We start from the raw sequence: 144,179 nt of genomic DNA, 5'->3' as shown, positions 1-144,179 counted from the left end.
TAAACAAGTTATACCCTTAAAAACAATATGATATTTAGGCAATCATATATATGTGATAAAATATTTTTTAAAGCAAGGGAATCATAAACATAAATTCAGGATAGGGGTTACCCCTGGGCTGGAGGGTGTAAAGCAGGGAAGAAGACAGGGGAAGAGTAGTTATCAGTCAATGTTAGGGTCAGAGTTCTAATTCTTGAGTTGTGTGGTGTGGTGCCAGGAGATCATTGTATTATTCAAGTACAATCAAATATATTTATATAGAGGCCCAATGAACTATGAACCAATGTGTCCTATGAACCAGGAATTATGATTAATCTATTTTGTGTAGTAAGTCATTTTAAAAAGAAAAGTAAAACAACAGAATTTTAAACAAATGGAATGTAGAGCTTCTTGTCATTTTCTTATTCTATAATTCTCTTTGTTGCCTCTTTAGCAATGTTTTATTTTAAATTTGATTTTTCATAAAATTTCTTATGTTTGGTTCTTCAGATTTATTTTCCAAGTCTACTCTTTAATATCTAGTGTTCACTATCTGTTAGTATCCAGGTGAGAAAGTTTAGAATACATTCTTTTCAAGGTTCAGCTTCTGCAACATGTTGTAAGTACTAATGTTTCATCTAAACCTTTCTAATTGTAATTCTAATGTTTCATGTAAATACTTTCTAAGATGGCATTATACTCTGCAGGTGTTTGGGTTGATTTTTAATGTAGCCTAGGATAGAATGAGATGTTGGCTTCTAACAATACAGATTTGTCAATGGCCTAGCACACTAATCTCTCAGTTGTTAGTTATCTCTGAATTTTTCCACTAAGTTGGAAAAGGAAAATACAAACTCTGTGAAGTTAGCCTAGTTGTGTTACCCGTAACATTTAGGGAGCCTGTTTTTTTTTTTGTTTTTTTTTTTTTAACTTTTGCTGCCTAACTGTCACACTTCTTATCTCATGTGAAAGACATCTTCCTATAGGGATTCTCCCTTAGTGCCTTGTGGCACATGAGAGCAGACCCACCATTTAGAAGCATTTAAGTAACTTGTATATTAATGTGACAATTAAAGGAACAAAATGTTATTGTATCTTTTAGCTCCTGAACACAAGACCACAGTGACAGTAAACCAGGTCAAGGCATGGTATCAGAGAGAGGTAGTCTTGGTCTTTGAGAGTGAATCCCCCTTACCTCCTAGTCATGACTCATTGACCAAACCAGAAAGTTCAGATGGAACAATGCAGCAAAATAGCAAACACCATGGTGTGTGATCACCGTCATGTGCTGCTGATACTTGCAATGGACACTAGACCTATCTTCTTGTTGACGACAGGTAGGTTGAAAAATATCTCCTTGGAGATTTTCTTCAGTCTTTCCAATTGTATTGAGATGGACTTCATGTTGAGGAAGATCATTGAACAACATAGGAACACAGGTTGGAATTTATTCCTTGGCAGGTGTAGGTTAGAGGATCGGGTCTGTCATTTGTCCTTGTGGCCTCAGGTCACCTTTGGGAACATGATGGTGCCACTACTGATTTGGAACGTCGTGGGGAGTAGGTTGCTAATCCCTGTGCCTAGGGAGAAAAAGAGATATTAATGGCATAAATTTATAAAATGAGGGGGACTGACAGTTGCTTATTGTGAGAGGTAGGAGTTTAAGATATAAGAACTTAGTACTTGACAGCCATATTAGTTAGCGGGGCTTGGTAAAATCCCTTCCAGTGAGGCTTAAGCAATGTGAAAACAGATGAACACAAATGTTAAAACATTGTTATTTCATGATCACCTGGATCAATTGCTAGAGCCTCTCCTACTTGGGAATGAAATGTTGCATCTCGTATGTATTGTTAGAATCCAACACAGCACCATTTAACTAATGTATAGTTTGCAAAAAGGGCTGGGAAGACCCAAAGTCCTACAAATTAATATTTCATATGAGGAGAATGCCAGTCTTTTATAAGCTATAGATTTCATGTTCATGCTATGGGCAGGGCCGTTTTTAACATATATTATGGCAAGCTTCTTTTCCAAACGCAATTTTCAGATTTTTACTGTTCCTGCTGGATCTGGACGATGTGGGTAGTAGAGATACCGTTGGTGTTATAAAGCTTTATAAACTGTTTACAACATCATGTAAAATGCCCACTCAGTCTTAACAGACAAGGCATTTCAAACATTGGAATAAGGTCTTCTCCAACACTGGCTGACAGATATTTGTATAGGAATTACTTCTGTCCTTCCTGAAAAAATACAAATACTAAAGCATACATTTATAAGGATAACATTTTATTTGAATAGATTAAATCTGAATAATTATAAATATCCTTCAAGGAAAAGGATGAGTTGCCTTCTTTGTCTTTAGAGTTCTTCTCATACTGTGGGCCTGAAAAATGGGGCAGTTCTTATGGTACTATTGAGGCTCCACTGGCAAAATTGTGGACTGTGTAACTCACATCTAATTATTGTTAGAATTCTTTCTTTGTTCATGTGTGCCAGGCCATGAGTTAAAGTAGTGGGAAGTAGAAGTAAATACATTGGCGGTACCAAGTGGCTAGCTAGGAAGTGCCAAAGATGATTTGGTTACCAGGTCACCCTGACAGTTTGAATGTCGGGTTGTCAGAGAACACTGGTTATATTTTGTAAACCAAGGGTCCAGTCTGAGAATGAGGAATAGCATATTTGTATTAGAGATCTGGCAATATAATAGTCACAGAAGACAGTGATATAAGGGCCATTTGGCTATCTTAGCTCCTCCAGAAGTGAGGCACCCTTATGGTAGGATAACCACCATTAGCCATAATTACCCCAAAGCACAGCCAGTGCCATTGAAAATGTTAACAGTTTTTTAGGTTTTGGGTTTTTTGGTGGTTGTTGTTGTTGTCGTTGTTGTTTTTAGAAGAAATAGTACTCACTTAAGGAAGAACATCAAGTTCTGCTGCTTGGGGGTGCCTTCGTTGGCCAGGTAGGGGTGGGGCCTCAGTTGTTTCTGTGGCTTGAGTAGGGTGGTTATTGTCTAAAAGTTTTCTGTCTTGCTAGAAAGAGCAGACTTCTTTGGAGGCTTTTTTCTTTTTTTGGTGTGCACCCATTGGTGTTTATGGGAGGTTAGTTTCCTCCCTAGTTGATCCGGGACACATGAGACAAAAACAAAACTCAGGAAATCCACTGTCACATCATTCCCTGAGTTCTGAGGTTGCTCCCCAGACTTCCTTTTTCTGTCCACTTTCAAAGTCTTACATTTGCTTTATAATGTCCAGTCTTTTTAGCTATACTTATCAGGAGGAGTAGGGAGAAGTGCATCTACTCCATCTTGGTCCCTATAGTGTTTTCCTATCAATGAAATAGGAATTCCATTGGAATTAAGAAACATAGCATGAATTTCAGATGTCTCTAGAGACATGCAGAGTGATCTACATCAGAGTTTTCTCCAGTGGAAGCCCTGAGCCTGGGTAATGCTTTAAAAATCAACTTTATCTGGTTTAATATTCATACAATAAGGAATATTTACATACAATTGAATGCACTCATTTTTAAGACTACAGTTTGATGAGTTTTGACAAATGTATACACCTGTGTAGCCATCACCACCATTAAGATGTAGTCTCATTACCCCCAAAATCTCCTTTGTGCCCCTTTGCAGTTGATAGAGCCCTAATCCCTGCCTCAGGCAAGAATTGATATGATTTCTTTCAATACAGCTTTGATTTTGCCTGCTCTAATCCTTTATTTAAATGGAATCACAGGGGCGCCTGTGTGGTTCAGTCAGTTAAGTGTCTGACTCTTGGTTTCCACTAAGGTCATGATCTCAGGTTTGTGAGATCGAGCCTCAGGTCATGCTCTGCACTCTGTGTGGAACCCGCTTAAGATTCTCTCTGCCACTCCCCCCACTCTTTCCCTCTCTAAAAAAAAAAAAAATTAAATAAATGGAATCATACAATATGTACTCTTTTATCTGGCTTCTTTTACTCAGCAAGATGCTGCGAAAATTTATCCATGTTGTGTGTACTGGTATTTGTCTCTTTTTATTGATAATGACTATTCCATGATACAACTATCCCTCAATTTGTGTATCCATTCACCTCTTGATGGACATTTGTACCGTTTCCATTTAGGTCATTATACATAAAGGTGCTATAAGCAGTCACGCACAAGTCTTTTGGGGGATGTGTATTTCCATTCCTCTTGAATAAACACCTGGGAGTGGAATGAGTGGCTCATACAGTTAACGTCTATTTAACTTTACAAGAAACTGCCAAACTGATTTCACAAGTGGCTGTCCAATTTTGCATTACCAACAGCAGTACATGAGAATTCTGGTTACTTCACTTCCTTGGGCTCTGGCTTTGGTCCTTGCCACCAGCACTGGTGAGGATCCCTCCAAAGCCAGTGTGCTTTTGGTACTAGGCTCAGCCAATGGCCCTTCTTACTAAAACTAGCCCGTGCTCCCACCATGCCAGCTCTTTAAATTCCCTTGCATTGAAGGGTTGAGTCAGGTCAGACTCTGGAGTCTTCCCCTCACATACACACCCAGAACCACTCTCCCCGTTTGACTTTTGAATTCTGACTTTTGAATCCAGCAAGTCTTTCTCAAGCTTAACCCCACTTTTTGTCAGCATAGGAGATCCTTCCTGAAGGGAAAACAGTGTTCTGCCCAGCATCATTAAGAAGCCTAGCCTGAAAGAGATGTTTAAAAAAAAAAAATCATTTGGAGGGGCAAGGGTGGTGGAGCCCAGTAGATCAGTCAGCTATCAGTAATCTGATAGGAGGTAATGAGCAAGATAATTTTGTAGCTGTTTTAATCCTAATAGACCGTGGAAGATTTGTAAGTTACTTTCTTTCAAAATGTGGTTTGTCTCATGGAACTGATTAATATTAATACAAAATTGTTTTTTCATTGAAAACGAGATAAAAAAAAGGCTTTATGCAAAAGAAATATTCCCCAACTAATTCCATTAATTCAATTTCAATTAATTTGAAAATAATTTTTACCAATCTCTTCTTCTTTACAGTAATACTCGTGCAGGATATTAAATTTTATTTGGAAAACAACTCAACCCACCCAACACTGGCTAGTATTTTTTTCAATTCTCCAATCGTCACCTACTCATTAGACAACCTGCTGGAATCCTACTTAGTGGATACTTCTCTCCTTTGACAGCCAAGGCAAACCAATCTGTGGGTGTTTTGACGTTTTGATCAGGACATCGCTGCAAGACGCTGCCCCCAGAGCAGGGGGCCAGATGGTCCTATCTGGGCCTTAGTTTCCCCGTATTTAGACTGAAAGTATTTCTAAAATTAGATCTCAGGCCACAGGACCTGTACTCCTCTGGATGCCCATTATAGCCTTAAGATGTCTGCAGGACGGATGGAATGGAAAGTGTCTGAGATGATAAAAAATGCTTCCCCAGGGCGAAACATCTCCCAGAATGACAATATTCTCTCAGGGCGTGGTGTCTGAACCGCTCGCTATGATTCTGTAAACGTCCTAACAAGGAGGAAGATCACCTTGTGCATTGCCAAGTGAACTGGCTGCTGATTCACAAGGGTGTCCGCCAGGTGGTGAGTAAGGCTCACCCTCAGTCCCCCCTTGGAGCGGAGTACAACTAAGCAGGTGTAGCCGGCAGAATTTTCCTATGTTCTCCCAGGTTCTGCCCCCTGGTGTCCATGCTCCGTGTGGTTCTCTCCCCTGTGAGTGTCCGTGGACAGGATTTCGTCCTGCGATGCGGTTGGGTTACCTGGCAAAGTGAAGGGATTCTGCAGGTGTAACGAAGGCCTCTAATCAGTTGACTCGGAATTCAGCAAAAGGGAGATTATTCTGGGTGAGACTGACCTGAGCAGGTGAACACCTCAAAAATGGATCTGGGCCTTCTCTGAAGGGAAGAGATGTTTGAAGTGAGAGAGACCCTCCCACTGGCCTTGAAGCACATTAGAAACTGTCTGTGAAGGGAGCCACGTGGCGAGGACCCAAGGGTGGCTTGTAGCTACAGAGGGTGGTTTCCGGTCAATGGCTAGCAGGAAAAAAGGGACATTCATACTGTAGCCGTAAGGAGCTGAGGTCCACTGATAATTTTTACAAGCTTGGAAATGGTTTCTTTCCTAGTCAAGTGCTCAAGCGAGGACACCGACCACCTGGCACCTTGCCTTCAGCCTGGTGGGACCCCGAGCAGAGAACTAGCTCAGCTGTGCTGGACTCCAGGCCACAGAAACTGTGAGAGAATAAATGCGTGCTGTTTAAAGATGCTAAGCTTGTAGTAAGTGGGTCTGTGGCAGCAGAAAACGAATAGAGCAGGAGCCATTCAGCGCTCATCCTCCCCCAGCTTTGTGCCCGTTGATTTCACAGCCCTAGCACAGGGCCTTGCACATAACAGGGCAGAGACTCCAACCTGGTATGTGCTCTAAGGATCTGGTGGAAACCATGAAGGATCCCTTAGGTGGTAGTATGTGAGCCTTGATGTAGGACAGAACCCATTGTCTATGTGGTCCCAAGCTGCGTGCTTAACAAACCACTGTGTAAGGATGACAGTGTTTGTTAGAATCCTTTTATGAATAAGAAAGCTGACGTCCACGGAGCTTAACCAAAGTGCCCGGGGTCATGTCATTGATGAGTGGAGATGTCAGGCTTCGTGGCCAGATCTTGATGACTCCAAAGTCAGTGAGCTTTCCAGTTGATGGTGCTGCTTCCTATTCCTCATCTCCACTCTGTTTTTGAGTTCCCGAGGGCCACGTTATCACCCACCTCCCGAGTGCCCAACTCTGGCATGCTCATGCAGTTTTACTCCTTACCTCGAGCAACCCTTGTAGCCAGAACGTTCCTCGTTGGTCCCTTGCTCATATATGTGTGCTGCTCCTCACACACACTATCACGGACAGATGCTCCTGGCTTCCATCCCCCAGTGACAGCAGCTTCTGCTCCTTTGCTTTCTGGAACCTACGGTAACAGGTGAGAGAAGAGTAGAGCTGGATAGAAAATCAGGGAGAGACGTAAAAAAATAATGGGCAGATAGGTACCTATATGCCCATTTGCAACCAAAGTTGACTCCCCAGCTCCATAGCATTCCAACTTTGTCCCGGGACTTGTTCACACTTCTTTAGTTTGGCTTCTTTAAATGACGCCATAAAGTATATAGTTCTTGGCCCTATTGAGAGCAGGTTCTGGAAAATGAGTCTCTGCCATCTGTTCAGACTGTTTTTAAAGGATCTGAGATCATCTGTTCTTCTGCTCTTTCCTGCAGCCATTCCCAAGGAAGGGCCTGGTCCTTTCTGAGCTTCTATCCGCTTGACCAATCCTCCTTACACGTGCTGCTTCAGTATCTCAAGGGGCCAAAGCTCTAAGAATCAAGGATAGGGTGTTTTCACAATCTGCTTTACAGATGCCCGCTCTCCGCTAGATTCTAGTGCATGCTTTGGCTTGTGTTTTTGATTTGTATCTCTTGGAGAAGTAAGCAGTAGAAAGAGTAAAGAATTGAGAGTCAGAAATACCTGGATTCATGTTCAGGCACCATCACCTACAGGCTGTGTAACCTTAGGCAAGTTGTTCAACCTCTGAGCTTTCATCTTCTCAGTTACAAAAGTAGGATAATAATACCCACTTCATAAGATTCATATGAGAATTATAGGAGGTGATGTTTGTAAAGCCTCTGGCATGGAGAAATTGCATAACAGAGCTAGCTACTATTATTAAGCATATGTGGCAAAATGATGGTAGGAAATATTAACTGATGCACCCCCATCATCAGCTTCCTCACTTGCTTATACTCAGTTATGCTCCCTCTTCCCATACTGTCCATTGGCTGTTAGACATGAGGTCTCCGTGGCCCCAAGGAGAATTGTTGCAGCAGAAGAAAGAGGACATTATGTTCTCAAGTTCTGATGTCTAACAGCTGAAGCTGACACAGAATGAGAGGGCTGATCTGCTTCTTCCCTCCCCTGCCTCCCTGCCACTAGGTCAAAGTCCTCCAAGCTGGAGAAGGGAGGAGACCTAGTGAGGAGAGTGCCAGAGTGAGTCACTGGTGTGGGTTCCTGCCCATTTCCTACTTGGAACCCTGAAAGAGAAGCTCCCACAATAAACTCCCCATCAGAGTAGCTGTAGAAAAAGCAGCCTCAGGGACACCCTGCTTGTCCCAATAGCACTCAAGAAACAGTTAACTAACCTTCCTCTGTGGTATGAGGTGCTTTTGACTTTGAGGGGTACAAAACATGCCATCCCCAAATAGATCTCTTTGGCATAGGATTATTTCAAGTAACTGCAGACACAGGGTAAGCTCTGAAAATGGAGTAGAAGTTACTTTTTTGCAAGAGAAATTTGTATTTATAAAGGAAACCTCCACTTATAAGGATATCTCCCTCTCTGTATCAAGAAAAGAAGGATCACTCTTAATTATAAGAGACTTATCGTTGGAGGAGGCACAGACTTAAATCTGTATAAAAACCTTACTCGTGTTTACCTTGCTTTTCCTGATAACCTCCCCCATAACCAGCCCACCTCACCTTTCCTTCTTTTGTCTTTAGCTGAAGAAGGTATTTAAGCCAGAGGCTAAGCCGTCTCAGGGAGTTATTACTCGCTTTTCCCTGGGTATCTTCCATTTACACATGAGGTATCATGTTAGTAAACTTGTGGGTTTCTTTCTCTTGTTAATGTGACTTTTATTACAGGGGTCTCAGCCAAGAACTCAGAAGCTTAGAGGGAAGATGATCTTTCTTCCCCCACAGGGACCTCAGGGATTCAAGACATTGAGTAGTAACAGTGTAAACCATAAAAGCAGAAGCTCAGTGGGAATGCAGCTATCTCCATGGATGCCAGAGAGCAGAAGTGATGAGGACAACCAAGTGGAATGATGTAAGTCTCAGCAGGACCCACTGGGCACCTGTGACAGTGGAGGACCAGATACTTCCAACCGTCCAACCTCTTCCTACGTCTACGACACAATGCGTCACAGACTCCCAAGCAAGGAGAGAGCCCCAAATAGGCTGAGTTAACTTTGAATGGATCGAATGTGCCCTAAACTGATGAGTTTTCCGCTACCAAGTAGAACTGAGGTTCAAGTAACTTGATTTATTAACAGAGTGCTAAAGTTAATTTATATACCCACAAAATGTAGGCTGTCCCAGTGAACTGAACCTTCGAGCAAGTGTGCACACACATGGGCGCTTGCACGAGTGTGTGCGTGTGCACACACACACAGACAAACATGTCATCATGGCATCCTTCCCTGCTCTGCACACCTCTGGGAGTGATCTCCTCTTTTGCCAAGGGCCATGCCACCCTGTACTTTCTCATTATTCTTATAGTTGGGGTTAAAGACACTTTAAAGCAAACTCACATGTTTATTGAAGCTTAGTTTTGTATTTTTTAAGATTTTATTTATTTATTTGAGAGAGCGGGAGGGAGAGAGAATCTGAGGCAGACTCCATGCTGACTGCAGAGTCCCACTTGGGGCTCAGTCCCACGAACACGAGACCATGACCTGAGCAGAAATCAAGAGTCTGACGCCCAACCGACTGAGCCATCTAGGTGCCCCTGTAGCTTAGTTTTTTAACATACACAATTCTAGGTCAAAGTAATCTAAGAACTAGGTAGATCTTTCTCTTTCACCTACAATATGTGCCTTTCTATCTAATCAGCTGCTAATTTGAGCCATAGGAGAAGTTAATTTTAAGTCTGCTGCCCATTTCCTGAAAGAGAAGCTCCCACAATTCCTCCCCCATCAGAGTAGCTGTAGGAAAAGCAGCCTCACGGACACCCTGCCTGTCCCAACAGCACTCAGGAAACAGCTAACTAACCTTCTTCTGTGGTCTCAGGTGCAGTTGACTTTGAGGGGTGCAAAATTTGACTGACTCTCCTTACACATAGTGCTTTGAAATGATTACGGATACTGACTATTTGTACTAGAAAACTTCCTCAGTTGAACATCATCCAAAACATCCTGGTTGACAAGCAACAATGTGATTCAGCTGAAGCTGATGTGACTGATGAATTTATCAGGGTGGCAATGGCACCAGGACAATTCAGAGAAAAGCAGCAGTTGACCCAGCTTTTCCTTGAAGGTTGTTTGTCTACTTTTGCTAGGATACTTCTGTTGAAAAATAAACTGAGGCATATTACGTTTTTAAGAGTTTATTTGAGTAGAAATGGATTTGAATCAGGCAGCACCAAACCACAAGTGGTTAGGAGCCCCCTGGGGCCTCAGGGAAAGACTTGCATAGAAAAGACAGAGAAGCAAAGCGTGGAAATTATTTGATTGGCTCTAGCTTGAGCAGTTGCCTTATATAGGAAAGTTGGCTGTTTGTGACTGGTTGTCTTTAGGTTTTGATTTCTTTTTTTTTAATTAGTTTTTGATGTAGTGATCCACGATTCATTGTTTGCATATAACACCCAGTGCTCCATGCAGTACATGCCCTCCTTAGTACCCATCACCGGGCTAACCCACCCCCCACCCCCCCTCCCCTCTAGAACCCTCAGTTTGTTTCTCAGAGTCCACAGTCTCTCATGGTTCATCTCCCCCTCCGATTCCCGCCCCCCTTCATTTTCCCCTTCCTTCTCCTAATGTCCTCCATGCTGTCCCTTATGTTCCACAAATAAGTGAAACCATAGGATAATTGACTTTCTCTGCTTGACTTATTTCACTTAGCATCATCTCCTCCAGTCCCATCCATGTTGATGTAAAAGTTGGGTATTCATCCTTCCTGATGGCTGAGTAATATTCCATTGTATATATGGACCACATCTTCTTTATCTATTCATCTGCTGATGGACATCTCAGCCCTTTCCACAGTTTGGCTATTTTGGCATTTGGCTATTGTGGGCATTGCTGCTATGAACATTGGGGTGCATATGACCCTTCTTTTCACTACATCTGTGTCTTTGGGGTAAATACCCAGTAGTGCAATTGCTGGGTCATAGGGTAGCTCTATTTTTAACTTTTTGAGGAACCTCCACACTGTTTTCCAAAGTGGCTGCACCAGCTTGCATTCCCACCAACAGTGTACGAGGGTTCTCCTTTCTCCACAACCTCTCCAACATTTTGATTTCTTAGCCCTGAGGCATTACCGGCTTAGGTTTGGGTCTGCTTACCTAGGCTGCCCCAGCATTAGAGTCACCTCAGTCCAAATACTTACCTTTCAATCACAATTGGAAGCTATCCTTTTGTTTTAGTGTCCTGCCTGGCAAGAGCTGACCTGAGGAGAGCCGAAGGTATCAAGGTGATCAATTAGGACAAGCCAAAGTGAGAGTAACAGTGGAGCCTTTAAATGCTTAGAGGGTTGGAGGAGCAAGAGGCAAATTGGGGACGCCCTAGCTCTCCCAGTGTTTTATTTTCCCCCCTGGAACAGGGCCAGCACAAACAGGAAACCCCAGACAAAAGGCTCCTGCCAGTTTGTGGAGGGGGTGGGAGAGAGCTGGGGGAAGAGTTCGAGTGAAAATACTGAATACTGGGTCAAAGTGAAGGCGAGTGTCTTCAGGGTCCTCCTCCTCCCAAGCCTAGAAGGTGGTCTCTGCAGAAGTGCCTGAAAAATGACTTAACCATGGGCTCCCCAATAAGGAGGCCTCCAAATGGAGGTGATAGGGCTAGGAATGCAGATATATGTAAGCCTCACCAGGGAGGAGGGCCTGAGGATCCCTCCAGAGACTCCGTGCGATACACACAGACACTGTGCATTGGCTTTGCACGAAGTGTGCTATGGGGAGGTCAGCTTCCCCCCCCACCACCACAAGGTCCACCAGGGAAGGCCTCTGTGATTGGCTAACATTGGGCCTGAGAGATCACACAGAAGGTTGTGACCTGGAGTCACACTCCTCACCCCTCAGCTTGACTTTCTTATCCACAACCCAAGACCTAATTGGATGTTAGTGGAAAGAGATTTGTGACCCACACAAGGAGATTTCAAATGTGCCTATCTGAGTAGGTCTTTTTGGGCATATGTCTGTATTCTAAACCCTCATTTGTTCATTTGCTGTTTTTCCATATGCTTCCTGAGAATAGATATAAATGTTTCCTGTATTATCTTGACCTTTATTGCTATTTTCCTTTAAAAACGCAACAACATGAAGACAGTAGCATGCTCCTTTTCTGTACTTTGGAGGCACTGGTTTGTTAGCAATGAGGACAAATGGCCTGTTTCTTTTCATCACTTGTTCCGATTTTGTGATGTTCAGTCCCCTCCATACCCTCCCACCATGTAAAACCAGTGAGGAAATCAACATTCCCTCCAGAACAAGTGTACCACGTGTACCCCACATGGGTGTTAAGAGCAGTCCCTTAAAAGTTGACCTATTCTGACTTAGCTTCTTGGCCTTGTCTCTCTGCAGTCTGGGGGAAGGAGGCTGTAACAAGACCAATCAGTTGATCTGCCCTAGGATCAGCCGGAAGCAACCCTAGTTTTTAAACTATTGAGTCATCCAGGTTTCCTTTGCTTTCTTTTCTGACAGATAAATAGGTAGAGATTGGGAGGCTAGTCAAAGACTACCTATGATAAGGCAGGGATTTGACTTCAAACTGGAATTCTTTGACTCAGCTTACTCTTGTTGACTTGAAAGGAAAGGAAATAGCCTCTTATCAGGTGTTCCCTGAGTTGTTATTTCAACAACCATCTGACAAACTCCACAAGGGCATGAAAGGTGTCTTTTATCTTTATAGTACCTAGCACAGTGCCTGGCAAAGGAATTACAAATACCTGGGGCCCCTGGGTGGCTCAGTCATTAGGCGTCCGCCTTCAGCTCAGGTCGTGGTCCCGGCGTCCTGGGATTGAGCCCCGCGTTGGGCCCCCTGCTCGGTGGGGAGCCTGCTTCTCCCTCTCCCACTTCCCCTGCTTGTGTTCCCTCTCTCCCTGTGTCTCTTTCTGTCAAATAAATAAAATCTTAAAAAAAAAAGTATAAGTACTCAATAAGGACGGGGCGCCTGGGTGGCTCAGTCGTTGGGCGTCTGCCTTCGGCTGGGGTCATGATCCCGGGGTCCTGGGATTGAGCCCCGCGTCGGGCTCCCTGCTCCGTGGGAAGCCTGCTTCTCCCTCTCCCACTCCCCCTGCTTGTGTTCCCTCTCGCACTGTCTCTCTCTCTCTCTGTCAGATGAATGAATAAAATCTTAAAAAAAAAACACACAAAAAAAACTTTATCTGGGCGCCTGGGTGGCTCAGTCGGTTAAGCGACTGCCTTCGGCTCAGGTCATGATCCTGGAGTCCCTGGATCGAGTCCCACATTGGGCTCCCTGCTCGGCGGGGAGTCTGCTTCTCCCTCTGACCTTCCCCACTCTCATGTGCTCTCTCTCTCTCTCCCTCTCTCTCAAATAAATAAATAAAATCTTTAAAAAAAATAAGTACTCAATAAATATTTGTTGAATAAAAGTTTAAATTCCCCAGGGCCATCTGCACATTCAGGACTGAACCTGCTAATGTGGCTGCCGTAGTCAGGCAGGATGTCTCTCAAGGTAGCTCAGCATAGTGGTTAAGTGGGTAAACCATATAGCTAGACTCCTGGGTTCAAATCATGGCCCTGCTCCTTACTTCATTGTGTCTTTGGTCAAGTTACTTCAGTTTCATCCTTTGTAAATTGGGTCTGTCTTATAAGGTTGATAAGAGCATCACATGAGTTAATATTTAAAATCACTTAGAAGAGCTCTCAGAAAGTTGAGAGCTATATGTGTTGATAAGTAAATAAAGTAGTTTTCCTAGTTCTACTGACATTTTCAGTGACAGCAAACTGATTGATATCTAAATAATCTACCATGGTTCTATTGTGCTTTAATTTGTCAGACAACTTCTCTGTCTTTATCTTTTTTATTGTTGCTGTTGTTTTTGTTTTTTAGAGAGAGAGCATGTATACACATGCATGGGAGCGGGGGGGGGGGCAGTGGGGGAGGAGAAGAGAGGGAGAGAGAGAATCCCAAGTAGACTCTATGCCCACCATGGAGCTCAAGGTGGGGCTTGATCCCATGACCCTGCAATCATGACCTGAGTAGAAATCAAGAGTCGGACACTTAACAGACTGAGCCCACCCAGGTGCTCCTCTGTCATTATCTTTTAACAAATTCTCATGTCACTCCTACTGGAAGGAAGATATTATGGCTCCCATAGTAGAGAAGGAGAAACTGTAGTTCAGACTTGGGAAGAGGTAGCTAGTTAGCTCAATAGAACCAATGCTACTTAACTACATGAAACCCAACAGAGGAGGTGTAGATATGGGCGGCAGAGTGGGGATGGAGAATTCCGAACTGAAATGAACTGTGACTATGTTCTGTGAAAAATATTTCTTAGTCATAGTTGAGCTATAAGTTTCATATGCTGAAAAATGGGTTGCCCCCAAACCATAATACTTCCAGAGATAGTGCACATGTCAACTCAGCATCTCCTGGAATTTACTTGACACCATTTGAAATTATGCCGCCCTCCAACTAAGGTAGTTCTATCAGTGCAATGACTCCATACAAAGTAGATGGCCTTAAGACTCACAGATAAACTTTCACAATAAGCTTCCATCAGTGACTTGAGTTTTAAGGAGAAATTTGTAAAGAGAATCGGTAACAAATAACTTAAAAGTTTTAGTGGTTAACTTTAATATCAATGTACTATAGCGGCTCTGAGTCTAGCCTTTCTTCTTATGCTCTCACTGGATAAACCAAACTACTATTTTGGTTCACCCATCTCAACCTTTCAATTCTGCTCCATGCTTGAAGGTATATGAGGAGATGTATGATGGGAGAGGGAGAGAGCAGGGATAAATCAGATCCTAATTTTGTATGATTATACACTAATATTAGAAATTCAAATGAAATATAAATGATATTTGACTGGTTTAAACATCAGAGAGCTATATCTAGAAAGTTCATCTTCAATTTCTTACAGTAAAGATTTTTGAAAAAATGTTTTCAGAAGGCTAACAGGTCAATCAGTAGGGACAAAGAACTGAAAATAAAATAGAAGGATGGAATATTAATTTAAGTCATTAAATTTTATAACAGCCTGGGTTGGGTCAAGGAAGTATTGCATCGGACCACAGCTGATATGCACAAGCCAGACAAATCTGATTATTTTTCCCTCACTCCAAAGTCTCAAGTTCATAGCAGGAAACAGAGAGCTATGAGGAGTGGAGAGGGAGCAGGAGATGGGGAAGGCAGGGTCAGAATGTGCAGGTGCGGAACAAGATTTCAGTCCACACACTGCCTCTACCCCCCACCCCAGCAGTAGTCTGACTGTTTCTTATAGATTTTGAAATAGTAGAAACTCTCAACAGGCACCACTTGCAAATTTTATTTTTCAGTCCTTTCCATCTGAATTTGCACCGACAGCCATTAAGTGGCTCTGGAGGCAGATGTTCAAAATAAAGACACAGCAGCATTGGTTAGAAATAGGGAGCTGCTATTTCTTGATTGTATTATGTTCTGATTAAAAATGAGAAACAAACAACAACAACAAATACACACACACACACACACACACACACACTAAGGTTTTGAGCAGAACCGGGTTTTTTTAAACTTTTAAAATGGGAAAAGTTCTTGGGAAACTTGAAGGCCTAAGAAATAAATACAATAAATGAACAATAGGGTCTGGAAATATTGCAATAGACTTACTTCTTTAGAAGATTGTTAGATAGTATTAGATATGGATAGGTTACAGAATATTAAGTTTTGCTTCCTCCTTGGCTCGCCACCATCTTCTGAGCCTCTAAACCTAGATCACCTCTCCCATCTCCCACCATGGCTTCTTCTGCTGTTGGTCCATTTTTACCAGGCTGCTTCTGTTCTGGCCGGTTATTTTTAGCTAGTGAGAATGATCACTGCCTACACTGCCCACAGGTACTGTGATGGGTTCTTAGTCACAGAACTTCCATATACATCTTGATAGTAGGAGAGAAAGGGAGATGAAAGGCTTAAGTCCAAACCTGAGTTGAGAGAAGAAATAGCAGAACAGGTGTTGGCCAAAGTTTTCCTCTCATTTGGTTCATGGGTCAGACCAAGGATCATTAAATAGGCCCCCAACAGTGTTTCTCCAAATGTGATCCTGGAAACAAAGATGCAGGGATCACCCGAAGTGCCTGTTGAACCTGGAGATTCCTGGGCCCCGACGTCCTTGACCTCCTGAAGCAGGATTTCCAAGCACAGAGCCTTGGTATTTTCTTTTTCACATGGTGATTGTGAGGCATGCTGAAGTTTGAAAGGTTGTGAGCTCTCTCTAGACATGCTCAAAGCACCACTTACTTTTACATACAATGTGAGTGCTGGAAGAGTCTTTAGAAACCCCTTGACTTTATGCCTAGGGAACACGAAGTTGTAATTTGGCCACAATCACTCTACTATTAGTGGCCTAGTAGAGACTGGGACCCAAATATCTTCCTAACAGTCACGTGTGATTGCATTTGATTTGCATCTACTATCTATTATTTCCTCATCATCTATGCAATGGACTGACGGAGATCCTCCACAGCAGCATTCGCTTTTTGCTCTTGCACAGGATCCACTGAAAAGTTAGATAAATCTGAAAAGAAATGAAGACTTAAATTGTAATCTTTTATTTTAATCTATGGAAAGTTCTGGCAAATTGCTGCTGCTGATGACATAGTAACATTGTACAAGGAGGATCTTTGGTCACTGTTAAAAGACAATTCTGGGCCATTTCTAGTCACTGCCACTTCTCACTGCTCAAGTCTCATCAAGGAAGGGCATTTTTAAGAGTACAAATTTATTTCATGTGGCAAGTAGAATTTTATTGGACCAGAGTAAAAGTAGCCCTTCTCAAATGCTACATTAAAGATTCAGATCTGATACCAATTTCAGCATATATGGGTTTTTCCCCCCATATGCTGGACACCCCCAAGATGTCTTCCAGTGCAGCTTGATGCTAACACTACCTACCAGGAGAGAGTGTCAGACGGCACAGGGTTAAGGGCTTGATCCTGCAAGACTGCCACACACACACACACACACACACACACACACACACACACACACACCCAGATGCCAGTTGTGAGTTCAGATGGTCACCTGTGCTTCTGAGGACAGTCTATAAATCAGAGGTTCCAATGATGCCCTTAGGGGTGCCCTTGGTGGAATCCCCTTCTAATGGGTTCCATTAATTAGCTAGAGTGCCTCATAGAACCCAGAGAAGCATTTTATTTACTAGCTTACCTATTTATTATAAAAGGATATAACTCAGAAACAGCCAGATGGAAGAGATGCACAGGACAAGGGATGGGGAAGGGGCACAGAGCTTCTGTGCTCTCTGGGTGCACCATTCTCCCCACATCTCCATGTGTTCACCAGCCTGAAAACTCTCTGAACCCAGTTCTTGTGGGTTTTTATGGAGACTACATTACATAGGCATAATTGATTAAATCATTGGCCACTGGTGATTGAACTCAACCTGCAGCTCCACTCCCTTCCCCAGGGGTCAGGCCAAGGAGGGGGAAGCTGAAAGTTCCACCCTTCTCATCACATGGTTCCCCTGGCAACCAGCCCCCGTCCTTAGGTTACCTGGCCAGCTTTCCAAAAGTCATCTCATTGACATAAAAGGCACCTTTAGGGGCACCTGGGTGTCTCAGTCGTTAAGCGTCGTCTGCCTTCGGCTCAGGTCATGATCCCGGGGTCCTGGGATCGAGCCCCGCATCGGGCTCCCTGCTCCACGGGAAGCCTGCTTCTCCCTCTCCCTCTACCCCTGCTTGTGTTCCCTCTCTCGCTGTGTCTTTTTCTGCCAAGTAAATAAAATAAAAAATCTTAAAAAAAAAATTAAAGGGCACTTTTATCTCTCTTATCATTTAGGAAATTCCAAGGTTTTTACGAGCTCTATGTCAGAACAGGGATGAAGACCAAACATCTGTTGCTTACTATAAATCACAGTATCACATGGACCATTTCAACCTGCAGGAAGTTTGATCCTGGCAAGCTGAGAAAAATGAAGATAGTATAATGTGTGTGTATGTGTGTATATAATAAGCATACCGCCTTTTTTTGGGAAGTATTGGTCCTTTAATCTGAGATTATGTCCTTTATTTGGAGGTGAGGGGGTAGTTAAAATCTTTTTTAAACGAATAATGTTCTTAAAAAATGTTCTTATTTGGCAAAAACAAAAGTTGGATATTTTTAATTCCATAAAATCAAAAGTTGTAAACATAACTAGATTTTTTCACATTATCTTATTACCATACTCCCTCATATTGAATCTCATTTCAGCAAATCAGTGCTCACGTGCATGGGGACACACCCGACATGGTCACCTCTTAGTTCCATGCCCTTATTTCCAAAATGGTCTGTGTCTTGCTTCTCCATCCTTCTATTCAGTCACATCTTTTTCAGGATCAGATTTGCCCCACCTTCCATCCATTCTCTGACCACTATTTCTCATCATTTAGTCTGTTACTGGGAGTACAGTGGATATTCAAGTTTGTCAGGACCATCAGGTTCTGGACCACTCCTCTTATTCCCTGTATGTATCCCCCTTCTGTTTTCATTTCCCTCTCCAGCCAGCTTAGATTCCATGGTTCATCCATTCAGTAACTCATTTTTCAGCATCCTGAAGTCCTCTGTGTTTTTTTTTATAAATGTGGGCAAAGGCCCAAAGTTGGATAAAGCCAACACATGCCAGTACGCAAGCAGCTGAGTGTAACTAGATAGACTCACACCACAGGGCAGGCTGGTGCCCCTGTGGACTGATTCATAATCGCTAGTGTCAAGGGCAGCCTCAGCACTGTCCAGCGACCTTCCCGAGCTTCTCTGGTCAACTTACTCTCCCGCTCTTAACAATGATTGTTTCAAACTTTCCTTGATGCCACTATCACTTCCCTAACTTTGAGCAGAGACCTTGTCTTCTACTTCATAGAACATATAGACGCTATTATAAAGGAACTTCCTGCCACAAAAACTGTACACCTAGCTTCATTAGCACCCAGCCTCACACTTTCCCCATTAAAAAAAAAAAAGTCTCCTTTCCTCTTCCCCGCAATTATGCCTCGATCTACCCTCATGCACTTCCTGCTCTAACTACCCCTTCTCTCCCTGTCCTTCAAAGCCAACTTCTCAAGTTTCTTATACTTGTTGTTTCTTTACTTTCCGCTAATGAATCAATCCACTCTAAGCTGGATTCTGCCTCAGTATTTGCAGATTCCCCTTTGTGGGGATCACCTCTAAAACCTGCTGTCGTCACAAATCCAATGCATATTTAAAATCTTTTTTTCCCTCTGAATTCTCAGTAGTTTGTCACATTTCCTCTGGAAAGTTTCTTCCCGTGGCTCTCTCAGCTGATACGGTTTTCCCATCTTTGACTTGGGTGGTCCTTTGTCTCCTTTCCTGGGTGTTCAAATGTTGGAGCTTTCTCTTCCCACATGCATTCTCCCTGGGTGGCATCTCTAACAAAGCACCTGTAAGGCCATTCTTGACCTCATCTCCTCCCCGTGCCCCTGCCCCGGCCCTTGTTGACTCTCCTCCAGCCACAGTGGCCCTCTTAACGCTCCTTCAGCCTGCCAGGCAGAAATGGGTTTTTGGAAATTCTTCAGTAGAATCAGTGAATTAGCGTTCAACACCCTGGCCAAGCATGCTTCCCTCGAAGGGAGGGCTGTCAGGTCTCCGAGCTTATATTTAAGTCACATAAAACCAAAGCATAAAGAGCAGATTAGACAATGGACTCTTTTCAGCTCAGGCATGCTCCTTTATAGCTTTTGTACCAAGTTTGAATTTGGCAAAAACATTTTCTTGAGAGGGGGTTGCTTGCCTTTTCTGAAGATTCCTAAACATCTCAGTTCTTCAGGTCTTGTCATTATTTTTTTAAAATTTTAATTCCAGGATTAATAACATACACTGTTATATTAGCTTCAGGTGTACAGTATAGTGATTCAAGAAGTCTATACATTACTCAGTGCTCATCCTAAGTGTGCTCTAATCCCCTTCCCCCATTTCCCTCACCCCCCCCCAACCACCTCCCCACTGGTAATCACCAGTTTGTTCTCTGTAGTTAAGAGCCTGTTTTTCGGTTTGTCTTTTTTTTCTCCCTCTGTTCCTTTGTTTTGTTTCTTAAATGCCACAGACAAGTGAAATCATGTGGTACTTGTTAGGTCTTTTCATTATCAGGGTAGTAAAAGGTAGAGATTCTGGGCATGAAAATTCTTTCATGGATATTTGTTGGCCTGCTTACCATGTGATAATTAATTATAATCATATTATAAAGGAAAAGGATGGAACGAGAAGAAAAATCAATCAAGAAACTAATACTCTAGTTTGTTCCTTCAACAACAAAACCCTGAGAATTATCTTGGGCTCAAGTTCTAATATTAAGTATGTTATGATTTCTCAATTAATACCTACAGAGATTGACACAAAGAAGAAAGTTAACGAGCTAAACAAAATCACATAACACGGCTTTTGGAAATGTATGGTACCCTCTCCACCCCTCCCCTCTGTACTCATCATGTACAATCCGTGTTCTCATCATTGAGAGAGTTTTGTGCCCCTTTCACCTCCCCTTGATTTAATTTCATTTTTGAAGGCTTGAAAGGTACAATAAAAAGGAGTCATTTACATCAATGGGTTTTAAAATGGAGCTGGGAGGCCATTAAGGTGGGCCTTATGCACACTCCTCACAGGGTGGAACCATGGACTTTTGCAGTGGGCCAAACAGCAAATATTCCCACGCCTCTGCAGGAGCACCTGCAATTTGGCATAGGAATGAAGTTTTTGCTCAGTGATAGCCTTCACAAGCAATTATGGTTAGCCAGGACTAGTTTTCTGTTGCCAACACCAACCAGAATTCTTTGCAAACGACACAGACAAGCATTCCCTTTTGTCTTTAATAAACCCTGACTTCTGTTCCCTAGTGGGTCAAATTTTGGGTTGCCACCTGAATCTGTGCTCCCAAATTGCCATTCTGAGACCCAAAATGAGAGTGTTTGTTTGATTCAGTTCTGCTTCTTTTCAGGTAATACATTGACATGGTTCCAAAAAGTCAAAGTCATCTAGAAAAGTGAACACATGTGAAATCTCACTCTTCCATCCCTGTGCCCATTCACCATTTACATTTTTATTAGTTTCTTCTTCTTCTTCTTCTTCTTATCCTCCTGGTGTTTCTTTATGCAAATGCACATTCATATCTCCCACCTCCCTTTTTATGCAAAATACAGCATATTATCTATAGTGTTCTGTTTCATCCTTTTCTACTTAATCGTACGCAGGGGAGATCTTTACCTATCATTTGAGGAGGCTCCTCCTCACTTTTTTACAGCAAATCGTGTTCCATTATGTGGACGTATCACAATGTATTTAACCTGCCTTCTTTACAGATGGGTTGCTGCCATTTTTTTTTTAAACCATGAAAACAAGGTTGTGATGAGTAATTGTGCATAAAATTTTGTACATGTACAGATGTAGGGGTAGTCTGAATTTCAAGAAAATGAAGATTGCTACTTCAAAGAATAAATAATTTGATAAGTAGTGCCAGATTCTCCTCCACAGGGAATTACACCATTTTGCAATCCAACTAGTGGGAGGAGATATTTCCTTGTGTTGCCCACAGAATGGTATCTAACTCGAGGACTTCTGTCAGTCTGATAGAGGACAGATGATACCTTAGTTTAATTTGCTTTTTCTCTTATCATGATGGAGATTAAGCTCTTTACCTGAGTGTTACGGACATTTGGCTTTTCCTTTTCTGTGAACTGTGTTCATGCCCTTGGTCCATTTTCCTACTTAATTGTTGGGTTTTTTTTCTTTTTAATATCTCAGACTTCTTTAGATAGTAGGGAGATTAGAACGGGCTGGTTTTCTCAACCCATTACAGAACTATAGCTTTAAAGCGCCTTAAAAAAGTTATTCATGCCATCCTCTTTTCCTTGGAAACAGGAATCCCCTATTCCCAGTTTGGATCATTTAATTTAGTTTTCTTTTTTTTTTTCTTTTTCTTTTTATTTATTTTTTTTAAAGATTTTATTTATTTATTTGACAGAGAGAGACACAGCGAGAGAGAGAACACGAGCAGGGGGAGTCGGAGAGGGAGAAGCAGGCTTCCCGCGGAGCAGGGAGCCCGATGTGGGGCTCGATCCCAGGACCCTGGGATCATGACCCGAGCCGAAGGCAGACGCTTAACGACTGAGCCACCCAGGCGCCCCTTAATTTAGTTTTCTGACTTAAGAAGTATTCCATGTTCATTATAGAAACACTCGAAGGAATTTAAAACTACACACGTTTGCACTTTGTTAAATTCCTTTTCTAAGTACATAAAATAAGGGAACGCTTCCCCAGAGGTGGCCACCAGGGCCATCAGTGGTTTGACATGTATGTCCCCTGAGTTCTTTTTCCCCTTCTATTAGCCCTGTTGAAAATGTATGTGGTGGAAAATGTTGTCCTTCAGCAATATTCTTTATACTCTGTTACCAATCTGCAAAGCAAGGAAACAAACAAAAACCTGGTCATATTTAGGGACTGTGACTGCAGACCTGCTATCCTTCCTGGCATCATGGTCATCCTAGGAACAGGGCTCCAATGACAGGGCCTGGGAAGAAGAGGGCTCTACTTATCCTATTTAGTAATTTGCCATCATCTCAAAATATTTGATTACAGGGTCCTGCTGCATCCTCTTTGGTCCTTCCAAATCAGGCCCCAGCTCTTGGTTAAAACTGTTTTTAACTAGAGTGAGTAGCATGATATCAGAAACAAGAATAACAACAAAAACTTGAACATGTTGGTAATTTTAAGTTAAAATTTATATTTCGAAATAAAAAAGCATAACAAAAGTTTACAAAACAGTCACACAGGAACACATCTCAGGATACCATTACATGCCTCATTTACTTAGAAAAAGTTCCACAGGTGAAACAAAGAGTGGTCATTTATAAATGTGAGTTTCTTTCCTTGAGCAAAAGATAGCTCCCGTGAAATGTCAGACTGCAAAACCCGTGAGGCCCCGGGATGCAGCAAGGGCTCAGAGCCTGCCTGAGTGAGGAGGCCTGCAGGCTGGCCTTCCTGGTGGGGGCCGCTTCCCCACGCACCAGAGGAGGGGTGAGTCTGCTGATTGCCAAGGTCCTGTGTGCCACGGGCCTTTCTTTCAGTGAACAGTACATCGTTATAACCACCATTTTTTGTACCTTTGACCGTACGCTTCAACAGAAAATAACTTAACGTGCTTAGAAATGGTATCATAAAACGTGCTATGGTTTCTGTTGTGACTCTTAGCATCTTTGGAAAACTTCCATCTCAGAAATTTCTGATTTGGTTAGCTTTCTTGCTAGATTCTTTATGATCGCTTTCTTTGGTTAGATTCCTGCCCTGGTGGTGGGGGAGTGTCATCCTCCCAGCACACTAGTCCGTACGAAAAAACTAGCTAGCAGTGCTTTTTCCAAAGCCGGTCTAGGGCTCTGCCCTCATCACAAAGGCTGTTGCCCACCTGTGTCTCTGCTCAGGCTCAAACCACCTTCTAGCGATGGAGTGCCCAGCTGACTGATTTACTGTTTCTTCGCGGCATTTCACTGGTTATTATGTAAGTTGTATTTGAGGATGTTCCTGTAGAATTTCTTCAATTCACACTGCTATCAGCGTGATCGACAGTTTGAGATGTTCACATGACAGCTCCGCACATACTCTGCTGGTATGTGAAGCTCAAAAGGCTGGCTCAGGCCCAAAGGATAGGATATGGAAGCTGCTGGATGAGCTGCACGTCAGCACCCTGAGCTTCTAATGCCGCCCCCTCCGTTAACGTTGCATCTAGCTAAATGCCTCGCAGGAGTCAACAAGAGTCAGCGGGATTTGCTCACACTTCCTCTGGTCAAATATTTAGTTTCCTTTTCAATACTAAACATGACTTTTGGTAACAAAGACATGCTTGGGCCAAACATCAAAAAACCATGCGCTCAGATAAATGATCAAAAAATACAGCTGACTTATCCCCAAATCCTGATTCTAAAAATCAAGGTAGGTCTTTAAGATGTTGACCCTGCTCACGGAGCTCCACATTCTAGGATACGTTATTCCCCATGATGTCTGCAGTGTGACAAAAACCAGAGTACATACTCTCACATAGGAGCATATCAAGATCATTAATTCATAACTACAATGTTTAACTTCTTCCACGATTACTCAAAAATTCATAACAGCATCGCTAAAACTTGCTAATTATCAGGGCCGTTAATTTAGAAACATTTCCTCTCACAACGACTGTACTACTATCCATTTTTATTTATTCCTAATTAAATTCGAGGTCGACTACCTGATTCTGAGTGTGAGGCAGCCTCATAGTTCTATTGCTATGAAAGTAGCAGGTTCTAAAGTACCATGTGAAGTATTCGATTAGATTTAAATGAGAGGAAAATATAGGATTGGTTAAACCATTTCCTCACTTGGCATATGACCTTAAAAAAAAAAAAAACCCAAAAAACCATCCAGCTTTAGTGATAAAGATACAGTTCTTTTGTTAGCATAGACACAATACACGGAATCTGTTTCTTTCCATGAAAAGCAGAATCAAGAGAAAAGGACTCAAATTCTGTGGCTACCTTTCGGTTAACCCGAGTAAGAATGTGCATAAATTCAAGCTTGTGAGCATATAGTTTCAGCATCGTACAAAGTGACTGGATGAACCAGGATCCGTCCTTTGAATTTCGCCAGGAATAGTAACCTATGAGGCAGAATAACAACCAAAGTACCATGAGTATCTGATTTTATAGATTATTACATAATCATAAAGGTAAAAACAAGCACAAACTTCCACAAGCATTACTAGCCACAAAAAAGGGAAATAAACAACACCTCTCGTTTCAGGGGAGATGATGCTGGTACGGGGGGTGGGGGGTAGTGTTGTGCATACACCTCTGCTTTTGGCAAGGGAAAGAGTGTGGACTACTTTCCCCGCTGAATGACGGTGAGCCTTCTTGTCTGGGTTTCCCTTCTCACAGGGAGGAAGACGGAAACATGCACAAGATGCCGAAGCAAATGTGAAAGAGGCATCATTGTAAGGAGCATGGCGTTGCCATCAGATTATTGATTCATCCAAGCAATCACTTGCTTGTGTATGCACACACATTTGCATGTCCTAAACTTGTCTACAAGGCATCCGAGTAAAGTATGATGAAGACATTACAGAGTATTCAAAAACTCCAAAAAAGGGAACACAATGTATTCGTTGTACATTTTTCAGATTAACTCTTGGATCTACTGCTTCTAATTTGGAAGTACTTTACCTGGAACTGTCTTGAGGTTAAAAAGAAATCATGTTGAGCATATTTAAAAATGTAACATTCTTTAAAAATACATTCGTCCTCTATTTCCAAACTTTGTGACACCCCGAATTAGTTGTATAATAAATAAATTGCACGATCAATCAACACTTATTTATAGGACAGGTATAACACAAACACAAAAACGTGGAATAACCTATTTCTTTTCCCTCGTTCCACTTTACCTTCTCACACACTATTCAGGTTTATTTTTATTATTTCCTATCTTCCAAAGAATTCCTGGAAAACCTACCTCTATCCTACTCTAAGAAGTAAACGAAGCTCTTGGCCGATTACCATGCATATGACAATATAGCACATATTGTACCATATCACAAGATTACGATTCATTACTCTGTATTGCAATATAGTATCCTCTGCGGCATTAAGTTCATGAAGGATACTGTGGAAGTATGCTTTCTTATTTTTTTTTAATTATGTTCAGTTAGCATATAATACATCATTAGTTTTTGACGTGGTGTTCAACGATTCATTAGCTACGTATAACACCCAGTGCTCATCACAACACGTGCCCTCCTTAACACCCATCCCCCGGTTACCCCATCCTCCCACTTTCTTATAATTGCACATTTTCCAGCCAAACTTTGCTAAAGACAACTTTCTGACATATCTCTGTCGTTAAGGTACCTAAAATACAGACCAGTTAGCTGTTTATGAATGTGAAGATCTTGGCAGCCTTTGGAACACTTGCTTTGTGTCTAGAATCTCCAGGTAATGTTCATTGTTGGTAACCGTCTTACCAGGGGCCGTAGAATAGGCATACAAGAAGTCTGCTTCAACTGGTATTTTCTGACAGGCCATGTCATCATCGGCTCCGCTGTCTGTCTCAATACCGCAGTCCAGTTCTGTGCCTCGGCAGGCCTAGCGGTTAGAAAATAAGCATTTAAGGGCGCCTGGGTGGCTCAGTCGGTTGCATGTCCGACTCTCGATCTCAGCTCAGGTCTTGACCTCAGGGTCATGAGTTCAAGCCCTGGGTTGGGCTCCACGCTGGGTGGGGAGCTTACTTGAAAAAAAATTTATCAAAAACTGTATGTGTAAAAACAAACCAACCAACCAAAGGACAAGCAACAACAAAAAACAAAAACAAAAACAAAACTGTATGTGTGTATACACATTCCTGTTATTTCTAAGAAATGTAAAGGCTGTGTAAAAATGGATGTTAAAATAAGGAATCTTTTTGATACAAGTCTAAAAGGAACATTTATTCTCTATCTTGTAAGTGGTAGCTTAAGTGAATAAAAAAGTTACAGTAGTTGAGCAGCTTCAGGGGAAAAAAATAAATCCACTGGCTAATCCACAAATGAGTAAATTAATCCCTGATTAATCCTCAGTAACCAAGTTGTTTAGCTATACATTACCTGAATAATGAAAAGTTTGGGTTTTCCAGTCAGACTTCGACAGTAATCCCCTCTGAAGAAACCTGTTAATTTTTTCAGGTCAACAGGTCCATTTGTTCCAAAAATTATTCCTTCATCCCCATGGCTTAGAAGCACGCAAACAAAACTGCTCCTTTTGCTGTGATCCTCTTTAGAGACTGGAAAAATGTTTACAAGTAAGGAAAAAAGACATACAAAAAACCAATACAACTTCACTCACCCATCAATCTCCTGCATAAACTATACAGGAGGAAGACAAAGAAACTTGAAGACAGAACTGAGAGATCACAGAAACCCAGTTTGGGGCAGTCAACATACCTCAAGCCACGTTAGGGAGGTGGCATGAATAACTTTTATTTTATGTATATAAAATGTAGCATTATATAGAGTATGGTGCCATAGTTCTCGTGCTTTATTATTGTAATTACAGCTACACCATAATATAAATTAGACAATTAAAAAAATTAATTATTTCTTACCACTGTCCATTAATTCCAAAATTTCTTCGCATGTGAGATCATTTTTATTCCTGACTTCGTATTTCAAGTTTGTGAATGTTTCCCGGAGGTTTGCTGCATCTACATCTGTACCGGATCGAGGTGTCATTCCTTGAAAACAGAAAGGATTACTTATAATTGCATAAAAAAAAAAAAAGTAACCGCTCTGAAATAAACTATTCAGCAAGTCACACAATCCACAATAAATTCTTCTTTTCAACTGCTAAGAAAATTCAATGACTTTCATCATGGTAACACAAAGTCTCTTTAGTTTCTTAGCACATAAGACACTTCATAACGTAAACTGTATCAGTGTTATGGTCATAAAGATATCTTTCACAGCTGCTTAGATAGTGAAAAACACAACTGAAATGCTTAATGAGAGAAGTCTGGTTATATAAATTATGATTCATTTACATAATGGAATACTGTGTTGCCATTAACATTTCTGTAGACATGGGGTGCCTGGGTGGTTCATTTGGTTGAGTGTCTGACTCTTGATATTGGCTCTGGTCATGATCTCAGGGTTGTGGGATTGAGCCCTGCATTGGGCTCCAAGCTTAGCTCAGGGTCTACTTGGGATTCTCTCTCTCCTTCTGCCCCTCCCCCTGCTCACTCACTCTCTGTCTCTCAAATAAATAAATAAATCTTTTTTTTAATATTTTATTTATCTATTTCAGAGAGAGAGAATGAGAGATAGAGAGCACGAGAGGGAAGAGGGTCAGAGGGAGAAGCAGACGCCCTGCCGAGCAGGGAGCCCGATGCGGGACTCGATCCCGGGACTCCAGGATCATGAGCTGAGCCGAAGGCAGTCGCTTAACCAACTGAGCCACCCAGGCGCCCCAATAAATAAATCTTAAAAAAAAATTTCTGTAGACAAAATTTTGCCATGGGAAATGGTCACTGTATTAAAAAAACTATAAAACAACAGGATCCTACTTTTGCTTAAGAAAAAATGGTATATATAACAATACACACATCTCACACACATCGAGGAAGTGTATTTTTTTTAAGTTCCCAACAATTTTCAGATCCGTTACGCCTTTAATAATGTTTTCAGAAGCCCCCCCCCCCCACAAATCACTACCACATTAATACTGTTCACCAGGCATCCTGCTATGAGTAGTTTCTTCAACCTTCCAAACACCAGTGAGACAGTGATGGTGACCAACTTCACTTGTACGGATGTGGGACAGGGAGCACAGAGAAGTTCAGGAACTTGTTGAAAGTAATAAGGCTAGCGTTTGGCTGGTACCCAGGGGTCCCGAGCTCTTGTCCCTCTTTTCCGGTACCCTCCACATAAATGTACAGACTGACTAGACAATGCACTCAGATCTAAAAAGGCTAAAGCGTTAGGGAGGACACACCTTAGATCTGAGTAAATTATTAACGTGTATGAATGGGAAAAAAGACTCAATGTCTGTGCCTAAAAAATATCGTTGATAGAGCATCTCTGAATAGTGTGACTATGAGTGATTTTAATGTTTTTTTCTTTTGCTAATCTGTAGTTTCTGAAATTTCTATTATGGCCATAGGTAATGTTTATAAAATTAAAATAAGCCTATCAAAGTTTTGACTTCGGAGAGTCTGAGGACACCATGCAGCTATGTGACAAGGTGAGTGAATTCCAGTCCTGGGTTGTGAGCCATTTAATAGTAGAATAGAAAACACAAGACTGTCAGGAGATCACTGTGAGGACCTGACCTTCACATTTCAAAGCAGAGGAAGCGCTCACTCGAATGCTAAAGCCAGACTCCTGGGTTAAGTATTTTGTTGTTATGGTTGTTAAAGAATAGGTTCCACAGTGTAAAATTCTACAGGAAGCGGGCATCATAACCAGCAATGTGATGCAGAGTATCTGATGGCTGAAGGTGGCATCTCAGCTTACAGCCAAAAGCAATACAAAGGCTCTCATTCAGAATCAGACACCCATTTTTCCAATTACTCTTTCCTTCTAACTAGTCTAACACCAAGCTCTACTTATCGTTCCAGTGCAACCTGGATTCTTCTGGCCATTTTTACCAACCAGCCCAGTAGATGGCCTCCTAAGTTGGATCTGCTGCTTCTAATTTCTTTAATTAAAAATTAAGTCTAGTAATGTGACCAATATGTCAATTCAAAGAATTATCACAGCATCAATATAAAAATAATGGAGAAATAACCCAAATGTCCACTCATATGGTAAATTATGCAAATCAAGCAAATGGAATATTATGTAATCATTAAAAGATCTGAAAATTATATAGCAACGTGAAAAATGCTTATATTACATTAAATGGAACAAGCAGGATAAATTATTGCTTACATATTACGAATGAAATTAAGTTTTGAAAGAAACTGTCAGGAAAAAGAATCAAGTAACACATCAAGATATTAATTAACTTTTTGGGATTGTAAGGGATTCTATTGTTTATATTCTCTAAAAAAAAAGTCTGAACCATATTAGTAGATTCAAGTCACACCCAGTATAGAGACTGAGAAGGGAGATTTGGTGATCAGGCCACGGTGAACCTAAGAGAGCAGTTTCGGTAGAGGCAGAGGTAGAAAACAGAAAACAGATTCAAGAGGGATGGAAAGAAGTGAAGATGGCAAGCTTAAAGCACATGTTTTCAAAATTTAGAGGAGACAAAAATCAGATCAAAGCTTAAGAGGAAGTAGGGTAAAAGAAAGGTCTCTTTAAGATGGGGTTCTGTCATTTTTGTGGGGGAAAAGGAAAAAGTCAGTAGAGCGAATGAAGATACAAAGAAGTGAAGCAGTGCAGGAGGTGGATTCAGAGCTCAGACTGGGGGTGGCGGGTGGTCAGACACACCAAGGCCAAGTCCCAGCTCTGCTACTAAATGACCTGTGTGAACTCTGTGTCAGAATTTTAACCTTTCAGCATCCAATAGCGGTTACTTTTCAGAGTTGTTGTAAAAATTAAATGAGATAATACCAATGAGGTGCCTTGCACAGTTCTTGGAAAGAAAAAAATACTACTCCTTATTTGTTGTGCTCCTTCTATTAGAATGAAAGAGGGAGCAGAAGGATAAAGAAGCAAGGGTTACACAGAAGTCGGGGCAGAAGAGCCAACATACAGATGGGAGGTAGCTGTTGGAAGAGGGAGAAATTCTGATGATGGGTAGAAGATCAAGAGTTGTGATGGAGGATGTGTAGGGTCCAGCTCTATCTATACTCTGTGGCTATTCTGTGTTATTGTTTACTAACTAATAACATCAGTTCCATTTTTCATATTATACCAAACGTAAATGGTACAATATTTGAAGAGGGCTAAAAATTACATTAGGATACATACCAGTACTTCTATGAAAGTTCTTATTATTAATTATTATACATAAACCCATTTCAGGATAATCCATTTTATAACTGTTGTCCAAGGACATTCCAGAGTCCACTGATTTGCTTCCATGTAAGGTCTTTCTGTTTGGAAATCAAACAACAGTTTACAAAGGCAGAAATGACCGATGCCGCTGTTTACATTAATACAACTTTTATAACACGTAAGAACAGTGCACATTTGTTGAATGAATGTCAGGCTGTGTGCTACAGGCCTTTCCTGATTTAAATTTCGTGAGAAACCATTTCACAGATGTGGAAATGAGTGCGGTGAGGCTCAGTGCTGAGGGTTACGCAGACACTGTGTCATACCTGTCGGACTTCAGAGTTCAGGCTTTTGCTCTCCACATTTTAAGTTTTCCTCTAAATTTTTACACAATCTCACCAAATACATTTTATAGCTTAAAATTCTTAAGTTTCTTATAACTTGTGAGATATTTATCTCTCAAGGTAAGAGTAAGATCTTAAAAATTACCCTGGAAATGAGAGGAAACCGACAAAATGCAGATAGGACTCAAAGCACGGTATTTTTCACAATTCCTAAATTGTTCCTTAAACACTACAAGCTGAACAAATTAAGAGTTAATACATAGAATCACTGTTATAAAGAACTGGACATACTTGTCTGAAGGTCACTTATCCAAAAACCTCTGTTAGCTAGACCAGGGTCAAAAAACTTTTTTTCAAGAGAGCCACACATTAAGTATTTGAGGCTCCGTTGAAGCAGCTACTCCATTCTGCTGGTGAAAGTAGCCCAAGACAACACGTAAAGGAATGTGTGTGACTGTGTTCCAATAAAACTTGACCAAAATAGACTGCAAGCCTGACCCCCGATTTAGGCCAGAGATCGGGACATACCAGGTCTAGGAACAGCCAAACATCAAAACGTAAAGTCCACGTCCTCACGCATTTAACCTGAGTATGGTTCACATTACATACAATTCTAAAAACATTTTTGGAAAAAAATTAAAATAGTAAATTAAAGCAGTCAACGTCAGAAACGATTATATTAACTAAAGTGAAGATCCCCGTGTTTTATGGGTGAGAAAATTAATACTCAGAAAGTATTAATACTCAGTGACTTGTTGAAGATCATACAGATAATAGATAGCAATAGGATACTACACGCCTGATGCACAGCAGAGACTCAAAAAGCCGAGGGACGCGAAGATAACTTATCATCGGATAAAAACAGACCTAAATCTGTTTTGGGCTCCCATGCAATTTGCTATTAAATGATATTCTGTATGATATGAAAAGGTAGGAAAATTTATAAATCACTTAAAAGGTTTAAAGAAAATAAGACCCCAAACTTTCTAAAAGAGATTGTATTTCAAAAGTTTAGTTTCTAAAATCTCCTTACCTAAACAGACACTGCTAAACCTTTATTGGTAACCTGTTAATTGTTCTGTAATACTTTTGTTTAGTACGAAGATCACTAAATAATTACTACTATTTTTGTCCAAAATAATAATACTGGGTCTCAGAAGAAACTTTCTTTAGAATTGAAAGCTCCACAAGAGATCCCAAGTGGATAATGACATGAATTACATGAAGGGTGTTTGCATTTATTTATTTATTTATTTGAGAGAGAGAATGAGAGATAGAGAGCACGAGAGGGAAGAGGGTCAGAGGGAGAAGCAGACTCCCTGCTGAGCAGGGAGCCCGATGCGGGACTCGATCCCGGGACTCCAGGATCATGACCTGAGCCGAAGGCAGCCGCCCAACCAACTGAGCCACCCAGGCGCCCAGGGTGTTTGCATTTTATCTTTTTCCTTTCTCCATCATCTGGTTAGGGGAAGCATTATTAAGCGAAGTACTGCAAAGAGGAAGACAGAAAAACAAAGGGTACAAGATCATCTAAAATCAGTCAATTCTTCCCCAGACTCAGAACTGGCATTTCATTTTAGCCTTAAAACTCATAAATAGGGGCGCCTGGGTGGCTCAGTTGGTTAAGCGCCTGCCTTCAGCTCAGGCCATGATCCCAGGGTTCTGGGATCGAGTCCCGCATCAGGATCCTTGCTCAGCGGGGAGCCTGCTGCTCCCCCTGCTGTGCTCTCTCTCTCTGGCAAAGAAATAAATAAAATCTTAAGAAACAACAACAACAACAACAACAACAACTCATAAATAGACAGAAAGCCAAAAATCTCCTGCAAACACAAAAGCTCTCATCCTGCAGACGGATTTAGGAAGGCACAGAAGTATCCAGACTTGCGAGTTCTGCCTCTTCTGTAGCGCCCTTCTGCTTCCAGGCTGGAGATTCTGACTGTGGGTCAGGCGCTACACCTCATCTTTCCCTCCATCCTCCCCACAGTTTCGTGAAAGTTTGTTTTTAAAGACAAGGTTCAGGGAGGATAAGTTAACGGTGTGCAAAAGCCACTCAGCTGTTGAGGTAAGAAGTCAGCTGGTTCTCTCTGGTTTGAAAGCCCTTTCTGCTCCCCCATTCCTTAAAGTTTGCTGTATTACATACACATCTTTCCCTGATTATAGAGGATAGCATTAGAAATACTCACATTTCTGAATTTTTAATGGATTTTGCATCCACTGAGTGTTCAGTGTTCTCCATGGATACTTCTAACTGGAATATAAAGAAGACAGAAGTTACTCCGTCATGAGCAGACCACGCATTATATTAATTATTCCAATGATTATTTCTCCAAATTAATGCTTTATATGACATTTTCAATTGGCATTACCACTCCTCGCCCAGCTTCACCTCTCTTTTTGTTAAAGGTTTTGGTGAGTCAAACCTAGAAGCAATAATCCTTTCTAAAAGTGTGTGTAATGTAGTCCATTTCTTTCTCTCTCTCTTTTTTAAGTGAGCTTTGTAGTTCATATAGTGTACAGATAAGAAGCATGCAGCTTGATAAAGTTTTACATTTACCAACTCCCAACTAGATCAAGATACAGATTGCAACTTGTTTCTCTTGCAACAGATCAGGTCATTCATTGCTAAGAACTCAGCCTTCCAACACAGCACAGTCAAAACAAAACCCAGAAACTTCCCATCACAATCGTATACCTCACATAATACTATGCTACAATGCTTTAGATTCTCAAGAGATCGAGCACCAGGAAGTTCCAAACCTCCATATAATCTTTACTCTGAAACTGGGCTTGAGAATTCCAACTTCTCATCTAGGGTCATGGAATGGCCAGGGTCACCTGGAAGTGAGAACTAAAGTTTCTGCTTTCGTTCGTCCATCAGACAATTCCAGTGGACCTGACATGGTGAGCAAGTCCTTACAATTGGAGGAGCTACCACTTATGGGGCACTTATACAGCAGGCACTGTGCTAGGCATCTTATCTTTTCTCTTCCCAACACTCCTGAAAGTCAGGAAACCCCACTTCTCGTGATTAAATGACTTTGTCCACAGTCACAGAGCTAAGTGACTCAGGCCCTCTCCTTCCCACTCTGCTCTGCTGCCTCTGAAGAAGCCAGTTCCTTACTACTGGTCTTCCGGAGTTCTCTCATGTCTTCTCTGGCCTTCCAGAAGTAAAGGTACTTCCCATGGCAATCTGCCTCCCTAAATAAAAAGAGAAAAACAAGGCCAAAAATTCTTGACTTTCTCCAGCCTCTAGAAGCCCTGGCGATCTCAAAAATTTGAATCGAAAGACAACTTTAACCTGACTCGTATGCTAAGATCAGAAATCGTAAAAGAATATACAAGCCCATCAATAGGACTCACCCCATCACAAAAGCCTTTACAGAAAGTCCTAGCCTTCCTCCCCATTTTTAACTCAAAAAAAATTGTGATAAAACATACATAAATCTACCATCTCAACTATTTTAAGGGTACAGCTCAGTGACATTAAGTATAGTTACACTGGTGCATAACTATCACCACCATCCATCTCTAAACTTACTTTTTCATCTTCTCCCAAACTGAAAATCCCTACCGAAGCCCACCCTTTTCCAAGCCCAAAGCTAAGGAGACCTCTTTTGTTCTCCAAAACTAAGTTCTTTCCCGCCTTCTCCCTAAATATTGTGCGAGCCTATCGTGGGAAAAGATGGAGACAAGAACATGGAGGAAGGGAAGCGTCACCATTTCACAGTCGAGAGCAGTGTTTTACTTTCTCTCAAAGCCAGTCTTTGTTTTGCCTTTCTAACGAAGGCTCTTTGCTTTTCTACCATCTTATTTCCTATAGGCTTTCTAGAAAACCAAGGGAGGGTGGTGAATATGACCGGCATGAACCATCTTTTAGTCAGTAAGCAAATACTTAGTGAGCACATGCTTTGTACCAGGTACCACTGTAGACACCAAGACAGAGTGGAAGACAAGACAAAGTTCTTACCCTCAACCTTTCATCCTAGAAAGGAAGAATAATTACAAATGATAGTAAGATTTCTGACACTAACTGGGGCTATGAAGAGAAGAAAACAGAGTGAAGTAATGGGGAGACTGGGAGTATGAGCTACTTTAGCTAAGGTGGCTGGGAAAGACATCTCTCAGGTGACGTTTACATCGAGATCTAAATGACATAGAGGCTATCTTTGCCGGGAAGGACCAACAAGTACAAAGTCCCTGAAAAAGTTTGGTGTATTCATGGTACAGAAAGAAGACTACTTTGACTAGTGCATGGTAAGAGAAGGGAAGGCATAAAGAGAGATGAAATAGGGAAGGTGAGATCACACAGGGCCCTCAGGAGCCGAGAATAGCTTTGGTTTTATTCTTGTTGCAAGGAGAAACCATTGGTGTGTTTCAAGCAGAGGGGGATGGCATGCTTTGAAAAGATCACTCTGGCTGCGGAGTGAAGAATCAACTGTAGAAGATTGGAGTAGAAGCACACAGGACAATGGAAAGCCTTATAGAATAGTTCTAGAAAGAGATGATGGTGGCTTAGATTAGAGCTGATCATCGGATATGGGTAGTTAAGAGCCTGGAACTCAGGGAGAGATCAGCGCTAGAGATACACGGGCACTCTGGTATTTACAGGCCAGCACGAGACTACGAGAGGTGACTGAAACGGGTTGGGAGGGGGTTGGTAGGGGTGGGTCAGATGAATGTGGTATACCAAAGCATGCAGAAGTCTTTCAAGGAGTGTTCCATGCTTTAAATATTGCTAAGAGGTGGAGTCAGTTAAGGACAGACCACTGGCTTTGGCAAGAAGGTCATGGGTATAGTGGGGATTATCAGCAAAAATTGTCCAACACCTGGAAATGGGCAAAATGGGCAAAAGAAATTATTGTATATCATTTCAGCACGGTGCTGGGTGTGGTCTAGAGGAATCTTGAGGATTAGTTGACTTTATAGAGTCTTTTTTTTTAAGTTTTTATTTAAATTCTAGTTAGTTAACATATAGTGTAATATTGGTACCAGGAGTAGAAGTCAGTGATCGATCACTTACATACAACACCCACTGCTCATCACAAGTGCCCTCCTTAATACCCATACCCATTTAGCCCATCCCCCACCCACCTCCCCATCAGCAACCCTTCTGTTCTCTATAGCTAAGAGTCTCTTATGGTTTGCCTCTCTCTTTTTTTTCCCCCCTCCCTTCCTCCATGTTTTGTTTCTTAAATGCCACATATGAGGGGAATCATATGGTATTTGTCTTTCTGACTTATTTCGCTTAGCATAATACACTCCAGCTCCATTCATGTCATTGCAAATGGCAAGATTTCATTCTTTTTAATGGTTACTATTCTATTCTATATATATATACATACATATATATATGTATATATATGGCCTATCTTCTTTATCCATTCGTCAGTCGATGGACATTTGAGCTCTTTCCATAATTTGGCTGTTGTTGATAATGCTGCTATAAACATCAGGGTGCAGGAGCTCTGCTGAATCAGTATTTTTGTATCTTTGGGGTAAATACTTAGTAGTGCAATTGCTGGGTCATAGGGTAGTTCTATTTTTACCTTTTGAGGAATCTCCATACTGTTTCTGAGTGGCTGCACTAGTTTGCATTCCCACCAACAGTATAAGACGGTTCCCCTTTCTCCGCATCCTTGTCAACACCTGTTGTTTCTTGAGTTGTAATTTTAGCCATTCTGCAGGTGTGAGGTGGTCTCTATCTTGGTTTTGATTTGTATTTCCCTGATGACTGATGTTGAGACACCTGTCTTTTCATGTGTCTGTTAGCCATCTGAAAGTCTACTCATGTCTTCTGTCCATTTCTTTACTGGATTATTTGTTTTGTGCATATTCAGTTTGATAAACTCTTTATGAATTTTGGATACTAACCCTTTATCTGTCCTTGTAATGACTAGGTTATTTTACAACTCCGTAGGAAATTAAGTCATAGAAAATGGATAGCCATGCTAAGGATTCTTGCCTATAGCAACAAAAATGAATTTTGTCTTTTAGTGATGCAATTGATTTTCGACCTATAGAAAAATGACCCTTCCAAATTACCTTTCACTGCCCCGCAGGATATTAACCAGTTCCACTTCTATCAGCAAATTCATCTCCTTATACCCAACCATCTATGTTTGTTCTTCAAATTCTCCTTTGAACTGCTCTTAATATCTTACTGGTTCTATTATTAATTAAATAAAATATCTGGCACATTTATTCTACATTTACACAACAGCCAAGTGTTAGACTTTTCAAACATTATAGTTTAAAAGGATCAATGTTGCTGCAGTGGGTTGGGGAGAAAATGGGAGAACAAAAATGAGTAAAGGTAACACAAGTGAGCAAGCAGTTTTGCAGGGCAGGGGAAAGGAGAAATGGAATAGGAGCTGGAGGGGGACGAGGGGTGGAGATTTCTCGCTTTGTTTGGTTTTAAAGATGGGCCATAGAAGGCTTGCTTTCATGCTGATGAGAACGATCTATGGAAAGTGAGAAATTAATAAGGCAAGAGGAGAGAAAGTTCCTGAAGGGATTAAAGGGTTTGCGAATCTAGCTCACATATGGAAAAGCATCAGTCTCAGCTAAGAACAAGTGAGGGTTCATCCCCCCCATAAGGAGAAGGAGGGCAAACTATTGGGGCACAATAGGTGAAGGAGGGTGAATGTGATGGAAGGAGGATGAGGTACTTCTTATAAAATTGTTCCTATTTTCTCTATATTTAGAAAATAAACTATGAGACAAGAATCCCAAAACGTCTGAGGTGTACTTTCCTGGGTACTTCCCCATGTATTGTAACCAAGTAATACCAAAACCCAATCACACACAATGCTAGCAGAAGTGTGGGAGATAGGCATTCTCATACACTACTGGAAGGGGCATAAATTGGTATTATCTCTTGAAAATGATATCTCTTGATATGTCCTCCTATCTCTCAATAAGAGCTTAGAAGTTTGATCTGGTAAAATTACACTTCTAAGAACGCAGCCTAAAAAAATAACCCCAGGGGTTGGGCGAGAGGAGGAAAAGGGAAGGAGGGGAGAGGAGAATGTTGGGAATTGAGAGTAGTTAAGTTCCGGTATATCCATACATTGGTTAATACAGCTGTAAAACTTTTTAAAAGAACTTATCAACTATATATGAAATGCTTATAAGGCTAGGTAAAAATAGGTTATAAAGTTGTATATAATAATATAATTTCAATTAAACACAAGAAAAAGATCCAAAGTAATTATCCAGCATCTTTACATATTAACCTATCTTTTAACAGTGGCTGTCTTCTGGGTGGTGGATTACTGGCAACTTATTTACTCCTTGATATTTCCCTATATTTTCTACAACACCTGTATTGTTTTTAAATTTAGAAAATAGTAACAAAGATTATCTTATAAAATAATATCTATCAGCAAGGACAGACTGCATCAACCAGGACTGTGTGGTCAATTTCAACTCTCGGCCCTGTTTCACGAGTGATAAAAACAGGGGAACGCTACTGCTGTGAAAGTAGCAATCTTTCCTTGGCTGCTCCGCACCATGTCCTAGCTCCCTCTTTTTCGTTCTCTTTCTGTTTCACACGTACAACAAACACAGATCAGGTACAAGAAACCTCAAACGTTCTTGAACCATAAATATAGAGACCAAATTGCCCCACGCATGTCAATTCTAACTGGGCAGACTATAATGCAAATTAATTATCCATCTGTGGTTGAAAAACAAAGTTGTGGTTAATTTGATGAATGGGGAGAATATTTAGAGTGGCTAACAATTCTCAAACCACAGGCAAATATATAATAAGTGATTTACTGTTATTATATTACAATCCATAAGAAAATAATACTATCTATGTTTCAAGACCATAAAGTCTGTAGTAAATCTGGGGTGAAAACAGAGTTGGAAAGAAGACTTAATAAAAATAGAAATTTCTAAAGCTGAACCTGGAGCTCCCACCAGTGTCCTTTCTGGCCCAGGTTTGCCTCAAATTGGCCCTGGGAATGGGTTTTCCAAATGTAGGGTGTTGAGGACCCCCTGATGGGTTCCCACATGACTGAGGCCTTTAAGATCTCTTGTCAAACAGTTCTGCAAACAGTGTCATGATTCTTAGGCTGAAATACTAACTTCTAACAACCTTTTATGTCTTGCCAACAATAAAGCTATGGCATGAAACTATTTTATCCTTATAGATAGTTTAATTTTTTTTTTTTTTTGTGATGCGTACTGGGTGTTATATGTAACTAATGAATCGTTGAACACTACATCAAAAACTAATGATGTACTATATGTTGGCTAACTGAATAATAAAAAAAAGTTTAAATTTAAATAGTGATCTGCTTTCCAGAGTTTTAAAATATTTGGCTTCTTGGCTCATATCAATGTTAAGATTTCATCTAAATAATAGGTGACTTTTAAGTAGTCACTTCCTTTTCATGTATTTATTGAACTTTAACCAAATCATTTTTAACAGTTAAGAAAGTTTTCATATAGATCAAGTTTTATAGCTGTATTAACCAATGTATGGATATACCGGAACTTAACTATTCTCAATTCTCAACATTCTCCTCTCCCCTCCTTCCCTTTTCCTCCTCTCGCCCAACCCCTGGGGTTATTTTTTTAGGCCGCATTCTTAGAAGTGTAATTTTACCAGATCAAACTTCTAAGCTCTTATTGAGAGATAGGAGGACATATCAAGAGATATCATTTTCAAGAGATAATACCAAGAGATGAACGATTTTGTTTCAGTAAGGTAGTTGGTGGCTGAAAGGAAAAAATAGGAGTTCTTTGGAATGGGATTTGAAACAGTGTCTTATACAATTTGATAAAGATTTCTCAGGAACACATACTATAACGTGTTTCATTGCTTTCTTTATCAATATCTGAACCATATATATTGTAACAGTATCAATTGACCTTCATATAGTATCACAAATTTATATAATGGTAAATAAAATCCTCATTGCATCAGACATGTGCACATTTGCTCTTTCCTTGTCACCATCTGCTTTTTCCACATGAAAACACCACATACACACTCTTGGGAGAAGAGCTTTGGTTCTTGCAACTTACTAACGTGTCACACTTAGCATTACCTCACCTCCATTAGCTAATGCCAGGCTGAATGCAAATTATTCTGGGGATGGTGATCTCATCTTAGAAGAATAAAAAAAATATACCTCAAGGGAAATAGTTAACGCCCTAAGAGATAACAGGAGTTTATGTTCTTAGAACATTTTCATTTGACAAAACATAAATGGGAAAACATACCAAAAGGGTTTAAAAAATATATCCTAGCACAGCAATGAACTCAACACTAATTGTTTCTTACTGTATTGATGTATATAATTCTTTCAATCAATTCAGGATGCTGCTGATTATAAAGTACATTTCTGAACATACATTAGATCCTGGAGAAATTTTAATAGACCAATGGGCATTAGATGGCAATTTGAACTTGGGTCTTAGACTCACTTCTCTAGTTCCTAGACCCCTTTAACACTTGCCACTAAAGCTGCTACAAACAAATCTTCAAAAACTAAAAGAAGGTTGTCAGTATAAATGTACTGTCACTCTAAAATAGATATTTAAACATTTCATGCTGTTTTCCTAAACAAGTGAAAAGTTGTAATGTTTTCCTATTTATATTCTAGTTAGCCAACTAAAGGGACCATTGTATATTGCAATAATCCAGTAAAGCAGAATAGATGATCTACAGTGAAGGCAGCAGAATGAAAATTAATTTCTAAAACTGAAATTTCTATATGAAGTTATAAAGTGTTAAAAATGAAAAAGCCCACAAAACCCTGTTATTAAAAATGAATAGTTTAAAAGCGTGCCTATGGTAGAGATTTCAAAATAAGATATTAAATTAGTATCAACAGTTTGCCAGATTCCTACTTCACTAACCTGTCCCCCAGCAGTAGGCTGTTCCTAGGGCCTGTCCTAATAGGAAACTGAAGTAAAGGATAAAGCCTGGTCTCAAAAGGGCTTGAAATCTCCAAATGTGACATCAGAATGAATACTGCTCACTTATGAATCATCTCCATGAATCTATCTAAAAAAAAAAAAAAAAATTATGAGTAAAGATTTACCAGAACACATAGCCAAAAAAAAAGGCCAAAGAATCAAAATGTCATATGTGATTTGAGGGTTGTGTACAAGTGTCCTGTAACAATAGTTCCTCTTGATGCTGGCTCATGGGCTAGACTCTGAGCCAAAACATACTTTTACTTACTTAGGTATGCATTTATTATTTACTTATGTGTTTCTGGCTAGTCCTTCCAATGATGGTCTGAGACATAATGATCCCCATTTTACAGTTCAGCTGACTGAGGCTCACAGCAGTTAAGTAACTTACGTGGCAGAGCCAGGACTCAAACCAGGATTTGTCTGCCTTGAGAGGGCAGAGTCCCACTCCTCAACATGACTTACTACCTTATAGGAGGGGTAATACTCTCTCTACTTTCAATAAAGGAAACTAAAATCCATAACCTAGACGCTCTAATTAAGATGAGACAGAGAGCACAAATAACATGACAGAAACTCACAGCAGAGACACTGAAATAGTATAAAGTGCACTTACTCTAATTAATGAACAAAATAGGAATGACACTTACAGTGTTTTTTATGCCACTGGGTAATCTACTTCTAAAAGCAAAACATCTGATTTTATGTTATTAAGGCATTTTCTATATGCCTGTAAAGTAAAGGTGAAGCCTTTCCATCATGACTTCTGGGAAGGCTATACTTTTGCCAAAGAGCTTGAAAAACATCAGGATTGTATTTATGACCTATTAGGACAAAATCTTGAAAGCAGTCACATATCCAGATTCAGCAAGTGAAACAGAAAGAACAGCCTTTTCACAATAGTTTGGATAAGAACAGATTTCAGCTGTAATGTACTAGAGGTGTTATTGAAATTCTTTCCCATCTGGTCTCTGAATTTCTCCGGGGAATTAGAAGAATCACCAAATTGGATATTGCCGTTGGACCTGGTAGTCAATCTCTTAATATCTACTTTGTAATTAAGGTGAAAACACACTGAGCAGCAAGTAAAATGAAATACAGAGTAAACTGAACTAAGTTCTGTGGTGCTGTACAAACAGATCAAACCATTCTTTCCTTTTCTCTGGAAGGGCCCCAGGACCAGGAAGACAGGCTGAAATTGTTCCCCACTGTCCAAAGCCATATTTTGTATAAAATAAATGTAGAATGAAGGATCTTGGATGCCATTTATAAAAACTACAGATAACCTACAGGGTCTCCTCCCTCCCGCTCAGAACCACTCCTCTGTAGAAGGAGATTCGGATTTACAACCACCTGATTAAAGAAATTCCGCCTGCCAAAGAAGGTTTGAAACTGGGAAAAGTCTGAGTCAGTATTTATTCATTTGTCATTTGCGCTGTAATGATTTACCGAACTGTGTGCAGAGTACTGCAGTAAACCTGAGTGCCCGGAGTGATGGTTAGAGCCATGGATCCTGTCCCTGTGTGGGACTCACACCTGTACTCCCTTATTCAAAAGTGGCTCCACAAGGCAGATGCCACACAGTGCTCAGTAGGGATCAGAGAATTTTATCTTACTCTACCCTAATTCAAAAGCTCTATAAGCAATTTGCAGGCAAGAATGAAATAGGCAGAGAAATAACATCATATAGTTACAAAGCATAGTCAACAGACATCCCATTTTATCCTCACAACAACCCTATGAGGTGTATATATGATTTATGCTTAATTTATGAATGAGCTGGTAAGTGGCACCCTTGGGACTTGGCCTTGAGTGGTCTGACAACAAAGTACCTGTTCCCCTCCATTACATATGTTACATGTGGACAAAACATTATCTAACAGTCTAAAAATTCCCACCTCTTTTTCGGGACCCAAACACCAGTGCTTCCCATATTTGAGGCAGAGTTTAAAGATCTAATAGTAGGCACCAAAATTGTTTTAAAGCCATACATGAAAATAGACTGCTTTTTAAGGGGGATGAAGCAGTAGATTGTGTTAAATTGGCTTTGAAAGCAAAACAGTAAAGAAACATTGTAATTGCCTGTATCAGATAACATGTCAGTCTCTTAAAATGGCAGGAAGTTAAGGCCTCTTTTAAAGAGAGCAAAAGCAAATCTGATTTAATTAGGTACAATGTTGTTGTTGTTGTTTACTGTGAACAGGTTTTATTGCCACACTCCAATAAATTGTTCGTTCATTAAAACACATTCTAACTTTCAAAGCCTTCTTTTGCAAAAGAGCAAGGCAAAACCAAAGCTCCAACATCAGGTTGTGACAGGGATGACTTAAGCTTTACATTTCATTCTTGGAGATCATCTAACTTCCAACACAAAGTGGCTGAGCACATTTTGATACAGACTGGTCTAACCACTTTGCTTAGCACCTGTTACTATCTTGCACATTCACATTGTCATAGCAACTCCGTATTTCACTTCTGCCATTTCTTTCTAATTCACATCTTTTAATTATAATTTGCTAAGTAAACCTAAAGTAGGTTTATTTTTTTCAGATAGGGCATAATTATTAAAAAGCATAATGCTGTAGTATGGGCATTACTTGTGCCAGACCCGATATATGGGGAAAAACAGTAAGGAACAGCAAGGTAACAAGATAAACATAGTCCCTCATGGAATTTGCTTACAGACTAGTAGGGAAGATAGCAGGGAAGTAAACAAGCAACTGCAAAGGATATGCCATTTGCTTTTTATGAAATGCAGGATGCAAAAGGAACTCATCATAGAAAACTTAACCTTGAAGAACTTAATGAGAACAGAAACCCAGAAGGAGTTCCTCAAGCAAATGTGATGTAATGAAAGGAGAGATAGAATGCAGAGTGTTCCAGGCAGAGAATGGGTAGGAAGATCAGTCTGGCTGTTCAGTAAGTGAAATGGTGGTATAACGAAAGATAAGATGGGGAGGGGACCAAGGCGCCAACCTATGCTTGGCTTTGTTAGCCTTGTCAAGGGATTGGGTTTGTCCTATGGGCAAAGGAACAGTCTTCTAGAATTCTATTTTATAAAGATCACTCAGCTGGTGCTGTGGAGAATGGAATGGAGGGCAGGGGGAAGGGTCTGGAAGTATGCAGGCCGGTGAGGAATGCTGTAGCTAGGTGAGAGCCTAGGGTGGTTCTCAAAAATGGAGGGAAGTGGACAGAGCTCACGGGTATTTAGGAGGTCCAGGTGGCTTGATGGCTAACTGGGGAAGGAACAGGGAGAGGTAGCTGAGAAGGCTGGTTTTTGGCTTGGAAGCCACTTACTGAGTACAGGGACAGAGGCAGCTTCTGCATGGCTTGAGAACAGACCCACTGACTTCAGGAGTGACAAGTGTGAGAAAGGCACACCCTGAGGGGATCTCAGGTGACTTTGGCAACAGATACTTAATCACAGGGAAGAACTGCAAGGATTTAAGGATGCCTGCAGGTCTGAAAAGGAAGTGGAATTCAATGCCTGAAATTTACTTCTCTGGAAAACTGAGTCACACGGTCAACCCCCAAAAAATCTAGGCCCGAGACAGAGAAAGCAGCAGAGACCAAACCCTCTTCCAGTAACAGGAGGATCAGTCCGCGCCGCTCAAGCAGCACCAGGCTCGCCTCCAGCCCTCTCGGGGCACCGTTTTTTCGCGCCCATCATCCGCTCCACCCTTCCCGATCCAAACGTCAGCCCAAGGTCCTGGCCACCCTCACTTCCCAAGCACCCCGCTGCCTTCGGCTCCGGCTCCAACCCCCTGTTACCACCCCCGGATCCAGACTCTCCTGCAACCCGGCCTCGACGCTCCCGGACCGGCCTCTCGATCCTCCAGTCCTCTGGGCTCCGCATCAACAGCCGGATCTCCGTTCCCCGGCCTCCACATCCCCTGGTGTCCTCCACCCGCCTTGGGTCTCTCGCTAAGCAGGCTTCAGTGAACGTTCTCGCACCCGTCTCGGTGCGATAACAAAGGATCCGCCGGAAGGACCGTGCCCAACGTCCTCCTCCCCGGAGCAGCTGCAAGCCCGGGCAGGGTGCCGGGGCAGGCGCAGGGCTTGGGAGGACGAAGGGAGCGGGCCCAGGGTTGACGGGGCCGCTGCGGGAAGGGCGGATGGCAGCACTCACCGCACAGCCTCCAAGCAGCCAAGACTCCTCTCGCACCGGTTAGACTTCCCAGACCGCAGGCCCTAGCCCGCAGTCCTAAAAGGTGAGCTCCCGGGAGGCCCCGCCCCCGCTGGCCGTGCCCCGGGCCCGCCCCCGCGCTCTCCCCTCTGCGGGGACAAGTCCCTCCAGCCCCAGCGCTCTCCCGCTCCCGCCGCCCCTACGCCGCTGCCTCATAGGTCCGGCGCACTCCTCTCCCCGCCCCCCGCCGCCCCAGCCGCTCCCTCATAGGCCCGGCGCACTCCTCTCCCCGCCCCCCGCCGCCCCAGCCGCTCCCTCATAGGCCCGGCGCACTCTTCTCCCCGCCCCCGCCGCCCCTTGCCGCTCCCTCATAGGCCTGAGCGTCCCTTCCTGTCGGCATGCCCGCCCCGCTCTCGGGCCTCGCCCTCGCGCGCTTGGTTTGAAGAGCGGTCCCGCCTGCGAGTGAGGACCCGCGGGTTTCCGCTGGTGGCGCGGGCTTCTGAAAGTAAAAGGAGGGGCCCCTGAACGCCTCGCGAGGCCCAAGGAGCAGAGAGGAGGGAGTCAAAGGCGGGCCTGACGCCCACTCAGACCTCCCGGAGGAAGGGGAGCAGGCCGCGACCCGCGCTGGTAATCTCCATTCCCCTCTGGTGCCCGAGGCCTTTCCTTGGCTCACCCCCAGTTCCCTGCCCCTAAATCCTCCTTCCCTGCGCTACTGCCTCCCCGCCTGTTTTGGTTCACGAACTACGTACAGACCCTGGTGCAAACAAGGGGTCGTTTTCGCAGAATTTATCAACACAAATCCTGCAGGAAATTCTGCGTCAAACTTCAAGAGGTTCAGGACATCATTCGAAGTCAGGGATTCCCACGTGAAGAACCAGGCTGCCCCTAACATTTCTGTCTATTCGGGTATAAATCAGGGGCCGTATTTTGTCCATACATAGACATAGATAGATGGATGGATGGATGGCAGCCCTTTGTTGAGTGCTTAGCACATTTTTTGCAGCACATTTTCTTACCCTTTCAACAACTCCTGGAGGTAGGAATCCCAATCCCTGCACGGGCTTAAGGAAATGAAGTCATTTGCTCTTGCTAAAAGGAGAATTACCGGAGTTAGATTTGCATCCCAAGAAGAACACTTGGGCCTTTCTTAATCCCTCCCAAATTGAGAGAGGACCCGTGTTTGGCAGGCCCTTTTCTGCTGCCGTAAAACTGAAGAGTGGGACCCCCTCCAAACCCTACCATTGGTTCAGCATGCAGTTCTTCATAAGGGAGGTGCTGGTATAGTTGCACAGGTCCTATCACCCCATGGTGATGCCCACACCCCTTGCTCTGCTGAACTCTCTTACCAACATGATACTTCAGTTAAAGCAGCAGCAGTGGTTTTCTGTTTTCCTGTGAATTACGCTAATTAGTCTCGTGAAACGTTGTCATAGCAAAAGGTGATGTCTTCTGACTGAATCCAGTAATTTCTTTTTACAGAATTGTCTCAGAGGTGGCCAACTTTGACCTGGGCCTCGAAGAGGGAGAGGCAAGTGAGGCATTCCAGGTAAGAGGAATATATATGCAAGAGGGTGATTGTCGGCCAGGGACAGGATGTGGTCCTTATCGTTCATTTGGTGAGATGCCTGAACAATAAGAAATAAGATGATTAAGTGGTTTTGATTGTGGAGACTGTAAAGTGGTTTAGAATCTGGTCCAGATTATAGAGGGCGTTTGGACTTCTTGAGGTAAGCCAAAGTGTGAATTGAGTGATGTTCTGAATCATTAAGGAATGTTGCTATGGAAAGTTACAAATCTGGTTTTCAGGGTGATTAGTCTGGCAGAGAGTTAGGCTATTTGGATGGGGGAATCCAGTGAGGATGGCAGAAAGGGGGAACTGGAAAAGAACAATAGATCACTGTATGTTTTCTTATCTCTTATAGGAGATTTCTGGGAAATTATGAGTTACTTCTGTTCAAGCATTGAGAGGCAAAATGACCGAAGTGGAAAAGGTGAACGTACTCATCTGGAATGTACTCTTATATAGCAATATTACTACAAATAAATTTTAATCACATAGTTTATTATGACTATTCTAGCAGTGGGAGAAATAGTATAAATGTATTCCAAGAGGCTATAAAGGGGATTATGTTAAGAAAACATTGCCAGGAGTGCCCGGGTGGCTCAGGTGGTTAAGCATCTGCCTTCAGCTTGGGTCGTGATCCCGGGGTCCTGGGATTGAGCCCCGCATCGGGCTCCCTGCTCGGCCTGGAGTCTGCCTCTCCCTCTCCCTCTGATCTCTCTCACTTTCACTCTTTCTCAAATAAGTAGAATCTTTTTAAGAAAATATTGCCAAATACCAGAACATGACTAAATACTGGAACTGAACATAAATGCCAGAAAGCACAGAATACTGATGAATCTGTTCGCAGGGCAGAGGGAAGAGGAGTTGACTTGTGATAGACAAAAGAGTAAGGAAGCTTTCCCTAGAGGCCAGGAATCATGAAGCATGTGCTGTCTCTTCCAGCTGGTCCTGGGACTCAGGCCTTCAAGTGTCCGAGCTGGGCAAGTCTAGGCATAAACCTAGGGAAACCAGGGCGGCTGAGGTTGGCTGGCTGTGTCGTCTGTCTTCCTCCTTCCCTCTGCCTCTTCTCCCACTACAGTTCCTCTAAAAGGACTAAGCCAGCCTTTTTTCTAGCCTGACCACCTTTAGTTGTAAAATCAGTATTGACCGTGGCTAAACACAATGTTAAGAAATAACATTGTGGGCGGGGTGGGGGAGAGGGGCGCCTGGCTGGCTCAGTGGGTAGACCATGTGATTCTTGACCTTTTGGTCAGGAGTTCGGGCCCCACATTGGGCATAGAGCTTAATTAAAAAAAAAAAAAATTAACATTGTGGTGCAATGTGAAGAAATAAATAATAGAGCTCTTAAACCTACTATTTTAAAATACAACAAATATTTTTCTTTGGAACTTGGAAACTTACCAAAAATAGTTACGGCCTCTGTGTAAAAAGGGTTTTTTGATGTACAGTTATATAAAAGAAAGACAGCAGTCCTTCCCTACCAGGAATTAAAAGCATTTCTAAAATGGTGACCTATTTCTTATCCCAGGGGGTAGGGATGAGGAATATGATAGTCCCAAACCAGCATGCCAGATGCCTTCCTTGTCTCCATTTCCTTTGCTTTTGTCATTCAACCCTCCTGCTCCAACAGTCCAGCCCCCAGTTGTCTTCTGACCCTCAACCCAGCTGTTAAAATTTTTGAACTGTGCAGACAACATGAGAGCCATAACATATATTGAATTCCTCTTTTTCCTCTGTTGACATTGTGGTTTCTTCAGTCTGCTAAGTGTCAGACTGGTTTTCCATTGTGTTTCCATGACTTTCATGTATGGTGTACATAAAAAATATTGGTTTTTTTTTTTTTTTTTTTTTATAAAATCAGAAGTTTTCCCGATGTCATGTCACCAAGTATGAACATCCACATGGTTACTCTGTCAGTTACTGGCTAGGTACTAGAGCTACAAGTCCTATCTAATTGCATTCTGTGTTTATTTTCTTCATTAAGTAATCAGTGGGCTTTATTAAAAGTTAATACATTTCATAGAAGAAAGTCAGTTTCTCACCTAGGTTGTCTAAATGTAAAGGATTTTTATCTGTATGCGAAGCAGATTAAAATAAACTGAATACTCAGAATCTAGCAATCTGGAGTTCTGTGTCACTTTATATTGAAAAAAGCCATTTCATTAAAAATTATTCCAGCTCTTCAACCCAGTGAAATTGTATTCTGTTTCTAGGCATATCTGTTATGAAGTTTATATTGATACCTTTAGAATTATGTTTGTTTCTTCGTTTATAAAATATAATTTTCATGTGGATCATGTGTAACAATAATCTTTCTTAGGTCTGATATGTTTGAAGTCCAATGTGAAATCTAACAGTGTCATGATATTCTACCATCTCAATCTTTTAGGATGAACCTGTTTTTCCTTCCCAGGAATATATCAGTTGCCAGTGAGTTTGTGTTGCAAAGTTTTCTGCAAACATTCAAGAGAATATTTATCGACTCGAAAAGCACAAGTACTGGAAAGGCATTGCCAGAGGTAAATAGGAGTTTTTCTCTCAAATGCTTTAGTATATGTTGTTATTTCACTTTAAAAAACTATTATATGTGTTTTCTACATAAATGATGATATTACTAATGAAGAGGGAGACTACATCAGCTATCGATTTCTATACGGAAAACCAGACCAAAACCTCTTGGCTTAAGACAAGTTAATTTTTTCTTACAGTTCTATGGGTTGACTGGGCAGGTCTTTGGCAGATGTCACCTGAACTCACTCAGGCTTACTTAGGCGTTGAATTCGGATGTCTGGATGATCCAAAACATCTGAACTCAGTACGTTTGAGTTAGTTGGTCTTGGCTGTTAGCTGGGGTAATTTGATTCTGCTCCTGATGTCCTTTTATCCTCTGTGAGACCAGAGTTCTAGCATGACAGTCTCAGGGCAGGACTCCAGCGTAGCCAAATCCAGTGCAAAAGCACTTACTACACCTCGGTTTGCTTCACGCTTGTTGATGCGGCATTGACCGAAGCAAGTCACATGGCCAAGGACAGAATCAGTGAGTGGGCTCAGATACCATCTCTTGATAGGAGGAATGGCAGAGATTTTGTGGCCATTACTTACCTACGATGCAAGCTTTTCTCCCCTTCTAAAAGCCTATCCTTTTTTTTTTTTTTTTTTTATTGTAAGTAAACCATAATCCCAAATCACAAAAGTATTTCCTGGCCCCCTTACCTTGGCATGGCTAACATGGATATACTGTGTGCAAACAAAAAACACATGTCATTGATAAACAAGGATTAAAAGACTGCCATTTCACATTGACTAATGACAAAAATACAGTCATTAAATTAACAGACACAGGTTAAAATGTGTTTATTCCTATCTTTAAACATGCTTATGATTAACATAAACCAAAACTAATCAATATTGCAGTTCTCGTTTATACACTGAATTGTTCTCCCAACTAACTATCGTGTTGGGAGAAAAGAAGAGCAGTGGATGGAAACAGAAGAAAAGGGAACTGCACAGTGGTGTCTAGAAAGGAACTCTGTACTAGGAAATAGTAGCACAAGAGTGATGGCCAACATAGTAGCACTACTTGGGCAAGATAGTGCTTGATGCAATAAAGTGATTATAATAAAAACCATAATGATATCTAGAGGGGAGGGGGTGGGGGGATGGGTTAGCCTGGTGATGGGTATTAAAGAGGGCACATTCTGCATGGAGCACTGGGTGTTTTGCACAAACAATGAATCATGGAACACTACATCAAAAACTAATGATGTAATGTATGGTGATTAACATAACAAAATTATTAAAAAAACCATAATGACACAAAAACCACTTATGTTTACATGAGGCTTTGTAATTTACAAAATGTTTTCTTATGTCCTATCACATTTATCCTTATGATAATTGCATAAAGTGTTCAGGATGACATTGATCCCCATTTTGCAGTTAAGGCTTAGGGTGCTTCTAAAATCATAACACTATTAGATGGAAGAGCCAAGATCTAAAGCTACCTGATAACTAGCCCCATTCTTATTTCACATTAAAACTTCATGCAAAACTATATATACACATGTATATAGTACATATATACCCATAGTATGTATGTTAAATATACTATATACGTATATACATAGTACACATGTACATAATATATATTATATGTAAAGGCAGTTAAGGAAATAACCATTACAAAATGGGTTTTGAAGTTTTACCAAAAAAATATATTCTAAACAAAGAAATTGATGTCCTTGTTTGTTTGTTTTAGTACTAACTGGCAGAAATCTTACATGGGATAGAATTTACTTTCCCGTAACTTCTAAACCAATGGAGAGAAAATGGGAAGCAAAACTGAAGCAAATTGAAGAACGAGCATCTCGTTATGAGAGGAAACCATTATCCTCAGTATACAGACCAAGATTGTCCAAGCCAGAAGAACCACCCTCCATTTGGAAACTATTCCATCGGCAAACTCAGGCTTTTAATTTTGTTAAAAGCTGTAAAGAGGTAATTTTCTTGTCTCCTACTTTTTTTTTTTTGTGAAGCTACTATAACTTAGAATTTAAAAAAAAAAAGTCTGTTGTCTTCATTTCAGTCCACATGATCTAGCAAAAGAATTTAATTGTGATCTAAATACCACACTATTTTTTTTTTTTTTAAGATTTATTTATTTGTCAGAGAGAGAGCACAAGCAGGGGGAGCGGCAGGCAGAGGGAGAAGCAGGCTTCGCGCTGAGCAGGGAGCCCGATACGGGACTCGATCTCAGGACCCCGGGATCATGACCTGAGCCGAAGGCAGATGCTTAACGACTGAGCCACCCAGGTGTCCCTAAATATCACACTATTTACAGAAATTATCCCTATGAATTTTTGGCCATTTACTTAATATTAATAAATGAAAAAGAATGAGCTATGTAGTGACAATTAGTTTAAAAAATTTGTAATGATATTTTAAAAAGTTTTAATTGAAATATAGTTGACATAGTATATTAGTTTCAGGTGAACACAGTGATTCGACAATTATATATATTACAAAATGCTCACCATGATAAGTCGAATCACCGTCTCTCACCAAAGTTACTATAATATCATTGACTGTATTCCCTATGCCATACCCTTCATCGTCATGGCTCGTTTATAACTGGAGGATTGTGCTTCTTAAACCCCTTCACCTATTTATCCCCCTTCGCTCAGGCAACCACCAGTTTGTTCTCTGTATTTATGAGTCCATTTCAGGTTTGTTTTGTTTTTAGATACCACATATAAATGAAATCATACGATTTTTTGTTTTTCTCTAACTTATTATATCCTTTAGGTCCATCCATGTTGTTGTGAACAGGAAGACTTCATTCTTTTTTTTATGGCTGAGTAATAATCTTTTGTGTATATATACTGCATCTTTATCTTTATTTATCAGTGGACACTTAGGTATCTTCCATAACTTGGCTATTACAAATAAACCTTGTATATATACTTTTTTGATTTAGTGGTTTCATTTTCTTCAGGTGAATACTGAATTATTGGAATTACTGGATTGTATGGTAGTTCGATTTTTAATTTTTTTTGAGGAACCTCCATTCTGCTTTCTGTAATGGCTGCATCAACTTACATTCCCACCAGTGGTGCATAAGTGTTCCCTTTTCTCCAAATCCTTACCAGCATTGTTATTTCTTGTCCTTTTTTTTTTTTTTTTAGATTTATTTATTTATTTTAGAGAGAGCAGGGTGGGGGAGGGGTAGAGAGAGAGGGAGAGAGAGAATCCTCAAGCAGACTTCCCCACTGAACGCTGAGCCTGACTCAGGGCTCCATCCGAGGACCCTGAGATCATGACCTGAGCCGAAATCAAGAGTCAGATGCTTAACCAACTGAGCCACCCAGGTGCCCCATTTCTTGTTTTTTTGATCCTAGCCATTCTGAGTGGTGTGAGGTGATATCTCATTTGATTTGATTTGATTTGCATGTCCCTGATGATTAGTGATATTGAGCATTGTTGGCCATCTGTATGTTTTACTTCTTCCTTACCAATTTGGATGCCTTTTTTCCCCTTCTTTTTCTTGTCTGATTGCTGTGGTTAGGATTTCTACTACTATATTGAGTAGAAGCGTAAAGAATGGGTATCTTATCTTTTCCTCATCTTGGAGGAAAAGCTTTCAGCTTTTCATTATTGGGTATGATGTTGGCTGTGGGTTAGTCATTTATGGTCTTTTTATGTTGAGGTGTGTTCCCTCTATATTCACTTTGTTGATAGTTTTATCATGATGTTAAATTTGGTCAGATGCTTTTTCTGCATCTATTGAGGTGATCATCTGATCTTTGTCCTTCATTTTATTAAAGTGCTGTATATGTTGATTTGTGGATATTGAACCATTCTTGTGTCCCTGGAATAAACCCCATTTGATCATGGTGAATGATCCTTTTAAAGTATTGTGTTAGGTTTGCTAATATTTTGTTGAAGAGTTTTACATCTGTGCTCATCAGGGATAATGGTCTGTAATTTCCTTTTTTTTTTTTTTTTTGTAGTGTCTTTGTCCAGTTTGGTTTGAGGGTAATGCTGGTGGCCTTGTGCAACAAATTTAGAAGCATTCCTTAAAAAAAAAAAAGGGTGCCTGGGTGGCTCAGTTGGTTAAGTGACTGCCTTCGGCTCAGGTCATGATCCTGGAGTCCTGGGATCCAGTCCCGCGTCCGGCTCCCTGCTCAGCAGGGAGTCTGCTTCTCCCTCTGACCCTCCCCCGTCTCATGCTCTCTCTCTATCTCATTCTCTTTCTCAAATAAATAAATAAATAAATAATCTAAAAAAAAAAAAATTCCTTTCTCTTGTATATTTTGAAATAGCTTGAGAATTCTTTATTAAATGTTTGGTAGAATTCACCTGTGTAGCCATCTGGTCCTGGACTGTTGTTTTTTGGGAACTTTTTGATTACTGATTCACTTTCATTACTAGTAATCCATCTGTACAGATATTCTATTTCTTCCTGATTCAGTCTTTATCCATTTCTTCTAGGTTGTCTAATTTATTGGCATATATTTTCTTGTAGTAGTCTCTTATAAACCTTTGTATTTTTGTGGTGTCAGTTGTAACTTCTCTTTTATTTCTGATTTTATTTTTGAGTCTTCTTTTTTATTCTTGGTGAGTCTGGCTATATTAATTTTGTTTATCTTTTCAAAGAAGGAGCTTTTAATTCCATTGAGCTTTTCTATTATCTTTTTAGTCTCTATTTCATTTATTTCCACTCTGATCTTTATTATTTTCTTCCTTCTAATTTTGGGCTTTGCTCTTGTTTTGCTAGTTCCTTTAGGTGTAAGTTTAGATTGCTTTTTTGAGATTTTTCTTATTTCTTGAAGTAGGACTGTATTGCTTATAAATTTCCCTCTTAGAACTGCTTTTGCTGTGTTCCATAGATTTTGAACCATTGTGTTTCCATTTTCTCTTGTGTCCAGGTATTTTTTTTTATTTCCTCTTGAATTTGCCCATTGACTCCATTCACCCCATTGACCCATTGTTAAGAAACATGTTGTTTATTCTCCATGTGTTTGTGTTACTTCCAGTTTTTTTCTTGTAATTGATTTCTAGTTTCATATTGTTGGAACAGATGCTTGATAGGATTTTAGTCCTTTTAAATTTATTGAGACTTGTTTGGTGGCCTTACATGTGATGTATCCTGGAGAATGTTCCATGTGCACTTGAAAGAATGTGTTTTCTTCTCTTTGGGGATGAAATGTTCTGTATATATCTATTAAATGCATATGGTGTCATGTCATTCGAAGCCAGTGTTACTTTATTGATTTTCTGTCTGGATGATCTATCCGCTGATGTAAGTGGGGTGTTCAGTTACCCTACTTTTACTGTATTACTGTCACTCTCTCCCTCTTTGTTAATACTTTATATATTTGGGTGCTCCTGTGTTGGGTGCATAGACGTTCACAATTGTTGTATCCTCTTGTAAGATTGATCCCTTCATCATTATGTCATGCTATTCTTTTTTTTTTTTTTTAAAGATTTATTTATTAGAGAGCGCACACAGGTGCGGGAGGGGCAGAGGGAGAGCATCTCAAGCAGATTCCCTGCTGAGTGCAGAGTCTGACAAGGGGCTCAGTCCCAGGACGCTGAGATCATGACCTGAGCCGAAACCAAGTGTTGGATGCTCAACCGACTGAGCCACCCAGGAGCCCCTATGTCATGCCTTTCTTTGTCTCTTTTTACAGTGTTTAAGTCTATTTTGTCTGATATAAGTGCTGCCTTTTTTTTTTTTTTTTCATTTTCATTTGCTTGGAATATCTTTTTTCCATTTATTTGCATGGCATATCTTATCCCTTCTTTTTCAGTCTTTCAATCTGAAGTCTCTTGTGGGCAGCATATAGATGGGGTTGGTTTTTTTTCCATTCAGTCACGCTTTGTCATTTGATTGGAGCATTTAGTCCACTTAGTCCGTGTAAAAGTGATTATTGATAGATATGTACCTATTGCCATTTTGTTAGTTGTTTTCTGGTTGTTTTTGTAGTTCTCGTTTTTTCCTTCTTGCTGTCTTTCCTTGTGATTGATGACTTTCTTTAGTGTTATACCTGGATTCCTCCCTCTTTATTTTTTGTGTATCTGTTATAGGTTTTTGGCGTATAGTTACCACGAGGTTCATGTATAATATCTTAAGTATATAGCAGTCTATAAAGTTGGTGGTTGCTGATGTTCCAACACATTCTAAAAGTGCTACATTTTTACTTCCCACCTCCGTGTTTAAGTGTATGATGCTATATTTTACATCTATTTGTTTTATGTTCGCCTTAACTAATTTTTGTAGATATTTTACTACTTTTGTCCTTTAACCTTCATACTGGCTTTATAAGTGATTGATCTACTTTTACTATATGTTTTCTTTGATAAGTGAAATTTTTTCCTTTCATAATTTTCTTCTAGTTATGTTCTTTTCTTTTCCACATAAAGAAGTCCTTTTAAAATTTGTTGGAAAGCCAATTTAGTGGTAAAGAACTCTTTTAAATTTTGTCTGGAAACTATATCTCTCCTTCGGTTCTGAATGGTAATCTTGTTGGGTAGAGTATTCTTGGACATAGGTTTATTTCTTTTCAGCACTTGAAATGTATCATGCCACCCCCTTCTGACCTGCCTCGTTTTTGCTGAAAAAATCAGTTTACAATCTGTGGGTGTTCCCTTGTATGTAACTAGTTGCTTTTTTGTTACTGCTTTGAAGAGTCTCTCTTTATCTTTAAATTTTGCCATTTAGTTATCACGTGTCTTGGTGTGTACCTCCTTGGGTTCATCTTGTTTGGGCTCTCTGTGCTTCTTGGCACTGTTATATTTTTCCTTTCCCGGGTCAGGGAAGTTTTAGGCTATCATTGCTTCAAGTAAGTTTTCTGCCCCTTTATCTTTTCTCCTTCTGGGGCTCCTATAATGTGATTGTTAGTGCACTTGATGTTGTCCCAGAGGTTCCTTAACCTATGGTTATTTTATTCATTTCCTTTTCTTTTCAGTATTCAGCTTGGATGCTTTCCACAATCTGCATCCTCTAATCTGCTCTGATTGCCTCTGGTGTAGTTTTCATTTCAGTTATTGTATTCTTCGGCTCTGATTCCTTCTCTTTTATATCTCCTATTTCTTTGTTGAACTTCTCAAAGTACATCCACTCTTCTTTCAAGTCTGGGAAGCATCTTTCTGACCATAACTTTGAACTATCTGTTCGTCAGGTAGATTGTTTATCTCCGTTTCTTTTTCTGAGGTTTTGTCTTATTCTTTTGTTGCGAACATAGTCCTTTGTCTCCTTATTTTGTCTGACTTTCTGTGTTTGTTTTCAATTATTAGGTAAGTCAGCTCTGTCTCTGGTCTTCAGGGTAGTAGCTTTATGTGACAGGTGTCCTGGGGGCCCAGAAGCACAACCCCCGCCGGTCACAGGAACCAATCACTGTGGGGGTGTCCCCTTGTGACTGCACGTGACCTCCTGTGGTGCCCAGGCTGCGGCGGCTGCTTGTGCCCTGGTTGCTGAGCCTGGTCCTCAGCCTTCCTTGTCCATCAGCAATGACTGTGGGCCGTGGTTCCTCTGGGCGCCCTGCTGGGCAGTCCTGGCCCCCAGATCAGTGGACTCTAATGACTGGCTGTGACTACCGCAGGCACACAGGTGGGAAGAGCTAGCCCCCAGTGCTGTTGGCCCTGAGGCCTCTGGCTGAGAGGCCTGGCCGCAGCCACTGTGGCTCCTCACCTGCCTGGGCAGGACTCGCTCTGGGGGGGTGCCAGTACCAGCCGGGGCTGTCTGCTGGGTGTGGCCAGGTTAGTGTTGCTTTTTGGGGGTGCTGGCCCCAACCGAGGCTGTCTGCCAGCTATGGTGAGGCAAGAGCCACGCTGGATGAATGCCTGTCAGGGCAGGCAGGTTAGATGGGGCCAGTCACCCGGGGAGCACTGAGATGGGGCAGGCAGACGGAGAGTCAGGACTGGCTCCCACCAGTGTCGGGCCAGCTAGGCGAAAGGAGGGCAGGAAAAATGCCACCCACTAGCACTCGCATCTCCAGAGGGAGCTCCTACCCCTATCTTGGTTTCTCTGGCACTGGTCTTAAAATTAGTCAATGAATCTTCCTGTATGTAACCCAGTTGCTTTTCAAACTGCTGCTTCTGTGTGCTGGGTCTTGAACTAAGTAATACGGTGTGTTGGCCCTGTAACAGTGGAGTCTGTCTGAGAGTTAAGTCCTGGTGATTTTCAAAAACCAGATATACTAGGGAATGGGGACTGGTTCTCCGTTCTCCGGCGGCAGGTCACCAGGCCTGGGGGTGCCTGATGTGGGGCTTGATCCTCTTCCTCCTCAGGGAGGACTTCTACACCTGTGCTAACTGTCCTGCTTGTGGTTCTCCGTACCAGGGTTTAGTTCCTATTTTTGTTTTACGCCCCCCCCCCGACCCTTCTTGATATTGCCCTGATTTTACATCTTCAGCTGTGGAAGATTTGTTCTGCTGGTCTTTGACTGTTTTCAGAGCAAGTTGCTTTACTTGTGGCGGTTACCTCAGTGTGTCCATGGAAGGTGAGCTCAGCATCCTCCTACTCAGCCTATTTGTCCTACTCTCACATAATGACATTTATTTATTTATTTATTTATTTATTTATTTATTTATTAAAGATTTTATTTATTTATTTGACAGAGAAAGACACAGCGAAAGAGGGAACACTTAATGACATTTAAAAGAAGCTATGCTGGGGCACCTGGGTGGCTCAGTCAGTTAAGCGTCTGCCTTCGGCTCAGGTCATGATCCCTGGGTCCTGGGATCAAGCCCCGCATCGGGCTCCCTGCTCCGCGGGAAGCCTGCTTCTCCCTCTCCCACTCCCCCTGCTTGTGCTCTCTCTCTGTCAAATAAATAAATTAGGGAAAAAAAATTTAAAAAAATAAATAAAAGAAGCTATGCTTAGAGGAAGAATGACCATACCCATGGACTGAAAAATAATAGAATGACTAGATTTAAGTGGAGAACTACAACAATACCCACAGAAATATGAGGAAACGAATGAGTGGAGTATGGAATTTTTAAGGATGAAATGAGGAGGAAGGAAAACTGCACTTAGCGCAGAGTCTGCTTGAGAGTCTCTCTCCCTCTGCCCCTCCCCATGATGCATGTGAGCTCTCTCTCTCTCTTTAAAATGAGTAAATCTTTAAAAGAAATAGTTCAGTTTCATAAACTAGAAAGTGAAGCTATAATAGGAAGTCAAACTGAGGTGATTGAAAAGTGATTTTTCTCCTTTTTTTTCTCTTTTTGATCTGGATATTCGAATTGTTTCTGCCTTGAGCACGTATTACTTGAGTGAATAAAAATAAATATAATTAGATTTTGATTGGCATAGATGTAATAATTATTTTTCTTTTTTTAGTAATAAAGTTCAAATTCCACTTTTCCAAAATTCGATAAAATTCTTCACGAACATTGCATAGCCACAGTTGATTTTGGATTTGTGCCTTATTAATTTTTTGAATATTATTTTTGATCTTCTAAAGGATGTTCATGTATTTGCTTTGGAATACAAAGTGGGCGATGGACAACGTATTTACCTGGTGACAACCTATGCTCAACTTTGGTTTTATTATAAATCCCGGTAAGTCTGTAAAGGACAACACATTAAAGTTACATTTCCTTCATCTAGTAATGTTCGTGAAATTAATTCTGGCTGAATTAACTGTTGTAGATCTCGATCCCCCACTTGGTTACTCCTTTAATAGTAGAATTGAATTCTGGAGCTTCCTTGTCATGGCAACACTGCATGATCTTACCAGGTGCCGGGAGAAAAGTCGTGTGCAATTGTGTGTGTGTTCTGAGTTCCTGCGCATGTGATGACGCAATTCCCCCATCACCTCTTGTTCAAATTACAAACCTTTTACTTCTGTAGGATGCCATCTGGACTTCACTTAGCACAGATCATCATTTACTTATGGAAGCAGTATGTATTTTTAATAACCCATGTTAAAGTCTTATCTCTTGATCCACATGTGAGCATTGAAAACTCTTTGAAGTCTGGTGATTCAGAATATGTTTTTAGTCAGTTTTTAACATACTATTTTCCTAATGAAAATACAAAACTTAAAAAATTCTCATTTATCAAATCCCAGGAATACATGTGATCCTGAGATTCCAGTTCGAGAAAGAAATTTCTTTTCTCAGACAAGATTCTTTTTATAATGACACCAAGAAAAAAAAAAAGATCATACAATGTCAAAATTCTGTGAATAAATAACAGCATGAAGTTGACCATATTTTCAAATAAATACTGTTACAGAATATGATTGTTACATCTTCTTTGATGGAGCTCTTAATAATATGATCCCTAAACCCACAGGGAGCAGTTGTTCACTTTGCCATGTCTTCATTATGCCGTAGTTATATATCATTCAATCACAGTTAAGCAGTATCTTGAGATATAAGATCAACTGCCATGATTTTAAAAAGGTATAAGATGTAAACCTAACAATCTTGAATTACTCAATTCAGAAAAAATCTCTTACACTGCTATGAAGTCATTCCTGAAAACGCTGTGTGCAAGCTTTATTTTGATTTGGAATTTAACAAACTTGCCAATCCAGAAGCTGATGGGAAAAAGATGGTTGCATTACTCATTGAGGTAAATTACAAACTCAGGTTTTTCTCCTTATATCTGTATATCTCTTCATTCACTTATTCATTCATTCATTCATTCATTCATTGAGTCCAACCTATGTAATATTTGGGTTCTGTGTTTCACCACCTTTTTCTTCTCTTCCTTTTGACTTTTCATTTCTTAATATGACTTCTCTGAGTAAACTTCTAAAATGGTCAAAGGTTCAGTTTAGGTCCATATATATTGTAATATTAGTATATCTATTAAAATGGACTTGAGAAAGGTGGTAGTTTGGAAACTTTGTTTTTAAATTATATATTAACTCTGTTACAAGTAGCTGACTCTGGTAAAAGTTAGGCAAAGTAATTTTTACTGTAAAAATCGGTTACTGAGATGAATTTCAAGAAAACTTTGATTAAAAATTGCATCCTAATTTTTGTGCTGGAAGGAATTTTGGAAATTATTCTGTCTTACACCATCATAAATGAGGAGACTAAGGTCTAGAAAAACTTAACTCCTATTTCAGGTCCAATGGTATTGGTAAAACATGATCTAGAAGTACAGTTATTGTTTTTTAACAAAGAGAAAAGACTGTAATTCTAGTATATGTTTTTGATTTAGCAGTGTGAACCAGGAAGTTACTAACAAAAGGGATAATATGGGCTTGTTCAACTAAAGTCTGTTAATATTTGTTTATAAAATCTTTTAAGATTTTATTACATTGAGTTTTATTAAACTTGTATTGGCTATTATTTGGACTCGAAGTAGGTAATAACATTTATCGATTAATTTTTCTTTTTTCCTTTTTAAAATTTTTTTAAAATTTTTATTTTATTTTTTATTTTGAGAGAGAGAGTGAGCAAGCAGGGGAGGGGCAGAGGGAGAGAGAGAATTCCAAGCAGACCACGCTGAACACAGAGCCCGACGTGGGCCTTGATCTCATGACCTGGAGATCATGACCTGGGCTGAAATCAAAAGTTGGACGCCTAACCGACTGAGCCACCCAGGCACCCCTTAATTTTTTTCTTTTTTTTTTTTTTTTTAGAGAGAGTGCATACATGTGCCAAAATCAAGAGTCGTACACCCACTGACCGAGCCATTGAGGCACCCCTTAATTTTTTTCTTTAGATGTTAACTATAGATGACACATTTTATAACTTTAAAAATATATCTTTTTTTTTAAAGATTTTATTTATTTATTTGAGAGAGAGAGAGAGAGAAACAGCACGAGAGGGGAGAGGGTCAGAGGGAGAAGCAGGCTCCCCGCTGAGCCGGGAGCCCGATGTGGGACTCGATCCCAGGACTCCGGGATCATGACCTGAGCCGAAGGCAGTCGCTTAACCAACTGAGCCACCCAGGCGCCCTAAAAATATATCTTAAAATGTTTTTGATAAAGAGTATCTCCTGATTATGTTGAATCACTCTTTTTCTTAAACTTTTTTGAAAAATGTATGCAAATACTTTAAAAAAAATCATGCAATGTTAGCTTTCTCTTGGCTTCCCCCTTCCCTTACTTAGGTTTATTGACTTATTATGAAGTGTAGTTGACATCTAATATTTTATTAGTTTTAAGGATATATTAACATGGTGATTTAACGTTTATATACATTATATAAGATTCACCATGTTAAGTCTAGTTTCCGTTTGTCACCATATAAGCTTATAATATTAATGACTATATTCCCTATATTGTTGTGCATACATCCTTGTACCTGCAAAAATAACATGAATAAATACAAGTTATTATATAACTATTAGGTATCTAAGTGCTTGGCAGTTTATAAGCATTTTGCTCACGTCAAGATAGCTATGTATGGTAGTTCTTAGTGACTTCCTTTTGCAAGTGGGAAGACTGAACTTTCAGAAGTGACTTCTTGAGTGGCTGCACAGCTAATGCTTTTAAGCAGGTACATATTTCAAGCACTGTGCTAACTCTTTACTCTCATCTTGTCATTTACTCCTAACAACAATCCCAAAAGTTAGCTCAGGTTATTATCCCATTTTGCAATTGAGGAATGTAAGGTTTGGACTTGACCAAAGTCACAGAGCTGGTTAGTGGCAAAGCCAGTACTCAAACCTAGATCTTTCTGATTCCAGATCTTGTGCTCCTATCCCTGTGCTTGCTGCCTTCTTATAATGGATAACTGCCTTCAGTGTCAGCAGCATCCAGCCCCAGGGGGCTGTATTCTTGGAGGTAGACTTTGGCTCAGTGTGTGTGAGGAACCTTCTGAAAACTAAAACTATGAAAAATGGAATTGTGACTTTTTAACTCACAGATGATATTTAAGGAGATACTTAAAAAGAAATATATTTATTGTGCTTAAAAATAAATGTATTTATTGTGATTTTAGAAGAGATTAATGTATAAGATAAACTGTTCGAATTTTAGGAAGTCCTTTACTCCTGAGAGCCTATGACTTTTTGAACATGTATGATAATTTAAATATGAATGTATATTTCTATACATCAGTAATTTGGTGAAGTTGTTACATAGTAAATATTCAGATAATAAAATAAAAAATGAGTTGTACCAAGATATTTGAATTTTCTCATGGAAAAATTTTTTTGAAATATTAATTACTTACATTTTACCTGTGTTTTTAGCATGTTTGTAAAGCACTTCAAGAGCTATACAGGGTTAATTGTTCAGCCGAAGATGTTTTCAACTTGGATTCCAGCACTGATGAAAAATTTAGCCGCCATCTAATATTTCAGCTCCATGATGTGGCATTTAAAGATAATGTTCATGTTGGTAAGTATACTGTTTTTTCAAAAGTCATGGAATTCTGTTAAAATCCTCACATTTTCCTTTTCCTCTTAAACTTTTGTAAGTATTTGTCGGGTTTTAGGGTTATTAACCTATCCTGAATAACGAGATGTGATTTTTCACATCTTCAGGATTGGCCTTCGGTTCTAGACCTGCCTTCCTCTTCTAGACACATTTTAGATACATTAACTACTCAGGAGGTCCTTGGTATTAGTGACTCTTGCTAGAGATTTTGAGATGGCCATGCATTGCCTAGTACTGGTTTCTGCTCTAACAGGAGTCTTTTTAGAAGTTTTTTGCCCGAGAGGCCTAATTCAAGTCTCATCTGTGATGCCTCAGAGCTATGTTTCTGTCCTTCACTTCAGCCTTGCCTTAGCCTTAGCCTTTAGTCCATGAGGACTGGGGCTTGGGCTCCAAACCATGTCTGGAGAGGCTTTTTTATTGTTTATTGCTCCAGGCAGAACCTCAGGATTGGGAAAATGTCTGCATATGTAAGCCTGAGAGTGTAATCAGAGTGTTTGTCTGGAACTGGACATTGAGAGATGCAGGCCCGGGTATAAAATGAAGTCAGTCTGAGGGGCAATTGGGGGGCAGAATGGAAACGCTGAAAATCAAGGTCTAAACAGAAGCCCAAAGCCTGAGTGTTTATCAAAGCAGCAGTAGAGCAGAGTATTTCTAGGTCTAGATGGCAGATGATTAACTGAAGTTCCCGTGATAGGTAATTCATTTCAGAACTACATTTGTTTGATAGTTTCAGGGGTACCTAGAGGAAAAGGCATGAACATAGTCACAAAAGAACTAGCATAGAAGTCAGGTACCTAATTACTAAATTAGACTAATGCTAGGTCACAGTGACCTGGTTTGCTATGTACGAGGGGCTCCTGTTATCTCCCTATTTTGTGTTGTATAGTTGGACATTCCTTCCATCTTTCTTTCATCCCTTAGATATTGATAGCTGTAGAATCTATCTTTGTCCCTCTGTTCACTCTATCCATAACCTTGATTATCATCCACTCTCAAGTCATCAACACATAGATGGTAATCAAAGTCTTAAGTCCTCGTCTTCAGCCAAGATTGCCCTCCTTGACCCATACAGCCAACTGCCTATTAAACATTCCCACATAGATACTTCAAACTCAGCATTCCTAGACCAGATGCCTCATTTTCCCCCTAAACTTGCCCTTTCTCCTGTCATACGTGTATCAGTGAGTAGTATCCATCATCTACCCAACTGCCCAAGTGGAAATGTTGGTGTCATCTCTGAGCTCTATTTTCTCTCAGCTTATTCATTCATTTAGTCAGCTGGCTGGAGTGATCTGATTATACCACTAATGTGCCTCACACCCTTCCAGGATTGCTCATTGCCTTCAGGAAAATGTCCAGATGTCTTAGTTTGTACAGAGGCCCACAGAGGTCCACTAGCCTTCTCTCTCATCACCTGACCCTTGTATTGTAAACCTTGACGGTGTTCTGTTTTGTTGTAATGCAAGCACCTGACTTAAGCTTTGATTGCTGAGGCATCCATTTCAAAGACAGCTATCTCAATAAACACCAGGCAGCCACACGCCACCCACTGAGGCTCTTTAGATTCAGAAATCTTGATTGATAAATGACCTTTTGGACCTCTTGTTTTGGCTTCCTTGCTTTAAATTCCTCCTTTTTTTTTTTTTTTAAGATTTTATTTATTTATTTGACAGAGAGAGAGAGACCGCGCGAGAGAGGGAACGCAAGTAGGGGGAGTGGGAGAGGGAGAAGCAGGCCTCCCGCCAAGCAGGACCCCGGGATCGTGACCTGAGCCAGAGGCAAACGCTTAATGACTGAGCCACCCAGGCGCCCCTAAATTCCTGCTCTTATGTTTTAAATTCACCAATAAGGCGTGAGCCCAGGAAACTCTAGGGCTACACCCTCAACCCCAATGAAAGCAAAACCCCCTGCCCATGCATGCGCTCCCTACCCCAGAGCTTGCTGTGTGGTCCCAGGTATGCAGTGTAATTTTCAGGTCTTAGAAGTAACAAACCTCAATTTTTTTTCCAAGTTTCCTGATGGTTGTTACAGAGGGGCCTCTTGCAGTCATAATGAGAGCCACAAGGGCCAGTCCTGGTACAAAATAGGCCTCTCCCTCTGTCCTTTACTTAGCTCCTGCCGGGGCTGCATTTTCTCTTGTCCGTGGGCCTTTGCACTTTTTGATGCTGCTGTCTGAAAAGACACACTCCAGTTACCTGGCCTGTGGAGACTCAGTGTAGATATCGTCAAATGAGGAGCCATTTCTGTCACGTCCCGAACCCTAAGACCCAGGGCAGCGTTTCGTCTGGGTTGCGGAGAGCCCAGGGCTTCTCGCTTCCAAGCATTCGGCTCTTGCTGAGGTAGTTTTCTGTGTTGTTGTTGTTCTGTCTTCTTTACTTCCGTGCTACTTAATGTTTTAGGGCAGGGACAGTTTCTTACTCACTTTTCATTTCCAGAGCTTGGCACATAATGGTATCTTTATCAATAGTATTAGTGATGGCGCAGACTGAAAGAGCCGTAAAATGCAAGCAGGCATTTGATGAGGACGCGCTGAATCAAAGACTCCTAGGTGGGCTCTAGGACCAGGCTCTCCACTTTGCAGAGTTTTAAGCAAGATATTTCTTTGATTCTGTTCACTCCTCATAGTCTGCTCTACGGCTCCTTGCCTACAAGGCTAAACCTTGAGATTGGTTGCTTGGGAAGATGGGAGAGTAGCAATGTGTCGGGTAATTGGCAGTCTCTGCTACAGATGTCTTCTGAAAGCAGATGACATTCAAGCTGCCTTTAAATCCGATTCCCTCGCAGAAACAAAGTAAGAAAGGCTTTACTGGCAGAACGGCATGCACAGAAGTATGGAGACAGAAGTTTGAGGCTAACCTGGGGGTGCAGGGGTAGAGGGCGGCCGAAACTTCCTTCCTCCAGAATTAGGAACTGCCAGGACCGGAGGTGCAGAGATGACGAAATTAGTCCAAGATTTCCCCTTCAGTTTCTGTCCTTCCATGTATGTCTTGGTGACATTTCTAGCGCCCATTGTCAGCCTTCCAGAAAATCGAATTAGAGTAAGCGTAAGCGATCAGAGAATGTTTGCAAAATATGTAAATTTGATCTGCCTAAGATACACCTCTGCCAGCCTGCAGTAGGACCTGAAATTCCTGGGATTGATTGATTCGTTTGAGTTGTTCCCAGCCAGTGAAATGCCTGTCCCCACATTAATGATGAGGGCGAGGCTGGTGAGAATGGGGGAGGGAAGTAGAAAGCAGAGTTTGCTGGAAGCCTGTGTTAGACTTCATGCTGCTGATACTGTCATTGTTGTGTCCTGGCCACGTTAGCTCCCTGCCAGAGGTTAGAGGGCCCCCTGGCCTGCAGAGCGCTACCTTCCCAGGTGATTCTGCAGCCCTGCCTTCACTTCTCGCACTGGCTCCAGTCAAGTAGATGTAATTTTACATTTCCGGAAACATTAACCTTATCAGTTTATGTTCGTATTGCTTTGTTGTCCTGTGCTACATCATGATTTCTTTTTACTCAGTATCTACCCTCAGTTCCCTCATTCCAGATTTAATCATGCCTGTATATCACTGCAAGGATCACACGCTTTTGCTTTCATTTTGATGTATAGTGTTTTATGAGCTACTGGGTTTGTTTCATTGAGCAGAGAGTAATTAATTTGGAGAGAGAATTTTGAATTTAGAGCATGTGTATTTAAAAGTTTAAGCTGTCTGGTAAATAAAGTGACAAACCCAGACAATAGCAGTCTTAGAAATTAAAATCAGGTTTCTCTGACAACACGGCGTTTCTCCAGTATTGTTCTATATGAAGCAACTTAACCAAATTCTCGCTTGATTTTATGGTATAGATAATACATGAGAGTTAAAGAAGTTCTGGATTGTCGTATCATCTTTTCTTGGTAAAGACAGGACCTCTAGTAGTTAGAGCTCATAGAGTTAAGTGTTGAAATGCAGTACACGTATTTAATTGCTTGCAATCTGGGCTTCACTTATGATGCCACAGCCCATCTGGTGACCGATGAGAGGTGAAGCAGGAGGAGCAACAGTTGCGGAGGTGATGGCTGTGAATGTCAGGGCGCCCAGCGCGTATTCTGACAGGCAAAGGAGTGAGAAGCAGCTCTGGAGAACTTTGCTGACATCCTGACTCAAGTGTTAATGTGCATTATCTCGGCAGCACTGTTGATGCATATAAATCTTTCATGCTTTAACCCATTAATTGTCAAGATAAGTTCTGCTCAATTTATATTAATAAAAGTGGTGCTCTCAGGGCGCCCGGGTGGGTGGTTCAGGTCGTGATCTGGGGTCCTGGGATCGAGCCCTGAGGTGTCAGGCTCCCTGCTCAGCGGGGAGTCTGCTTCTCTCTTGCCCCCTCACCCCAGCTCATGGTCTCTCTCGCTCTGCTGTCTCTCTCTAAAATAAATAAAATACTTAAAAATAAGAATAAAAAAATAAAAGTGGTGCTCTCTTGGTGACAGTACGTTAGGGTCAAGCTCATACTAGCAACATTGACACATCTTCTCAAACCAACTTTCCTTTCTAAGATGATTTATTTACTTATTTTTAATTTTTAGAATGGAATAAAATAATTTATTTTAAAATAACAGTAATTAGAGAATCTTGCAGGTCAGGTCACTGGGCAGTTGTCTTTTTCTTTTCTTCAAATTTTTTATTTAAATTCTAGTTAGTTAACATATAGTGTAATATTGGTTTCAGGAGAATTTAGTGATTGATTCATCACTTACATACAACACCCAGTACTCATCACAAGTGCCCTCCTTAACACCCATCACCCATCTAGCCCATCGCCCACCCACCTCCCTCCATCAACCCTCAGTTTGTTCTCTGTTGTTAAGAGTCTCTTATGTTTGGTTCCCAGCCTCTTTTTTTTTTTCCCTTTCCCATATGTTCATCTGTTTTGTTTCTTAAATTCCACATATGAGTGAAATCGTATGGTATTTGTCTTTCTCTGATAGACTTATTTCGCCTAGCACAATATACTCTAGGTCCATCCATTCATTGCAAATGGCAAGATTTCATTCTTTTTAATGGCGCGTGCACCACATCTTTATCCATTCATCAGACAATGGACACTTGGGCTCTTTCTATAGTTGGCTATTGTTGATAATGCTGCTGTAAACATTGGGGTGCATGTACCCCTTCGAATCTGCATTTTTGTATCCTCTGGGTAAATACCTAGTAGTACAGTCGCTGAGTCATAGGGTTTTCTATTTTTAACTTTTTGAGGAACCTCCATACTGTTTTCCAGAGTGGCTGCCCAGTTTGCATTCCCACCAACAGTGTAAGAGGGTCCCCTTTTCTCCAAATCCTCGCCAACATCTGTCGTTTCCTGGCTTGTTAATTTTAGCCATTCTGACTGATGTGAGGTGGTATCTCATTGTGGTTTTGATTTGTACTTCCCTGATGATGACTCATGTAGAGCATCTTTTCATAGGTCTTTTAGCTATCTGGATATCGTTTTTGGAAAAATGTTTGTTCATCTACCCATTTCTTAACTGGGTTATTTCTTTTTGTTTTTTAAAGATTTATTGTTTTGAGAGTGAGAGAGAGATTGGGGGGAGGAGCAGAGGGAGAAAATACTCAAGCAGACTCCCCACTGAGCACGGAGCCTGACAAGGGGCTCAATCCCAAGACTCTGAGATCATGACCTGAGTCAAAACCAAGAGCTAGATGCTCAACCAACTGAGCCACGCAGGTGCCCCTGGATTACTTATTTTTTGGATACTGAGTTTGATAAGTTCTTTATAGACTTTGGATACTAACTAACCCTTTATCGGATATGTCATTTGCAAATATCTTCTCCCATTCCATAGGCTGCCTTTTAGTTTTGCTGATTGTTTCCTTCACTGTACGGAAGCTTTTTATCTTGACGTCCCAATAGTTCATTTTCACTTTTATTTCCTTGCCTCCAGCAACGTGTGGTAAGAATTTGCTACAGCTGAGGTCGCAGAGGTTGCTGCCTTTGTTCTCGAACTCTAGGATTTTGATGGTTTCCTGCCTCACATTTAGGTTGTTCATTCATTTTGAATTTATTTTTGTGTATGGTGTAAGGAAGTGGCCTGGTTTCATTCTTTGGTTTTCATTCTTTGACATGTTGCTGTCCAGTTTCCCAGCACCATTTGTTGAAGAGACTATCTTTTTTCCATTGGATATTCTTTCCTGCTTTGTCAAAGATGAGTGGACCATATAGTTGTGGGTCCATTTCTGGGTTTCCTATTCTGCTCCATTGATCTGTGTTTTTGTGCCAGTACCGTACTGTTTTAATGACTACAGCTTTGTAATAGAGCTGGAAGTCTAGAATCGTGAAGCCTCCAGCTTTGGTTTTCTTTTTCAGGATCACTTTGGCTATTTTGGGGCGTTTTGTGGTTCCATACAAATTTTAGGATTGTTTTTTCTAGCTCCGTGAAAAATGCTGGTGTTATTGGGCGCCTGGGTGGCTCAGATGGTTAAGCGTCTGCCTTTGGCTCAGGTCATGATCCCAGGGTCCTGGGATCGGGTCCCGCGTCGGGCTCCCTGCTCCTTGGGAGCCTGCTTCTCCCTCTGCCTCTCTCTCTCTCTCTCTCTGTCTTTCATGAATAAATAAATAAAATCTTTAAAAAAAAAATGCTGGTGTTATTTTGATAGGGATTGCATTAAATATGTAGATTGCTTTGGGTGGTACAGACATTTTAACAATGTTTGTTCTTCCAATCCATGAACGTGGAATGTTTTTCAGTTTCTTTGTGTCCTCTTCAATTTCTCTGATAAGTACTCTATAGTTTTCAAAATACAGGTCTTTCACCTCTTTAGTTAGGTTTGTTCCTAGGTATCTTACTGTTTTTGATGCAATTGTAAATGAGATTGATTCCTTGATTTCTGTTTCTGCTGCTTCATTACTGGTGTATAGAAATGCAACTGATTTCTGTACGTTGATTATATCCTGTGACTTTGCTGAATTCATGTCTTAGTTCTAGCAGTTTTTTGGTGGAATTTTTTTTTTAAGTAGGCTGCATGCCCAGTGTGGAGCCCAATGCAGGGCTTGAACTCTCGACCCTGAGATCAACACCTGAGCTGAGATTAGGAGTTGGACACTTAACCGACTGAGCCCCCCAGGTGCCCCTAGTGGAGTCTTTGATGATATTTATTTTAAGTGACACCAAGCTACCCTGTCAGTGGGAATTGGGAAAAATAAAAGATTGCACAAGAGGAAGGAAGTAACAGAAGTATGTTACAGTTTGTAATAACAACTCAGTTTTAAAACCAGAAGTCAAAAAAAGAAGCCTTACTGAATAAAGTTGTCATGTGTAGATTTGTGCCTAGATCTTGAGTTACAGTTTGTGGAAAAGAATTAGATTAATCATAATATTTTTTCTTCTAGGTAATTTTGTGAGAAAAATTTTGCAGCCTGCTTTTCACTTAATTGCCAGTGAAGATGATGATAGTATTTCAGAGAGCATGGGCCACGGATTTTCCCATTTTCCTGAAACGCCAGTTAAACAAGGAATTTCCTTTAGCAAAATGTCCTCAGATAGAGATAGAGGAGAGAGCCAGACGCAGAATTCAAAGGAACGGGGGAGGCTGGGGTCAGCTGAGCAAAGCAGTCCTGACCTATCATTTTTAGTTGTGAAGAATAACACAGGAGAAAAGCATCTTTTTGTGGACCTCGGTAAGTAAGGTTGCCAGCTCTGTTAGACTGTCTTTGTGTTCCTCCCTGAGCGACCCATCAGTGCCCATCCGTCACTTTGCTTGAGGATTCTTGCTGCCACCACTGGTCCACAGGGACCGTGGAATCACTAGCAGAACGTTACCCATGAGCTAGGGTGCCAGCACACGGCGAGGCTTCTGCCCAGAGATCTGAGAGCGGCCCCTGCGGGACCGAGGCCCCAGGCTGCCCTGAGTTCCAAAAGAGAATCGTTGGAGCTGTCACTTCCCCTGAAGCGTCCAGAGGATTTGTGTCACGGGAGTCCTGACGGGGGCCAGTTGGACCAGTGTTCTCCAGTACTAGTGACAGCTTTTAGGAGATGAAATACATGTTAAAAACAGATACAGTATAAAAATGGTACTTTTATGTGGCAAAATAAGGCCAGTGGTCTCTTCATTCAAGAGCACTGCAGCGAGTGGCTGGAGTCCTTTCGTCAGCTCTTTGCCTATCCTCATGCTGGGGCTTCTTCACATGTGCTCTCTTCCACCCTCCTTGCTTCTGGTCCATGGACCTGAGGATGTATGAAGCACTGGGCAAGATGGAACCTGGTTAGGTAACACATAGGCCACCCAGGACCTCTAATTCATCCGGCTCCAATCTGGTGAACTAAACCTCATTTTTTAAGAATTTTAAGTAGGCTTCACGCCCAGCACAGGGCCCAGCGCGGGGCCTGAACTCACGAAGCTGAGATCAAGAGTCGGATGCCCGACTGACGGAGCCACCCAGGTGCCCCTAAACCTCATTTTATTTTTTGCTGTGGTTCTAGCTTGTGGTTTGAAAGCCATTAAGAGCGCATTTTGCCATTGAGTGTTAGAGCAACTGCGAAGGTTTCAGTGTCTAGAGGCTGAAGGAAACTAGGTTTAACTCAGAGGCAGGATTATCAAGCCAACCGGGCCAAGAGTAGGGAAGTGTTCCTACTGTATTATATACCTTCCTAGCTAGCTACCCTGACAACCAGGCACCAGAATTTGGAAATGTAGTCAGAGAAGTGCAGTGCAGGGGTTTGGGTGTGAACAAGCATGAGTTACGAACAGAGGAGCATTCTTCCAAATGACAAGTTGTGTTTTGTTAGCGGAATACCCTCTCCAGGTTGTGCTAACATGCAGTAAACTAGGGAGAAGGCCTAACAGGAAGTGATTCGGGAAGGGGGGCAACAGTAGCTGGTCGCTGTGCTCTACCTCGACCCCAAACAGATACCCCAATTCATGACAGTTAGCCTTAAAAGTTAGTCTATTGGACTAGCAAGGAAATTTCCATGATATGCTTGAAAGAAAGATTTTAAGAGTATACCCAGAATTATTTACGTACCAAAAAGGGACATTCCTTAAGGCATCTTTTGAAGAGGTCAGAGATTTAATAGTACACACCAAAAGTTGTTTTTAAAGATTTTATTTTTTTAAAGTAATTTCTACACCCAACCTTGGGCACAAACTCACAACCCGAGATCATGAGTCGCATGCTGTACTGACTGAGCCAGCCGGGCGCCCCACAGGCCAAAATTTTTTGAGGAACCTTTTTATTGAAGTATAACAATTCAGACTGAAATAGGAGTAATTTGTGAGTGTACAGGTCAATGAATTATCACAAGGTGAACATACCCTTGTCACCACATCACCCTAGATGAGAAATAGAAGATTATCAGGATCCCAGAACCTCTTCCATGTTTCTCCAGTGAGTGCTCTTCCACCTCCCTACAGGTGATGGCTAATCCATCCTCTAACACCGTAGATTAGTTTTGCCTATTTCTGAACTGTTTATCATTGGAATCATACAGTATTTATGGCTTGCTTTTTCACTCTCTTAATGGTTTCCTTGATGAATAAAAGTAACTTTAAATAGTAGTAGTCTAATTTATCAACGTTTTCCTCTTAGTGTTTCTTGTATCTTGTTAAATCTTTATCCCCAAATTATGAAGATACTCTCCTTCTTATCTTCTAGAAGACTTATTTTTTTTTTACCTTTTATATTTAGATCTATAATCCACTTGGAATGGATTTTTTACCTATTGTGTGAAGAGGAGTCAAGATTCATTTTTTTTTCTGTACGAATATCCATTTGTCTCAACGCTGTTTGTTGAAATAACTGTCCTTTTCCTAAAAGGACATCTTTGTCATAAGTCAAGTGTCTGTATATGTTTGGTCTTTTTCTGGATTATGTTCTGTTCCATTGTTACATAGATCTCCTTTTGTGCCAATACCATTACTGTCTCAATATAGGCTTTATTTTTTAAGTCTTCTCTCCAGTAGGAGAAGTTCACCGAGTTTGTTCTTGGGAATTTCTTGGCTGTTCTTGACCATTTGCACTTCCATTTAAATTTTAGAATCAACTCGTCAGGTTGCACGTACACACACGTACACATGCGCATGTGCACTCTGTTAGAATTTTGATTTAGTTTGCATTGAACCTAGAGATCAACTTGGAATTGACATTTTTATAATATTTAGTGTTCCATTTCATGCGCATGCTTTGTCATTCCACTAACATAGATGTTCTCTAACTTCTCTCAATGTTTTATAATTTCCTAAACAGAGAACTTGTGTATCTTTTGTTAGATTTATTCTTGGTATTTGGGTTGTTGTTTTTTGTGGGGTTTTTTTTTTTTTTTTTTGGCTTAAACAACAAACATTTACTTCTCACAGTTGTGGAGGATAGAAGTGCAAGATCAGGGTACCAGCATGGGTGGATTCTCATGAAGTCCCTGTCCTGGTTTACAGTTCATGGTCTTCTCATTGTATGCTCACATAGTGGGGAGAGAGCAATATTGATTTTTTTGATGGCTCCCTTCTTTGGGATTTTGGCACCAGAAATACTCACTGCCTTGGAAGCTCTTTAATAGTCTCAAACTTTTTTTCCTAATTGATTTGCCCAGCTTTTCTATTTATTTACAATAGGTGGGTTACCCCCAAGTAATCTCGTCTCATTTTCTGTTTCTGCATGTGGCATTCTTCCATACCAACTCCACTTTATCTTAATTTATATATTGCTTTTGTTTACAACTGATAGAAGATAATAACTTTTTTCATTTTTATTTTTGTTTACATGAAGGTGAGGTTTTTTTCCGCCTTCATTTTTTTATTGAGGTATAATTGACATACCACCTAACATTAGTTTCGGATGAACAACATAATGATCTGTTATTTGTAGATACTGCAAAATGATCACCACAGTAACTCTAATTAGCATCCATCACCGTACATAGTTACAGAATTTTTTTCTTATGAGAATTTCTAAGATGTACTCTCTTAGCAACTTTCAAACATGCAGTACAGTGTTATTAACTGTATTTGCCGTGCTGTACATCACATCCCCACGACCTACATGTGTTATAACTGAAGCTTGTGTTTTTTGACTCCCTTTACCCATTGGCCCACCCCCACCTCCCCACCTCAAGCAACCACCAGTCTGTTCTCTGTATTTATTGGCTTGGGTTGTTTTTTTATTTTAATTTTTAGATTCTCTATATAAGTGATACAGTATTTGTCTTTCCCTGACTTATTTTACTTAGCATAATGCCCGTAAGGTCCATATGTGTTGTCACAAATGGCAGGATTTTTCTCTCTTTTCAATGGTTAAATAATAATTCCATTTTGTGGAGACACATATATTTTTCCAGATTCATTTTCTTTACTCATTCATCCTTTGTTGTAAGTTAATTGAACATACATACTTGATTTATTTCTTTGCTTTCTGTTCTGTTGATCTGAATCTGTTTTTATTGCCAATCCTGTACTGTCTTGGTTACTGTTGCACTGTGATGTAGTTTGAAATCAGGACACATGATGCCTCCAGCTTTGTCCTCCTTTGTCTGGGTAGCTTCAGCCATTCTGGATCTTTTGTAGTTCGTATAAATTTTAGAATTCTTTGTTCAGTTCTGTAAATAATGCCATTGGAATTTTGATAGGGATTGCACTGAATCATAGCTTGCCCTGGGTACATACTATAGGCATTTTAACAATATTCTTCCAGTCCAGGAGCTTGGAATATCTTTCCATTTGTTTGTGTCATTTTCAGTTTCTTTCATCAGTGTCTTTTTTATGGTTTTCTGGGTATAGGTCTTTCACCTCCTTGGTTAGGTTTATTCCTAGGTATGTTATTCTTTCCAATGCAGTTATAAATGAGATTTTTTTTTTTTTAAATGGGATTGTTTCTTAACTTCTTTTTCTGATGGGTTGTTATTATATAGAAATGCAACAGATTTCTGTATTGTTGATTTTGTATCCTCCAACTTCACTGAATTCATTTATTCTAATGGTTTTTTGGTGGAGTCTTTGGGGTTTTCTGCATAGCCATTTCTGTACATAAACATCGGTAAATAGTGACAGTTTCACTTCCTTTCCAGTTTGGATGCCTTTTATTTCTTTTCTTTCTTGCCTACTTGCTCTGGCTAGGACATCCAATACCGTGTTGATAGAAGTGATGAGAGCGGATGTTCTTGCCTTGTTCCTGCTCTTAGAGGAAAAGCTTTCAGCTTTCACCACTGAGTATGATGTTAGCTATGTGTGTGTCACATACAGACTTTATTATGCATGAGCTGTGTTTCCTCTGTGCTCCTTTTGTTGAGAGTTTTGATCATACGTCGATGTTGAATTTTGTCGAATGCCTTTCCAGCATCTATTGAGATGATCATTTGATTTTTATTAAGCCACTTTGCTTTTACGAAAGACTCACATTAGTATGGCTAACAGCTTTTTTCGTAAGAGTGAAAATCCTCTTTGGAATCTTTCAGTTAGTGAACACAGGTAGTAATGTAGATCGTTCATAAAAGTAAAGTGTTGTAACGTGAACTTCCAGAAAGTGGGGGATACCCATATTGTTGAATTTGGTTTGCTGTTATTTTGTTTTCTTTTTTAGTTAGTTATTTTGTTGAGAACTTTTGCGTATGTTCATCGAGGATATTGGCCTGTAATTTTCTTTCTTCTCTATTTATTTTTGGTGTCATAGTAATGCTGGCCATGTAAAGTGAGTTTGGAAGGGTTCCTCCCTCTTCTGTTTTTGGGAATGGTTTGAGACAGAACGTATTCTTCTTCTTTAAATGTTTGGTAGATTCCGCTTTAAAGCTCTCTGCTCCTGGGCTTTTGTTTGTTGGGAGTTTTTTGTTTGTTTGTTTTTTTAAAGATTTTATTTATTTGACAGAGAGAGAGACACAGCGAGAGAGGGAACACAAGCTGGAGTAGTGGGAGAGGGAGAAGCAGGCTCCCCGCGGAGCAGGGAGCCCGATGCGGGGCTCGATCCCAGGACCCCGAGATCATGACCTGAGTCAAAGGCAGACGCTTAATGACTGAGCCACCCACGTGCCCCAGTTGGGAGGTTTTTGATTGCTGATTCAATCTCCTTACAAGTAATTGGTCTATTTTCTATTCATGATTCAGCCTTGGAAGGTTATCTGTTTCTAGGAAGTGGCAGACTTGTTCAGGTTGCCCAATTTGTTGGGTGCAGTTGCTCACAGTTGTTTTCTGTGATGCTTTGTATATCTGTGGTATCAGTTGAAACGTGTTCTCTTTCATTTCTGACCTGATTTTAGTACTCTCTTTTTTTCCTTGGTGAGTCTAGCTAAAGGCTTGTCAGTTTATCTTTTCAAGGAACCAACTCTTGCTTTCATTGATCTTTTCTGTTGTTTTTGAAAGTCTCCATTTCATTTACTTCTGCTCTGATCTTTATTATTTCCTTTCTTCTCCTAACTTTGGGTTTGTTTGCTGTTCTTTTTCTAATTTCTTGAGGTGTAAAGTTGTTTGAGATTTTTCTTGTTTCTTGATATAGGTATTTATCATTATGAACTTCTCTCTTAGAATTGCTTTTGCGGAATCCCATAGGTATAGGTTTGTTGTATTTCTTTCTTTTTTTTTTTTTGTCTCTAGGTATTTATCCCCTTTGATTCCTTCATGACCTGTTTTTTTTTTCAGTAGCACGTTGTTTGATCTCCATATGTTTGTGAATTTTCCAGTTTTCTTTGGATTGATTTCTAATTTAACGGTATTGTGGTCAAAAAGATGCTTCATATGATTTCAATCTCAAATTTGTTAAGCCTTATTTTGTGGCCTAATGTATGATCTATGCTGGAGAATGCTCCATATGCACTTGAGAAGAATGTATTCTGTTGTTTTTGAATGGAATGTCCTGTATATATCTGTTATTTCCATCTGGTCTAATGTGTAGTTTAAGGTTGATGTTTCTTTGTTACTGATTTTCTGTCTGGATGATCTATCCATTGATGTAAGTGGGGGTATTGAAGTCTCCTACTATTGTATTTCTATTTCTCTTGTTAGATCTGTTAATATTTGATTTATGTATTTAGGTGCTCCTATGTTGGTGCCTAAATATTTGTAAGTGCTATATCTTTTTGGATTGACCCCATTGTCATTATGTAATGCCTTTCTTTGTCTCTTACTGCAGTCTTTGTGTTGAAGTATTTTGTCTGAGGAAAGTAGAGCTAGCTACCCCAGCTTTCTTTTGGTGTCCATTTGTGTGGAACATCTTTTTTCCATCCCTTCACTTTCAGTCTGTGTGTGTTCTTGTATCTGAAATGGGAGCATATAGATGGGGCTTGTTTTGTTTTTATCTTTTCAGCTACTCTCTGGCTTTGGATTGGTGAATTTAATCCATTTACAATTATTATTGATCCATATGTGCTTCTAGCCATTTTGTTCATTATTTTCTGGCTGTTTTTTAATTTTTTCTTTTTTTCTACTGCTCTTGCTCACTTCCTTTGTGGTTTGATGAATTCTTTAGTGGCACGCTTACTTTCTAATTATCTTTTGGGTAGCTACTATAGTTTTTTGCTCTGTGGTTACCATGAGGCTTACGGGTAATGACTTACATTCATAGTAGCCTTTTTTAGGTTTACAACAACTTAAGTGTGAACGCATTCAAAGCTGTACATTTTTACGCTCTGCCCCCTCGTTTTACGTTTTGCCTGTCACATTTTACATCTTTTTATCTTGTGCGTCCCTTAGCTTGTTATTATAGTTGCAGTTTTCACTACTTTTGTCTTTTAACCTTTACACTAGCTTCACACTTGATTGATATACCTCTTTAATATATGGTTGCCTTTACCAGTGAGATTTACACTTTTATACGTTTTCTTGTTACTAATTAGCAACTTGCTCTTTGTTTTTTTCCAGCTTAAAGATGTCCCTTTAACATTTCTTGTAAGACCAGTTGAGCGGTAATGAACTTTTTTATCTTGTGCTTGTCTGGAAAACTCTTTATCTGCCCTTCAGTTATGAATGGTAACTTTGTCAGATAGAGTGTTCTTGGTTGGAGGTTTTTTCTTTCAGCACTTTGAATATATCATGCCACTCTCTGTGGCCTGCAACATTTCTGCTGAAAAATGTGCTCATAGTCATATGGGGTCTCCTTGTATGTAATAAGTGATTTTTTTCTTGCTGCCTTTAAGATTCTCTTTTTTTTTTTTTTCTAAACTTTTGGCATTTTATTATAATGTGTCTTGGTGTGGGTCTCTCTGCTGCATTCATTTCATTTGGAACTCGCAGTCCACCCTGGATCTGTATGTCTTTCCTTCCCCAGGTTATTGAGGTTTTCAGTTATTTCTTCAGAGAAGTTTTTTGGCCCTTTCCCCTTCTGGGATTCGTATAATGTAAATGTTAGTCTGCTCAGTGTTGTCTCAGAAGGCCCTTAAGCTATCTTCACTTTGTTTCATTCTTTTCTCTTTCCGCTGCTCTGTTGGGTGAGTTCCTCTGTCCTGTCTTTGAGTTCATTGGTTCTGCTTCGTCTAGTTTGCTGTTGAACCCCTGTAGGGTATTTTTCAGATTGCTTTTTGTATTTTCAGCTCTGTGACTTCTGTTTGCTACTTTCTTACATTTTCTGTCTTTTTGTTGAAGTTCTCACTGTGTTCATCCATTCTGCTCCCAAGTTTGGTGAGTACCTTTATGACCATTACTTTGAACTCTTTATCAGATAAATTATTTATCTCCATTTCATTAAGTTTGCTTAAGAGTTTTATCTTCTTTGTTTGGAATGTAGTCCTCTGTTCCTCATTTTGCTTGACTCTGTTTGTGTGCATTAGATGAAATAGCATCCCCTCCCAGTCTTGAAGGGTTGGCCTTGTGTAGGAGATGAAACTTATCCTTCAACCCAGTCCTAGCTCTTGGCTGTTTCTCAAACTTTTATAATTATCCAGGCAGCCTATTTTATTTTTAAGAGCTCCCAGGTCTTCAGAATATGCCAGGCCCAGTTAATGTCCCAAAGGGGAGGATCTCATTCAGCACCTAGATTCAGGTGATTGGAAGCCAGACCCTCAGGCAGCAGCTTTTAAAGAATGAAAATATGTATAGTCATATGGGACTGCGAGTATAAGTCCCACTGACCCTCACAGCCAGGTAATGTGGAGGTGTCCCGTGGGTGGTAGTCACAAAAATCAGGACTTGATGAGCATATAAGCTCCTTTCTGAGAGATCCTGGTGAGCTATCGTGAGGTAGAAGAGAGCACAAAGATAGCATCCCCTGGCCTACGTTTCCTGAGAGCAGCTCTGGAGCTTCTAGACATGTGCCAAACTTGAAGACCGCCCCTCAGGCCAGAGCTCTAGGACGAGCCATTAGGCCTCCTTCCCAGAACGGCTGGGGGTGCTCCAGTCTGCTGTCTGTGCAGGGCCCTGTGGGTGGGAGCCATCTAAGAACTCTCTCTCTAATGGTTACAGTCTCGTGAGCCCCCCCCGCCGAACCGGAGCCCCCTGGCCACCAGAGCCAGGTGATTGAGGGTTATCTCCTTAGAGGCAGCCCCCAAAAGCAGGTACCCGATGTCAAAACTGGGGCACGAGATGCGTATACAAGTTCCCCTCCGAGAGATGCTGGTGCTGTGAAGCACAGCAAAAGAGAGGATGAAGATACCGCCTGCCCTCCAAGGTCTCAGGAAGGGTCTCCAGTTAGCCCCTAGGTGCGTGTTTAATTAGAAGCCTGCCCCAACAGCTGCACCAATGCTGATAGCTAATGAGCTTCTTAGGCAGAGAGACTGAGCTCCTGGGCCTCTTGCCTCTTGCCGTGCCCTCGGGATGTCGTTGTTGAAGAACTCCTTCTCCGTGGGTTACAGTTTTGTAGGACCTGTGAGCGTCAGTCCCACTGGCCACCAGAGCCAGGTGATGGAAAGAAGTCCCCTGGCAGCAACTGCAAAAATCAGGGCATCAAACAGAGGGCATAAGCTCCATTCTGGAAGATACCAGTGAGCTGGATGAAGCAGAGGGAGAGTGCAAAAATGCTGTGCACTGAGCTCCCTTCCCTGAGAGCCCTTCTGCAGGCTCCTGTAAGTGTGCCAGACCAGAAGCCTGCCCCGTGGGCGAGAGCTGCTGCACAGGCAAATAGGCCTCTCTCTCAGAAACTGGGGATGTGTTTCACTCTGTCTCTGTGCGGTGCCCAGGGAGTGGTAGTGTCCTGAGAACTGTCTCCCCAGTCGTTACAGTCCTGGGGACCCAGGAACGCAGGCCTCTCTGGCCTTCAGAGCCGGGTGATCAAGGGATCACCTGAAAAATGGATCACCAGTAAACACTGGGGCACTGGATGTATTCGAATAGACACTTTCCTCCAGGAGCTACTGGTGCTCTGGAGCACAGCAGAGGGGGAGCCAAAGATTGTGTCTGCTGGCTGGAGTGAGGCAGAGGGGGTGAACAAAGATGGCACCCACGAAGAAAAGGGGGGAAAAGGAAGAGGGGGAGAAAAAAGAAGAAGAAAAAAGATGGCGCTCGCTGGCTTAGAGAGGCCGAGAAGATGGCGCCCACCACCTCTAACCCTGGAGAGTATCCCTCAGTCCAGCACTTTAAAGTTTGGAAATGAGTCCCTTTCACATAAAGTCTGGGCACTTTGAAGGGCTGCTACTGCACTAGGCCTTGGGGTGAGTGAGTCTGCACGGAAGCCCTTAAGAGCCCTTCCTCAGTTTGCCACGGCCCAGTTGGTCTTCAAAGCCAGATGTTTCTGAGGCTCATCTCTTAGGTGCGGGCCTTAAAAGTTGGGGTACCTAACGTGAGGTATGAGCCCTTTACTTTCAGGGAGAAGCCCCAGGTTTTGAATTCTCTCCCAGTTGTAGGTTGGTGCACTGGAGGTGGGGCTTATGGTGAGATTATGTGTCAGCCTTTCTCACCCCTGCTTTGGTGTGGTTTCCGTCTCATTTGGTGAGTTAATCTGCTGGGAGTTTTTTCAGAGGAAATGGTTCCAAGTATAGCTATAGATTTGGTGTGATCACATGTGGAGGGAGTTCAGGATCTTCCTACCTTGCCACCTTGAAATAGAACCAATTGTTTCTCTAATAATGCTATACAAAATTAATATTTGCTGACTGTAAAAACAAATCACTGAAAACATGCATTCATAATTGTTTTATTAATTTTTGACAATAGGAGTTTATACAAGAAATAGAAACTTTCGGCTGTATAAATCATCGAAGATAGGAAAACAGGTGGCTTTGGAGATTGCTGAAGACAACAGATTTTTTCCTAAACAGTCCAAGACTATTTCTGAAGAAAATCAGTATTTCCTATCTTCTTTGGTCAGCAATGTCAGGTATATAGTACCAGAATCAAACCGTTAGGTATTCATGAGTGCTCTTTAAACAGTGATAGGCATTGTATAGTACCAAAATGTGAATTGTGTAAATTTGTTCTAACTTAAGAAAATGAAAGTTCTTAAAATTCTAGGTTAACTTTCTTCTTTCATCCATTTGGAAATAGAGTTACTATTAATATCTACTTTTCATGTATGTACATTCATACATATAATTTACATACCTCCTTCATTCAAAGAATATTTTTTGAGTTCATTATGTATGTGGTTATGTCAATTGTTTTATCCACTTACCATTGTATCATGAATATCTGCCAAGCTAATAATTTGCAACAGTTAGTTGTAATTAAAACTTTTAATGCCCATATAGTTTTCCATTATACTGATAAACTCTAAGTTATTGTCAGTTTTGTTATTGAACACTTAAGTTGCCACTCTTTGGTCATTTTTAAAAAGTGTGAAAGACCCCTTACAACAGAAACGTTTGCCTCCACTTTCCTTTTTTTTTTTTTTAAAGATTTTATTTATTTATTAGAGAGAGAGTGAGAGACAGAGAGCACGAGAGGGAAGAGGATCAGAGGGAGAAGCAGACTCCCTGCTGAGCAGGGAGCCCGATGTGGGACTCGATCCCGGGACTCCAGGATCATGACCTGAGCCGAAGGCAGTCGCTTAACCAACTGAGCCACCCAGGCGCCCTCCCTCCACTTTCCTATATCTGGGCTGGCAAATTTTGTTAGTCCAAATCACGTGTTTAACGATCAGACTAAATTGCCTTGCTATATTAACTTGCCCCTCTTCTTTTTCCTTGGCCTTCCCTAGATAGAATTCTCAGGAGAAATCCCATAGAAATAAATGTTAATAAAATATTTAAAATACTTCGCTGGAGGGGAAGTTGTGTCCAGATGTCCACTTGACAGCAGTTACCCAGGAGGGTGGGAAGATGGGTGGTTTTTCTTCATGTTATTTCTGGACTTTGAGTTCTTTCATAACATTTTTCAGAAGTAATGTCAAAATCTTTGCTTCCTTACCTTTTAAATGGAAATGATATCACCCCCTATCTTGGGGAGTGGTGAAGATTGCGTTAAAACCGTACACATAGGGGCACCTGGGTGGCTCAGTCATTAGGTGTCTGCCTTCGGCTCAGGTCATGATCTCAGGGTCCTGGGATCGAGCCCCGCATCGGGCTCCCTGCTCAGCGGAGAGCCTGCTTCTCCCTCTCCCGCTCCCCCTGCTTGTGCTCTCTCGCTCGCTCGCTCTCTCTGTCAAATAAATAAAAATGAAATCTTAAAAAAAAAATTAAAAAAAAAAACTGTACACAAAATGACAGCCGTGTCTGGCACATGTTATCTGCTCAGTGAATGTTAGTTAGCAGTAGCAGTTTCGCGATTCTGGAAGCACTGTGGGGCTAGTGGAAAAATTGTATGACAGCCGCTGTTCACTGCTGTTGGCCAAGAGTCGGATCTTACTTTGTCTTGGGTGAGAAAAGCACCGCGGCCTGTAAGACGGCCTGAAGTCATCTCCCGATTACCAAACCCCATTTCCTTTGTAGTTTCAGTATTCATTCCACAGAAGTGGAGAGTTCTGCTGAATAGGGTTTCCTTAATTTTTGTTTGTTGTGTCCATTTCTTCCTGAAATGAAGGCTAAATTCTTTAGGGTTATGAATGTGTCTTTCAGTTTATTTTAATTCATTTTTTCCTTTGTTCTCATCCCTCCTTCCTTCTCCCCCCCCCCCATTATTCACACTTTTCAAATCATTATAACAAAAATTTCACAGGCCCTGTGCATTTGAAGAATAGATTTATATACTTCATTCCATGGATTCAGCAGTCCCAGAGTCCTCTGATTGACACTGTAGTTGAAGAAAGTATTTTTTTTTTAAAGATTTTATTTATTTATTTGACAGAGAGAGACTCGGCGAGAGAGGGAACACGAGCAGGGGGAGTGGGAGAGGGAGAAGCAGGCTTCCCGCCGAGCAGGGAGCCCGATGCGGGGCTCGATCCCAGGACCCTTGGATCATGACCTGAGCTGAAGGCAGACACTTAATGACCGAGCCACCCAGGCGCCCCTGAAAAAAGTATTTTAAATGATCACCAGACTACTGTTTGGATTGGTGTTTTTGTAGGCAAATGTGACTTAATTGTCCTAGAAGAATTAGCTGTTGAATAAAGGATTTTAATGTGGAACTATGTGAAATTCAGTTTCCTTTCTGTAGCCATCTCCCTTTGATTCTTAGGTAACCTTACTTTGTTTCTTTCAATATTTTCTTCAGATTCTCAGATACTTTACGAATTCTGACATGTGACACATCTCAGAATAAACAGAAACGAGTTGAATATTCTCACAGTACCAACACTAAAGGTAATTTTAAGAAAACAATTTCCTATGAAAATTTAAAGTCTATTTTGCCTTAAAAATCTTCAGTCTTCAGGATTCATATTTACTGATCCTTTAAAACAACTTAGTTTCTATTCAAAATGGAAAATGCGTGAAGAAAAGATATTTTTTTATAGCTTATTCACTAATTTTCATTATATGGTGATTTTGAGAGGAAAAAAAAAAAAAAACCCAGAAGAAAATAGATTGTTTGTAGAAAGAAACCCCTATTAAAAGAAAAAACTAAGAGTTCTCTTCCCTTCTGCCCACAATCACGGATGGGCAGCCACTGTTCGTTTCCACTGAACCCAGCGGAGCTGTCCCTGTATTCTCTCATTCTTTTAATGGCTGCAGAATTTTTTCAAGAAATGTGTATGTTTTTCATTCTTTTACTGAAAAACATACAGGCTTTTTCTAACATCCCATACATTAACTCTCCAGTAAACATTTTTATACACATATTTTGGGCCATCATTATTTATAAGAGCAAAAAACCAGAAACAATCTAAATGTACAAGAAAATGGGATTGGTGACATCCTATAACATACTCTGTAACCATTTAATTTAAATTTATAAAGCCAGTATAAAATGGAAAATGTCCATTTATGTTAAGAGAAAAAATAGACTCAAATTATTTTGGAGGTGTGATCCCAGGTTCATTAAAAACGTGGCTAACATTTTCTTAGGTTTATTTTCTTCTCGTTGTTTAACAGTTATTTCTAGACGTTGATTTGGACTTCATTGTTCTCGTTTCTGCTTCAACGTATTTTCCAAAGTTTCTCCAATTATGTACAGTCTTGTAAGTGAAATATAGGCTTTATTTTAAGAAAAGTAGATAATTCTGTGTTTAAAAATTAAATGACATTTTAAACACATTATCGTAAATTATTCCAGGAGATTCTTAGATACAAAATATAACTGGGTTGTCAGAGCCCTACAGCTAAGGATCATGGGAGAGCACACCTACAAGTGAGCAAGTGAGGTTTGGTCCTGGCTTCAAAGTGGAGAGCTCCTGCCATGGGGAACTGTGGGGCATCTCAGGAAAAGCGTATTAGAAAAGGTTTATTATAGGATGCAGGCTTGAGTTAGGTGCTTCTGAGAAGTGTCTGAGGAGGCGTGGATTTGTTTCGAACTGGGTACTGTCAGAGACGATTCTATGACTGAATAGCTTCATAAATTCAATCTAGAAGCAAGGCAGATGACAGTGGGTGTGAAGTGATAATGCGTAAAGCAGCAGCGGTTACTTACATCGGATAAGATGAGAGGTGTTGGTCATTTTTGCAGTTTGGAGAACATTCATGTTTTGTCTGCGTTCAGACACGATTACAGGGTTTTCTTGTTTTTGTCACGAATCATCGTGGCCACAGACTGGCCGTATCTGATGTTGAAATTCTGTGAGATAATTTCTGAGCGGCAGGAAAGCACCGGCGCTGAACTTTGAGTGACCAGCCTGCTTTGTAATACCACCAAGGCCTAGCTGCTAGTAGTAGACTGGCTCCTGGCTCGAAGGGGTTGCTTTTCTCTTCATCCAAATGAAGAAAGCAGTTGAAATGATTACAGGTGCTTCTTTTATGAGTAGTAGTTCACATTTGACTTAACTGAGAGGTTTGAATTTTCCCTGCTTGCTTGTAAGGCAAGCAAGAGCCCATGGCTGCATCAAAGCCATGGAAACAAAAAGCTACAGGGACTCCAAAACCTGTAATTGTCCTGAAGAACAGCTCAACATTGAACTCTTCAACTTTTAGCCACTTTGATTATAATTAGTTTTTCTCTCTGTTGCAGCAGGAAACATTGAAGGTTTTCACTGTTCACCCTACCCTGAAATTGATCAGTTTGTTCTTTCTTTGGTGAATAAAAATGGCATTAAAGGAGGTAAAGATAATCTTATTCTTTATTCACTATAATATGACAGAGTTTTAATACCTTTAGAAACATTATTTGTATTTTAGGAATTCGGCATTGGAGCTACTTTTTCCCAGAAGAATTACTGGTTTATGATATTTGTAAATATCGCTGGTGCGAAAACATTGGAAGAGCCCACAAGAGCAATAATATCATGTAAGTAATGGTGTTTGCTAACAGGTTCTGGGTATTTAACCAGTATTATTTTAAATGTTTATAATTTTTACAGTTGAATGTAAAAATGATTTTGGTTTTATAATAAATTTAGTTATATCAAATATTTGGTTTATGTTTTGTAATATTAAATTGACTATCTTAATTATCACCTTTATAGCACATGTCATCTTTATTTGTACTTTATTCGGTAAAATAATCCCTCAGATAGTATAATCTTGAGAAGAGAAAAACAGACTTGAGCAGGGCTAGGAAGAAATTAGAGGCAATAGACAGGTGAGCGAACAGGGGTGATGAAGTGTCTCTCCCTCGTCTGTTGCCATTGGTCCTTGACATATTACGGAGTGTAAATTGAAATTGAGCAGATTTGGGTGAAAAGGAAATTATTCAGTGCTGAGAGCTGGAGTTAGCTTAACGTGGTCAAGGCAAAGAACGGTATTGGGACGCCTGGGTCATGACCTCAGGGCCCCGGGATTGAGCCCCACCTCCCTGTCTGCTCAGTGGGGAGTCTGCTGCTCTCTCTGTGCCCTCCCCCAATAAATAAATAAAATCTTAAAAACAAAAGACAAAGAATGGTATTGAAGGGAACCAGTATTGAATGCTTGCTGTATACCCGAGGCCCTGTTTTAAGAGTTTTCTTTAAAATCCCCCTGGCAAAAGGAGAGGAAGTGAAGGATGAAATAGAATTTTAGGTAATACAAGGATATGGTGACAATAGGAATAAGACAGAAACCCAGTAGTTACCAGTTATGATATGGGAAATTTTGCTCTGTTTTATATGTATGTTTTATATTTAATATCAAAGCTGAGACTTCTGTATATCCATTGTTTAGAGCATGTGTGCCAGACATGAGAAAAGATCCTGAAGCTTTTGCTAGAAAGCTGGAAACATCTTGGGTAGCACCATTTAATGCTATACTTCTATATGTAGATTAGCTCAGTTAAAAAAAAAAATTCAAAAACTATATGCTCAATACACAAAAGCTATCACATAGAATAACACAAAGCAAAAGCTCCCCCAGAGGCCCAGAACCAGTGATAACTATGGTTATGATTTTGGTATATCTTTCTAGTCTTTTACTCTGCATATAAGTTTACCAGAAAATCATTATGATAAGATGATCATCTGTTAACTTTTTGAGATTCTCAGGTTGCTACATATTTCTTCCTGAAAAATCACCTGCTTCTATCATGTATCTGTAATCTCTTCTTTTTCTTAACTATGAAATCACCATATGTATAAAAGTGTGTATTATAATGTGTAGGTACACTTCAAAGACTAACACTAAAATCATTACTTGTCCTATCTGCCACCCACCTTCAGAAGCAGAACTTGACCAAACCTCAGAAGCACTTTGTGGGACCAGCCCCAATTTCTTCCTTTCCTCTGACCATGTAAGATAATAGTACCTGTTATCCTGGGTTTTGTGTTAATCTTTCCCTTGCTTTCCTTAAATATTTTTTCCCCGTATATATTTATATTTCCAAACAATGCATGTTTTTGAATCTTGTGTAAATTGCATCCTTTGAATTGCTTTTTGGTCAACATTGAATTTGTGAGGTTCATCCATATTGCAACATGTAGTTGCTTATTCTTTTTTTCACTATTGTATAGTACACCATTATATAAATATAAACGTGCCAGTCTGTTTTCCTCCTGTGGACATTTGGCTTGCTAGTATGAACAGTGAGGCTACAAATACTTTGGTACATCTTGCCTGTGGCACATATGCGAGAGTTTCTCAGAGTATATGCCTGAAAGCAGAATTGCTCTGTCATAGAATATGCACATATTTCATTTTACTAGGTAATAAGTTATTTTCCCAAATGGTCAGCTAATGTATACTCCCACCAGCAGTGTTTTCAGATTTTCTACTGTCCCATATTCTCACCAACACTTGGTGTGTTAAAAACCTCTGTTTGGCTGATCTGGTGATAACAGATGGTACTGTGGTTTTCATCTGAATTTACCTGATCACTAATGAATATGAGGTTGGATGATCAAACCACACTCACACGAAACAGAGATCTTACTCAATGTCGGGGTTTCTGAATACTTCTTAAGGATTCAAGGAATCCAAAGGAACAGGTGAAGCTGACCGAGGCCTGCAACGCCTGGCTCAGCTCGCCAGGTCCGTCCTGCACTGGAGGCTGTGACTCTGGTCGAAAGCCGAGGCAGAAGTGAGTGGTCACCACACACGGGGGCCGCTGAGGTCATGAAACGTGTGTGTTGTACAGCCCTGTAGTTACGTAGCATGTGTGACATTCCCAGGGACCCGTGCCTCAGAAATCCACAGAGTAGGTTTATTTACAGTACACAGAAGTCAGAAGCATCCTGCGGAGAGCCTGCTGTGGGCAAGGACCCTTCACCTAGCGTGCAGGCCCCCAGGGTCCCAGCCTTCTCCACTCTTGGTGCCCTCTGGATCTTAGCAGCTTTTACACGTTTGTCCCGGGCCAACAGAGATACCTAGCAGTTCAGTTTATTAGTTTCACACAGTAAGTAATCATGATCTAACAATTTAGTAGCTATTTGAAAACACCGTATTCATCAAAGAAAGAAGTTTTCGTTGAGATATAGTTGACAGCATTACTTTTAGCTGTACAATGTAGTGATTTGTGTAGGTACACACTGCAAAGTGATCTCCACAGGAAGTCTAGTTAACATCTGACACCATGCATAGCTATAATTGTTTTTTCTTTTTTTTTTTTTAAGATTTTATTTATTTATTTGACAGAGAGAGACACGGCGAGAGAGGGAACACAAGCAGGGGGAGTGGGAGAGGGAGAAGCAGGCTTCCCGCGGAGCAGGGAACCCGATGCGGGTCTCGATCCCAGGACCCTGGGACCATGACCTGAGTCGAAGGCAGATGCTTAACCGACTGAGCCCCCCAGGCGCCCTCTCTTAGAAACTTTCAAATATGCAGTGCAGTACTATTAGCTATAGATAGTCACTGTGCCGTACATCACAGCCCCATGACTTATTTATAACTGAAGGTTTATACCTTTGAACTCATTCTTAAATAAAAATACTTATTAATGGGTGTGTGTCCTTCTGAGCATTGCATAATCTCTTAAACCTTGGAATTAGATTGAATGCTGCCACCCCACAGTTATCTCTTACTCCACATTGATGGTTATGGTACTTGTTGATTGTTTTTTTAAAGTCCCATGAGTTGTTTTTTGTTTTTTTTTTAAGATTTTATTTTTATTTATTTGAGAGAGAGCACGAATAAGCGGGGGGGTGGGGAGGAGGCAGAGCGAGAAGCAGACTCCCCGCTGAGCAGGGAGCCCAATGCGAGACTCGATCGGATCCCAGGACCCTGGGATCATGACCTGAGCCGAAGACAGACCCTCAACCAACTGAGCCCCACCCAGGCGTCCTGATTATGGTCTTTGTCATCACAGTCACCACCAAAAACCTCAGCTCTACAAAGATAGGCCACCACTGGAAGGAATGAAGCCTGTTATAATACCGAAGCTGTGAACTGTAAGCAAGTATTATGTGGGGTGCCTGACAGATGTCAGGTATCACTGTGTTTCCCTGGAAGGGTGTAAATATTCTTCATGGCCTGGGGACAGACTGGTGTACAGTTTGGGAACTGCAGCATTGGGGTGTTTATAAGGATTGTTCAGGTTTTCTGTAACTTTTTAGATTTGCTTAGTTTGGTATCTTTTTATCTAGTAGTTTGTCTATTTTACCAAAATTTTTAATGTTAGCGGCAGAAATTGTTTCTAATATTCTTAAATTTTTAGTATATTGTGATTGGTCATTACATCTGCACTTAATTTCTAATAACATTTGTTTCTTTACCTTATTTATTTTTGATCAATCTTGCAAGAATTTTAGTAGTTTTCACATTTTGGCCTTGTTGGTTCTTTTAAATTTTTGCTTTTTATTACTTCCTGCCTTTTATTTTATTAGGGTTTATTCTGTTGTTCATTTCCCAAGCTAGTTACTTACTGGTCTTTAGCCATTCTTTGTAAATAAGCTTTTAGGATTCTAAATTTCTCTCCAAGGATCATTTTAGTGCTATTTCACATATTTTAATATGTATTTTCAATTCCATTTGGTTCCAAACATTTTCTAATTTCCATCATGATTTTTCTTTGAGTAGTTGGTTATTTAGAAATTTTTTTAATTTCCAAGTTATGGGTTTCTATTAGCTATTTTTATGTTACTTCTTTTTTTTTTCTTTTAAAGATTTTATTTATTAGGGAGAGAGAGGGTGAGCACACGAGGGGGCGGTGGAGGCCCGGAGAGGGAGGAGCAGAGGGAAAGGCACAAGCAAACTCTGGGAAGGGGAGCCCGATGCGGGGCTTGATCCCAGGACCCTGAGATCATGACCCGAACCGATACCAAGAGTCCAGTACTTAACCGACTGAGCCACCCAGGTGGCCCTCTGTTGCTTATTTCTAAATAATTTGCTTTGTGGTCAGAGATGTGTTGTGTGAATACTTTTAAATTTAATGGGATTGACATGGTACCTAGCATAGTCAGTTTTTATAATTGTTTTTTATGTGTGATTGTAAAGAACTGCTTCTAATGATCTGAGGCCGTGTTCATATATGCCTATTATAGCAAACTTGTTAATTGCTTTTAATTTTATTAAAAAATGCTTTTTAGATCGTTCAAATTTTCTGTAGCCTTACTGAATTTTTTTCTGATTATTTGTATCAATTACTAAAAGAATGCTTTTTAAAATCTTGATTTATGGTAGACGGTTCATTTATCCTTGGAGCCCTGTCAGTTTTGCTCACCCACTTTGAAGCTCTCTCACTTGGTGGGGACAGGTCGGGAATTAGGTCTTCTTGGAGGGATCTTTTGTCAATGTGTATTTTTTTGCCCTAAAGTCCATTTGGGGTGCTATTTTTGACAACCAGAGTTTTCTTTGGGTTGGTGTATATTTATTTCCATCCTTTTACTTCTTACCTTGTCTCCATCTTCAAGTCTTAGGCACATCTCTGGTAAGCAGCATGTAGATGAATTTTGTTTTCCATCCAGTCTGGGGATTAAGTAATAAATTTTTCCTTTTTTTTTCCCCCCCCAATGTAAAGGATTTTGGTTGATCTGAAAAATGAAGTGTGGTATCAGAAATGTCATGATCCTGTATGTAAAGCAGAAAACTTCAAATCGGACTGTGAGTTATTAAGTTTTACATGTATGCCAAGTGAAAAGTGGATATCTACATAAAAGAGTAAAACTTTTTCTTATTCAGGTTTTCCATTACCTGCGGAAATTAGTCTCCTGTTTCTTTTCAAAGAGGTGAGTGCAGGTTTGAGTTTCTCTCTCATTCCTAATCCGTTCTCAGTACGACAGTGAAATTGAGCTATGCGCCGTGTCCGGACGTGTGCAGAGTTTGTAAACACACACTTCAGTACGTGTTGTCACTTAGGAGTGTGCCGTGGTGACCGTGCCAGTGTCCACACACATCTGCTCGTGTGCGCCCGCACGCTCTCACCTGCTGCACACAAAATTGTGGACACGCCTGTTTGACCACGCCCAGCCAGGGGACAAGTCTCTCACTTTTGGCTTTACAAAGAATACCAAAATACTCATCTTTGTCTTTCTTTCAACAACTCTATCTGTAGGTAGGATTGCTAGAAGTAGAATTATGTCAAAGGGTGTGTGCATTTTAAATTTTGGTAGATATTACCAGTTGGCCAAATTGACATTGTCACCTTAAAAACTTTTATTTACTCAAATCATTCACATTCATTGTGAGAAAAAATTAGAAAATACATGAAAAACCAAGGGGGATAAACTCCTCCTCAGCTAGAAATTGACCACTCAGGGATAACTGATGTGTTCGGGCATACATCTTCCAGAATTTCCATTGATGTGTGCTCACGTATATATTTTCAAAGTCACAGTATGCATCCTACTTTATAGGCTTTTTTTCCTCGTTTGTTTTCACGAGTACGTATTACCAATGGTATCCATAAAAATGGTAGGAAACTAGACTTCACAACATAAGAGAGTACCGGTTCAGGGGCGCCTGGGTGGCTCAGTCGTTAAGCGTCTGCCTTCGGCTCGGGTCGTGATCCCAGGGTCCTGGGATCCAGCCCCGCATCGGGCTCCCTGCTCAGCGGGGTGTCTGCTTCTCCCTCTCCCGCTCCCCCTGCTTGTGTTCCCTCTCTCGCTGTGTCTCTCTCTGTTAAATAAATAAAATCTTTAAAAAAAAAAATACCGGTTTACCCTACATTTTTGCCAACATTGTTTATTTTTACCTTTTAGACTTTACCACCCTATTTGGCCAAAAGTATTTGGCCAATGGTATTTTAGCCGTTTTAGTTTACATTTCCTAATGTATTGAGGAAATGGAACTTCTTTCAGATTTCCTGTTTGTATTTCTATTATCAATGCTGGTAACTGTCCTCTATCCACTTTTCTCTGAGGTCTTATTGATAATTTATGAGAACTTTTTATTAACTCTTTGGTCGTGTTATTTTCTAGACTGAACATTTTAGTGTTCTTTTTTCCCACATCTATCAGCCTTTCCCTTTCTAGTGTTCTGGTTAGAATAAAAGTTACCTGCTACAGGCTGATTAAGTGCTCAGTTTATATTCTAGATAATGGTCTGCTGCCTATTCGATTTGACTAAAAAATGTCTCTGGAAAAAATTCATACATCTAAGATAGACATGGTAGGAACTGGACCAACATAGCTGATAGCCAGATTCCCTGGTAAACTATTAGGTTAAAAAGTGTTCTTGAAATAACCAAGAGAAAATTAAATTTGTAAAAATAAACTTTGCCTCTAAGAGGAGGAGGTGTACGTCATCCTTGTATGTTTGGAGTCTTATTTTGAAGCATGTTTGTGGTTTCATTGGATTTTTAAAAATTACTTTTCCTGCTTATCCAGTAATACCTGAAAAATGCCAAGTTGAAAGTAGTCTTGGTACATAGTATTACCACTGCTTGGACAGAACTTTTTTTTATTATTTAAAATAGAAAATTAATAAAAGATGGAACAGCTTCATGAATACCCATGTACCTGTCACATCGTTTTAACAGTGTATATTTTGTCATTTCTGCTTCCTCTGGCTTTTTTGCTTTTAGTATTTTAAAATGAATTACCAATCAGTGTTAGTTACCTGGCTTTCTGTTGCATTAATCATCTTTGTTTTTTAAACATTTCTGTTTTTTTTTTTCTTCCCTATAGCAGTGTTGCCCAAGGACAGTGGGCTCTCCCTTCACCTAGATTTGCCATCGTTAACGTGTTACTTGGCCACATTTGTTTTCTCCCTCTGCTGTTCGGGCACACACTGTTATTTTGGATGATTTTTTGTCTTAGTCCATTCAGGCTGCTATAACACAATACTATAGACTGGATGGCGTATACACCACAGAAGTTTCTTTCTTCATAGTTCTGGAGGCTGGAAGTCTGAGCTCGGGGCACTGGCCGATTTGGTGTCTGGTCGGCTCTGTGGGTCATAGCTATCTCCTCGCCGGGCCCTCCATGGGATGAAGGAGCTCTCTGGGGGCCCTTTTATAAGGTTACTAAATCCCAGTCATGAGGGCTGCACCCTCAAGACCTACTCACCCCCCAAAGGCCTCCCTCCTAATACCATGACATTGGGGGTTAGGATTTCAACTTAGGAATTTGGGGTAACACCTTCGGTCCATAACTAATCTTTTGAGAGGAATTTGCAGCCATCAGAATCCTACATCTGTTCATATTTAAGCATGTAGCTAGAGAGATTTAGGTTAAGGATATTCTTAAGTATGGTGGAATTTTTAGATTCAGGAAATTTAATGTTGATACAATACTGTTATCTAATATACAAATCCATACTCCTATCTTGACAATTGTCTCAACTGTTTTTAACAGTTTTTTAAATTCATGTTAATTCTTAAAATACTGTATAAATAGGAAAATCTGTCTTTTAAGATAGCAGATAGGTTTTCCAGTTTGCCTTCAGCTGGACTATTTGCTTTTTAAAAAATTCAGTCTACCATCTCTCTAGCCCCATCTGTGTATATTGAAAAGAATGTACCAGAGGAACGGGATGGGGGTGGGCGGGGAACGGACTTCCAAATTTAGAGTTTCGAGTGTCTGAGCTACAGTGGTAGTGACATTTGAATTAATGAACTCATTCCCATGGCGACTGTGTTGGAGAGAGTATCATCCAGAATATTTATTTTAGTGTCTGCTCAAGAACTGGTCTTATATCCAATACCTTAGTTTAACCTAGACTGACTGTAGAGTGAGAGCATCACGTACTCTCCTTGACTGACCTGTATTCTCTCCCTTTCCCACTCCCCCCTACATTCCCCCTTTCAAACCAAAGGAAGAAGAGTTCACAGCAGCTGAAACAATGAACAGTGACACCAAGAGTCCTCATAAGCCACCGTCGGGTCTGTTGTCAGAAGGTGCCATTTCCGACGCCGACTGGGACAATGGCCTTGATGAGACTGACTTTGTGGAAGCTGCTGAAGATGCTGAACTAGCCGCAGCTGCAGAGCACGGTCTCCTCGGTTACTGCAGCGGAGAGGGTGAAATTCCCGACGAGCTAATCGTGCAGGTATTACAAGAGTAGCTCTTACGTAACTGGCTGTGATTTGGCCTGAAGACAGTTTAATAACCTGAGCATATTAAGTTATAGTAACTTCTTATTAAACCTGTTTATAAAAACCAAGTTTGATCACTTTGCTTCTCAATTCCTTTTTTTTACTGAAGTAAGCCAGTTTTATTGAAAATTTGCTTAGAAATCTTATTGATTGACCAGAATTGGTCTATGTTCATATCAGCTTAATTCTGCATGTCTGTTGATAGGTTAAAACTCTTAATCTTATTAAAAAAATTAATTGAAGTATAATTGACATACAGTATCCTTTTCAGGTGTATATCCTGCTGAGTTGCTATCTTTATGTTACAAAATGATCCCCATGATAGGTCTAGTTACCGTCTGTCATCACACAAAGTTATTACGTATTACTGTATATTCCCTGTACTGTATATTACGTCCTCATGACTTATAACTGGAAGTTTGTACCTCTTAATCATCTTCACCTTTTTCACCCCCCCCAATTCCTCCTCCCTCTGACAACCAACAATTTCTTGTATCCAGGAGTCTGTTTCTGTTTGGTTTTATAGATTCCACATATAAAGGTAGTCATATGGAATTTGTCTTTGACTTATTTCACTCAGCATAATATACTCTAGTTCAGTCCATGTGGTTACAAATGGCAGGTTTTTATTCTTTTTTATGGCTGAGCAATATTCCTACGTGTTTGTATATACTTCTCATTTTCTTTATTCATCTATCAGTGGAGACTTAGGTTGCTTCCGGATCTTTGCTGCTTCAAGAAACAATAATGCTTCAACAAACATAAGTATGATACATTCCTTTGAACTACTGTTTTCATTTTCTACCCGGAAGAAGTGGGATTACTGGATTGTATGGTATTTCTAAGTTTTTGAGGAACCTCAATACTGTTTTCCCCAGTGGCTGCACCAACTTACATTCCCACCAACAGTGCACAAGGGTTCCCTTTTCTCTGTAGCCTCGCCAGCACTTATTATTTCTTACCTTTTTGATAATAGCAATCTGATGGGTGTGAGGTGTGAAATTTTTTTTTTTTTTAATTTTATTTATTTGAGAAAGAGAAAAGAGAGAGCACGCACATGAGCTGGGTGGAGGGGCAGAGGGAGAGAGAGAAGCAGGTTCCCCGCAGAGCAGGGAGCCTGACATGGGGCTCGATCCCAGGACCCTGGGATCATGACCTAAGCTGAAGGCAGACGCTTAACTGACTGAGCCACCCAGGCGCCCCTTCATTATGGTTTTGATTTATGGTATTGAGCCATCTTTCACATGTCTGTTGTCTATGTGTTTATCTTTTTTGGAAAAATGTCTGTTCAAGTTCTCTGCCCATTTAAAAATTTTTTTTATATTATGTAAGTTCTTTATGTTTTTTATATTAACCTTTTACAGAACGTGTGATTTACATCTGTAAATCTTTTCCCTTTCTGTAGGTTGCCTTTTCATTTTGTTGTTCCCTTTGCTATGCAGAAGCTTTTGAGTTTGATATAATCCCATTTGTTTATTTCAGCTTTTATTGCCCTTGGTAGAGAGACTGGTCCTCTGGAAAAAACAACAACATGTATATATAGAGAAGGAGGGGGTGTAAGGGCAGAGGGAGAGGGAGAGAGAGAATCATAAGCAGGCCCCCCGCCCAGCACGGCGCAAACATGGGGCTCGCTCTCACAGCCCTGTAATTTTCTTTGTGATGTCTTTGTCTGGTTTTGGTTATCAGTTAATGCTGACCTTGTAAAATGAATATGGAAGCATTCCTTCCTCTTCAATTTTTTGGAATAATTTGAGAAGAATAGGTACTACCTCTTCTTTAAATGTTTGGTAGAATTTACCTGTGAAATCGCCTGGTCTTGGGCTTTTTTTTTGGGAGTTGTTAAATGACTGATTCTGTTTCATTACTTGTAATTCGTCTATTCAGATTTTCTATTTCTTAGTGAGTCTTAGAAGGTTGTGTATTGTTAGGAATTTATCCATTTCTTCTAGGTTGTCCATTTTGTTGTGTATAATTGTTCTTAGTAATCTCACGATTATTTGAATTTCTATGGTGTCAGCCATTTCTGACTTTATTGGTGCCCTTCTCTCTCTTTCTTAACGAGTCTGGCTAGAGTTTTATCAGTTTTATCTTTTCAAAGAACCGGCTTTTAGTTTCACTGATCTTTTCTATTCTTTTTTTTATTCTCCATTTATTTCCCCTCTGATGTGTATTATTTCCTTCCTTCTGCTAACTTTGGACTTTGTTCGGTCTTCTTTTTCTAGCTCCTTTAGGTATAAAGATTTATTTGGGACTTTTCTTGCTTCTTGAGGTAAGCCTGTAGCACTATGAACTTCCCTCTGAGAACTGCTATTGCTGTGTCCCCTAGATTCTGGAAGGTTGTTTCCATTTTCTTTGTCCCACGGTATTTTTCAGTTTCCTTTTCGATTTCTTCATTGATCCACTGGTTGTTCAGTAGCAGGTTGCTTCTTCTCGTTTGTATTTTTTCCAGTTGGCCTGAATTTGAGACAGGCGATCTTTCTTGGAGAGTACCATGTGCCTTTTAAATGAACGTGAATTCTGTAGTTTTGGGATGGAATGTTCTGTATATGTTAAGTCCCTCTGGTTTAATGTGTCATTTAGGGCCAGGGTTTCCTTATTGATTTTCTGTCTGGATGACATTGATTTAGTGGGAGTTTAATATTAAAGTCCCGTATTATTATTATTGTATTGTTAATTTCTCCCTTTTTGTCTGTTATTACCTGCTTTGTGTTTAGGTGCTCCTGTGTTGGGTACATAGATGTTTACTAATGTTCTGTCCTCTTCTTGTATTGACCCCTGATCATAATGCAATGTCCTTCTCTGTCCTTTGTTACAGTCTTTGTTTTAAAGTCTATTTTGTCTAAGTATTGCTACCCTGGCTTTTTTTCCCATTCCATTTGCATGGAATATCTTTTTCCATTCCTTCACTCTCAGTCTGTGTTTACGTCTGCAGCGTGTTTCTTGTAGGCAGCCTAGAGATGGGTCAGTTTTTAAACCCATTTAGCTACACTTTGTCTTCTGATTGGAGCATATCAACATGCCATTTTGTTAACCATTTTCTGGTTGCTTTTGTTGTTCTCTGTCCCTTTTTTCTCTTGGCCCCTTCCCTGCGGTTTGATGGTTTTCTTTAGTGTTTGGGTTCCTTTCATGTTCTTTTGTCTCTTTTAGGGTTTTGGTTATCATGAGGTTCATATATGTTGACCTGTATAGAACAGTCTGTTTTAAAATGACAGTCACCTCTAGTCCTTGGTGGGATAGCCAGGGCTGCCTGGGCCCAGGCAGCCCCCGGGTCCTCTGTGCCGGCGGAGGGGGGCACAGATGCTGCAGTGGGCACAGGCCAGAGGGTCCTGGCGTCCTCTGCACTAGCACTGCCCTGGGACTGGCTGCAGCTGGGCTGTACACAGGTTGGGGGGTCCCGGCACACCCGGCTGGGGGTGTCCTGGGGGGTTGGCTGGAGCCGGCTGGCGGGCGGGTCCCGGTGCACACAGCCCTGCAGCCGCCAGCCCCGGAGGAGCGGTCCGAAGGCCCGGAGCCTGCTCCAGTCAGGCTCCCAGGCAGAGGGGGAGAGTAAGTAATGGTGCCCCTCGGCCCCACACAGGTCCAGCAGTTTCCCAACAGCCTGGCGGATGTTCTGAGGTTAGTAAATGGGTTTCCTTCACTTACAAGTCTCTTTGTCCTTCAAACTGATGTTTTGTTTTTGGGGTTTTTTTTGCTCTGCCCCCCCCCCCCCCCCGTGCTAGTCCTCCTCCCACGGGCCACTGCGTCAGGGCTGGGGTTCCCACCGTCACCCTGTGCCCATCTCTTACCCTTCTCTCTCCATGGGGCCCCCCTGGCGTCGGCACAGCAGCGGCTCCATCAGGCCTCAGGTGTGGTTCAGGAGGAACTGCTCCGTGGGTAGCTGGAGATTTGGTGGGTTCAGGGTCCTTCTGCCCCATCTCTGAACTCCGGATGTGTGACAGGGTCCTCCCTCGGCCACCTCAGGTTAGAACTCTTAGCGGTCAGTGTCTGGCTAGTGTCTGGATCTGGCCTCTAAAACTACTTACACACTCCCAGCTTGCCACTTAACATGGTCATTTGAACCAAATGACTATGAACCAAGTAACAGTAAATTTTGGTGACAAGCCAGCCTGAACAAGCAGACAAGTTTAACTTCTCAAAGAATTTTTATTTACAAAAGTATAGTATCAGAAGGCAACAGGCAAGAGCAGGGGGACTAGTCTTTATATAGTCACATTTCAGTAGACTGGTCTTTCTGGTCAAGGAGCTTCTCTAATTGATGGTTGATATTTTGTAGGTGGTTTTCAGCTCTCAGAAGGGTTCTCGCTTTGAGTAACAGAGCTGGAAGGCTGGATGAATCATACTGTTGAAGGAAAATTATATTTAGATTAACATGCATAAAAGAACTTTTATAGCCTATCTGTTATACAGCTCAATGCTAAGAGCATTTCACTTTCATCTTTTAAATTAGGATTTTTTAAAAAACTGGTTTAATCCTTTTCCTTAAGGCATAATTAATTAATAAGGTTACAAGGGAACTGCTCTAGAAAGCTTAGGCTGACCTCCTCCCAGAAGACCAGCTGGTTCCAAGAACAGTGGCATCTAAATTATTTAAAACAAAATTATTCCTGGTATGGATCGAGGCTACGTTTGGGCAAGTCTGCTGATCTCATACCTATTTTAAACCCAGAAAACTGTAAGGCAGATTAACTTCTACTGGAAGAACTAATGGAAGGAGAATACCAGGCCCATAAAAGTTCGCGAGGAAAAAAAAGGTCATCTAGAAAAATTTATGGGGAAGACGAAAGACAAAATTAGAATACAAACCCAACATAAAATAGAAATCAAAACCCAACTCATGATTTTGAAATAACTAAGCCAAGCTTCATGTTGTAAACTCTATCTAAGGATGAGGGACTATATTCCCCTTACAGAATTTGCTCATACTTAGGACAACCGTTTAATTTCATTTTTTTAAGGTGTCTTCCTTAGTAAGGAAAAGAGCAGCTTTGTGTAGAAAAGCTCTGCAACTATTACTACCACCCACATAATCAGTTCTTTCTATACCCTCCCCTATTACTGTGGACTTCAGTCAAACAGATATTTGGGAGCCTACTGTAGTCAAGCTGCCATGGGACACTCGCTCTCAGGGAGGCGTGAGGGGTAGGACTAACATTTGGGGTTAGAGTTCTGGTTTAGGAAAGAAGACCGATCCCCAAATGTCTACTTTCCACAAAGGAAGACAGACACTACAGCAGAGCACAGAAGGCCTACGGGCATGTGAAGGACACGTTAGTAAGAGTAGTGTATTCCGGGCAAAGTCGAGTCATTAATCTAAAAGCATTCTATTTTCAGATCTAATATACAAACAAACTGAAGGCTTTTAAGTCAGTGTAAAAAACTTAGAAGTGAAGAATACAAGTATGATCATAAGATATATGTATTTACATTTTATATAAAATTATATATATTTTTTTCCTGTAACTTAAATTTCTATTGATCTGAGCTGGTTATCGTAACAGCAGCAGTGTCTGCAGCAAAAATCCGGAAGCAACAAGTTTTATTAAAACAAAAATATACCATGCCTTTCCCTACTCTATGTCCCTTTCATGTTTCCCAATTAGACCTACCACGCATAGGGGATAATGGCTTGTTTTCAGATAAAAAAGCTACTGTGAACATGGGCAGAACAAAGAACAGGTCCGTGTGGCCTGACAGTGACGATTCTCATGAAGCAAAGCACAGTAGTTCAAGTGCTCTCTTGTTAAGTCAGTTCTCTTTAATAAAATCAGCGTTTCTAGATTGTTCTCTATTCCTCTCGCCTGAAGTAGCTAAAGAGGTGATGGGAGAACACATTTTCATGGATTCACAGCGACGCTGTTTGGGTAGACTGATGTTGCACCCCAACTTCTCTCTCCCCCAGGCTTCTTCAGAAGTTCTCCACTGTGTAGATGCCCTCATCTTCTGAATCACAGTGAAAAATAAAAACTGAAGTTACCGTTTCCTTTACATGAGGTTCTTTCTCTCGAATATCTGAATAATCTTGATGAAGCTTTTTTAGGTTCGATAAGAAACACACTGCATTCCTCAGGGAAGATTTTCTCTCCTTAAGTTCGTCATGTTTTATCTGTAGTTGTTTCAGCTGCGGTTCTAACCTGCAACAACAACAACAAGTTTCCCCCAAATGAATGCCTACAGTCAAGTGTAACAGCCTAGGGGGCAGGAGGCTGAGTGCACAGGTCCACTGAGGCAGGACCACGCAGGGCAGAGGGGCTAGGTCTTTAAAGAACCTTCAGTTCTGAAACTGTGGATGTGTGACAGGTTCTAAATTCCAATTTAAAATATAGACAAAACTCTGATACACAATACATGAGGAATCAGAAATGAAACCCACAGAAGACGATGCCTTGAACAGCCCACAAGCCATCCAGGCATTTTGAGGGAACTGCGGTTAACTTCTCCCAGCCGGGCAACAACGAAACGTGGACCAAAGGCCTTCCCTCTGCCCATTTTCCAAGGTCCAATAAAACCAGTGGAAAACTTGATCAGAGTGCCCGGATGGAAACCGCACGGGTAGGCTACTTTCTCTCTCAGGGGCTTAGGTTCTCACCTATAAGACAGAAAGGGACACGTGGAATTTTATGGACCAGGAAGGGGAGAGGCTGCCAATTCTTTATTCTCTTAAAGGTAAAAGGTAACTGTCCTCTAATGCCGTTTTAGAAAAGGCCTTTCAACAGTTGCATCTGGGGGACAAATGCAGCAATTGTGGAAAAGCTGACAAGGGTTGTGGTCAGGGGCGCAGGATCAGCCATCAGTCTGCAGACCTGAGATTCTGGCCCCCACTTCCGGCGTGGGACTGTGGGTAAGTATCTCTGCCCCAGGCCTGAGGTCTTACACACGTCAAGTCAGAATAACGGCACACCGCAGTTTTCTTTCTGGGCCCTTTCAAGATGTACTTTACAACGCCTAGAACTGTATCTAGAAAAGGAACCAAGAGGCTGGTCTTTAAAATGTCGGATTCTGATGAAGCAGGACACCGCGCGCATATGTAAAGCGAGCAGGCCGGTGCACAGCACGCCCGGGAAGCGCGCTCGAACGCCGTTTCCCTTAGGCCGGAGCCCGGGGGAGCTCTGCCCTGGGCCAGTGCCGCGCCACAGCCCACACGGGGAGCCAACACGCCGGACGCCCACGCTCGCCCTCTTCCCAACCTCTCTGGCCGCCTCTTTAAAACTCGCCACTACTTACAGGCGGTCTTTTCTGTTAATTCCACTAGTCCCGCCGTTTTGCAACACCCTGGAGCACAGAGTGAACCCGACTGCTTCCCTACCGCTCAGCTCGCACCGGCTCCCGAACCCCACCGCGGGGGCAGCCGCGGCCGCTCTCCCGGCCCCGCACACGGGAGCGCGGTCACCCGAGCGCCACGCCAATGATCCCGCCCACAAGAACCGGGAGCACACAGCCCTGACTGAACGCCAGCTACCGCGCAGCGCTTTGTGTCTGTTCACGCGTTTAATCCTCCCAGCACCCTGGGAAGGGTGGGTCTTGTGCTCATTTACAAATGAGGGACCGAGGCCCTGGGGGGGTAAGGAGCCTGCCCGAGGGTGCACGGCCGATAAATGGCCGGCCCTGGGTTCAAACCCGGGCATCTAGTCCCCGAGTCGGTGCACGGAGGCTCTGACTGGGCTGCCTCATAGGCCGGAGTTGAGAGATCTGATGGTGCTGACTTCTCCTTTGCCAAAAGCTCCAACTGGGCAGGACGACCACCTTCACTGAGCTTCCCGGCACAGAGAAAGCCTGGGATTGCAGTATCATCCAGCAGAGGGTAGCAGCCCCACGCGATGTGCTCTAATTAAAGCCTTCCAGGTAGGTTCCCAGAGGGGTCTGACATCATCTTACCAAAGCAGTTCATCCTGGAGTTCAAGCAAACGTTGCCTTTTCTTTTCAATATCTGAAATAATCTAAAGTAACACAATAATTTGTTAAAATAACGCCTTAAATGTCCGAGCACTGCTAGCTACCCTGTACCAGGTGCTAGAAATGGGAAGTGGGAAAGAGACTCCATTGTTCCCCTCAGGGAACTGCGGTCTGAAGGGAAGACCGACGCCGCACACAGACCTGACGTAAGTACAGCTCGTGAGGCGTGCTGCTAAGGGGACGCTGAAGAATGGGAACAGCAGGGGCATTTACTCCAGGACAACTCTGAAGAGAAAGCAGGGGCCAGATCTTTACAACCCTGTGAGCCATCAAGCAAGGAGTTGGGATTTTATGTAGGTACACTACGAAAATACTGAAGGAGAGTGCCCTGATCCAATCCGTATTTTAAAAGAGTATTTCCACGTAACAAATTATCTCAGCCATCACTTTTAGGCACTACCAGACTATTCCACGGCTGGACATTCAGACCGTTACCCTGTAAGCAATGAAGGCTTGACCAGTAGGACAATAAAACTGAAGGAAAAAAACCAGCAAAGGCGGCCTGTAATCACTGAAACGAAAATATATACCTTTCAACTCCATTTCTATTATAAATGTGGAGGGGGAACTGCTCTTCCATTCCTGGATTCCTGCAAGTGTGGAGCTCAGAGGTCATCTGGTCCACCCATACACTGATGGGGAAGTAAGGCCCGGCATTCACTGGCTCGTTTCTCCTCACACATCCCAGTGGTACAGAGTTTCCAAGAAGGTGGGACAACGTCAAAGTAGCAGAACCAGGACAAGAAATGAGGTCGCCTTGCCCTTAATGCAGTATTCTTCCTGGGCTGCCCCTTGAGACTTGGGACAGTTCTTTATTCTAAAAGGTTTTACTCTTTGACAGCCACAAAAACAATAAGTATATATTACTTATACAGTTATTAGTTACTTAATAGCATGGAAGTGGTTATTTGGGGCTTGATAGCCTTTTTAGGCTGGTTGGGATCCCGATCCCTTAGCATGCATTAATAGTACACAACCACAAGACCTACCAAATAAAAGCCTAAGAAAAAACAACTTCGACAAAGCGAAGGTCCTGAAACCCAGAGTCAGGGTGTTACTTAGCTCTGCACGGGTCAGGGTTCTGTGGGACTGTATGCTTCTAATAACGCACGTCATTTACCTTTGTGTTCTTCCTTTTCAGAGTTTTTGACATCTGGACTTCTTTAAGCTGCACAAAAGAAAAAATAAATATTTGTGGGCATTTTCCAAAATTAAAATGTTTATTAACTCAATATATTGCATTTAGTTTAAAAACAACCTGTGAAACATGAACAGTTCTAATGAGCTCTCTACCACGTTGCCAGCAAAGGCAATCTTTTCTAAGATAACCGTACACTGCCTCAGGATGAGCAAAACACATTTAGACCCAACAAATTTATGTCAAGGAACTTACCATTTTGATGAGTTCTTCTTTCATATTAGAATGAAATTTTTTGATGGCTTCCTTACAAATTTTAGATTCTACTTTTTGTCTATAGCAAGAAAGAAAAGATCAAACTAGGTATCACATAAAGGATTTTGAAAGGTATGTTTCATTTGCTTAGCACATCAACAAACCATGATTTGGCATACACCATTTTGAATATCTAAGATGGCAGGGCTAGAGACATTTTTCAGGCTTAAAAAATATACTGGAGGGGCGTCTGGGTGGCTCAGTTGGTTAAGCGGCTGCCTTCTGCTCGGTCCTGATCTCCTGGGGTCCTGGGATCGAGTCCTGTCATCAGGCTCCCTGCTCAGTGGGGAGACTACTTCTTTCTCTCCCTCTGTCCCCTACCTGGGCTCACGCTCGCTCGCTCTCTCTCAAATAAATAAATCTTAAAAAAAATAAAATACTGGAGGGCGCCTGCGTGGCTCAGTTGGTTGAGCGGCTGCCTTCGGCTCAGGTCATGATCCCGGAGTCCTGGGATCGAGTCCCACATCGGGCTCCCTGCTCAGCAGGGAGCCTGCTTCTCCCTCTGACCCTATCCCCGCTCATGCTGTTTCTCGCTCTCTAATAAATAAATAAAAAAAAATCTTAAAAAAAAAAATTCTGGAAACAGCCTCAACAAAAGAGAAGGAACGGGAAATATTTTCCCCTAAACCTTCAGGTATGTGGTTAGCTTCACTCCCTGCCACTGGCTCTGTCCACAGGTGAAGGCAAGTGATGTAGAAAGGTGTACAGCCAGTCCCCATCCTTTCCTGCCACCGGATCCAAGCAGCAGACTTCAGCCCCTCCTGCCTGCCAACAGCTGGAGGAATACTTGTGTAACACATCTGGACTAACCAACAAGTAGGGAAAAGCAAGCTGGACTGAAGCAGCCAAAAGTCCAGTTCTTCAAAATCTTGCAAAGCTGACCCTAACAAACTGGTTCCGGTCCCCATCATCAGAAGAGGGCCCAACACTCCCAGTCTGGCACAATTGGGGCCGCCTGGCAGACCCCCGGTGTGCAGCGGCAGCTGCCATCTTCCAGGACAGCAGCTAACCCCCTACTCGGCCTCGGCGCCCTAGGATACCTTTTAATCGAAAGTAATAAATATTGTAAAAGTGACAGGTAATTAGAAAACGGTTTCTTTCTTGGGGGGAAATCCATGAGCAAGAAAAGTCACTCAGGAGAAGGGGACTGAGCTAAGCATAACACAAGAGAAGGCCTGTACTTTCGAATAGATCTTTGTAAAAGGTCTCATCAAAAAAGTGTTAAAAGGTATTTCTAGTGACATCAGCAAGAGAGTGGAATAGGAAGCCGCAGGCCAGATTCCCTGCACAGGGAAACCAACTTAACCACTATATTACATCCCAAAAGGCCTTGTCCGAATCCCAGAAACCAATTAAGAAGTTGTAGGCAAGTTCAAAGTCAGGAACAGTCCTACTGATAAGAAAAGCGGTTTCATATCAACCTGGACAGCCCATCTCCCAAGCCAGCACAGCTTGGTTCAATCGAGGAGCTCCGTGTATGGTTTCTCCCTTGGGAAAGAAAGAGTGGAACGTGTGTCCAAGGCTCTGGCTTTTCAGGGGGCTGCCCGAGGAACTCCTTTCCACAGCGCCTGATCTGGAATGCTAACGGAAGTGGCATATGTGGGATGCCTGGTTGCCATGGAGAAGAGAGTTCAGCGACTGCTGTAGTAACAGAAGCAGCAATGCTACGCACAGCGGATCGGGACAAATAGCCCAGCTCGCACCTTCTCCCTTGGGAGGGAAAGAGAGGACTAGAAGGTAATCCAACGTTTGGAATGGTTTCCGTGTCACCCGAAGTACAGCAATGGTGGGAACTGAAATAGTTTGGATGCCTTTGGTCAGAGAGACGAAAAATGAAATAGTTTGGATGCCTTTGAGTTCAGCAGCTTGTTGCAGCATGAGAGAACCCGCAGTACCACAGAGAGACACCAGAGGGAGCTCTAGTCTTTAGAGATTACAAATCCCTAAAAAAGAAAGAAGCAAACCTCTCTATTTGGGGAATCACATGCACAAGCCCAAAGAAGATACATCTCCAGCAACGGATTGAGGGACCACCCAGGCTGATTGGCAAAGGTCTTCCCCTGTACAAATCCAGTGTAAAGATGGAGAGGGGTGGCTGCTTTTTAAATGTACAAAACACAGCAAAAAAGAACAAGGCACTAGAAGAAACAAGAAAACATAATCAAGTGGGGGAAAAAATCCCCAGAAATAGACCCTAAATAAAGAAATGGAGACGTGTGAATTGGCTAACAAAGAACTCAAAAATAATCATCTTAATGAAGCTCAATGTGTTATAAGAAAACACAGATGAATAACTAAAACTACATCAGGAAAATGATGCATGAACAAAATGAGAATATCAACAAAGAGAACTTATAAAAAGAATCAAAATCTGGAGCTGAATAGTACAATGACAATTGAAAAATTCACTAGATGGGTTCACAACAGATTTGATCAAGCAGAGAAAAGAAACGGCAAACTCAAGAATGAGTTATTTGAAATTATCAAATTGGAAAAGTAAAAGAATGAAGTGGAGAACAGTGTATGGGACTTATGGGAACCATTCAATACACCATTATGTGTGTTACAGGTATTCCCCAGAGAGGAGGGAGAGAAGGAGCAGAGAACTTATTTGAAGAAATAGTGGCCCCAAACTTCCCAGATCTGAGGATGGAAATGGACATCCAAATTCACAAAGCTCTCAGCTAAGAGGAACCCAGAGAGGCCCAACACTGACACACATTATATTCAAAGTCAAAATTCAAAGGCACAAGTAGAAGGTAGCAAGAGAAAAGCGACTTGTCATATACAAGGGAACTCCCATAACATTGTCAGTCATCATCATTCTCAGCAAAGACATTACAGGACAGAAGGGTGGGATGATCGATACAAAGCACTGAAAGAAAAAAAGTGCCATCCAAGAATACTATACCTGGCAGAATTATCCTTCCAAAATCAAGGAGAAATAGAGACTTTCCCAGATAAACAAAGGCTGGGTTCATCATCACCAGACCTGCCTTATAAGAATTACTAAAGGGAGTCCTTCAAGTTGAAACAAAAGGACACTAGACAATAACACAAAGACATATGAAAATATAAAGGTCTCTGGTAAAGGCAAATATACAGATGAATACAGAACCCCATAATACTGTGATAGTGATGCATAAATCACTTTTCATACTGATACAGAATTTAAAAGATAAAAGCATAAAAAATAACTATGAAACTGTGTCAGTGGTAAAAATATACAAAGGTGAAATCTGTGACATCAATAACAAAGTGTTATCCCCATACAGTGGGGGAGGAAGACATAAAGGAGTGGAGCCTTTGTAGGTGATTGAGGTCAAGTTACCATTTTAAAGCAGACTGCTATAAGATGATTTATGTCATCCCCATCGTAAGCACACATAAAATCTATAGAAGCACCAAAGAATACAGAATCAAGACATGCCACCACAAAAAAAAAAAAAAAAAATCAACGAAACACAGAGGAAGGTGACAAGAGATAAGAAGGACAAAATAACTGTAAGACCTAGAGAAAACAATAGACTTCAGTAGTAAGTCTGTCACTATTAGGAATTCCCCAATCAAAAGATATCAGAGTGGCTGATTGGATTTAAAAAGATCCAACTACATGCTGTCTACAAGAGACTCATTTTAGTTAGGTATAAGGAAATACACAGGCTGAATGTGAAAAAGATACTCCAGCAAATGGTAACCAAAAGAGAGCAATGGTGACCATACTTATATCAGACAAAACAGATTAAGTCAAAAATAGTCACAAAAGAAGGCTATTATGTAATGATAAAAGGGTCAATTCACCAGGAAGAAATAAAAGTTACATGTGCACCCAATACTGGAGCAATTCAACAATTCTGAATTAACAGGATTGAAGGGGAAAACGGGCAGTAACACAGTAATAGTAGGTGATTTCAATTACCTCATTTTCAGTAATACATCAACCAGACAAAAGCTCAGTAAGGAAACAGGATTTGAACAAAACTATAAACCAACTGGATCTAATAAACCTACACAGAACATTCCACCCAATAACAGAATCCACATTCTTCTGACATGCACACGGAACATTCTCCAAGATAGATCCCATGTTAGGTGACAAAGTAAGTCCTAACCAACTTAACATGACTGAAATCATACTGAGTATCTTTTCAGACCACAGTGGAACAAAACTAGAAATCAACAGCAAAAGGAAACCCAGAAAACTCACAAATATGTGGAAATTAAACAACATACTCTTGAACTACCAATCGTTCAAACAAGAAATAACAAGGGAAATTAGAAAATATCCTGGAACAAACAAAAACAAAATGTACCAACACTTATGGGATGCAGCAAAAGCAGTACTAAGAGAGAATTTGATAGCAGTAAATACCTACATTAAAAAAAAAATACTTCAAATCAACAACCTAACTTCACATCTCAAGGAACTAGAAAAAGATCAAACTCAACGATAGCATAATGAAGGAACAGTAAAGATTAGAGCAGAAATAAATGAAATGAAAAACAGGAAAAAATTAATGAACCTAAGAGTTCTTTGAAAAGATAACAAAACTGACCAATCCTTAAACAGACTAAGAAAAAAAGAGAGAAGACTCAAAAAATGAAAGAACAGGCATTACAACTGATGCCACAGAGGTAAAAAGGCTCTTAAGAGACTGCTGTGCACAATTACAAGCCCACAAATTGGGTAACCTTCACGAAATGCAGAAATTCTAAGAACATAAACCCTGCCAAGATTGAATCAGGAAGAAATAAAAAATATGTTCAAACCTACAGTTCATAAAAGTAGACTGAATCACTAATCAAAAACCTCCCATTTAAGACCCCCAAACTGGGTGGTTTCACTGGAGAATTCTACCAAATATTTCAAGAAGAATAAACAATCCCTCTCAAACTCTTCCAAAAAATTTAAGAGTGGGGGAGTAGGGTGGTGGGGAAACATTTCCAAACTTATTTTATGAGGCTGGTATTACCCTGATCAAAATCAGACAAAGATACTACAAGAAAAGAAAACGACAGACCAATATCCTTATTGATGCAAAACTCCCCAACAAAATACTCAAAAAGGAAATTCAACAACACATTTAAATGATTATATAGCACAGGAAAGTGGATTTCTGGAATGCAAGGATAGTTCAGCATACAAACTACAATCAGTGTAACACACAATAACAGAATGAAGGACAAAAGCCACATGATCATCTCAACTGATACAGAAAAAGCATTTGACAAAATCCAACACCCTTTCATGATAAAAACTCTCAACAAATTATGAATAGAAGGAAATTACATCAATATAAAGGCCATACATGAAAAGCCTACAGGTAACATCATAATCAACGGTGAAAAGTTAAAAGCTATTGCTGTCAGATCAGGAACAAAGTGGGGATGCCTCACTTGCCATTTCTATTCAACACAGTACTGGGAATACTAGCCAAAGCAATTAGGTAAGAAAAAGAACTAAATGGTATCCAAATTGGAAAGGAAGAAGTTATCTCTGTCACAGAGGACATGATTTTATATGTAGAAAATCCTGAAGATTCCACACACACACACAAAACTGTGAGAATAAACAAATTCGGCAAGACTGCAGGATACAAAAAACACACAGAGAACAGTTGCATTTCTGTATACTAACAATGAACAATCCAAAAAAGTAATTAAGAAAACAATCCCATTTACAATAGCATCAAAAAAATAAATAAAATAAAATACTTAGGAATAAACTTAACCAAGGAGGTAAAATATACATTGAAAACTGTAAAAACATTGTTGAAAGAAACTGGAGATACAAATAAAAGGAAAAACATCCCATGTTCATGGACTGGAAGCCTTAATACTATTAAAATGTCCATACTACCTAAAGCAGTCTATAGATACAATGCAATAACTACCAAACTCCCAATAGCATTTTTTGCAGAAATAGAAAAAAAAAAATCCTAAACTTCATATGGAATATCAAAGGACACCAAATAGCCAAAACAATCCTGAGAAAGCAAACCAAGTACTTAACGCTACTGAAATGTATACTTAAAAATGGTTAAATGGTAAATTTTATAGTATACAAATGCACATTTAAAAATAAAAATAAGATAAATAAAAATCAAAAATAAAATTTTAAATAAATTTTAAAGATAAAAAATAAAAATTCACAATTAAAAATATACCAGCTCTATCTAATAAAGGTATTTCTAATATAAAAATGAAATCATGATTTTAAGATGTTAAAAACACATAAAAAATTAGGAAAACCGATTAGGTCTTTCTGCATATGGCTTACACTGATGATAAACTGGTAGACTGTACCAACCAAAACAGTGGTGGTCTACATACAATAGCCAGACACAACTTTTTCAAATTCTAGTATCTTAAAAATTTGGTCACTTCCCTACAAATAACTAATTGAATCAGTTATAAAATAGCCTATGTTTGTAATGTTTCCATTTCACGGCATACTTCCCTACTTATATATACATTGGTAAACTGCTTACAATCTGTTAAGTTTAACAAATTATTCAGGTGGTGAGTTCCAGATATAGGGTAGTAATAATAGCACACCCTCAAATAGTTAATTTGATTTTGAAAGAACAAAACTTTTCATGTGGTTGAGAATACTTTAAGAAAATAACACAAGACCAGAGATTCTTCCAGAACCATGGGGTATGACAAAAACACAAGGGTATAATTTTAAAAGTCTATGGAGTGCCTGGCTGGCTCAGTCACTAGTGCATGCAACTCTTGATCTCAGGGTCGTGAGTTCAAGTCCCACACTGGGCATGGAGCCTATTTAAAAAAAAAAAAAAAAAAAGGCTAACAAAAATACCATACCTCTTCTAAATCATTTCTTATTATCAAGAACACTATGCTAAAAGGCAAGATACTGCCATTTTTCGTAAACATCAGAAATCTAAGTCTTTTCTTCCTGTTGAAGAGATTTATGAACAGGAGATGGTCTATAGGAAGAGACCTTCTGTACCAATTTTAACAGCAAACTGGCTTTAGAACATACAGTACCAAAAAAAAAAAAAACAAAAACAAAAAACCCAACCAAACAAACAAAAACATACAGTACAGAAGAACAGACAATTCCCACAAAGATAACGATGAGTTAGCATGACAGGTGAGAAGGGCCAGGGGCTGTGGCCCAGGGCGGGAAAGGACAGGTCAAGGCTGGCCTCTGCTTCTTCCCCAGGCTGATTCTCCCCGCTGTGCCTCCCTCCCAGCTGCAGCCACTTAGACCTCTGTCCCTGAGACTTTAAGAGTAAAACCTGGTCTGTGCTTGAGGGTCTGGAGAGAAACACGGAGACTACCTTTGCGAGCTGTCTCCTCCGCCTTCCCCTGCCAAACCCCCAGGGCTGGAGAACGATAATCTTACTAAGGAGTGTAGCGGCTCTTAACGCTACTTATCTCTGGAGGGTTAAGGTTAAGTCCTGACCTGACAGGTTATTTTGTGGGGTAAGTGACTGAGGCTTCCCATCTTAGGCCTTATCCACCCCCATCCCTTGTACTCCTGCGAATGGATGGGAATCAAGGCTTGGTTTTCCCCGGTATACGCTGTCGGACAAAGAAGCTGACAGACTGGGGTAAACGAGCTCATAGGTTGGAGTAACAACACACTGGAGGAACACAACTATATCAAAGAGAAAACAAACTATTAGATCAGAAATTCTAAGAGAAGCAGGTATTTCATAAAGATGACCCAGTATTTTGGAAGTAGCCTAATAAATATTCTAAAGAGGACAGTAGCAACAGAAAACATGACGTAAAAGGAACCGAACAGAAATGTTAGACAAAAGGTCATATGGCTCCATACAGAACGCAGGAGATGGGGTAAATGGCATAACGGATGTATCAGAGAAATAAGTTAGCAAACTTCTAGTTTCTAGACTGAGGAAATCTAGAAAAACAAAGCAGAGGACAAGGATATAACATTAGAACAAAAATAGTTTTAATTTTGGAATTAAAAAAGAACCGCCTTAGACTGGAAAAGTCAGACCCAATATAGTGAAATTAAAGGATATCACAGACAAAATATTCTAAAAGCCTAGAGAGAAAGAGCAGATCACATATAAATAAGACTTCGACAGACACCAAATTTTCCAGATCAACACTAGATGCAAAAGAAGACAAAGGAACAGTGATTCCTAAGTATTTAAGGAAATGATTTAGAACCTAGAATACTATATCCACCTAAACTGTTATTCAAATTCAATGTCATGACCAAAATAATCCAAAGGATTTTGAAATTTTACAACACAAAGAGTCACACTCAACAGTGTTGGGATGAAACAAGGAAGAAAAGGTACATTACCCGAGGTTGCTGTAAGAAATGTATGAAATAAAGGTGATCAGATAAATACATTAATAAGTGTTGTTGCTGTCTAAAAAAGAGAGAAAAAATTTATTTTACCCCAGAATTAAAAATCTCTGGGATAGGGGGAAAGGGAGAGGGGACCAAGAGTTAAGAGAGCTTACTAATGGAGACTTACAAATTCTATTTTTTAACAAAGTTATAATTAAAAGCATCAAAGTAGAACAAAAAAAGATCTAAAGAAGTAAAAATAATATATCAACACGTTCTTCCAAATACACTGGTAATTATAATAAATGTAAATGGACTGAAGTCAACAAAGATGGACATATTGGATTTAAATTTTACTAATTCTTTTAAGATTTCATTTATTTATTTGAGAGAGAGAAAGAGAGACAGTGAGAGCACGAGGGGCAGAGGGAGGGGCAGAGGGAGAAGCAGACGCCCCGCTGAGCAGGGAGCCCAATGCAGGGCTTGATCCCAGGCCCTGGGGATCATGACCTGAGCCGAAGGCAGACACTCAACCAACTGAGCCACCCAGGCGCCCCTAAACTTTACCATTACTTATAAAAAAATTTTTAAGGCCAAAGGCTGGAAATAAAAGGAAGTGAAAAGAATGTAAGTTCTAGCAAATGCTAGCAAAAGAAATCTAGTGACACAATACTAGCACCAGATGAAACAGATTTTAAGACCAAAAGAAGCGTTTTTAGGAATGGAGAGGATACTACAGAAGGATAAAATGTGCAGTCTATAAGACAGAGCAATTTTCTTTTTCTTTTTATTTTTTTTAAAGATTTTATTTGACAGAGAGAGACACAGCAAGAGAGGGAACACAAGCAGGGGGAGTGGGAGAGGGAGAAGCAGGCTTCCCGCGGAGCAGGGAGCCCGACGCGGGGCTGGATCCCAGGACCCTGAGACCATGACCTGAGCCGAAGGCAGACACTTAACGACTGAGCCACCCAGGCGCCCCGACAGGGCAATTTTAAACATGATGTCCTAACAGAATAGTCTCTAAATATATACAGCATAAACTGATAAAAGAATCAAGAAAAATAATACTGATGCTACAGAGATCCAATAATTAGATTCCCTACAGATGATGCGCTAGGCCATAAAGAAATTACAAAAAATATCACGAGTCTATCAAATTTGATTAGGACATATGTAAGACACAAGGTTAATACAAAAATATAAATTAAAAAGTCACATATTTGGACATACCAAAACATACTACTAAATAATTCACAGGATTAAAGAAAAAATTATAATGGAAATGTAAAAATAGGTAAACTAGATGATGAAAATACACCAAGAGCCATGGGATGAGCAAAAGTGGTGCTTCAAGGAAGATTCATTGGGTGCATATATCACATCAGAAGACTTACTTATACTCTAGGATGGTTTTCTCAAATGCAGACAAAACGACATCTAAGTCCACGATGTCACTGGCTTTCTTTCCTTTCAGACACCAAATATGTACAGAGTCAGAAATATCTAGAATATTAAGAGAAGTCCACTTAATATACTGATTATATTTTGGCTCTAGGCCCAGGGTTCTGAAAATCTACAACAAAAACTGCCCCACCAAATTGCCAAAAATAGCTATGGTTGACGAGGCACATGGGAGGAGACAGGACTCACTTGTCCCCAGGCCAGGCCAATCTCACAAATCCCCGTCTATACGCTCACTAACTGCCTCTACACTCACTAACTGCCGTCTCCTTGGTTCTCCCGTTTCTGCCAACACAGCCTGAAGTACCACTGACTCACAACTACCAGCTCTACCTTTACTTAGTAGTCTGCTCCTACCCAACACTACTTACTGGTCACAGAGCTCTTTGTTACTTGTAGTTTCTTAATTTTAATCTACCTAATAGGCCACATAGAGATTCCCCACTGTGCTGATTTAGTCTCAGTAATGTGGATGAAAGGTCCAGCACTCAGTAAGAGGGGGTTGTAGAATACCTAATGATAAGGATAGGATCCCATTTGGGGTGAGCAGTGTCAGTAAAAGGATTGAAGAGTATATATCAAAAAGCAGGGTGGCTCTTTTTTGGGTGACGGGATTAGTTGGTGATTTTATCTTCCTTTCTATACTTTCCAAATTTTTCTAAACGTATATGATGTCTTTTAGCTTTTAAAAGATTAAAAGATTATCTTAAAATCTATATAGCTTTTATATAAGATATATTATACATCTATAAAGATATAGTCCTTAAAAGGAAATGAAAGAGGAAGGAAAGAGAGAAAATGCTTTATTTTCCTCCCATTTTTCAATATACTTTTATTTGTATCAATAAAAATGCAGAACAATGTGGATGAATCTCAAAAAAGTTATGCCGAGAGAAAAAAAAAAAGCCTTATTCAAGGTAAAACTATGTGATGTGTTCAACACTGTGTTTCAACACTGTGTGATGAAAAATTAAGGTGATAAAGCAGGTATAGGAGTAAAATCTGGGAGTATAAATATATACTTTAAGATTCACCTTTGTTGTAGTTTGAAAATTTTCATGACATATGTTGTAAAAATTAGTTACTACAAAATCACAAATTTTTAGCTTTTTAAAGTAGCAACTTTATGTACTTACAATTTACTGCTTTAACAACAACAAAGTTTTTAAAATAAAATTCTTGAATGCTTGACAAAGTATAAAACACTATTTTGTACCTGAGTCTATGGCTTCACTTCTTGATTTCTTCCTTTTGCCACCAAACATCTTTTTCTGAGTTTTCTACAAAACAAAACAAAACAAAAAAACAAAAGCAAAGATGTTTATTTAGGAAAAGTTTTCCTTCTCTTATGTAAGTTATCTGATCATGGTATTTCAAACACTCTCAGTTCTGGCTGTTACTCTCATTTAGTTCTAAATTATTATGTATACTACCTAAATTAATATAAAGAGACATTGAAAAATTAAATGGTCTCTTGGGGCGCCTGGGTGGCTCAGTCGTTAAGCGTCTGCCTTCGGCTCGGGTCATGGTCCCGGGGTCCTGGGATCGAGTCCCGCATCGGGCTCCCTGCTCCGCGGGGAAGCCTGCTTCTCCCTCTCCCGCTCCACCTGCTTGTGCTCCCTCTCTCGCTGTCTCTCTGTCAAATAAATAAATCTTTAAAAAAAAAAAAAAAAAGAAAAATTAAATGGTCTCAAAAAGTAAATAAAACTTTTAGTTGGCTTTGAACAGTGGTTGCCTTGGGGGCGCCTGGGTGGCTCAGTCAGTTAGGCATCTCCTTTGGCTCAGGTTGTGATCCTGGGGTCCTGGGAGCCAGCCCTGCACGGGGCTTCCCTGCTTAGTAGGGAACCTGCTTCTCCCTCTCCCTCTGCCCCTCTCCCTGGCTCATGCACTCGCTCTCTCGCTTGCTTTGCACTCTCTCTCAAATAAATAAAATCTTTAAAAATTAAGAAAAAAAACCAAAAAACCAACAGTGGTTGCCTTGGAGGAAGTTCAACTTTTATTACTTAATAACCTGTGGAGTCAGGCTGCTCTCTGCTCCAAGCTAGGATGAAGGAAAAGTTCTACACGAGCTCTGGGGCCACACCACACCATCAGATGGGGTTGGGGAGGAGGCTCCTTTACTTAGGTGTAGGACCCCAGGGACCCGCGGCAGGGAAGCTCAGAAGGGGCGCCCTAGGAATGCCCGCTCCCCTCCGCACCCACACCGGGGGACGACTCCGCCAGCAGTGCGGGACTCCTATTCTGCTGAGGCGGCGGCGACCAGACTGCACCAGCAGAGGCGCCGGGAGCAGGCTGCTCAGAAAAGAGCACCGGGAGTCCAGGTGGGGGTGCCCTGAAGGTCCTGAGTCCTCTGCATGTGCAGAATGAGACTACGTCAAGCTTCCTGGAAAGCGGGTAGCACAGGATTAAGAATGTAGCAAGTCGGGGCGCCTGGGTGGCTCAGTCGGTGAAGGGGCTGCCTTGGCCTCGGGGTCGTGATCCCAGGGTCCTGGGGCAGAGCCCCGCATCGGGCTCCCCACTCAGCGGGAGAGTCTGCTTCTCCCTCTCCCCCGCCCCCTCTGCCTCCTGCTTGTGCTCTCTCTCTCTCTCTCAAATAAATTTTAAAAGTCTTAAAAAAATAAATAAATAAAAAGACTTTTTAGGCAGGACTGCAATTCAAAAGGATTGAGAAGCACTACCCTTGAGTAAGGCCTACTCAACACCCACCCTAAGAAAACCTAAAACTCATCTCAGACCAGATTCGCTAGAAAGACAGAGACTGGAGGTTGTAAGTAGAATTCAAAGATGATCCCCAGTGATCTGCAGAACTCCCTCCCTTGAGTGTGGGTGGGGCCTGTGAATAGGATGGGCTACTTGTTCCCTCTCTCAGGTTACCTTAGCGGAAGACTCCACTGTAGCTGACTCGAGAGATTCTCTGGCTTTGAAGATGTTAGCTGCCATACTGTGAGAGGGCGGCATGACTAAGACCTAATGGTGATCCCCAGCTTCAACCAGAGAGGAAACAGGAACCAAATTCTACCAACAATCTGAATGATCTTAGATGCGGAGCATGAGCCTCGGATGAGATGTCCGTCCTGGCTAGCATCTTGATTTCAGCCCTATGGGACCGTGAGTAGAGAATTTGGCTAAGAGGGACTTCTGACCGCGAGAAATTGTGAGCTATAAATGTGTGCTGTTTTAAGTCACAAAGTTTGTGGTAACAAACATGCAACAATTATAACAGAGGTTGAGTCTCAGTGAGTTCGAGCTGCTTGGAAAATACGTCAGGCTTTCCACAAGTTGACCCTAACAAAAGATAAAACCAAGCTTACAGAAGTTAAAGATGATCAGCCAATAAACAAGCTACCAATTAGAATAAAAAGTCAACATTTGTAAGCAGATAACAGAATTCAGAGTCTCAACAACCTGTCAACAATATCCAATACACAATCCAAAAGTATTAAGTTAAAAATGTTATATAAAAAATGTGACCCATAGTCAAAACAGAAAAAAATATTCAAGAGAAACTAACCCCAACTTAGCCCCGAAGAAAGACTTTGTTAAAGCAGCTACTTCCCAAAGAAGTAAAAGGAAATGGTGGCCTTAATGACTACAAAAAACCAGGGTACCTTAGCAGAGAAAGAGAAACTATATTAAAAAACAAACAAACAAACAAAAAACAAACCTAAATGGAAATTCTAGAACCAAAGAGCATATAACTAAGAAATCACTGGGTCATGCTTCAGTTTCCTGTGGCTGCTGTAATACATTACAACTTGACGGCTTAAAACAGAAATTGATTCTCCAACAGTTCTGGGGGGAAGTCTGAAATCAGTTCCAATGGGCCAAAATAAAAGTGTTGGCAAGACACTTAGGTCCCTGGGCATGTGGTGCTGGATCCCACAGCTCCCATTACAGACTTATCTGTGGATGGATGCCCAACCGTTGCTGCTGCGGGGGGTACACAAAGGACGTCTTACTCAGCCATGATGCTCTTGTTTTTGTCTTTAAAGTGTATCTCTTGCAGAGTAGCATCCAGTTATCCACAGTCTCTGCATTGCAGTTGGAATGTTTAGTTGACTTACTTTTGATGTAATTGTTGGTGTGGTTATTAGGTGTAAGTCAGCCATACTGCTCTTTTGTTTTCCATTCATCTACTTCGTCCTGCTATTGCCTCTCCAAAAGCCCATTTGCTTTTGATGTAATTTTAAGTATAATTAGGTTCAAGTCTACCATCCTCCTTACTGTTTTCCACTAGCCTTTCATTTTTTTTTTCCCTCTCTGTTGCTAATTTTGGGTTAACTGAATATATTTCAGTATTCCATTTTCTTTCCTCGATTGGCTTCTAGATGCCTCTGAATTTTTTAAGAGTGGTTGCTCCTGGGTTAAAAATATGCATCCTTCAGTTAGCAAAGTCTATTTAGAATCAGTACATTACCACCTCACATCCTACTTCCTGAGAGTTAACTACTTCCCACCGCATAAATCTCATTACATAACCACGTTATTTTCTTTATCCATCATCCTCTGTGCTGCTTTGGACACAGGTTTTGCTTCTACAGACGTTGTAAACCCAACCTTAAGGTGTTGTCATTTTTGCTTGAAACAGCTGTTTCTTAAGGAAATTATGAGAAGAAAAAAAATATGATGTAGTTTTTGTCACCCACTCATTTTTTAAAATTTATTTATTCTCTTTAAGTAGGCTCCATGCCCAATGTGGGCTCAAACTCACGACCCTGAGGTCAAGAGTTTCATGCTCTGCCAACGGAGCCAGCCAGGTGCCCCCCTCCTTTTTTTAATTGATTTTTCTTTTCCAGTTGTCTTTTCTCTTTCCTATAGATTTGAGTTTCCTTCTGATACCTTTTCTCTTCAGCCTAAAGAACATTCTGCAGCATCCTTTTTTTTTTAAAAGATTTATTTATTATTTATTTTGAGAGAGAGAGAGAGAGAGAGAGAGAGAGAGAGCACATGAGAGGAGGGAGGGCCAGAGGGAGAAGCAGGTTCCTCGCTGAGTGGGGAGCCCGATGTGGGACTCGATCCCAGGACTCCAGGATCATGACCTGAGCCGAAGGCAGTCGCTTAACCAACTGAGCCACCCAGGCGCCCCTGCAGCATCCTTTTAATGCAGGTCGGCTGGCAACAAATTCTCTCAAATTTTCTTTCTGAAAGTGTGCTTATTCACCCTTTTTGAAAGGATGTATTCATTGGACGTAGAATTCTGGGTTTAGATTTCTTTTTTCCTCAGCTCTTTAAGTATGTTTTTCTATTGTTCTCTGGTCTCCACTGTTTCTGTGAGACAGCTCTGAGACTTGTCATTGTTCCCATGTATATTTACTCTGTCCCTTTTCTCTGGCTGCTGTCAAGATTTTCTGCTTTTCTTTGTTTTTTGGCATTTTAACTATGATATGCTTAAGTATGGTTTTATCTTGCTTTAGGGTTTACTGAGCTTCTTGGATCTGTAAACTGGAAAATTCCAGTCATTTTATTTCTTAAATTTTAATTTTTTCTACCCCCATTCTGACTCTTCTTTCAGAACTTTTTTTTTTTTTTTAAGATTTTATTTATTTATTTGAAAGAGAGAGAGCACACAAGCAAAGGGAGCGGCAGGGAGAGGGAGAGGGAGAAGCAGGCTCCCCGCCGAGCAGGGAGCCCGATGTGGGGCTTGATCCCAGGACCCTGGGATCATGGCTGAGCCAAAGGCAGACACTTCACCGACTGAGCCACCCAGGCACCCCTCACATTTTTTCTCTCTGATTTGCAAATTGGATAAACTTTTATTGCTTTGTTTTCAGTTTCACGGACTAAACTGGCAGGTAGAATCTGCAGCGAAGGGGGACGCCTGGGTGACTCCGTTGGTTAAGTGTTCAACTCTTGATTTGGGCTCAGGTCATGATCTCGGGGTTGTGAGATGGAGCCCCATGTCAGGCTCCGTGCTGGGTGTGGAGTGTGCTTGGGATTTTCTCTCTCTCTCTCCCTCTGCACCGTCCCCTCCCCCACCCCCACCGTAAAGAAAGAGGGAGAGGGAGGGAGAGAAAGAGGAAGGGAGGAAGGAAGGTCATTTAGTGAAGCCCGTATGTAGTGAATGGTGCCCCTTAAGATATGTCCATGCCCATGAGTGTCATCATATGTATCCTTTATGAGAGAGGCAGAGGGGGATGAGACACACACAAAGGAGATGATGATGTGAAGATGGAAGACAGATATGGAAGTGATGTGACATCAGCTGAGGAATGCCAGAGCCACCAAAACTGGAAGAAACAGAAAACAGAATACGCTTAACTGACTGGGCCACCCCGGTGCCCCTAATGTCCTGGTTTTAATCACTGCGCTTTGGTAATGTAAAAAGTAAGAATTAGATGAAGCTGGGTAAAAAACATGTGGGAACTTCCTGAACTATTTTTGTAACTTTTAAGTGTAAAATTAAGAAAACAAAGAACAAAGCTACAAAATTCATGATGCAAAACTCCGGAGAACTAAAGAGAATCCACAAAATTGGGATATTCAAAACCACCTGAGGCGCCTGGGTGGCTCAGTCGGTTAAGCGTCTGCTTTCGGCTCAGGTCACGCTCCCAGGGTGCTCAGTAGGGAGTCTGCTTCTCCCTCTCTCTCCGCCCCTCTCTCTCTTACTGTCTCTCAAAAAATAAATAAGATCTTTAAAAACAAAACAAAACATCCGAAAACTCCACTTTGTAATCAAGTAGACTATTCCCCCCACCATAAAAAGACCGTAAGGAGACATAATATCGGAACATATGTCAGTCACCTTGACCTGAGAGCACATTCCCACCAATACCTCAAACAACTGCAAATTCAAGTTCCCATGGGATGTTCACCAAGACAGACCAATAAGAGGCAAAACAACATGTATAATGTGCTTCTATTTGTGTAGAAAGGGGAAACTAAAAGAAGAAAAGAGATCCGTATTTGTTTACACAGGCAGAAGAAAACTGGAAGAACACGTAAGAACCTACTTAGAATGTCACCTGGGTGTGTATTTACTGGGTGAGGAAGATGGAAAGTGGAACATGATGCAGCAGGAACATATTAAAACTTTTTTTGGACATGAGGAATGAATTATTCAAAGCATTAAACCAAATGAATAGAATGATATATTAAGAGCGTGACCAAAAGATAATAAATGTCAAGAATTTAAAACAGAGTGCTTATGACCCAGAAATCTTAGCCACTTTTTTCCTAAGGAAATGATCGAGGGTGTATACCAAGATTTAGCTAGAGAAAAATTCATGAGAGCACTTAAAAATGTTTTTGAATCGCAACCATTCGTTAGAGATTAACTACACTGCAGCACACTCATTAACGAAATGGCGTGCGCTCATTAAGATGGTAGCCTAGAACACAAGTGCCCAGGCTGGTCCCACTGGGGGTGAGCAAAGTGCAGGAAAGGCGCTGAGGAGCCTAGACCAAGGAGCAGAGTGGCTCTTTTCGGGAGATGGGATTGATTGTAGGTGATTTTATTTTCCTTTCCAGACCTTCTGAATGTTCTCAAACATTTTTATAACAAAAATATGTAACTTATCTTTTTAAAGAAACAAAGGAAAGAGAGGAAATGCTTTATTTTCCTCAACTCTTTTTTTTTTTTCCCCCCTCCAGGGGGATGGCAGGCACTCTCTTACCTCTCTTACCGACTGATGTGGTTCTGTCACGGTCTCTTTTTCAACAACTGACTTGGCACTAAGGGGTCTGATTTTTTTAGGAGTGACCGACTCAGCCAGTTTCTCTGGAAGCTCCAAAAATGTACATGGTGTATCTGAAGTAGGTTCGTGTGCTTGTATCCTTATTTTCTCTGCAGATTGAACTTTTCTTCTTATATCACCTTCTTCGGTGCTTTCAGATTCATCGCTAATGGGCTTGACTTTTCTTCCTGGCTATGTCAAGAAAGGAGCATTACTGGTTTAGAAAATACAAATGCTTTATCATCCTTACTGTAATAGTGGATAGCCCTAGTTAAGCCCCTCTTTCTCATTTCCCACCTTCCAGCTTGAACATAACAGGAAGATGGCAACGAGATTAGCACGTAGGTGGGGAAACCCAGACTCGAGCTCCCAATAAACACTCCCCACAGTTCACTCTGCCTTTGTAGCTCCCGATCTAAACAGATGACATGAACGCTCTGAAAACCGACTAGGGACACAGAGATTTGAGGTCTCTATAAATGAAAGCACCTAAAATATGAAAACCTATTTCCCTTTTTACAGTAAAAGTATCTTCTGAAATGTAACATTTTTTCTCTATGTAAAACGTGGTTACGGCACATTTTCTCTATTTGCATCCAATCGAAATAGGAAAGGAAATCTGTTGCAAGATAGAAGAGAGAACCCTCCTACGTACCTTTCTTGCACTCATCTCTACAGACATGTTTTCACCTGCTTCAATTTCGTAAGTGTCTGACCTGTACCGAAGAACAAACCGTCAGTATCTTGCACCTATTTTTTTTTCACGTCTTGTGTAAGTCACTCATCCAATATTAAAACAAGCTCACTTTCATGAGGAGATTTCCCACTTGTCCTGGGCGGGCTTGCCACCTTCCCAGAGTTATGGGTCATCTCCCACATCTTCCCATGCCCAGGCCACATCAGTTTATTCTTGGCGGGCAAGTAGGCGCCCCAATACTGCACCACCTTGTGGTCATGCCCCAGAACTGCACTTTCCCCCACGTTACCACTCCCGGGTACATACATGGCCCATCATTTGAAATAAAAGCTTATCCGCAGACACCAGCCCCATCATTAGGGGATATAAAAGGGAAGCCCTTCTTTTTCCCTTTGAAAAGGAAAAAAAAAAAAAAAACCAACCCTAAATTTCCGATGAGAGATGAGAGTTCACTTTTCCACTCAATTCAACATTCATTTGACGCCAACTTGTACGCCATGCATTCAGAACGCAGGGGGCCCCCTGAAGGTGGCAGCATACCAGGGAGAGAAGACCGGCAGTTCAGAAAGATGGCACTGGAAGGTGTGGGGTGGGCGGGCCAGAGGGGAGAGAGCGGTTCTGGAAACGAGGGACAGCAGGCCCCCCCTGCTGCAGGAACGCGGCGAGAGGGACAGGTGGCCAGACCGTGGCAGGGGCATGGAGAAGACAAATGGGAACGGCCAGAGCAGAGAAGCTACCGGGAGTGACTCCCACGGGACAGCAGGGCAATAAATCTAGAGACTCTCAAAGCAGCTTGCTGTCACTGGGTGAGAGACGAAAGGACTGAGCTTGGTTTTGCCTTTGTTGAATCCAAGGTGCCTGTGGGCGTCTAGGGACATATGGCCAATCTGCAGGACATGGAGGGCCCCGGAGAAAGGCTGGGCAGGACAGACAGACAGACTCGGGGCGCAGTGGCATCTGGGTAGCTAACACCATGAGAGTAACACGGGGCGGTGGGGGGGGGGGGCAGGTGGAGAGGAGAGAGCCGAGAGCAGCATCACCTGCGCACATAAATAGGGGAGAGGGGAAGGAGATCAAGGAACAAAGACCCTAACATCCCTGGTGAGGATCTGGGCCTAGAGGCTGATGCCTCCGTGAGTCCTGGGAAATTGCTCTCTCTCGTCCCTGCTGCCCCGACTCCCCTTCGTGTCCGTATAAATGGATCCAAGACCTAAATGGGAGACCTGAAACCATCAAAATCCTAGAGAACACAGGCAGTAACCTCTTTGACATTGGCCGTAGCAACTTCTTACTAGGTATCTCTCCTGAGGCAAGGGAAACAAAAGCAAGGGCCTTCATCAAGACAAAAAGCTTCTGCACAGCGAAGGAAACAATCAACAAAACTAAAAGGCAACCTACTGAGTGGGAGAAGACATTTGCAAATGACATATCTGATAAAGGGTTAGTATCCTAAATATATAAAAGGAACTTGCAAGGGGCACTTGGGTGGCTCAGTCGGTTAAGGGTCTGCCTTCGGCTCAGGTCATGATCCCGGGGTCCTGGGATTGAGCCCCACATCGGGCTCCCTGCTCTGCGGGGAGCCTCTCCTCCCTCTCCCTCTGCCCCCCCAACCCTCCTGCTCACTTGCTCTCTCTCGCTCTCAAATAAATAAAATCTTTAAAAACTTTCATTTCTTAAAAAAAGAAACTTACAAAACTCAACACCCAAAAGGCACATAATCCAATTAAAAAACGGGCAGAAGACTTGAACAGACATTTCTCCAAAGAAGACATCCAAATGGCTAAGAGACACATGAAAAGATGCTCACCACCACTTACCATCAGGGAAATGCAAACCAAAACTACAATGAGATATCACCTTACACCTGTCAGAATGACTAAAATCAATGACACAAGAAACAACAGATGTTGGTGAGGATGTGGAGAAAGGGGAACCCTAATGCACTGTTGGTGGGAACGCAAACTGGTGCAGCCACTGTGGAAAACAGTATGGAGCTTCCTCAAAAAGTTAAACAGCAAATTGCACTACTGGGTATTTACCCAAAGAATACAAAAACACTAATTCAAAGGGATATATACATCCCGATGTTTATAGCAGCATTATTTACAATAGCCAAATTGTGGAAACAGCCCAAGTGTCCAGCGACTGATGAATGGATAAAGTGGTATGTATATATATACAACAGGATGTTATTCAGCCAACAAAAAAAAATATGAAATCTTGCCATTTGCAGTGACACGGATGGAGCTAGAGAGTATTACGCTAAGTGAAGTCAGTCAGAGAAAAACGAATACCATATGATTTCACTCATATGATATTTAAGAAACAAAACAAAGGAGCAAAGGGGAAAAAAAAAAAAAGAGCGGGAGGCAAACCAACTCTTAACTACAGAGAACAAACCGGTGGTTCCCAGAGGGGAGGAGGGTGGGGGTTGGGTGAAATAGGTGATGGGATTAAGCAGTGCACCTGTGATGAGAACCTGGCGATTTGAATTAAAATAAAAACTTTAGTATATGTGCTGCTCGAAATTAAAAAAAAAAAAAAAAAGCTTCTCCCTCCCTCCTTGTTTTACCTCAAAGCTAAAACCCCCTTCACAAGCATGTTTTCTAGAATAGTCTGTTGTCAATTATAATTACTTTGGGGCTTTTTAGATTAAATTGGACTTTTATAACTGAGGTAGAATTGACATATATTAGTTTCAGGTGTACAACATGATCATTTGCTACTTGTACACACTGCAAAATGATCTCCCCAATAAGGCCAGTTAACATCTGTCACCATACAGAGCTACAAAATTTTTCTTGTGACAAGAACTGTTAAGATCTACCTACCCTCTTATGGGTGTTATGCACAAACAATGAATCATGGAACACTACATCAAAGACTAATGATGTAATGTATGGTGATTAACATAACAATAAAAAAATTAAAAAAAAAAAAGATCTACCCTCTTAGCAACACAGTATTAGCTACAGTCACCCTGCCGTAATACATCCCCAGGACTGTTTTCTAGGACTGGAAATATGTAACTATAATTAGTTACTGTAAGTAATGTTATTTTCTGAGATCAGGTTTTCATGTACCAGTTCTCTTGAGGAAAAACCGAAGTTGGCTCTGAGGATCTTTAGAAAGCTTCAGTTTTGTAAGCTTCTATCTTAGAGAGCTTCTCAGAAATTCCATTGACCATGAATAAACAACTGCCTGAAATGTAACCATACCTTTTCTCCACTTCTTTTCCTTGAGGAGTTGAGGGGATGGACGACCCGCAGTGTTTGGAGAATTCCTCTTCATCAGCATATATAGCAGTGCTATGTAAAGGAGGGTCTAGAAAAGATTATTTAAAAAAAAAAAATGCCACTTTAGAAGTCTGGCAGCTTGGGCAGTGTCTACGCCCTTTACCAGGGCAAGCTCAGTCTGAACGACTCACCACCATACAGGTGACTTACTCCCCAAATGCTTTTGAGCTCGCACCTCAACACCAAGAAATTTAAACCGTTTCACTAGTACATACGTGGACATTTATCAGTTATAACCTGTATTACTGTATTTACATACTATGTGGGAATTTTTTAATGAGCTAAAAGAAATCTAAATAGGAAGCCTGGCATTCTCTGTTCTCACCCGATGGAGCGTCACGGCTCTTTCCCACTGCTGGGAAAGGCCCAGAAAGGACTCAGAGTAAAGGGGGGCATTCCTACCTGCTCAGGTCAATTGGCCTCAGCACGCCAGGCCAAGCTGCTGGCTGACAGGGGGAGCTTGGGGGTGGGTGGCGGCCAGCGATTGCTGCAGGGTGCCTGGTAAAAGCCAAGCAACCATTGCTTCATGCTCAAATTTTAGCACGGCGGTATAGATTTAAAAGACAGCTGTTCAAATAAACAGCTGCTTAAGTGATGAACATTATCAATGCACGATTTTAAAGTTAGGAGTATATTCTGTGTTGCCCTCAACCAAGGAAAGGGATTTATTTACAACTGCAAATAACAAAGAATAAAAGAAAAAAACCAATCCCAAACCTCCATAGGTAACCAGTCATCCAAACTGGACTCTCACACAGAGAGATAACCCAATTTTAATAAGATAAATAATCCGATTTAAAAATGGATATATGATCTGAAGAGACAGCTCTTAAAAAGATACACAAGTGGCTAATAAGCACATAAAAGGATGTTCAAGATCATTAGCCACTGGGGAAATACAATTCAAAACCACAATGAGGTACCATTTTCCATCCACTGAGATGGCTATCATCAGAAAACACCCAAGTGAGAATGTGGAGAAACTAGAACCCTCACGGACTGCTAGTTGGAAATGTAACGTGAATGTTGCAGCCTCAGTGGAAAATGGCGTAACGAGGCCTCAAAAACGCGAACACAGGATCCAGCAACCCTACGTCTGCATCTGTACCCTGAAATGAAAGCGGGGACTCAAACAGATGATCGTACGTCCATGTTTACGGCAGCATTATTCACAGTCATCAAAACGTAGAAGCAACCCCAGTGTCCATGGACAGATGAATGGAAATACACAGAGGATGGAATATGATTCAGTTTTCAAAAGGAAATTCAGACACGTGCTACAACACGGGCGGACTCTGAAGACATACTGCTAAGTGGAAAAAAAAAAAAAGGCACGAAAGGAAAAATACTGTAGGAATCCTCTCATATGAAGTATCTAGAGTAGTCAAATTTCTAGAACCAACAAGTTGGGCTGGGAGGCGTGGGCAATGAGGAGCTGTTGTCTAGCGGGCCGACTCTCAGGTAGGGGCAAATGGGAAGGTTCTGGAGGTGGACAGTGAGGAGAGCTGCACAACGGCGTGAACGTGCTGATGTCACAGAACTGTACTCTTAAAAATGGTGAAAACGGTCAGTTTCACAGTCTGTAGAGGTTACCACACAAACGCAATGAGATAGCACTTCACGCTCCTGGCCAGAATCAGACAGTCAGTGATAGCAAGGGCCGACCAAGCTGCAGGGAGACTGGGGCCTCGTGCATTGCTGGGTGGGGGCGGCTGCTCGGTAAGGCAGTTCCTCAAAACGGTGACGGGGCATGACCATACGACTTAGCAGTTTCCCCCTCAGGTACAGACCCAAGAGAAATGAAGACACAGGTCCGTACAAAAACTTGTATATGAATGTTCACAGCAGGATAAACTCATACTGGGCCCACAGGGGAAACAACCCAGGCTCAGTCGGTTAAGTGTCCGACTCGTGATTTCGGCTCAGGTCATGATCTCAGGGTCTTGAGATCGAGCTCTGTGCTGGGTGTGGAGCCTGCTTAAGATTCTCTCTCGCCCTCTCCCTCTGCCCCCCCTCCTCTAAAAAATAATAAAAATTAAAAAAAAAATTATGGGGTTTCTTTTGGATTCAGATCTTTTACATTTAAATTTCCTTTAAATAAGTAATTAAAACATTTTAATAAAGCCATAACAAAAGATGTATTCTGGTAATGCTTACCTTATAAAACGTACAATATTCTTTTATTAACAAAAGACGAGACTAGAAGATACTGGAGACCGAATTAAAAATATGTCAGAGGGTACAGGTTTTCAAAATGGCCTTTAAACTTATTCCAGCAACAATGTCTGATCACTGCTGATCTCAACGCTGATCTCAAAGCACCTGGCACTTTCTGTTCAGTTTTGGCCTGTGGAGTGGCCAGTGAGGACACAGCCAGAAGCAGGCCCAGATGGACAACTCACATACTCCCGGTCAACTGGGTACCAGCCCTGTTTTCCTCACATTCCAAGGAACACAGGTGAAGCTCTCCCCGCCGGCTCTCCTGAAGGAACCTCTGACTCAGTGTATTAAGGAAAAGGGAAAATTACCCCTCTTCTCCTCCCTAAATTAAAGCCCCTTACTGAATGACTCTATTGGTGGTGTGGAGTGAGAAACACAGTTCATATTCTTCTTGTTACAGAGTACTGTAACGGGTAATCCTGACAGGACTGGCTTGTTGACAAATGCTACTAGAAGAGTTCCACCCTGATAAATGTTTACAGAGTTTTTAGTTCCAACGTATCTAGAAGTGAGGAAAATTAACTCAAATTATCAAGTACTCCCCCAAACGCTATAGTCGTATGCAGACATCGGGTTTTTATATTTGAAGATATTTCCATATTTTTATCAGTAACTAGCCTAAAGTTTTTAGGATAAACTACTTTAAAATTTTTAGGATAAAGATTTAAAATACTAACCAAAGATTTCGTAAGGTTCTTCATCTTTCTCATTTTCACCCAGTCTGCCGATGCTGGAGATAACAGAATTATCAGGAAAATCAAATACATCAGTAGGCTTCTGCTTTGGGCCGGCTTTCTAAAAGTAGACAAAGTCAAAGTCATTGAATTGGCTCTACCAAACAGGAACAGGAATCAGCTTTGTAGCTGATTTATTTAGCAAGGACAATTCTGCTATTAGTGCCGCCTAATGAAATGATCCTTAACACGTGCTGCGGGGAGAAACACAGACCACTTTGACAAACTAAGGCAGGGACTGGAAAATTTTTCTATAAGGGACCAGAGAGCAAATATATTAAGCTCTGCATCTGTTGCAACTACTCAGCTGCTATTGACTGAAAGCAGAGAGCAACGATGCAGAAAGAATAAACATGGCTGTGTTGCAATAACACTTTATTTACGAATACGGAAATTTGCATTTCAGATCATTTTCCCCTGTCATGAGATGTTCTTCTTTTGATTTTACTTCAACCTTTTAAAAATGTAAAAATCATTCTTAGTCCAAAAAACAGGGGGCAGGCAAGATTTGGCCTATGGGTCATAGTTTGCCGACTCCTGATCTCGGGCGAGCTCTGGGCCCTCTCTCCAGAAATACGCCCATATATCTGAAAGTTCCTAAGGATACGAGGTGGCGGGGGGACTCCCAACCAAAGGAGAGAGACAAAGGTTTATGGTTCCATATACTAACAAGCCCCATGAAGTCTGCTGCCCCAAATCCTCATGAATAGACCAAAACATACAGAAAATGAGAAAAGCTTCCATCATAACTCTGGAAAATGTGCAAGGGTGCCATTAACAGATGAGAAAGTATGAGAAAATTCCAGAAGATATAAAGAAGATGGAATAAACTGAACAACAAAAAACAAAACTTTCCCATTTATAGACCTTCCATCTCCCCTGAGGCAAACTGGCCTCCGGCATACAGCTGCCTTCAAGGGAAGAGGTCGGGAGAGCTGAGAAATCCTCCTCGGGCACTCCGGACTTCCGGCTAAGGCAGGCTGGGAGCGGGGCTGAAGAACCTGGAGAAACCCATGCCAGGTACGCTGGATGTTAGCCACCAAGGGCAGAGAGCTGAGAGAAATCCATCCATAGAACAAGCAAGCTAGGGCAGGGGTGGGAGCCCAGAGCTGAGCGCAACCTTTGCAGAGGTGTCCCAGGCCTTCCCGCAGGACAAGGAGGGGGTTAGGGCAGCAGGTGGAGAGAGAGCAGAGCTCACAAGACAGGAGGGCAGGGCAGAGAGCAGACAAAACCCCCGACTCCCTCCACCCTGAAAGCAACCACTCTCAGACGTCGTTAAGGTGGGTTTCCACTGCCAAGTGGATGAGCCATTGGAAAATAATATGAAATGAGCCATGGAGAGTGCTGAAGAAATATACCCGCCTTTAACGTACATTTATTTTAAGACCCTGAAGAGAAACTATAATACGGACTAAATCAATAGCATGAAATCATAAACAATTGTGGGAAACAAATGGAGAAGTGGTTAAGTGAAAAAAGCAAAATACAGAGAGGTGTACACATTTTTATAGGATATCAATTATCCAACTGGGAAAAAAACAAAAAACAAAACGGAGGCCCAGAAAAAAAGATTCAAAATGTTAACAGTGGTTATTTCTTCCAATATACTGGCAAACATGGGAGGAAAAGGAGTATGCTTTTCGTCACAATAAAACACTGAGTTCACCCAGTGAAATCTATGAGATTCGAAGGTTCCCATGAAACGTGTTATTTATCATCAATTATGAGAGAATCACATTAAAATATGAAGATAACTTACATCTTTTGTGGAATGCGTTCTTCCTACAGTGTTCTTTGAAGATCTCACACTATTAAACAGCAAAAACACAAACAGGAGTAAATATTTAAAATAACCGGGGAAGCACCCTAACTTGCAACCCTCTCTAAGCATTTTTTCTCCCCAAATTATATTCCTTGTGAGTTGCACGAATAGTGTGCACCCAGTGCAAGTCAGGTTCTGGCCAAATCATTTCAGAAAACAGAACCCGTATCTCACACATATTTTTTGCAGGTCAGATCATATCACCGGTGTATAAAGTCGCATCCCTCTCTCCCTCAGAGACACAGACACTCTTCATCCTGCTGTTATCCTCGGCCCTGAGGACAAGTCAACAGCAGCGACCGACCCTTTCTGCAGAACTGAGCAAAAGGGAGGTGCACTGGCATTTACAAAGCACCTGACACCTGTTGCACCCCGTGCCTGGCTCTTGCACATACATTTTCTCATTTGGCTCTCACAGTCCTATAAAGCAGAAGTGAAGCCCATGTTGTGGACGTCGATTCACCCGAAGCCCAGCACACAGCCAAGGAGAAGCCTGCGTTAAAACGTGCACCAGTTCAAATCCAGCTTCCTTCCTTCCGACCCTTCATGCCCCTCCACTGGGCATTAGGATAGAAGGATAAAGCTGTACATCTTCGAGCTTCAAGTAAACAAGATGTAAAAACAGGGACTAAAATACAAGCTGGAAATAAGAGTGGCAGGAAATATTAGCGCCAGTGCAGGTGTATCGAGTATCCTTCGTGCACCAGGCATTGTACTAGGGCACTGGGAATGCTCTGGGAAATTTCCATACTCAGCCCCTGACGTTATTTATTTAGTTTTTTAGGATTTTTATTTATTTATTTCACAGAGAGAGAGAGCACAAGTAGGCAGAGCAGCAGGCAGAGGGAGAGGGAGAAGCAGATTCTCCGCTGAGCAGGGAGCCCGATGCAGGGCCCGAGCCCAGGACCACGACCCGAGAGGAAGGCAGCGGCTTAACCGACTGAGCCACCCAGGCGCCCCAGCCCCTGACTTTACAACATGCGACGCAGACACCTATTTGTAGGTAGCAAAATCAGCTTAGTGTGTCTGAATCCATATTTGAGTAATGTTGTATTTGATATAATTTCAAACTTACAGAAAAATCACAAGTGTAAGAACATTCTGCATATCCTTCAGCCAGGGTCACCAACTGTTTACATTTTCTCATATGCTTTCTGTGTATATACGTAAACTAGAGACACCGTGCACTTTTACCCCTAAATAATTCAGTGTCTCTCCTAAGGAAGAGAGCATTATATCGCATCTTCACGGTACAATTTCCATAAGAAAATTAACACTGATATGATTATATAATCTACAGTCTATATCCAGATTTCATCCGTTGCCCCATCATGTCCTTTAAAAATGTTTTTCTGCGTTTTCAAAGAGGAAATACAAAAGAATATAAAATATAAGATTGCACTGGACATTGTATCTTCATAAACTCTGGTTCTACATGTGTGTAGTGCACATTTATGTACAGAGATGTAAAAATATCATTATTGTGAATCACAAACAAAAAAGGTGAACTCCTCAGAGCGGCGGTTTTGAAACTTCTGGCATCAGGATCACCTCTGGAGGGCTTCAAACCCAGATGGCTTGGCCCCACCCCTAGAGTTTCTGATTCAGTAAGCCCAGGATGGGATCTGAGATTTTGCATTTCTAACAAATGCAAGGAACCACACCTTAAGAACCTCTGCTCTACTGGATTCTCAGCTCCCAAGAAGAAGAGAGAACAGGTCTTCATTTTACGGCATTTACGATTCTAGGGTTTCAGAAAAGTGACTTATCAATGGTCATACAGCCAAGGAACAGAAACAGGACTAAAACCCATTGGCTCCTGCCTCCTCTGTGCTTAAGAAAAAGTCAGGTTTCCTCCTTACCTTAGGGTAGGAGCAAGGTGAGGTTTCCGAAAGACAGAAACCTCTGTGATACCATATGTAAGATTTTTGGTATATGTGCCCCAGTGCGCTTCAGGGGGAGGGGTGAACAGATTTCAGGAGTCTCAAAGACAAGAATGTTACATGTATACACCCACCCCCCCCCCACACACATATGGAGAGAGAGGGTGAAAAAATGGGGAAGGGGAAGGGGAAGTGGGGGGAGAGAAACAAAAGCTACCTGGCCTATCAGAATAAGCTTAACTCTTTTGTCAGGTGATGTTCCGGCCCACATTCTTTCCTGATCCTCCCCTCCATCGGCAGAGGCTTCCGTTCTTCCCCACCAGCCACAGGAGTCTAGTCTGTTTATTCCACCTGCCTGCTCTAGCCTTTCCCCGCCCTATGCTCTGCTTGGCTCACCTTCCACAGTCAGCTCGCATCTAAAATGCCACCTCCTCCAGGCAGTCTTCCCACCGCCCTGGAGAACTCCTGGTTTTGTATGACCTTGTGTACCCACTGTGGCAAGCCGCGACCCCTTTAGCGCTCAAGACACCGCCAGTGGGCCAGACGTCCACGAATCCATTAAAAATAACATTTTGGCGAGAGGTTTGGCAGCCTATATTTAAATGCATGCCCTTTTTGATAAACAAACAAAAACCAAGTGCTTGACCCATCCCGGAGCGCCCCTTTTTAAAAAATAACAAGCGGCAGCTTGGTCTCCCGGCTGGAGATTCGGTTCAGCTTTAAGGTCTGTGTTACAAAACCACCAGGGTCTTGAAAATAAGAATACTGACGACCAGCCGGAGTGCAAACGTTTCTAGAACGTAATGTGTGGCAAGCAGGAGGCACTCGATGCGTTATTTGCTGGATATTTTGTTTCAAAATATTTTGAGTCTACTTTAGACTACACCCGCCCACGCAAAGCTAGCATTAGCAAACGTTCTTTTCCACCCTCCGGGCACAGGGTTCAGCTGCTAACTCCTTTAAATCTTGCGGCAACCCTATGTAGTCGGGACAATTATTCCCATTTTGCAGGCGGAAACCGCGGGCCTGAGCGAGTTCCACGGTGGCAGAGCCAGGGAGCGTCGCTGCGCAGCACGAACAGCTCCGAGAGGCACAAACACCGCACTAGAGGAAGGAGATAAAGCCTGTCCCCAGCCCGCGTACCCCCGGGCTGCACAACTTACCCGCCCCGACCCGGGCACCGCACCCGCCGCGGCGGGGCCATCCGAACCTACCGCTCTCCCCGCAGTCTGAGCCCGGAAAGCTCCCGCCAAACCCCGCGCCGCTCCGTGCAGCCAATCAGGGCCGAGCACGCTCGCCCGCCCCCCAAGCCCCTCCCCGGACCTTGAGCGCCAGCGGGCCCGGGGCTCCTCCCCGTCCTGGAGCGCGAGAGAAAACCCGGTCTGGAGTTCTGGGAAAGCTGGAGTCCACGCCTTACAACCAATTGCTGATGGTCTCTGAGACGTCAGCAGTTTGCCGGGCTTTTCCTCCCACCCGCGCGCCGCGCCAGTTTGCCAAAGCTCCGCAGTTCTTCAGCCGCGTGGGCCCGCCCACGGGGCGGGGAAAGGGAGGAGCCGGAGCTGAAAAGAGGTGGTGCGGTCGCTCTGTGGACCCGATCCAAAGCTCCTTAGGGCTTCGGCTTAGAACGATGCGTCGCAAAAGGGCAGGATTTGACTCCGCTGCTGCCCTCGACCAGCTGTGTGAGCTGCGCGTGTTATTTTACCTCTATTCCAGTTTGCTCATTGCAAATGGGGAGGGCCCCTTCTGGAGCTAATATTCTCCTATTCTTTTCTTTGCTTAAAAATGTATTATTGTCCTGCAAATCAACGTTGGGCCCTAACCACACCGTAAATAAAAATGTACTTAAAATGGATCAAAGACCTAAACTTGAAAACTATACAACTCCTAGACGAAAACAGGCAAAAAGTTCATGACATTGAATTTGGCGATGATTTCTTGGATATGAGGCCAAAAGCACAGTTCGGGATGATGAAAAAGTTCTGCAGATGGGTAGAGTGGTTGGTTGCCTAACCTGAATGTACTGAAGTAGTGCCGCTCAAGTGTCGAGTTAAAACTGATTAAAATGCTACATTTCATGTAATGTATATTTTATCACAATAAAAAGTTACAACGTATTTCATGCACACAAAAGAATAGAATATATATAATGTACGGATAAAAAGGAACACCCATGGGGCGCCTGGGTGGTTTAGTCAGTTAAGCATCAGGCTGGTGATTTAAGGCTCAGGTCATGATCTCAGGGTCATGAGATCCAATCCTCCCCACCCCCCACTAACGTGGGCTCTGTGCTGGGCATGGAGTCCGCTTAAGACTCTCTCTCTACCGGGTGCCTGGGTGGCTCAGTCGGTTGGGCTCTGCATTCGGCTGGGGTCCTGATCCCAGGATCTTGGGATTGAGTCCCGCGTTGGGCTCCCTGCTCTGCGGGGCATCTACTTCTCTCTCTGCCCTCCCTCCCCACCCCCTCTCAAAAAAAAAAAGCACCCATGTACTCACCACTGGATTAGAAAATAAACCATTATCCCCCCCCCAGCAATAACCACTCTTCTGACTTGTCGTCAGACCCACAAACACAAGACTTAGAAAACTTTTCCCAGAAAATGGAGCTACCTTGATAAATCCCTAAATAATGTATGAATTACTGTATTGTTCTAAACTTTATATAAATGATATTTGGTGTGTATTCTGCAAGTGCTCTTAATCAAAGCTATGATTTTTAGATTTAGCCACATCAATGCATGTAGCTGTAGATCATTTTTTTTCCTTGTCTTTGGAATGCTTTAAGTAAATATTCCACATTTTATTTCTCCATTCCCCTGTGTATGGCTACATCAGTTGTCTTCAGTCTTTTTGCTCTTACCAACAATGCAGTGCTAAACATTCTTGTGTCTCACATGACATATGTCTGAGAGTCTCTCTAAGGATAGACTCAGTAGTAATATTATCATTTCATAGGACAATGACATTTTCAGCTCTCCATGGTAATGTCAATTTTTATACCCTGTTTGGTAGACTACAATTTAAATCCCCCATCAGCAGTATATAAAAGTCCCCTTGGCTCTGTATACTTTTCAACACTTAGAGCTTTCAAGAGTTTTACATTTTTACCTAACTAGTGAGCTGAAATGCTATCCTATTATGTATTTAATTTGCATTTTCCTTAAGTCCATCATCTTCTCATTGTTTATAGGTCCTTCCTGATTCCTCCTTAGTGAAATAACCCCACCCAGGAATTACTTGGGCAATTACCAACGAAGAGTAAAATACCTTTGAGGAATTGAAAGTACCTCCCAGCTGATGGGTAGAAATAGGGTCCCTGGAGCCACAGAAATCTGTGGATTTCCTATCCACCCTTAAGAGAGTGGGTAGGTAGTTCCATTTTCTGGGAAAAGGGTTGTAGGTCTTGTGCTTGTGGGTCTGAAAACAAAACAAAACAAAACAAAACAAAACAAAACTGCCCAACTGTCAAGACAGGAAGAGGTTCAGCACTCTGGATGAAATAAAAACTCAACCCAAGTAGGGTTTAAAAAATAAAAGGAATTTATGAGCTTGTGTCCAGAGGTAGAATGGCTTTCAAGCACAGTTTGACCTAGAGGTTTGACAAGCCATCAGGACTCTGAATCCATTTTCTTGCCCTCCTTGTACATCAGCCTTTTCCTCAGGCCGGGTACTATCATCACCGTCATCATCACCATCATCATCATCATCACCATCATCATCATCACTATCATCATCATCACTATCATCATCATCATCACCATTATCATCATCATCGCCATCACCATCATCATCACCACGATCATCACCCTCATCATCACCATCATCATCCTCATCATCACCATCATCATCGCCATCATCATCGCCATCATCATCATCATCACCATCATCATCGCCATCATCACCGCCATCATCACCGCCATCATCATCGCCATCATCATCATCATCGCCATCATCATCATCATCATCATCATCATCATCATCGCTTGGACTTATTGAGCATTTACTATGATCCAGGCATTGTTCTAAGTGTTTAGTACTTATTAAACCATTTAAACCTCTCAATAACCCTATGTGGTAAATACTCTAATCCCACTTTACAGATGAGGAAACAGAAGAACAGCCCCATAGGTGGTAAGTGGTGGTGCCTGCATTAGATCTTAGGATTCAGGCCCAGAGCTGGCACCTGGTAGCTGTTCCAAGTCTCACATCTGAACTCCACCGTTCAAAAAAAGGGCATAGCCATGTCCAGCATTCCTAGAAAAAGCCCTAAGCTTTTACTCAAATTGGTCCAGCTTTGGTGACATACCTACCTGGGTGAGTCAGGGTTCTCCAGGGAAACAGAACCAATTATCTCACACAATCAATTATAGAGGCTGGCGAGTCTGAAATGAGAAGGCAGGCCAGCAGCCTGGAAATTCAGGTAAGAGTTGATATTGCAGCCTTAAGTCTGAGTTCTGCAAGGCAGCAGGCTGGAAACTCAGGGAGAATTTTGAGGCTGTAGTCTTGAAGCAGAATATTTTTTTATCATGGGCGAAACCCCAGTCCTTGCTTTTAAGGCCTTCAACTGGTTGGGTGAGGCCCACCCACAGCATGGAGAATAATCTGCTGTACTCAAAGTCTGCTAATTTAAAGATTAATCACATCTAGGGGCGCCTGGGTGGCTCAGTCGTTAAGCATCTGCCTTCGGCTCGGGTCATGAGCTCAGGGTCCTGGGATCGAGCCCTGCATCGGGCTCCCTGCTCAGCGGGAAGCCTGCTTCTCCCTCTCCTCCTCCCCCTGCTTGTGTTCCCTCTCTCACTGTCTCTCTCTCTCTCTCTCTCTCTCTCTCTCTCTCTCTGTCAAATAAATAAAATCTTAAAAAAAAAGAAAGATTAATCACATCTAAAAAATACCTTCACAGCAACATCTAGACTGGTGTTTGGCCAAACACCTGATCCCTGAACCAATTCCTGTGGCCAAAGAACTGGAATAGCATCCAGGAAGCCCATGGATTCCTACTAGAATGGCAGTGGTGGATGGGGGTTGGAAAGTGAGAAAGTGGGAAATGGATGCTGTAGATACAGGCAACCGAAGTCCTCTGCAGAAACTTGCCCAAGCCCATAGAACTAGTCATAGGGAAGGCAGGATTCCAACCTAGGTGTTCTAACACCAAGCTCACATTTGTTCCTCTCATGCTGCCTTCTCAGTTAAACTGTTAGCTTAGAGCAGAGATTCTCAAATTGGGTGAGGGAAGGGGAGAGGAAAGGGGGCACATTCTAGGATCTCTGGGGCGTGTGGAGTATGACAAAACAGTACTACTGTGACACAGAGAAGACTCTCAGTTGCTCTGGTCAGAGGGTGGGCGGGAGGGGCACCTGGGTGGCTCAGTCGGTTGGGCATCTGCCTTCGGCTCAGGTCATGATCCTGGGGTCCTGGGATCGAGCCCCAAGTTGGGCTCCTTGCTCAGCGGGGAGCCTGCTTCTCCCTTTGCCTGCAGCTCCCTCTGCTTATGAATGAGCTCTCTCTCTCACAAATAAGTAAAATCTTAAAAAAAAAAAAAAGGGTGGGTGGGAGCCTTGCCTAAGAATTTAGTGTCGAACGGCAATTTCCAAGCTTCTGTGGTTTATTTGTACTGCTGGGGTGAAGACCAGAACTTTCATGAGCGTCTGAACGTGGAAAGCCAAGTGTAGAGCCCAGTCTGGGTGGGAGAAGGCAAACACCAAGGCTCATCATAAGACAGTGAGAGAAACGTGGGGGCTGGGGGCTGGGAGTTAGCAGCTGGAGAGGGGAGAAGGGTCGGTCAAGCAAAGAGGAGAAGCCCAGCAGATCAGCAAAGCTGCAGTCAAGGGCAGATCCGGTCTCTGGGAAACTCTTTAAGGAAGCCACGGCCCATATTTCTATTTTCAGATGGTCCCTGTGTTGTGTGCACGCTCTCCATCACCGTTAACCTTTTGTGCATGTTTGTTAAACTCGACAACCTTGTCTCGGTGTACATAGGGAAGTTGTGAAGGATTAGGGCCAGGGGCCAGGACGGGGTGAAGCATGGGTGTTGGAAGGGGGCTGAACACGCAGGAGTGGAGGGAGCAGGGTCCCGACCCCTGCAGGCAGCCTGGGACAATGTGAGCAACCAGAAGAGGAAAGGTGATGGCAGAAAAGCTGGAGGACATCTTCATGGGTGGGTGGGTAGGTGGGCGGGGGCCCTGGGTAATAGAACATACTTTCATGTTTGGAAAATGAAAAAAAAAACACAAAACCCCACAATTATTGCTTTTATAACACACATGCAGAAAATAAAGAACCACAAAGCACCCTGGACGCTGGGATGAATGGAGTGGCTGGACATGAACACTCCCCTGTGGAAACACACCTTCCATGTGGATTGGGTTGATATACATATCAGTTTTAGGTTTTAGAATTCTTAGTTTGATTTTTAAATAAGAATATAAATGAGAATATTATTATGTATCTTACAGGTTTATCATGAAAATAACAGGTAAAGAATATGGCATCTACATACATAAATTGCACATATATATACATATACCTATAAAATATCCATTTGTAATTTATTTTGTAAGAATACAAATTTTTGCCGGGAGTTTTAGGAATTGCTTTGGTTTTTTGTTTTTGTTTTTGTTTTTTAATTTAAATTCAAGTTAGTTAACATATAGCAATTGCACTACTAGGTATTTATCCAAAGGATACAAAAATACCGATTCAAAGGGGCACATGCATCCCAATGTTTATAGCAGCAATGTCCACAGTAGCCAAAATATGCAAAAAGCTCAGATGCCCATTCACAGATGAACGGATAAAGATGATGTGGTATATATATATACAATGGAATATTACGCGGCCATCAAAAGGAATGAAATCTTGCCATTTGCAATGACGTGGGTGGATGGAACTAGAAGGTATTATACTAAGCGAGATAAGTCAGAGAAAGAAAAATACCATATGATTTCACTCATATGTGGAATTTAAGAAACAAAACAGATGAACACAGGGGAAGGGAAGAAAACATAAAATAAGATAAAAACAGAGGGAAGCAAACCATAAAGAGACTCTTAACTCAAGGGAACAAACTGAGGGTTGTTGGAGGGAAGGGTGGAGGAACGGGGTAACTGGCTGATGGGCATTAAGGAGGGCACTGGATGTCATATGCAACTGATGAATCACTGAACTCTACCTGGAACCTAATAATGTACTACATGTTAATTAACTTGAATTTAAATTAAAAAAAAAACCCAGAGCAATCTTGGAACAATTCCTAAAACTCCTGGCAAAAATCTGTATTCTTACAAAATAAATTACAAATGGATATCTCACTTCTGGCATAAACAGCAACAACAACAAAAACAAACAAAAAACCCCACAACAACTTATCATTTATTGGGCCTCTGCTTTTTTTTCAAGTGAGCTTTTCTGTAGAACTTTCTGTACAGAGCCGCAGCCACCAGAGGGCAGACAAAGACTGGTCCTGGAGGTTTGAAAATGTAATTGGAGAGCTTGCATTTTCAGATGTTGTTAAGAAAAAAAAAAAACAGATGAACACAGGGGAAGGGAAGGGAAAATAAAATAAGATAAAAACAGAGAGGGAGACAAACCATAAGAGACTCTTAACTTTAGGAAACAAACAGGGTTGCAGAGGGGAGGTGGGTGGGAGGGATGGGGTAACTGGCTGATGGGCATTAAGGAGGGCACGTGACGGAATGAGCACCGGCTGTTATACGCAACTGATGAATCACTAAATTCTACCCCTGAAACTAATAATACACTATATGTTAACTACATTGAATTTAAATAAAAATTTTTTAAAAATTAGAAACAAAAAGAAGCCTGTTCAAGATCAGTAACACTTTTTTTTTTTTTTTTTTTTTTTTTTTCTGGAGAGAGTGAGAGAGAACGGGAGCAAGCATGAGCTTGGGAGAGGGGGAGAGGGAATCGATCCCGGGACCCCAGCACCATGACCTGAGCCGAAGGCAGATGCTCAACCGACTGAGCCACCCAGGTGCCCCAAGACTACGTAGCTTAACTACCTGTTGCTCAACTCATTTTTCCTGGCCCTGCTGTCATCTGTCAACCTCATTCCTGCAAGTTTCCCTGAAGGCAAAGGGCGTGATTTTTCTATTATGGAAAAGAAAATACAGAAAATAATTTCTCAAATTTTCCTTCTGTGTTTTTAAACTTCCTGCAGCACCTACTAATTCCTGGGTGCACAGGAATAACCCATGAAACCTGGCCATTCTCTTTGGGAAGAAACTCAAGTCGTTATCTGGTTTAAACAGACCAACTGCTCCACATCTGTGACCATGACGCTGGGAAATTAACCGAAAACGTCCCAGGAGGGTAAGGCTGGGGCGAGGGAGGAGGTCTCGAGACCTCCGCTTGGATGTTCCCTTTCAGAAAAAGAGGAAATTAAAGAAACCCAGAAAGGAAGTTTTATTCGGTGTACTTTAAAGTCGGAAGGCCGAGAAAGGTTTTTCCGCTGTGGCAAACTGCAATGACCTCAGATCCCTCCGTGTGCGTCCCAAGCTCGCTGGCATTTCCCTGGCCCTGGTCCTCCACTGCTGGACTCATTTGCTCTGCCACCAGGATCCTACTTTTTCCAGACCTAACTGGCACCGCTCCTAGCCAAGCTGAGATCACATGGCTAATAGGTCTGACCACTGCATCAGGACCTGCCATGTCACATGTTTTGGATTCCATTCCCGGCTCCCTACAGGGCTGGGTCTGGTGCAGGAGCCCTGGCAGGAGCATTCTAGCAAAATCCAGGGTTTCTCCGGCCGAGCAATCGCTGACTCCAACCTGCAGGGGAATTCGTTTTATAACTCAAACTTGTAAAAGGGACACGGGAGCGCATAAGTGGAGAAAGAGAAACGAAAAGAACACCCCACAGGAAGAGATTTTCGTAAGAAAATAAGAGACATAAAATTTCTACAGTAGAAATCTGTCTCCATGATTCGCTCTCAAGCTGTGGTCAAAAAAAAAAAAAAAAAGTTTCTGAAAACAGTTTTCTTCCTTGTAATGACCTTGCTCATTCTGACGTGACTTTTGGGTGGTCTGACAGCACACAGGTGCGCAGCTGACTTTGTTCCCAGAGCTCAAGGCAGCTAGTTCCCTTACCTCAGGGATCTTTTTCTGCTCAGCCAAGAAAGAAACAGTAAAAGAGTCAAGGTGCCATCAGCCAGCCAACCTCAGGTCAGACGGGCTGCCCTCTCAAACCCCCAGGTGACACAAAAACCTTCTTTCTGGAACCTTCTGTAGGAGTAAACAGCTCCCCTCATCCCACCAACCACCCTCTGGCTGCCACCCTGTGTCTCACAAGCCACCTCTTTAACCTTGTCGCTTGGCATAAAGAAAATCATTACCGGCTACCCTACCCCTTCACCTGACACCACTGCCAGGACACAAACATGCCTGACTTTTTATTTCCTGGGCTTGGAGAATAGGAGAAGCCTTTCTAGAGGAAGTGGCATCGACAATCGAGTTGGAATAAAGGGAGAGCAGCCGGCTAGGCCAGGGTAGGAGAGGGCTCTAGGGAGAGGGCATATGCAAAGGCCCCGTAGTGAGCAAGAGTGGGTTGCATTCTGGGAGTTCGAATACGTTCAGTGTGGCTGGAACAGAGTTGGGGTGGTGGCAAAAGATGAGGCTAGAGACACAAGCAGGGGTTCCCCAGTTCCTTGCTCCTCAAAGTGTCATACCCAGACCAGCAGCACTGGCATCCCCTGAGGAGCCTATTCAAAATGTACAATTTCAGGCCCAATTCCAAATTTACTGAATCCAAATCTACATGTTAAGATCCCCAGGGGATCTGATGCACAACAAAGTCCGAAAAGCCCCCCTCTAAGTATATTAAGCAGTTCAGACTTGGGAGCAACCGGAACTTTCTGAATGATAACACAGGGGAATCACATGATAAGACTTGTGATTTAGAAAATTCATCCTTGGTGCAAAGTGGAGGAAGAGAGGGTGAGTGAGTAGAGACCCACAGAGAGATATGGAGGCCAGTTAAGAGGCTGGTGCAGCTGTCCCAGCGAGAGTCGGCTGCCATCCTGCCTGGGCAGTAGGGATGGCAGGTGGGGAGTGGACACAGCCAATAATAGGCAACGGGAGAGCGCATCCGCAAGGTGGTGGCGGTGGGCGGAATTCCTCTCAGGTGCAGGGCCCACGGCCCACCCACCCGGGTGGGGCCAGGGAGCTGGCGGGAGCTCAGCAGGGCGGGGAAGGCAGTATCAGTGGGTGTGGGAAAGCGCAGGACTCTTAAGGGAGAGTCCCTCTATGTCTGCACATGTTGCTTAAAGTAGAATGTGAGCAAACCGGTTTCACGCATGCTTCACACGTGTCCCATTCGGGCCTGGTGCTTGGGTAACCCCCTGTGGCAGGGCCCTCCTCCCCACCCCCCCCCCCCCCCCGCCGCCGGTTGTCACTCCCATGACTCACCCTCCGATTTTAACTGGCCACATGCAAAGCAGGAAAGACTGCCCAGAGTTCCCGGGGGCTGGGGGGTGGGGTGGGGGGCGGGGGTGGGGTGGGGGGCGGGGGTGGGGTGAACCAGTAGCCTTAGCATTGAGCAAGGACAATTTCTGTAAGGGAAATTTGACAGGCAAGACCATTCCCCATTCCCCCATTAAAAATCGTAACACAAGCGAGTGGCTAAGAACTTACATTTAACATGTATTGGTGAAAAACCCCTGCTTCTGGCCAAGAACAGTCCATCTCTGTAGCTTTAGGAATGCTACTGAGGAGCAGAAGTCATCCAGCAAGACTTCGAGCGTGTTTGCAAGTCAACGGTGTGAAGGAGTTAAAAGTCAAAAAGGAAAAATGTGGGTTTCTTTTTATGCCAAATAGGAGGCTCATGCTAACCTGCAACTGCCTTCCTCAGCTCCGGGCGCTGAGGCCGCTCCAGCCGGGAAGGATGGAGGAACAGCCTCTGTCCAGGCCGACTGTGGCCACGGCCACTCTCCAGGATAGATACGGAGGGGGCTGGAGGCGGAGGAATGGGAGGGACGCTCAGTCCAACAGCCCCGCGGTCCTCGCCTCCCAAGGTGCCGCCAGGGCCTTCTGCCCTCTGTCCACCTGCCCTGCCTGGCATCTAGGGCAGGCCGGCCGGCTTCTCTTCTGCTTATGCTGCCGTGAAAAGAAACAACTGCCACAAATGTGGAAGAAAATTCCAGAGGCCATGGCATTTACCCACCTCCACCTTGTGACATGGTGTAAGCTGCGAACAGGTGCATTTACAATGGCGAGATTGGGGGCCCCTGGGGGCCAGCTAATGAAGGAAATGTGTCCGACACGGTGATGGGCATCACACCATGGAGGGGAAGGCACAGCCAAAAAAGGTGACCCGGGCACGAGAAGTGGGGCAGTGGGAAAATTCCGGACTAGTCAGCTGATCTTCCTGACTTTGCGGGAGCCCACGCCCCCACTCGCTCCCAACGGGCTTCTGTCCTCGCTACTCCGATGGAACACTTATGTCCAGAGTTGTCACCATGGCGGAATCCACTGGAAGTTCCTCTGTCCCCACCGTATTCCACCTTTCAATAGCATGTGACGTAACTGATCCCCTCCCTCCCCAAAACTTTTCTCTCTTGGCTTCCGGGACACCACCTGCTTGGTTGCCCACCTTCCTTCATGGCAGGTGATTCTCAGTCCCCATTGCTGGCTCCTTAATTCCCTTTCAAATGTGCAAGGCTGGTTCTGTCTTGGGACCTCCTCTACTTCCCAGCCAGATTTTCTGGTTCCCCGGGTTACCTGGCGAAGTCTCTTTGACCTCCTGTACACTGCTGACTTGCCCATGTGTTATCTCCTGCCTGATGGTCTCCTGAGCCACAGACTCGTATCTTCACGGGCTTGTCTAGCAGGCACCTCCAGTAGAAACTGTGTCCAGATTCAACCTCCTGATTCCCTCCCCCAAAGACCATGCAAGTCTTCCCAGCTCAGCGAGGGCAGGTGCTCATCTCCCCAACTGTGTGCACACCCTGATCCCTCCCTTTCCCTGGTGCCACCTCCAACCCCTTTCCTATCTCCCTGGCCACCAACCTGGTTCAAGCCGCCATCATGCACCACGCTGTCCTTGCATGGTCTCCGTGCTTCTCCTCTGATCCCTCTGTGACAGCCAGGAATAGTCTTTGGAAAGGGTAATTCAGGGAATGTTACTCCTTGCCTCAAAACCCCTCACTGGTTTCCTCCTGAACGCAGCGTCATATCCAGATTCCTGTCTGGTAACCGGGCCCTCCTTCTGTAACTTCCCCCAATACTACACTTGCCCTCGCTTATGATGCTCTAGCCTCACTCGCTTTCTTTCAGGTCCTGGAATACATCGCATGCTTTCTCACCTCAGGGCTTTTGCACTCGCGATCCTGCTTTTTGAACTCTTTCCCCAAACCCTGTGAGGCTGGTTCCCCTTCCTCATCCTTCAGGTCATCACCATTAAGTGTCACCTCCTCAAAGGGACGTTCTCTGACCCCAACACTTAAACCAGGCCCTGTGGTCCCCTCCCCAATACTTTCTCAGTTGTTTTTTTCAAAGCAGCCATCACAATCTGAACTCATTTGTTTGTTGATGGTAAACACAAAATTGTGGATTCACCCCCTAATGGGTCTCTATAGGGACTGAATGGGGACATAAGTAAGGAGCAAACACAGCATAGCACAGGAGTGTATTCCCTAGTATGATCCCGCAGCTGCCATCCCTCAGGGACCCCCATCCCTGAGGATTTCTAGAACAGCTTCTGAGGGATCTCATGAACCAGCTGTATGCCTGCGACATGGCCTCACACACACTCTCCTCTAAGACAAAGTGGCTCGTTCTACCAAACTTTTAGTCCTTGATGGATCTGGGGTTACCAACATCACAGACAGCAATTATATTTAATTTTGGATAAGCCATAAAACCAGAACAAAACTCTGGGAAGTGGTATCAGGCCCTGCTAGGACAAAGAGCAATCGTAGGATAGGAATCAAAACCATTTGTACTGATGCTTAAGAGGCAGAACAGGTAGGGCCGAGAAACAATCCACCGACCTGTTTGGTCAGAAGTTCACGGCCAAGGGTGGACAAGAAGAAACATCCATAGCACGAGGTTGGAAGCTCAGTTCCAGCTTCCGTTCTGTCCGGTGTGTGGCATTGATCCCATCACATGTGTGCTTTAATTTCCTCATTGTAAAATGGGGACAGCGGTAGCATTTGGCTCTAAGAGTTGTAACGTAAAGTGGGTCATCTGGGTAAAATGCTAAGAATAGCGCCTGGCGTGTGGCAACATCGGATGCCTTTCAGTTCTTCTTCTTCTTCCAAGTAATCGAGAAAGTGGGAG

The 144,179-nt window shown here is 41.8% G+C and overlaps 3 protein-coding genes across 14 annotated transcripts; 1 reads left to right on the top strand and 2 right to left on the bottom strand.

Moving 5' to 3' along the window:
- Positions 1-22,633: 22,633 nt before the first annotated feature.
- Positions 22,634-44,936, bottom strand: CASP3 (caspase 3). 4 transcript variants are annotated; one of them, XM_027598398.2, is made up of 8 exons: positions 44,779-44,934; positions 40,590-40,737; positions 32,897-32,961; positions 30,343-30,467; positions 27,033-27,161; positions 26,536-26,711; positions 25,918-26,038; positions 24,100-24,558 (listed from the first exon to the last, which is right to left on the bottom strand). In XM_027598398.2, exons 3-8 carry the CDS (start codon positions 32,947-32,949, stop codon positions 24,329-24,331), a joined length of 834 nt encoding a protein of 277 aa, XP_027454199.1. In that variant the 5' UTR covers positions 32,950-32,961; positions 40,590-40,737; positions 44,779-44,934; the 3' UTR covers positions 24,100-24,328. The 4 variants fall into 4 exon arrangements, with proteins under 4 accessions (XP_027454200.1, XP_027454199.1, XP_027454198.1 ...); XM_027598399.2 differs by lacking the exon at positions 40,590-40,737 and having other exon boundaries at positions 22,634-24,558; positions 30,343-30,463; positions 44,779-44,933; XM_027598397.2 differs by lacking the exon at positions 40,590-40,737 and having other exon boundaries at positions 44,779-44,936.
- Positions 44,937-45,208: 272 nt separating this feature from the next.
- PRIMPOL (primase and DNA directed polymerase) lies at positions 45,209-103,825 on the top strand. Of its 6 annotated transcripts, none has more exons than XM_027598386.2 (17): positions 45,209-45,402; positions 46,255-46,321; positions 46,698-46,766; positions 48,729-48,858; positions 50,598-50,836; positions 58,306-58,403; positions 59,294-59,423; positions 62,004-62,151; positions 69,550-69,837; positions 80,214-80,376; positions 82,647-82,735; positions 84,534-84,623; positions 84,701-84,809; positions 89,883-89,965; positions 90,044-90,090; positions 93,119-93,352; positions 103,479-103,825. In XM_027598386.2, exons 5-17 carry the CDS (start codon positions 50,657-50,659, stop codon positions 103,608-103,610), a joined length of 1,791 nt encoding a protein of 596 aa, XP_027454187.2. In that variant the 5' UTR covers positions 45,209-45,402; positions 46,255-46,321; positions 46,698-46,766; positions 48,729-48,858; positions 50,598-50,656; the 3' UTR covers positions 103,611-103,825. The 6 variants fall into 6 exon arrangements, with proteins under 6 accessions (XP_027454187.2, XP_027454190.2, XP_027454189.2 ...); XM_027598389.2 differs by lacking the exon at positions 103,479-103,825 and adding an exon at positions 58,695-58,745 and having other exon boundaries at positions 84,537-84,623; positions 93,119-94,076; XM_027598388.2 differs by lacking the exon at positions 103,479-103,825 and adding an exon at positions 58,695-58,745 and having other exon boundaries at positions 93,119-94,076.
- CENPU (centromere protein U) lies at positions 97,536-132,117 on the bottom strand. 4 transcript variants are annotated; one of them, XM_027598393.1, is made up of 13 exons: positions 132,053-132,117; positions 128,944-128,992; positions 127,128-127,245; positions 124,153-124,258; positions 120,893-120,953; positions 120,178-120,429; positions 113,781-113,844; positions 112,498-112,606; positions 102,742-102,820; positions 102,469-102,516; positions 101,271-101,332; positions 99,373-99,529; positions 97,536-97,737 (listed from the first exon to the last, which is right to left on the bottom strand). In XM_027598393.1, the coding sequence occupies exons 1-13, from the start codon at positions 132,091-132,093 to the stop codon at positions 97,606-97,608; spliced, it is 1,278 nt and encodes a 425-aa protein (XP_027454194.1). In that variant the 5' UTR covers positions 132,094-132,117; the 3' UTR covers positions 97,536-97,605. The 4 variants fall into 4 exon arrangements, with proteins under 4 accessions (XP_027454194.1, XP_027454196.1, XP_027454195.1 ...); XM_027598395.1 differs by having other exon boundaries at positions 112,498-112,570; XM_027598394.1 differs by having other exon boundaries at positions 120,187-120,429.
- Positions 132,118-144,179: the final 12,062 nt, after the last annotated feature.

Source organism: Zalophus californianus, chromosome 2 (genome assembly GCF_009762305.2).
Source record: "Zalophus californianus isolate mZalCal1 chromosome 2, mZalCal1.pri.v2, whole genome shotgun sequence".
Lineage (NCBI taxonomy): Eukaryota > Metazoa > Chordata > Mammalia > Carnivora > Otariidae > Zalophus > Zalophus californianus.
This window is presented reverse-complemented; position numbering and strand designations above follow the sequence as displayed.

What these genes read in the sequence shown, in the direction of transcription:
- CASP3 (XM_027598397.2), bottom strand. Translation starts at nt 32,949, where the DNA reads ATGGAGAACACTGAACACTCAGTGGATGCAAAATCCATTAAAAATTCA. An exon ending in GAACTTTCATAGAAGTACTG is followed by an intron (nt 27,162 to 30,342) that starts GTATGTATCCTA and finishes TCTGTTTTCAAG; the next exon opens with GAATGACACCTCGATCCGGT. An exon ending in TGCCTATTCTACGGCCCCTG is followed by an intron (nt 24,559 to 25,917) that starts GTAAGACGGTTA and finishes TCTGCCTCATAG; the next exon opens with GTTACTATTCCTGGCGAAAT.
- PRIMPOL (XM_027598386.2), top strand. Translation starts at nt 50,657, where the DNA reads ATGGAGAGAAAATGGGAAGCAAAACTGAAGCAAATTGAAGAACGAGCA. An exon ending in TGGTTTTATTATAAATCCCG is followed by an intron (nt 58,404 to 59,293) that starts GTAAGTCTGTAA and finishes TACTCAATTCAG; the next exon opens with AAAAAATCTCTTACACTGCT. An exon ending in TAAAGATAATGTTCATGTTG is followed by an intron (nt 62,152 to 69,549) that starts GTAAGTATACTG and finishes TTTTTCTTCTAG; the next exon opens with GTAATTTTGTGAGAAAAATT.
- CENPU (XM_027598393.1), bottom strand. Translation starts at nt 132,093, where the DNA reads ATGGCCCCGCCGCGGCGGGTGCGGTGCCCGGGTCGGGGCGG. An exon ending in GGAAAAGAAGTGGAGAAAAG is followed by an intron (nt 120,954 to 124,152) that starts GTATGGTTACAT and finishes TCTTCGGTACAG; the next exon opens with GTCAGACACTTACGAAATTG. An exon ending in AAAACCATCCTAGAGTATAA is followed by an intron (nt 102,821 to 112,497) that starts GTAAGTCTTCTG and finishes TTCTTGCTATAG; the next exon opens with ACAAAAAGTAGAATCTAAAA.